General features: G+C 42.2%; 2 protein-coding genes and 1 long non-coding RNA gene across 12 annotated transcripts; all 3 read right to left on the bottom strand.

The window, feature by feature from the left end:
* Positions 1-24040: 24040 nt before the first annotated feature.
* On the bottom strand, positions 24041-25115 carry LOC140134183 (uncharacterized). Its single transcript, XR_011856103.1, has 3 exons — positions 24971-25115; positions 24571-24685; positions 24041-24495 (listed from the first exon to the last, which is right to left on the bottom strand). It is a non-coding gene; the product is annotated as an uncharacterized lncRNA (long non-coding RNA).
* Positions 25116-33259: 8144 nt separating this feature from the next.
* ATPSCKMT (ATP synthase c subunit lysine N-methyltransferase) lies at positions 33260-138703 on the bottom strand. Of its 10 annotated transcripts, none has more exons than XM_072152972.1 (8): positions 138563-138702; positions 120144-120222; positions 113350-113479; positions 112030-112090; positions 106698-106976; positions 75565-75702; positions 35643-35693; positions 33260-33577 (listed from the first exon to the last, which is right to left on the bottom strand). In XM_072152972.1, exons 4-8 carry the CDS (start codon positions 112045-112047, stop codon positions 33383-33385), a joined length of 681 nt encoding a protein of 226 aa, XP_072009073.1. In that variant the 5' UTR covers positions 112048-112090; positions 113350-113479; positions 120144-120222; positions 138563-138702; the 3' UTR covers positions 33260-33382. The 10 variants fall into 10 exon arrangements, 9 of the variants coding, with proteins under 9 accessions (XP_072009073.1, XP_072009071.1, XP_072009074.1 ...); XM_072152970.1 differs by having other exon boundaries at positions 138400-138690; XM_072152973.1 differs by lacking the exon at positions 120144-120222 and having other exon boundaries at positions 138563-138703.
* LOC140133174 (uncharacterized) lies at positions 94525-97215 on the bottom strand. Its single transcript, XM_072152966.1, has 2 exons — positions 95102-97215; positions 94525-94815 (listed from the first exon to the last, which is right to left on the bottom strand). The coding sequence occupies exons 1-2, from the start codon at positions 97213-97215 to the stop codon at positions 94668-94670; spliced, it is 2262 nt and encodes a 753-aa protein (XP_072009067.1). The 3' UTR covers positions 94525-94667.
* Positions 138704-139061: the final 358 nt, after the last annotated feature.

Raw genomic sequence — 139061 nt, 5'->3', positions numbered from 1 at the left:
GGGCAGCCCTTGGAACACATTTTATAAGTGGCCATATGGCCAACTTCAAAATGGCCGCCCAACACCAATCTTGAAAAGTTTTCCCTTGTAATGTGCCACAAACAGGAAGTTGATATCACCAACCATCCTGTAGACATTAATTACATGGACTACAGACTGGGGTACAAAGCAGCTGGACAATCCAACACAATGGGCAGCACTTGGAACACATTTTCTAAGTGTAAAAATGTAGAAAACTCACTTGCGCTGGTTCTCCCTATATTTAATTTTTTAGGTGCTGCAGTTTAAAACGTACATCCCTATTCCGGTACTGCAAGTATATAATAAAATCAAAAGTTAGACTTTAACCACGATCCAAATAGTTGAAACTTCTATAGCATCTATCTCAATAATTGTAACGGTGTTTGCAGGAAATACCTGAAATCCTTTCTTTGCAATGATCTTTCCATTCTAGATTCCATGCTGCTCTCGTGTTCTCTCCTCAGTCCGATAGATTCCTCTTGCTCGGTGCCGGTGGGTGGCTATTTCCGGACACAAAAAAAAAAAAAAAAAATGTATGTAGCAATGCACTTTCCACTGTTGGTGACGTCACCTCCTTGTCCACCGTTTAGAACAATAAACCTCTTCTTCGTCAAAATCATCTTCTTTCATCAGGAATGCCGTCTCCTGTCTTTCTGGTTCCTTATATATCATGGAGTGGATCAGAACGCTGCAACTTTTTGTCGGTAAGGAAGATTCACTATCTTTATTTCACTGTTTAGTTCATTCGGGATCAGTGAATTTAAATTCTAGATCCATTTACTCTCCGCTTGGGACATCTTATTGATTGTATTCTTTCCCTCTCTAGTCAGGTTTAACCTTGTCTATGCCAAATACTGATACCATACAGTTATCATATCATGAGTTTCTCTGCAAAATGTCGGGATAATGGATGTCCGTTTACTTTCTTCTCGATATTCTGTAAGTGTTCTCTTATGCCATAGTACGTTTTGTTCTATCCACATACAGTTTATTGCATGGCCATTTTAATCCATAAATTACACTTCTTGTGTGGCAGCTCATATGATCCCTTTTCACTTTTTCACTTGCATTCTGAAACAATAGTAAGAAAGAAGGGGCGCTCCTATGGTGTAGTATCCTCAGGTTGGTTTCAAAATAGATAATGGTAAGGCTACTAACCTTGTCGAGTTGTGCTGACAGGCACAACTCTGAACAGCGTTTAGTGGTTTTTTCCGTTAGTGTCTCCTTGCAGCCACGCTCCTGGGGTTTATTCTTTTTCCATGGGAAAAACTCCAAGGTTCAGAAAATGTTGCGGTTTGTGCATCTATGATGCATAATGAGCGTTTGTAGGCGCTAGGAAGCTATAATTGCTCAGTTTAAAAGATTTGAGAATGCTTTAAGTAATGAACTCCAACATCATACTGACGTCACATTCTTAGACATATATCTATCAGAAAACCTCGCCCCTCGTGGGCTCAGACCCACCTTTACATCCACATTTCCCGACGATCCAGACTACACAAAAGCATGGGATAACCTATTAAATAAATTTTCAGAATCTATGATAGAAATGATTAGGAATAAAAGACTTAACATCTGTCACACTCTCAACCAAAACATCGACAAAATCTTATGTGATCTGAAACCCTATCACCAAACATCTGAGTTCAAAAGAATCAATTCAAACATTAATTTCAGACTACACAAATTAGAACAAGAACTTATACATAGGAAAGTACAGAAACTTAGACGGGATAGACAAGACCATAACAATCAGGTATACCGCAATTGGTTTAGGAAAACAGACACTCAACAAACTGAAAGAAATAACAATAATCAATATAAAAAAACAAACAGAAAGACAATCGAAAAAACACAATCACACGATTAAAAAAAACAAAAAAATACCACTACCTTTTTTAACTCCAAAACTCGCCCCCCGAAAAAAGGAAATACATCTCCCAGTGTGGAATACAAAAACACGAACAGAGAATTCAATAAAAGAAATATACCAATAAGGAACAATACACCAAAACCACCTACTCTGAACAAGGAAAATACGATACCTACAATACAACTTGACGTCTCCGATAAATCATGTCAAGAAAAACTGGAAGAATTCTCGGCCACAGTACGCACTTTAAGAACAGAAGTCCGATAATTTACCTCTAATACTGGGACTCCCCAAACACCCCAGAAAATCAAGGGAAACTATGGCCCATCTCAGACGACTATCAGGCCGTCAGACCCAGAGTCCCAACAAAACACACATCCCCACACCATCAGCAGAAGATGCAAACTGGTCTTTTATCACCACACATGAAGAGTTCTCACCATGTACATCAACACAAAATTCAACAAACAAACTACCAGATGTCTATGAAATAGAGAAAATCCCCACTAATCTAGTTTTTACACAGACTAAACCACATGACATTTTTCAAGTTACTAGAAAGAAAAATACCAGCACATCCCCATCCCAAGAAAAAAACATGACATCACCCCTTCCGAGGCTAATATCCGATAAAACAGACACCACCCACATACAAACAACACTTAAGGAAAATGACATATATAAAACATCTTCTCCTTTTTTAGAGATAGATCCACCACCCCCGAGGACCAAACCGAAACACCACTTTTTCCAGCCAGTAAAATCACGAAAAAGAAAAAATTCAGGAGAGGCAAACGGGGAGGCAAAAAAAGAAAGAACAAACTAAACAAAAATAACAAGAAAGAGACTACAGTAAAAATTTTTAACCTAACAGATTATACCCTAAAACCTGAAGAAAAATCACTGTTAGAAAAAGGACTGTCATTTTGTCCTAACTCCAAACCGGATGATTTTGGATTATTCCTAGATTTAAACCAATATGTCAGAAAATTAACACTAAAGAGATATTTTACAAAAAAAGAAAAAGACAGTACCTCAATAAAACTGGAAAAACATGAAACACAGAATATAAGTATAGTAAACAACAAATCAAAATTCTATCCAATCAGAGAACAGAGTCATAACATCAAAACATTCTATCAATTAGTTTTAGAAGATTTCAATAAACTCACAAGAACCTTGAAAAACAATAAAGGTCACAAAAAACAAAAAAACAATCTCACAAAAAAAGAAAGGGAAGCTCTAAAGCGACTACAAGAAAATGAGAATCTGGTAATCCGAGGAGCAGACAAAGGAGGTGGAATAGTTATCCTCACATATGAAGCTTATCATCAAGAAGCCCTCCGTATCCTAGATGATAGAAAATATTACAAAAAAATTGCAGACGGTCCCACTGTAAAAATACAAAAGAAACTAAAGGAATTTCTCAATAATGCATATGAAAAGGGCCTCATTACAAAAGAGGAAAAATCATTTTTATATATTCCGTTTCCATCCACAGCGTATTTCTATTTTCTCCCCAAAGTCCATAAAGATGCCTCTAACCCCCCAGGGAGACCAATCATCTCGGGCATCGGGTCCATCACCAGCAATATATCACAATACCTGGATATTATCCTACAAGCATTTGTCATAAATCTCCCCAGTTATCTTAAAGACTCTGATCAGCTCATCCGAGAGCTACATGAAATTAAATGGGATAAGAACATCCACCTTATCACCTTAGACGTCAACTCCCTATATTCTAATATAGATCACTTAAAAGGGATAGAAAGTGTCAAACTGTTCTTGGATAGAGATGTCAATCTCTCCAAAGAAAAGAAAACATTCCTACTTGACTGTTTACGTATTGTTCTACAGAACAATTATTTCTTATATGACACCAATACATACCACCAAGAATTAGGAACGGCAATGGGCACACGGGTAGCCCCCACCTTTGCTAATTTATTTATGGGGGCTTTTGAAGAAGAATTCATACAAAATAGCAATAACCCCTTTTTACCACATATCATAAAATATAAAAGATACATAGATGATCTGTTCCTTCTATGGTCAGGACCAAAAAATCTGATAAAAGAATTTCATGATTATCTCAATAAAAACCATTGGGGCATCTCTTTCACCCTCGAAACCAGCAACAAGAATATCGCATTCCTCGACTTACAAATATACCATGAAGAAGGTCTTTTCAGAACCAAAACACACTTCAAAAAAGTTGATTCAAACAACTATTTGGAATACTCCAGCTCACATTACAAGAAATGGATAAAGAACGTGCCTTACTCCGAATATAAAAGAATAAGGAAAAACTGCACAAATACACATTCCTTTGATGAACAGGCAAAAACGCTACAAAAACGATTCACAGAAAAAGGATACCCACAATATCTCCTAAAAAATGCATACCAACGAGTAAGACCCTTGAAACAGATAGAATGTGTAACAAACAAAGATGTGACTGTGAAGGAAAACAACTCCTGTCACGAAATGAATTTCATTACAAGATTTAACGATAAATCAAACGATATTAAAAGCATTATACAAAAACATTGGCATATATTACAGAGTGATACGTATCTAAGGGATCTACTTCCCAAACAGCCGAATATAACATATAGAAAATCCGCCACCATCAAAAATATACTAGCCCCCCAGTATCCTAAGACAACACAGAAGAAAGAAGACACATAAAGAAAGAGGATACGTAAACAAATGTGGAAAATCTAAATGTTTATGCTGCCAGTCCATCAGAACAGGCTCTGTTTTCACATGCACCAACACAGGAGAAGAATTCCCTATTAAAAACAAAATGTCTTGTAACAGTAGATATGTAATTTACCTGATAAAATGCAACATATGCCAACTACAATATGTGGGCAGAACAGTCCAAACCCTACGGAACCGTCTAAGCAAACACCGTGAAAACATTAAGAAAAACTTCCTCCTACAAGGAGTATCCAAACACTGTGCTCTACACCACCCTAAAGCATCATTTCCCATCACCATTATGCCAATAGATCACGTCCCTAACACAATTCCTAACCGCTTTCAGATGCTATGCAAACGAGAAGTATATTGGATTTTTAAACTAAACACATTAACGCCCGATGGGCTCAACGAAGTAAGTGAAACCATCTTATAACAAGACAGGCATTACCACTTTCTCACTATCTAATTTAATCTACCTTATTCCTCTACCTTTAAAACATTCATCGTTATAAGACTCTATATACAATCAGTGCCCATCCTCGAAAAGAACTATCTACGGTGGTTTTTTCGATACAAATTAAATATATAGTGAGACAATACAATACAAAACTCTCCACACAAAACAAGCATAAGAGCACTTACAACAAAACAAGGAACAATACTTATAGATCTTCTCTTAAACCATTAGTTCCCCAGATCGCCGCGGACCTTCCATTCATCTCTTGAACACATTACCTTTTTGACACTTATCGGCATCCGTACTTGTAGTTCCGAGCATCAAGCCTCCTTTTTGTCCCTCCACCACTTCCTTACTTGTAGTTCCAAACCTGTCAAAAACAAGCTACTACCTAAAACACCGTTATGGTAAATTATTACATCATATTCCCTTACACATTCCCTACATTGTATCCATTTCCAAGGACTACTTATCAATAATAATATTCTTCAAGTATTTTGAAATGAACAAAATGACAGGTGATCGCACTACACCTGACAACCGGAAGTGGTCACCTGTGAAGATGATCATCTACCACAGTGATTTTCAACCTGTGTGCCGTGGCACACTAGTGTGCCGCGACACATGGTCGGGTGTGCCACGGGGAAATTTCTCCAAACTATGGAGCCCCCTGTGTTTTGTTTCCCGGTAATGCGCAGTCACGGCTTCTTACAATGTAGGAGACGTGTACAATAACACATGCGCAAGCTTTGAACCTTGCGCGACAAAATGATGTCACCGAGGCCGGAGCATCATCCTGAGAGTGGAGAGACTCTCGCATTTGCCCTCCGCCAAGGTAATGCCCACCAATAATGCTGACTATATGAGCTTTTGCCTGAGTATATGAACTGTTGGCAGAATACTCAGCATATGAGCTGGTACTTTTAGTACTCCAGCAGTATACTGCATATAACAATGAGAAATGTAAAATGAGAAATACTATAGTCATGAGGCTGGAGTACTACAAGTACCAGCTGAATTGCTGAGTATATGAGCTGGCACTTGTACTCTGGCCTCATGGCCATAGTACTTCTCATTGTACCCCTTTATTTTGCAGTATATGAGCCACATAATAATCAGCACCATATACTAAAAACAGGAAGAAACTGAGAACTGTTGAGGAAGAGCTTCGTGTGAGTCTTTCCACCATTCCTGCCAGGATATCCCTTTTGTGTTTATCGAAACAGGCCCAGGTTTCACAATGAGTAAAATAAATTTAGAATCTATATTATTAGCTATATGTATAATATGACTGTTTTAGTGTCATTTTGTGCTATTTTGGTTGGTGGTGTGCCCCAGGATTTTCTAAGTATAAAAAGTGTGCCGCGGCTCAAAAAAGGTTGAAAATCACTGATCTACCAGACACTATAAATCTGACACTAATCCCATACACAATTTATGAACCAGAGGAAGCGCTCAGTTCGAGCGCGAAACGCGTAGTTCTATTTATTTATTTATTTTATTCTATTCTATTTAATTTTTAAATTGTTACAACTATGTACCAATAAATTATATATATCTTTTAAACTGAGCAATTATAGCTTCCTAGCGCCTACAAACGCTCATTATGCATCATAGATGCACAAACCGCAACATTTTCACTTGCATTAACCTATATTTCTCGAACCGGATCTTTTAATTTCATTGTCCTGCAAGCCCGACAATTTTTGCATGGCTAAAAACCGGATGATTGGGATTCTTTTTGTGTTCCCCTTTCCTACCACCCTTTATTGTAGGTGCCACTCAGTTCCCAATATTCCTTGCTCTTCTTAAAACAAATGTCAGGTTTTTTGGTATATATTCATTATTTTGGGAATATAGACAAAAGGAAAGTCAGCTCACCTGGACACTGTGGTTGAAGATGAACGGCTGCAAAAGCACGGATCAGACCTTTTCCCAAAGGAACACTTAGAAATTTGAAAAAACACGATCCAGCTTGAATTTCAATTCCATAAAATCTTCATGATTTATTTATACAGCATTAAAAAGGAGTAAATTCCACATTGGAAACATATATGGAAGACAAAAAAGGTCTGCAGGCAAAGCCTATGCGTTTCAATAAAACATCTTAATCATGGCTTGGTGTTCACATCCGCTAACCTGACTTATATTCCCCTGATGAGCCGGTATCACATGACTACCGGTTCCGTTTGAAATCAGGGAAATAATCAGTGGAAAAAACATACACGTATCCTTTTGTATTAAGGTAAAATTATTTGTTACATCTATGCATATTTCCACACTGTTTTCAGACACAAGATAAAAGATATGATGACATAATAATGGAATTTGTTAATAGAAATAGATTACATCTTGGCGACTGTTCAGACCTGTCGGAGTACGGGTTTGTAGGAGGAAGATCCAACAGGTCTCCCGTTTAAGGAGGCATCTCCTATGGTCCCCTCCTCTTTTGGGCTTGTTGACTTTTTCAATGGCAACTACTTTGCAGGTTCCGCAGTTCCCTGCATGTATGTCGCGGAAATGTTTGGAAACCGCGGTGTTGTTGGACGCATCAGATAAATGCCTAGGTATTCTGGTTTTTAAAGTATTCGTTGTACACCCTACATATTGTAAATTACAAGAGGTACAAGTAATAAGATAAATAACGTAGGAGGTATTGCAATTGATATACCGTTTGATTTGATACTCCTCTCCTGTCACCGCTGACATGAACGTTTTAGTGGGTGTTAAATAAGAGCATGTTATACCGTCAACATTTATAGCAGCCTGTTACTGTCAACCAGTGTTGGTTTCTGTTTTTTTCGACGGACACCTGAGAACATGCTCGGGGACAATTGCATCGCCAAGGTAGGTGCTTTTTTAGCTGTAAACCTCACTCCTGAACTTAGTATAGGATACAGTGTTTCATCTGTTTGTAGTATTGGAACATGTTTTTTGATGATGGAAACAATGTTATTGAACGTAGTGGAAAACTTTAACGGATTTTGATTATCCTGTTGTCTTTTTCTCTTATTCTCTATTTTTAATAAATTAGATCTAGGGATCTTATCTGCCCGTTTTAGCATCCACTGGGCATATTGTCTTTTTGATAATTTATCAAACAGTTTATTTTTCACATATTCAAAAGTGCTGTTGTTTGTACAGTTGCATTAAAGTCTGATTAATTCCCCAACTGGGATATTTTTAATCACGTGTTTGGGATGACACGAATCTGCCCCAAGTGTGGAATTTGATGCGGTTGGTTTGTAATAGGGGGAAATAGTTATTACATCACTGCTTGTTAAGGTAATGTGCAGGAAATTCATGGATTTTTGATTAAGCACGAACGTGAATTTTAAATTCATATCATTTCCATTTATATATTGCACAAAATCCAGGGCCTCTTGAGTAGTCCCCCCCCCCCCCCCATATCAGGAGCAGGTCATCTATATAACGACCATACCACCTGATATGGGGGGGGGGAAATATTGGACTCTGAGAAAATAAAAAGTTTTTCCCATCTTCCCATATAGATATTTGCTAGGGAAGGGGAGCATTTACCGCCCATGAAGGCTCCGCATTTCTGTAAAAATAATTTGTCATCAAATGCAAAGTATTTGTATTTGAGTAAAAATTCTACTGCCATAATTAAAAATTGTTTCATCTCCAGGGTGTAAGTACTATGTTTGTCCAAATAGTATGAAAGAATGTTTAAGGCAATTGCAGGGCCGCATCTGCCATGAGGCGAGATGAAAATCTCGCCTCAGGCGGCAGAATGCGGGTCCCTGTAAAGGGCGGCGAAATTTGCCGCTCTAAAGTGGGCGATTCGGGTGTCCATTAACGCCCGAATCGCCCACCAGCTAAATAAATCGCACCTGTCTCTTTAAGACACAGGCGCGATTTATATGCGGAGCGACGCAGCGCCTTTCCGGCAGCTGCGCGCTCCGTCCTAAGCAGTGACACAGGCGTCATGACGTCATGCGCCTATGTCACTGTGCGGAGCCGCAGCTCACAGGAAGACCGGAGTGTAGGCCGCGTGAAGACCGGAGCCGCGCCGAGGGAGCAGCTGCCTGCAGGTGAGTATGATTTTATTATTTTTCATGTACTTTAATTAAATGTGGGGAGGTTTCATGTTATACTGGGAGGGGGGGAACTATATAGGGCTAGAAAACGTTTAATACTGGGGGAGGGGGGGACGCTATAGATATCATATGGGGCCATAATTATTTTATACTAGGGGGGGGGGTGCTATATGTATTATTTGGGGCCATAATTATCTTATACTAGGGGGGGGTGCTATATGTATTATTTGGGGCCATAATTATTTTATACTAGGGGGGGGGATGCTATATATATTATTTGGGGCCATAATTATTTTATACTAGGGGGGGATGCTATATGTATTATTTGGGGCCATAATTATTTTATACTAGGGGGGGGGTGCTATATTTTATTTGGGGATTTGGGGCTATAATTATTTTATACTGGGGGGATGCTATATATATTATATGGGGCCATAATTATTTTATACTGGGGGGATGCTATATATTATATATCACTAAGCTGGGGGCTGTATATGGGATACAGTATATTACTAAGCTGGGGGGGGCTGTATATGGGGTACAGTATATTACTAAGCTGGGGGGGGCTGTATATGGGGTACAGTATATTACTAAGCTGGGGGCTGTATATGGGATACAGTATATTACTAAGCTGGGGGGCTGTATATGGGGTACAGTATATTACTAAGCTGGGGGATGTATATGGGATACAGTATATTACTAAGCTGGGGGGCTGTATATGGGATCCAGTATATTACTAAGCTGGGGGGATGTATATGGGGTACAGTATATTACTAAGCTGGGGGGATGTATATGGGATACAGTATATTACTAAGCTGGGGGGCTGTATATGGGGTACAGTATATTACTAAGCTGGGGGGATGTATATGGGATACAGTATATTACTAAGCTGGGGGGATGTATATGGGATACAGTATATTACTAAGCTTGGGGATGTATATGGGATACAGTATATTACTAAGCTGGGGGGCTGTATATGTGGGGCAAGATTTTATTTAAGCTGTAGGGGATCTGTACATGGGAGCTGTATATAATTTAATTGGGTGGTGAATAACGAGGCCTTTAAATATATGAGAGCAGGGATAATGAAGGGATGTTTTATATGTGGGGAGAGTGCGGTTAGTTGTGTTGTGAGGGGTATATATTATTTAGGAGCGCAGTGTTGTTATCCAGGAGACTTCATACTGTAAGTGACTGTGGTATTTTTAGGGACGCCGGGTGGAGATGCTGCACGGAGCTGAAGATATCCAGCCGTGAATTCACCTTTGATACGTCATGGATTGGAGAACCTGGAATAAAGTCCTCCTGATGGAAGAGATTGTCATCTATAAGGTCTAGTACCTTATAGATGACAATCTCTTCCATCAGGAGGACTTTATTCCAGGTTCTCCAATCCATGACGTATCAAAGGTGAATTCAGTATAATCTAGATTCCACTAATGCCTCTCAGATCCTGTAGTCAGTCACACAGTGTCAGGGAGCTGTCTGTAGGGTTGTTAATTGTTAGTAAAGTTTAAGGATTTACTTAACAGGGAGCGGGGGGGGGGGCAGCATTTTAATATTCGCCTCAGGCAGCAAATATGCTAGAATCGGCCCTGGGCAATTGTATGGTTCAAAGAGGGATACAAAGCTACCACATCACAGGATAGCCATACATCGCCATCCTGCCAAGTTTTATTGTCTAACGGGGACACTACATGCTTTGTATCTTTGATTAGACCGGGCAATGTTGGCACTAGAGGTTGTAAATAGCTATCCACCCATTCGCCCCAACCTCTCACTCAAAGACCCAATACCCGCGACAATGGGTCGCATTGGGGTGGAAAAATATTTTTATGGATCTTGGGCAATGAGTGGAAGATTGGGAGAACGGGTGAGGAGACCAGAATGTAGTCAGCTATTCTTTGTGAAATCGCCCCCATCTGTACACCATGATCTATTAATTTTCTCAAAACTTCATTAAATATTGTTGTGGGGTTTTCTGACAATTGCAAATAAGTTGATGTATCTTGCAATATTTCTAGATTTAATTTTTTATACAATCCTGTGTTCAGCAAAACCACCCCACCCCCTTTTGTTCGGAGCCCGTATGATCAAATCTGGGTTATCTTTAAGCTCTTGCAACGCATCTTGTAACCGTTTGGATATATTTGATCTAGAACTGGAGGGAGACCTTTGTAGTTCCACCAAATCCACCTTGACCCGCTCTTGAAAAATGTCCATTGTATTTGACCGGGATGCGACCGGATAAAATGTAGGGTTTGTAGTCCGGGAATTGTTGTTTAGGCTAATAGAGTTGACACTCGTCGTTTCACCTTGTAGTTGTCTAAGAATAGAGATTTGGTATTGGTCATTGAAAGAATTCATTTCCATTGTGAGACTTAAAGAGTTGTCCATATCCGTTTCTTGTGCGTAAAAATCTTCGCTATCCTCCTCCATTCTTGAAAAATGTTTCCAGACCGTTAAAGCTCTTATAAACCTGTTAACATCGAGAATTGTTTGGTAAATGTTAAAATTAGTAGTAGGAGAATAGCCTAACCTTCTGGATAACAGTTCTATTTGTGCTTCTGAAATGACATAACTGGATAAGTTAAAGATTGAAATATTATTCATTTGGGTTTCCGAAGTACATATTTTCTGGGCGGCTGTTGTGTGTTTCCTGCCGCCCCTTCTTCGTTTTTTGATTTTTTTCGTGGAATTGTTATGTTTCTTTTTTCCAGTTTGGTCATTTGTATTGCTGGAGCTTTGTGATGCAGATGAATCTGAAGAGTCTTCAGTGGTAGTTGCAGCGGAATTGTCTGTGTCGGTGAAGCTGACTATCCTAGAATTATGGGTTTTTTTTGTTCCTGTTTTTCTTCAAAATTGACTTTGTTCTTCTCGTTTGGTTCCGGTACTTTTTCCAATCGTACACTTGGTCTAATAAATAATCTTGTGTATCCCGCTCGAACTTTTTTTATGGCCATAATACCTTTCCTCCATTTTTGCGATATTCGCTTGCAATTTGGTGTTAAGTTCCTTCAATTCCACTTGTAAGGGGCAGGTCTGAATGACATCTTGTGAGGTTTTAATTTCACTCCGAATTTTGTTTAATTCCAACTCTTCACGTTCCACGATCAACTCCATTAATTTAAGTGAACACTGTGTAAGTATTTTATTCCATTTAACCAGAAAGTCTGGATTATAGATTGAGGTGGGAATCTTTCTTATACGTAGCCCTCTGGGCACCATATTTTTGTCAACATATGATTTTAGAGTGATTGAGTCCCACCAGATCTTAAAGAGAACCCGTCAGGCAAAATAACCCTCCTAAACTAAATATATTTTCCTAAACTGCCATTAGAGAGCATTGCCTCTATCCCTTCATTGTCCCTCTACATGCCTGTAAACCTAAGCAATGAGGTCCTAAAGCTGTATGCAAATGACCTGTGAAATGTCCAATTAGTCATTAGCATATTCAAGCTGTCCAGCTTATTCATGAGTGGGAGGTACAGCCACACCCCCAGTGCTTGACTGACAGCCTGTGTAATGATGTGAGGCTGTATAATTATGTGCTTCCTGGTGCTGGCCACGCCCCCTGCAGCCTGTGTGTGTGTATAACATGCAGCCATGTTATAGCAGAACATGTCAGGTACTTGTGTAGCTCATGTCTGTGTGTCTCACACTTGTGTATTAGGAGGATGCAGCATGTCAGCAGATACAGCACACACACTAGCAATGCTTTACTATACATTACATGAGCCGACATGAGCAGGGGGAGGAGAGGGGAGGGGGAACAGGGGTGACATCACTGCCTCTGACCATGTGACCAGCCTCATTTACATAATAAAGAAAAGATGATTTTACAATGATTAATGTATGTTACTAGATAAAGGCTGTGGTGGGATCCTTGTGAGCTGCTCCAACAGGTAGAGGCAACAGAAATAGTGACAGAGACCTGATGACAGGTGTCCTTTAAGTTCATTTAGTAGGAGTGTTTCTAATTTAACCAATCCAATTTTCAATTTCATAGAATCCTCCCGTTAGTTATTGTCACTTGTGATTGTAAAAATGGATGCAGCTTTATTTAATCTCTCTGTACAGTCATTTGGGTCAAATAGACAATTTGCTATATTTGGGAGGTTCTCTTCCATGTTTCCAATCAAACAATTCAATGACCACGGATCTCACAGTGTACACGACTTGAAAGGCTACCAAACGTGTGAATATAGACAAAAGGAATGTCAGCTCACCTGGACACCGAGGTTGAAGATGAACGTCTGCAAAAGCACGGATCAGACCTTTGCCCAAAGGAACACTTAGAAATTTGAAAAAACACGATCCAGCTTGGATTTGCAATTCCATAAAATCTTCATGATTTATTTATACAGCATTAAAAAGGAGTAAATTCCACATTGGACACATATATGGAAGACAAAAAAGGTCTGCTGGCAAAGCCTACGCGTTTCAATAAAACATCTTAATCATGGCTTGGCGTTCACATCCGCTGACCTGACTTATATTCCCCTGATGAGCCGGTATCACATGACTACCGGTTCCGTTTGAAATTAGGGAAATAAACAGTGGAAAAAACAGACCTGAACAGTGGTTTCCAAACATTTCCGCGACATACATGCAGGGAACTGCGGAACCTGCAAAGTAGTTGCCATTGAAAAAGTCAACAAGCCCAAAAGAGGAGGGGACCATAGGAGATGCCTCCTTAAACGGGAGACCTTTTGGATCTTCCTCCTACAAACCCGTACTCCGACAGGTCTGAACAGTCGCCAAGATGTAATCTATTTCTATTAACAAATTCCATTATTATGTCATCATATCTTTTATCTTGTGTCTGAAAACAGTGTGGAAATATGCATAGATGTAACAAATAATTTTACCTTAATACAAAAGGATACGTGTATGTTTTTTCCACTGTTTATTTCCCACGATTTCAAACGGAACCGGTAGTCATGTGATACCGGCTCATCAGGGGAATATAAGTCAGGTTAGCGGATGTGAACACCAAGCCATGATTAAGATGTTTTATTGAAACGCGTAGGCTTTGCCTGCAGACCTTTTTTGTCTTCCATATATGTTTCCAATGTGGAATTTACTCCTTTTTAATGCTGTATAAATAAATCATGAAGATTTTATGGAATTGCAAATCCGAGCTGGATCGTGTTTTTTTCAATATTCATTATTTTATCTTGCTTTAGGACATCCCAATGATTTCTTATGATTTTAATAGAAAATTTTTTATTTAGATTTCATTTATGATGATTCTTTTCCTTTTCTTTCAACAATTCCTTTCTCGGTATCTTTTTATCAGTGGTCATATGGCCAACTTAAAAATGGCCACCCAACACCAATCTCGACACCGCACAACATCCATCTTGAAAAGTTTACCCTACTAATGTGCCACAAACAGGAAGTTGATATCACCAGCCATTCCCATTTTATATAGGTGTATATAGCCCATCCTGCATACTTGAATTACATGGACTACTGACTGGCGGCGCAGGAGCTGGACTTGGGATGCTGTGTTATATCTGAATGGGGCAGGTGCTCCGACTACACATTAATTTAGGAATGTTGATAATGTAAAAAACTTTTTGGGTGCTGCATATGAAGAGGGGGGTAATGTATATTTCTCAGGCAGAAAATGTATAAAATATAATTAGAGGGGCACTGTATGTAATTCAGGGGGCTGTATTAATTTAATCCCTATAATTAATGCATACAGCCCCCTGAATTACAACCTGTGATGGGGACTGTGCTACAATTTCATGAATTTTCCTCTTAATGCCAAAACCACTTTACACCTTCCTGACACGGCCCATTTTTTAAAATCTGTGTCACTATAAGTGGTTATAACTTCGGAACGCTTTAACATATCCAAGTGACTTTGAAACTGTTTTCTCATGACATTTTGTACTTCATGTTAGTTGAAAAATTTTGGTGGTATGTGTTGCATTTATTTATGAGAAAAACATATATTTGGTGAAAATTTGGAAAAAGTCTTGATTTTTTTAAATTGAAAATGTTCTACTTTTTTCATACGTAGTTGTAACAGAAAAAAAAACTTGATAACTAACATTAACCGAATGTCTGCTTTATGCCTCCATGTTTTTTTTGCATTCTCTCATTTTTGTAAGATGTTATGGGGCTTTGAACTTTAGGTACGATTTCTCAAATTTTCATAAAAAACATAAAATCACACTTTTGCAGAACCTGCTTAGATTTCAAGTCACTTTAAGAGGCTTAAATAAAAGTAAAACCCCATAAATTACCCCATTATAGAAACTACACCCCTTAATGTATGCTAAACAACTTTCATGAAGTTTGTTAACCCTTTAATTATTTTACAGGGGATAAAACAAAATTGGATGCAATTTTAAAATTTACAAATTTTTTGGCTAAATGAATGTGTTTTTCAAAAATGTACAAATTCTCTTTGGATAAAATACCAAAACGCTCCACAAAGTTTGATACCCAATTTTTCCTGAGTGTAACATTACCCCATATGTGGTGGTGACTGCTGTATGGGCACACGCCAGGGCATTGAAGGGAAACTGCGGCATTCAGAGTGGATTATGCATTGTCCCTTTTTATTGGCTATACAATCCTAATTTTTTTGGAAATTTGGACAAATAAGGGCTTATTTTTTGTGACATTAGATGCACTTTACAAATACTTCATTTAAGTGGGTCATTAGCTCATTGATCAGATTTTGAAGGTCCAAATAAAGTACAAATGGATAGAGTTCAGGTCTACATTACCGTGTATATAAAGTGCAATTCAGGGAGGAGAGAATGCCCCACGCGTATCACCCGGCTTGCGGGCTTCGTCAGGGGATGTCGGCATATGATGCGTGATATGTTTATATACTCTGGCCGTTCCGCTATAGCCCAGCCCAAAAGTCTATATGTCTGTTGTCAATAACACTGGGGACAGCACAAAAGAGTGACCCGAAAAGAAAACATGGCAAGAAAATTCTGACAGCAAAGTGTGCTGATGGAAAACATCCGACAGCAAAAGTAAATACAATTATATTATTATTGTCGGTAACATCATATAGATAAATGGATATGATGTCAGGATGGTGTTAGTACGACGAGTATAAACAATATATAAAGCCAAAGATAAATATTTTATAAATACAAAAACGATGACAATACCAAAATCCACACTGAAAATTATATTTTTATGACTAGAATATTCCATTGACGACGAAATATACTAATGAGAAGCAACGGGTAGTATAGAGAATGTTTATATTTATAATCTATATATCTGCCCAATAACAGTATTTAACGGCGACAACACAGAAGTGTGACCTAAAGTGCACATATTCCTTAGTATAACTGTTGCCTTGGCAACAGAGTGCATAGATGAAAAGTATCAAATAACATAAACTATTGTCGAAAAGATCGTATAAAAGAAAAATAAATAAAAAAATAGATACAATGCCAAAACAACATCAATGCAGTAGGCATTATTGTGGCGAAAATAAACATGAAGCCAAGATGGCGACAAAATGGCGAACATTATAACATACACAAGGTGGTCTACCCAAAGAGGTCAATCAACCTGGATGGATATTCGAAGACGAGAATAAATTGTCAAAATATTGGCGCACACACAGGATATGTCATTGCAAAAAATCGAACGTGTATGGTGTATGTAAATATAAAAATAAAAATAGAAAATAGCTGGATATATTTGTTTAGAAAAACATTCACAAACAACAATGTCCATCCAAAAATATTGTTTAACCCCTTAAGGACGCAGCCTGTTTGCAGGTTAAGGCTCGCAACTTTTTTTTTAAATTTGACCAGTGTCTCTTCCTGTGGTAATAACTTTTCAACGCTTTAAAATATCTCTGTGATTTTGAGATTGTTTTCTCGTGAGACATTGTAGTTTATGTTAGTATTCTCATTTCGGTGATCCGTTCCTTTTTTGGGGGGTAAAAATTCAAAAATTTAGGAAAAATTTGAAAAAAATGGCTATTTTCAAAGTTTCAAATGTTATACTTTTTAGACAAAAAGTGATACCACAAATTTTTTTGATAGAAACCTTTTGCCATTGGTCTTCTTTTTAAATACATTATTTGTTTTAAGTTTCCATTTTTTTTATGGATGTGAGAAGGTTTGAAGTTTTAGTAGCAACTTCTCAGATTTTCTTGAAATTTGAAAAATGCGAACTTTTTCGTGATCAATTCAGTTTGGAAGTGCCCTATAAAGGCTTATGTACTATATACCCCCACAAGTAACACCATTTTATGAACCTAACATCTCAACCTATTCAAGTCAGCATTTAAGAAGTCTGTTAACCCTTTAATTATTTTTCCGGAAGGATATGAAAATGGAGTGGAAATTTTAAAATTTCAATTTTTGATTTCAATCTTTCCAATTTAGCCCTAAAATGGATACATTCAGAAGGAATTTGAGGTAAATATATATTCCTAATTTCTTGCCCTGCTTCTTCCAAGTACGGCAATACCAGACATGTGGATGTCAGCTGCTGTTTCCCCGCACAGTGATGTCCAGAACAGAGTTAGCGATACTGGGAATTTGGAAGGCCAATTTGGCTGCAAATATTTTGTGGTGCCACAGTGTAATTGAAGAGCCCCTGAAGTAAAAGTACAATAGAAAACCCCCAATAAATGATACCATTACGGAAACTAGACCCCTCAAAGAATTTATCGGTGGTTGTGGTGAGCATTTTAACCTCCGACACGCTGGTCAAAATTAAATGCAAAATAAATGGTGCAGAGTAAAAATTGCGTTTTTATCTCAAAAATGTCATTTTAGTGCCTCATATACTGTGCCCAACCCGTGCCACTTTAGACAAACACCCCAAAAATCATTCTGCGGGTTGACGCGAGTACAGCAATACCACACATGTGCCAATAATTTACAGACTGGGCACACGGCAGGGGTCAGGAAGAAATAAGCACAATTTAGGTTTTCAAGCTTCGTTTTCACTAGATTGGTAATGGGGGGTACCCCAGAGGTACCAGTACAATAGAAACCCCCAAGTAGTGAACCCATTTTGGAAAGGGCACCCCTCAAAGAATGTATGTAGGCTTGTATGAGCATTTTAACCCCTAAGGTGCTGGCTCAAATGTAATACAAAGTGAGTAGTGCAGAGAAACAATTGTATTGCAATTTATCAAATATGCCGTTGAAGTGACAAAAGTATTTTGCCCAACTCATGCCACTGGGGAAAAACACATCAAAAATCATTCTGCGGGTTACCCCGGTTAGGGCAATACCCCATAGGAGGCAATAATCTGTAGAATGGAGACACGGCAGGGCTCAAAAGGGAATAACTTGTTGGAGCACAGACATTGTACATTTTTTTTTCTTTTTGGCATCATGAAAGATTTGTAGATGCCAATAGGGGCCAGTACAGTAGAAACCCCTAAGAATTGACCCTATTTTGGAAACTACACCCCTCCATGAATTAATCTAGGGGTATAGTTAGCATTTTAACCCCACAGGTGGACCCCTGAAAAAGTGCATAATGGATAGTGCATAGTAAAAAATATCCATTATGTCATTTTGTGCCCAGCTGCTGCCATGGGAGACAAACACCCTAAAAATCATGATGCATGTTTTCCCGGGTAAAGCATACGGGGCAGTAATCTAAAGGCTGGGCACATGGCAGGGCTTAGAAGGGAAGGTGCGGCATGCGGCATGATGTATAAGCTGTGCGTCAGGGTAACAACAGGTTTTTCTGGGCATGTCTCACAGTAATGAATGGTGTCCTTCCTAATGCCATTTTTGGAGCACACCCTGCACCTCTTTTGTGACCTTCCCTTGCTGGCTGTTTGGGGAACTACTCCTGGAAAGTGCTGCCCTGGTACAATACGTGATGTGGCCTCACTTCCAGATGTGCTAGCACTCCCCCCTTCCTGGTCTCCAAAAAGAAAGTACTTTATTACCACCTCTTGAAATTCCAGGAAAGTTCCCCTCTGGCCGGCATATCGATGCAGCACATAAGCATTATACAATGCCATCTGCATCATGTGCACGGCCAGTTTCTTGTACCACACCCTCGACTTCCGCATGGCATTGTACGGTTGAAGCACCTGGTCAGACAAGTCCACCCCTCCCATGTATTTATTATAATCTAAAATACAGTCTGGCTTGGGGGTTTCTGTACTGGCACCTCGTACTGGGACAGGGGTGGTGGTGTGCTCATGTATTGTGGTTAGTACAAGGACCTCTCTCTTGTCCTTGTACTTAACACACAATACAGAGTCGCTGCATAGTGCCCTGCTTTCGTGCCTTTTAAGTTTTTGCCCAAGCAGCGACTTAGGGAGACCTCTCTGATTTCTGCGTACAGTGCCGCATGCCGCAGTATTTCTGGAAGTGAGGCACTTGAACAAGGTGGTGCTGGTGTAGAAATTGTCCAGGTAGAGGTGGTAGCCCTGGTCCAGCAGTGGGTGCACTAAATCCCACACTATCTTCCCTGTAACACCCAGGAAGGGGGGGCATTCTGGGGGCACTATAGTGGAGTCCTTCCCTTCATATACCCTGAACTTGTATGTGTACCCTGATGAACTTTCGCACAGCTTATACATCTTCACACCATACCTTGCCCTCTTATTGGGCAGGTACTGGCGGAATTGAAGTCTCCCTTTGAATTGTACCAGGGACTCGTCTATTCTCACATGTTTGGCGGGGGTATATGCCTGGGCAAACTTGGCACTAAAATGATCTAATATGGGCCTGACCTTAAATAACCGATCATATTTGGGGTCACCTCTGGGTGGGCACTGTGTGTTGTCAGTGTAGTGCAAAAACTTATGGATGGCTTCAAAGCGCATCCTGCTCATTGCCATGCGGAACATGGGGGTGTGGTACAATATATCTGTGCTCCAGTAGTCCCTGATTGAAGGCTTCTTTACTATTCCCATAAGGAGTATTATGCCCCAATACTTGTGCATCTCTGCTGCAGTGACAGGGGTCCACCTGTAGGGTTGTGCATAAAAGGACGTGGGGTTTTGGGCAATATGTTGTGCAGCGTAGAGATTTGTCTGAAATATAATAATATTCAGCAGCTCCTCAGGGCTCTGAGCCCTGTCGTGTCAAAGTTAATTCCAGGATGGCCCAAAAAGTCAGGGACCTGAGGGGTATAATTATCTGGGGCTACCCATGTGGGGTCAGTGGAAGCCCCAGACGCTTCTCCTGCAGAAGTCCCAGGCACTTCTCCTGCAGAAGTCCCAGGCACTTCTCCTGCAGAAGTCCCAGGCACTTCTCCTGCAGAAGTCCCAGGCACTTCAATCGCAGAAGTCCCTGGAACCCTACGGCGCCTTCTTGGGGGTCCTTCCAGTTCACTGGAAGATGAGCAGGAGGATGATGATAGGTAAAAGGGACCATCATCCCCACTAGCTGACTCGGTGTCAGAGGCAAGCATGTTATATGCCTCCAACACGGTGTATGTCTTCTGAGATATTGCACACAAAAAAAATAGAGAACTAGAAAAATTAGATAATGTGCACCAAACTACACGGATAAACCGTCTAGCAGGCACACAAAAAAAAAAAAAAAATAATGCACACCAAACTACACGGACAAGCCGCACAGATGGCACACACAAAAAATAATGCGCACTAAACTACACGGACAAGCCGCACAGATAGCACACAAAAAAAATAATGTGCACTAAACTACACGGACAAGCCGCACAGATAGCACACACAAAAAAAAAGGTAATGCACACCAAACTACACGGACAAGCCGCACAGATGACACACACAAAAAATAATGCGCACTAAACTACATGGACAAGCCGCACAGATAGCACACAAAAAAAATAATGCGCACTAAACTACACGGACAAGCCGCACAGATAGCACACACAAAAAAAAGGTAATGCACACCAAACTACACGGACAAGCCGCACAGATGGCACACACAAAAAATAATGCGCACTAAACTACACGGACAAGCCAAACAGATAGCACACAAAAAAAATAATGTGCACTAAACTACACGGACAAGCCGCACAGATAGCACACAAAAAAAATAATGCGCACTAAACTACACGGACAAGCCGCACAGATAGCACACAAAAAAAATAATGCGCACTAAACTACACGGACAAGCCGCACAGATAGCACACACAAAAAAAAAGGTAATGCACACCAAACTACACGGACAAGCCGCACAGATGGCACACACAAAAAATAATGCGCACTAAACTACACGGACAAGCCGCACTGATAGCACACAAAAAAAATAATGCGCACTAAACAACACGGACAAGCCGCACAGATAGCACACAAAAAAAAAAGATAATGCACACCAAACCACACGGACCAGCCGCACAGATGGCACACACAAAAAATAGCTACGTACGGGTACACCTACGGCGCTCTGGAAAAAAATATTGCCAGGCATCGAAAAAAAACCTATGTGCACCGCGCAAAAAGGCGCTACTAATGCACCTAGCTTGCCCTAAGACAAACTAACTACTGCTAAGACTGCCAAAGATTCTGTGCAGCGCTATTCACACGGCGCACTGAAAAGTATGTCCAGTGCAGAACAACGCTAACACAGCGCACTGAAAAGTGCGTTTGGGTTCAGAAGGGACAGACAGGGAAAAACGGAAGACACGTGGGATAACACAAGGCGATCACACAGGGAACACACAGGACACAGGAAAAAACAGATAGGGATTTGTAGGGAACAATAGGGATCAGATAAGGATCAGAACACTATTTATAGTGTAAAAGTGTAATTTGGTGCACCCAGTAACGCTCTCTCCTCTCTCCAGCGATACCAAACCAAAATGCTGCCGCTGGAGGAAGAGGAAAGTGCTAAAAGCACGTTTTTTAGCCTAAAATCGCTGTAATTGGACAGTCAGGTTTGACTGGCCAATCACGGCGATCGGCGGGCGGGAACGATTTGATTGGTTGGGTGACAGAGACAGGAACTCCTCCTGCCTCTGTCACCCAAATCTCATCCCAATGTCACCACGTCTCGCGACGTGGTGACAAATCTAAAATAGTATGCGCTCGCGCAGTAGCTGTGCTGCGCTGAGCGCTAATCGTCGGAAGCTGCGCAGTACAGCTACGGCGCGGAGCACTAAGGGGTTAATAACGTGACTCAATCATAGTGATAAAGTGTGTTGGAGATGTTAAAAGTTAAGGTGTACCTAAAGTGCGAGGTGCAAGAAAAAAAGGTGGTATGCATATTGTCTCAAAGATATACTCACTGGGTGTACTGTCTATTTTTCTCGAAGGAGTAACCACAAGGTGTACTATCTATGCAGATAATTAACATAGTGTATTGCTAATAAGCTTATAGGCATAGTAGACAGCGGAGGGAACGGAAAGGGGGCTGAGCCACAGCAGAGCGGCCAGAGCATACTGGGAGAACAGTTATCAAAAATATAAGACTATGAACATAAACAATATAAGTAATGAATTGAAACATAGTATTAGTCAATATCAGATAGATGATCACATTGTATTCGCATAAAGAGAATCCAAAATCTCAAGAGGGTCGGACAAAACTCATGGAGAGTATACAAAAAGTCAATACAAGGATGGCAAATGAGTGTATTATATTCAAAAAAACAGCAGGAGTAGCAGTCGAAAAATGGAAATCACCCAAAATATGGAGGGGCTTCATGGAGGTAGGTTCGAACATCGTAGGTCATAACTGATTGTAGATAAACTGTAACGAGGTGTTGTACGCAGACCAATTTCTGAATCCAAATAGTAGGGACAAAAATGGGATCAAAGGCATCTTCCACCAGATCACAAAGAAATCTAAGACTTAAGCAAAAAAGACAAGAAAATGTGAGGTATCAGACAATCAAAATACAACTACACTAGTGCGAATAGATAAGGGGCCCTGTAAAAAACACAGTAAGGGGTCCAGAGTATGTGCTAAAGAAGAGGTGCCCAAAATTACACATATATAAAGTGAAGCAAATATGACAGAAATTGTATTTAGTAATTGAGGGACAGGTGAAGACAGGTTACATGCTAATCAGAAAGGAAGTGATGTGTATATGGAGTGATATATTCCAGAGAAAACAAAAACTAAAATAAGTCAAATATGTGTTAATAGTACCGATGGGCCTAAGATTTATAATGGCCTGTAAAAAGCAGCTCCTCGTTAAGGCCTTTAGGTGCAACTGTATCTATTGTGAAAATCCACCTAGATTCGTTGCGCAGTAGTAGGGGAACAATGTTGAACCCCTGTTGTTGAGTACGACCTTTTCTAGTCCAAAGACCCGAAGGCCTCGCGGATGACCCCCATGATGCTGTAAAAAATGAAGGGCAACCGAAGTTAATTTTTTACCTTTTTGTTGGTCTGAGTGGGCTGTACGAATAGTGGACAAATGTTGCTGGCATCTTTTTCGAAGCTCTTGTGTGGTCTGACCAACGTACAGTTTGCGACATGGACACATGAGTATGTAAATTACTCCCCGTGTTTTACAATTGATGTAGCTCTGGATCGTATATCTTCTGTTGCAAATTGGGTCCTCAAAAAACGTAGTACGTGAAATAAAGGGGCAGATGGAACATTATATACAAAAAGTCCTCCAGCTCACCTGGATCATGCGGCAACTTAGTCCGCTAGCAAGGATCGATGTGGGCGATGTAGTCCACAAAAAAAGAAATTTCCGGATCCAGCTAGGTGCAGATTAAAATCGCCTTATTCCATTTTCAGGGCATCCATCAGATAAAATACAGGTGGCATGGTATAATCGTCAACGCATTTCTAGCACATACAAGTGCTCTTAATCATGACTGACATCATGAGTCACGATTAAGAGCACTTGTATGTGCTAGAAACGTGTTGAAGATTATACCATGCCACCTGTATTTTATCTGATGGATGCCCTGAAAATGGAATAAAGGCGATTTTAATCTGCACCTAGCTGGATCCGGAAATTTCTTTTTTTGCAGATGGAACATTCCCCGCATGGAAAGGAGCCATGTAGGCGTATTCCCCGTCCGAGAGAGACCGGCGGGCGTTGAAAATGGCTATTAGACAGAGCATCCTTTAGATTTCTTGAGCGTCTAGCTGTAATTTGTGGCTTTTCAGTAAGGAAAGGAAGGAGTCTACTGTCGCTCTTCAGGATGTCCCAGTTTTTTTCAAAAATCCTGTACATTTCGGTCCACTGATTGTTGTAAGTCGTAATCAACCTAGGTCTGGGGTCTGAGGGTCGTGTCTTAGGCTGCAGTAGATGTCGACGTTCACCGGAGAAAACCTTTAGAAATAACTTTACGGGGATAGCCTCTATTCTTGAAACGGGAAGTCAATTCATGTGCATGTTGCTTGAAATCCACTTCGTGACTGCAGTTCCGTTTCACATGGAAAAATTGGCCCGCAGGTATTCCATTTTTTAGATGATTTGGGTGAAAGCTGGAAAAGTGTAGCAAGCTGTTAGAAGCCGTTGATTTACGGTAAAGAGAGGTAGTGAGTTTGGGGTGCTCATACCTGATTTTAAGATCCAGAAAGTCCACTGTTACGTCCGAAATGTGTGCAGTCAATCTAATATTCCATGGATTGGTGTTGAGTTGGCTGATGAAGTTGTTACAATCCTCAAGATTGCCTGTCCACAGAAGGAGAATGTCATCAATATAACGATACCACCCCGCTACCCAGGTCTTATAGGCATCGAGGTGGTAGACCACATTCTTCTCCCACCACCCCATAAATAAGATGGGGCGCATTTTGCCCCCATAGCAGTGCCCGAAACTTGTCTATGGAAAACCCGATCAAAAAGAAAATAATTCTGGTGCAGCACCAGGTGCAGGAGGTCCAATAGGAAGGAGTCATGTCTCCTATCCATTGACCACTGTTTGTCAAGAAAGAAAGTGACAGCATCGATACCTACCTGGTGTCCAATAATTGTGTACAGGGCTTCCACGTCAAGCGTGACCAGTAGAATGGAGGTTGTGGTTTCAAAGGCTTCAATTCTCTGAATGAGGTGTGTGGTGTCCCGGGCACTGAACTTTCCAGAAATAATTGAAATTTCCATCTTGGACTCCATTGCACATCATATTTGGAAACCACCTGTATGTTCAAAATGCTCATTTCACCACGTGTATTACACTACACCACATATTACACCTTGCTATATTCCCCAAGGGGTGTACATTCAACAATTATGGTCACTTCTCGGGTTTTCCTCCGTTTTGGTACCACTATGGCTCTCCAAATGTATCCTGACACATGTGAAGGATTTCTTGCAAATTTGGCCTCTAAAAGACAAACATCCCTCTTTTCCTCTACTGTGCGCCCATAAAGCATTTTATATGCACATGTGGGGTACTTCTACACTCGGGAGAAATAGTTTTACACCTTTTTTGGGGTTATTTAATATATTATCCCTTGTGGCTTACATAAATTAGGGGTAAAGTGACATTTATAGGAAAATTTTCACCTTTTTAATGATTAGGGCCTAATTGGATCATTCACCTGTAGGGGCAAATGCATATATTACACATTGAAAAATTCTCTAAGGATTGTGCGTTCAAAGATTAGGGTCACTTTTCGGATTCTTCTCTGTTTTATACCACTAGGGTTCTCCAAATGCATGTCAAACATTTCTGTCAAATTTGGCTTCTAAAAGGCAAACATTCCCCTTTCCTTTTACTGTGCGCCCATACAACATTTTATATACACATGTGGGGTACTTCTACACTTCAGAGAAATAGGTTTACACATTTTGGGGGGTTATTACATTTTTTTATCCCTTGTGGCTATATAAAATTAGGAGTAAAATGACCTTTATAAGAAAATGTTCACCTTTTATCTATTTAAGTCCTAATTAAATCAAACACCTTTACGGACAAATACACATATTACACCTTGCTAAATTCTCTAAGGGGTGTGCTTTCCAAAATGGTGATACTTGTTGGGGTTCCCCTCTGTCTTGGTACCACTACGGCTCTCTAAATGCATCCTGACACATGTAAAGGATGTCTGTCAAATTTGGCTTCTAAAAGGCCAACGCCCCTCTTTCCCTTCTGAGCTTCACTGCGTACCCATACAACATTTTATTTGCATGTGTGGGGCAATTTTATACTCGGGAGAAATGCTAGTACACATTTTTTGGGGTTGTTTCATCTTTAATGCCTTATGGGATACAAAAATTAGCCGTAAAAGTGACTTTTTTTGGGAAAATGTTCACCTTTTTCCTTTTAGGGACCTAATTGAAGCAAACACCTGTAGGGGAAAATACACATATTACACCTTGCTGAATTCTCCAAAGGGTGCACTTTCCAAAATGGTGACACTTGTTGGGGTTCCCCTCTGTTTTGGTACCACTAGGGCTCTCCAAATGCATCCTGACACATGTAAAGGATGATTGTCAAATCTGGCTTCTAAAAGGCCAAAGCCCCTCTTTCCCTTCTGAGCCCTACTGTGTACCCATACAACACTTTATATGCAAAAGTGGTGCAGTTCTGTGCTTAGGAGAAATAGTTTTACACATTTATGGGGTTGTTTCATCTTTTATCCCTTGTAGCTAACAAAAATTTGGGGTAAAATTTTTAAGAAAATTTTCACCTTTTTTCCCTTTTGGGGCCTAATTGAATCAAACACCTGTTGGGGAAAATACACAAATTACACATTGCTAAACTCTCCAAGGGGTGCACTTTCCAAAATGGTGTCTCATGTTGGGGCTTTCCTCTGTTTTGGTACCATTATGGCTCTCCAAATGCATTCTGACACATGAAAACTTTTTCAGCCATATTTGCCCTGCAAAAACAAAACAACGCTCTTTCCATTCCAAGTGCCCCCATGTGCCCGTACAGCAGGGTACAGTGACAAAATGGGTATTGGCATACTCAGGAGGAATTGCCCTCAACATTGTAAAATGCATTTTCCTTTTTAACCCATTGTGAAGGTGCAAATTTTAGTGTTCAATGAATCTATAGTAAGATAAAATTACATTTCTCTAATTTCACTTTCATTTATTCATTTATCACCCTCATGAAACGCTCATAGGGTTAACAAAATTCCCAAAGGTTGTTTTGAATATTTTGAGGGGTGTAGTTTCTAAAATGGTGTCATTTGTGGGGGTTTTCTGTCATGTAGGCCTTATAAAGTCACTTCTAACTAAATTGACCCTCCAAAAGTAGGTTTTGATGATTTTCGTGAAAATCTGAAAAATTGCACCTAAAGTTATAAGCCTCCTAACATCCTAAATAAAGGAAAAGAGGTTTGAAAAATGATGCCAAGTTAAAGCAGACATGTGGAAAATATTAGTTATCAAGTTATTTTAGTGATATGACCAACTTTCCAAAAAGTAGAAAATTTTGAATTTGGAAAACATATTTTTTTTCAAAATTTTTGCCAAATTTCCATTTATTTCATAAATAAATACTAAATATATTGATTAAATTTCTCAACCAGCATGAAGTACAATGTGTCACGAAAAAACAATCTCAAAATCAACTGGATATGTTAAAGCGTTCCAAAGTTATAACCACTTAAAAAGACACATGTCAGATTTTAAAAAATGGGCCGTGTCAGGAAGGTGAAAAGTGGCTTCAGCGTTAAGGGGTTAAAGGCTAACTGCCTACAAAATAAATATAAATCTTTTGTCAAAACAAATTTATCCAAGCGGTTCATAGGGGAAAATGAGAGACCCCTCTTAAGTACAGACAACTCAATTTCACTCAACTGATATGTAGACAGATTAATAATTTGGAGGTCATCAGTATTACCTTCATTTGTAGTCTTCTTGTTTCTAGTTGATTTGTCTCGTTTATAATTGGGAGACCAGTCTCGGTGTCTTGGTCCACGTTTTTTGATGTTTCGTTGGCTAGACACAGAGTCCTCCTGAGTGTAATCAGACTCACTCAGGTCTGTAGATTGAGAATCACATGTCTGGGGATCAATACCTGGTTTGTTTTGTGCTTTTTTAGAGTAGAAACGTCGACCGTTGCCTCGGTGAGTCCAACGGTAGGCTCCGTTGGCTAGACACAGAGTCCTCCTGAGAGTAATCAGACTCACTCAGGTCTGTAGATTGAGAATCACATGTCTGGGGATCAATACCTGGTTTGTTTTGTGCTTTTTTAGAGTAGAAACGTTGACCGTTGCCTCGGTGAGTGGGGCATTCTCTCCTCCCTGAATTGCACTTTATATACACGGTAATGTAGACCTGAACTCTATCCATTTGTACTTTATTTGGACCTTCAACTTTTACAAACACTTGTTATACTTTTTATTAGGTTGTGATTTTTGGTCCTAGACACTAGTGTTATTATATATGATTTCTACTTACCTTATACATCGATTTTGGTGATAATTCTTTGCCATTCATTATATCCTCATCCAGGGAGTTTCTTGTGATATATATGTACCCTTATTTGGGTTTTTAAGTGTGTTTTTAAAATGTATTATTAATAAAGTTTTTCATCAGTCATTCATGCACATCTCTTTGCTTATTTACAATAGACCATCTTTATTATATGGATCACTACGGTTATGGATCACCTCTTTTATATATATTTTTTATATATATTTTTACAATTTTACTGAAGAAAATCTCATATCTCCGAAAAGATGGCGATATGAAAATAAATAACGCAAATATTTTTTGGTTGACAGAGCTGTTTAAGGGCTTATTTTTTTTGCGTGTTGAGTTGTCCTTTTCAGTGATTGCATTTTGGCGTCCATAACTTTTTTTGGATCACTTTTCAGAACATTTTTGTGAAGGGATTATATGATAATTGTTGGTTGTAAAAGGCAAAAAGGTGCGAAAATCTAAAGCATTACATTTTAAAAAGGCTAATTTACTTGTGTAAATCAGCCTTCTTAAAATTTAATATTTTCAATTTTTTTCCAATATTTTTTTATATTTGTCAATAGAATATTTCATAAATTCAAAAAGTTCTGTGAGGGGGGGTCAGGCCTCTCAGCTTCCTGCAGCAGGAAATTGTGGTTGGACCCCCTTTTGCCTTCAGAACTGCCTCAATTCTTCGTGGCATAGATTCAACAAGGTGCTGGAAGCATTCCTCAGAGATTTTGGTCCATATTGACATGATGGCATCACACAGTTGCCGCAGATTTGTCGGCTGCACATCCATGATGCGAATCTCCCGTTCCACCACATCCCAAAGATGCTCTATTGGATTGAGATCTGGTGACTGTGGAGGCCATTTGAGTACAGTGAACTCCAGCTTTATGACATGGCGCATTATCCTGCTGAAAGTAGCCATCAGATGTTGGATACATTGTGGTCATAAAGGGATGGACAAAGAGTGCCAAGAAAATATTCCCCACACCATGACACCACCACCACCAGCCTGAACCGTTGATACAAGGCAGGATGGATCCATGCTTTCATGTTGTTGACGCCAAATTCTGACCCTACCATCCGAATGTCACAGCAGAAATAGAGACTCATCAGACCAGGCAACGTTTTTCCAATCTTCTACTGTCCAATTTCGATGAGCTTGTGCAAATTGTAGCCTCAGTTTCCTGTTCTTAGCTAAAAGGAGTGGCACCTGGTGTGGTCTTCTGCTGCTGTAGCCCATCTGCCTCAAAGTTCGACGTACTGTGCGTTCAAAGATGCTCTTCTGCCTACCTTGGTTGTAACGGGTGGTGATTTGAGTCACTGTTGCCTTTCTATCAGCTCGAACCAGTCTGCCCATTCTCCTCTGACCTCTGGCATCAACAAGGCATTTGCGCCCACAGAACTGCCGCTCACTGGATGTTTTTTCTTTTTTGGACCATTCTCTGTAAACCCTAGAGATGGTTGTGCGTGAAAATACCAGTAGATCAGCAGTTTCTGAAATACTCAGACCAGCCCTTCTGGCACCAACAACCATGCCACGTTCAAAGGCACGCAAATCACCTTTCTTCCCCATACTGATGCTCGGTTTGAACTGCAGGAGATTGTCTTGACCATGTCTACAGGCCTAAATGCACTGAGTTGCCGCCATGTGTTTGGCTGATTAGAAATTAAGTGTTAATGAGCAGTTGGACAGGTGTACCTAATAAAGTGGCCGGGGAGTGTGTGTGTGTGTATATATATATATATATATATATATATATATATCTAGGGGTGAGCTGTGGATGTAGGAGAGTTCACAGTAACGCTTCAACAATATCTGGGGGTGAGCTGTGTCTCTAGCACTGTGACACTATCTCAAGTCCCCTAGTAAGCGGCATAGGCAGCAGGGACCTAATGTGCCTTCTGCAGTAGCTCGTCCAGCCAAGGGGGGGTCTCACACTGGAGGTATTAACTGGAGGAGGTGTCTTGGCTGTCTTACTGTAATCAGGAGCTGGCCAGACAGCAGAGAGGGCCACAGATGTTCTTTGGCACTCACCGGCTGCTTAACAGGGTATGTGCAGCACTGGGCCGTGTGGAGCAAGTTGGCAGCGCCCAACACGTGGCTGCAGTCAGGTTGAAGTGCCGGTATCCTCCAGGGCAACCGTGGCCGGGGACCTAGTGATCCGGCAGAGCGGGAACCCAGAAGTCCTCGCCAACTGTGGAGCAGAGCCCGGCCCGAGTGCACGCATCTAGGCCGCAGCACTATCAGTCGGCACCAGAGCAGGTAGCAGGGGACCCAGCAATCCGCCAAATGAGGAGTACCGGAGGGCCGCTGACACGTGGGGGAGGTAGGCTGACAGGCTGCAGGTGGAGGGAAGGCCCCCAGAAGTGCACCAAACTGGAATGCAGCTGAGGAGGGGGGGCGGGGTTTGGCCACTCAGTGGGAGCAGCACAGAGGCAAGTACAGTAGGAAGGTCATGATTTTTGCAGCTGGCAATTATCATTATTGATGTGTATATTTGAGGAATATGCATGCCTTAAACCTCACCTTCCTGTCAGAAAGGGGTTAAAGCAGTAGTATAACCCGTGCTCTAGACAATACTCCTGCTGTTCCTCTACCTATGCTACTCTCTCTCGGATTGACCTGGCGCTGGGGGATTCCGGAATGTTACTTCGAGTGACAGATGTCCAGTACCTCCAGAGGACATTGTCTGATCACTCCCCTATGTTAATCTCCTTTACCACACCCGGGGAACCTCATACCTCTAAGAGATTGTGGAGGATTAATCCCTTTTGGTTCTCTCAAGGCGCCAAACGGGGTCGTGTGCATTGATGTTAAAAGTATTCTAGATGTCTTGCAGACCTTTTATGCAGACCTGTACACAACAAGAACGCAGGCGTCAGATAGAGATATTGAGAATTTTTTGACTAAACTCTCCTTACATCAACTATCGGCAGAGCATAGGGATATGCTGGAGGGCCCTCTGATTTTGGAGGAGATAGAAGAGGCAACGCAGGCGATGGCCAATGACAAGGCCCCAGGGGTGGATGGGATGCCAATGGAGCTATACAAAAAAATTGGGGGAATCTTGTTGCCTAAGCTTCTAAAGGTTTTTGAGGAATCCTTTGAGAAAGGGGACTTACCCCGGTCGATGCAGGAAGCCATTATCGTGGTAATACCTAAGAAAGGGAAGGAACCTCAGGTACCGGAGTCATATAGGCCCATTTCCTTGTTATCCACTGATGTGAAGATACTAGCCAAGACCTTATCCAATCGATTAATACGTGTCATCCCCTCCATTATTCATTCCGACCAGACGGGTTTTATGCCCCAGAAATCGACCTCTATCAATATCCGGAGATTGCTACTCAGCCTGCAGATCCCCACAGATAACATCGGTCAGAGAGCAGTTTTAACACTAGATACGGGTGATGGGTTTTGGACCTAATTTTATATCTTGGGTCAAAGGGTTATATTCTGCACCCAGGGCGAGGATACGGGCAAATGGAGAATTTCCATTCTAGTGGTTTCCCCTTACTAGGGGTACACGACAAGGTTGCCCTTTGTCACCCATGCTGTTCTCCATCGCCATAGAGCCATTAGCAGCGGCAGTGAGGCTGTCTCCGGATATTGAGGGGTTTCGATATGGCCAGTTACACAATAAAATAGCGCTGTACGCGGATAATGCTTTATTGTTTCTGGGAGACACCAGGCCCTCTTTGGCGGCGGCAAAGCGCCTGTTGGAGGAATTTGGATCCGTATCAGGCCTTACTATTAATTGGCATAAGTCGGCCTTGATGGCAGTGGATCGTTTGGATGGTGCCTTGGCGGGATTGGGGACTCCCATACCAGTGGTTTCTAGATTTAGATATTTGGGGATTGAGGTCACTCCATGCGTATGGGACTTTGAAGAACTTAACTTGACGCCACTTCTTACTAAGATAAGAACCAAGATAGCAGCTTGGTGTAAGCTTCCCTTGATGGTAATAGGCCGCCTGAACCTTGTAAAGATGGTGGTGATGCCCCAGCTGCTGTACGCCCTGCATAATGCCCCGATATGGCTACCCCTTAATAGGTTTCACAGGATAAATGCCCTAATAAGAGACTTGGTGTGGGGGTGGAAACACCCTCGCATCAGGTTAGAAACTTTTCAGCACTCGAAGACTAACGGGGGATTAGCCCTCCCCAATCCATGGCTTTACTATTTGGCAGCGAAACTCCAACAATTACGGGGGTGGGGGGCTGACAGAATGGTAGGGGTCTCAGCAGGGATGGTTAGCTACTATTTAGGTACTACGAGGCTACTCATGACCTTGGATGGGGGGGGGGCTTCCGTCGAGAAACTGATTGGCTTCCGACAATGAAGCTTATTCACACCCTATGAGGGAAAGTGAAGCAGATTAGAGGGGTTACAGGCTTTACAGAATATACCCCCTTATGGCATAATGGGACGCTCGGGGAATTTGCTAAAATGGAGGACAACGAGTATTGGGTCTCAGTGGGCCTGGTTAAACTGTCCCAACTATGCGAGGAAGGTAGCATTAAATTATTTCAGCAACTGATGGTTTTTTCTTTTTTTTTCCCCCAGAAAAAAGTGCAGAAGATAATGCCAACATTGTTTTGTTCATCTGTTTTTCTCCTCCTTATCCAATCAGCAAATGACCAACACCACAAGTTTTGGTACAGCCATGGGGAAATGCAGCAAGCTATGCTGAAACTCCTCAATCTGGAAGTTAAGAAAAATTTCCTCCTAACCTCTATCAAACCTACCAACCTCCCATTCTGTCGCCCTTTGGACAAAGGCTCACCTGGCTTCATAGTAGGTGCCTCCGTTTTGGCCTCACTGAAGACTTTTCATAAAGATAGAAAGCACATTTTCTCAAGTTACAGAAATCTGAAATTAACTCGCTTTTTATTGATCTGTTAGTCTGTTTGAATAAAACTGTTGCATGTGATCAAAGAAGAAAGCTCCGAGGAATTGCTATAAATTCAAATATTGTGTTTAGCATTTCATTTCTTCAACTACTTTGAATTTGGCCACTGATCCTGTTTATACCACTTTCATTCAATTTCTTCATGTTGTAGACCCACACAGTGTCTATTCCCTGTCCAAAAATATTGTCAGGGGTCCAACATGGAAAAGGAAAACGGCAGGCGATAACTGTTGCACTGACGGATAACTCCATTTGAAGTTTCTTCTCCAGTTGTGGCATCTAAAGGCAACAAAACAATTCATAATTACCATTTTCAGGTTTGATGAAAATAACTGAAAAAAGGTTATTTCATTTAAACATTTTAAACTACTTTGCTTGTTTTAAAATGTATATTTAGAATAGATCTGGCTTTATATCTCCAGATTTTGGACCACAGTGCTGCATAGTCAGGTACATCTGAAGCATGTGCATAAAAAGGTGCAGACTGGTGGTCTCTCTCTCTCCCTAAACTTGCATGCTTGTGGGAGTTGAGATCACAAAGTCTAGGGTTGCAAACACACCATTAAGTTTTTTCCATGATTTTCCCAGGACCTGGTACAGTGAGGTTTTACTTATGTTTAGTTAGAGCTCCAACAAGCAGGTTTTGTGTTCTGCCTTTTGTCAAATAAAGACTGGATTTTTGTTTGTATTTTTTTTTAAAGCACAGTCTGGCTCCGTCTATGTCCATATCCATATCTCTTAAATCCATGGTCTCTTAAATCCTCAATGTGTAGAGGTCTCTCAAATGTGCCTACCTCTGCCTAAGCCAATTCTTATCTCTCTCTATATCTATAGATAGATATTTGGAAAAAGTGGGCAGCACTCCAAGGTTCAAAATCACCTTTTTCAAGCAAGTGACCCATAGGGGGTATATAAAGGAAACATCGTATGGAAAACATTTAAGGAGGTGTGTCTTAAAGTGCAAGTATGCAGTACAGAATAAAGTGAATCATTATATCTATTACAAAAAAAAAGTGCTTGAGTGCAAATAACAAACATGTAGTTTAATATGCAGATAAAACTACAAGATATATAATAAAGTAGCGGGTGCATTGCAATTCTGTCGCTTTGTCACCCTTTTTTGGCGCAGCTGTGGTGGCTTCCATGCGACACAATTTAGGATGCATGCCAGATTGAGCCCAGGATTCAACTTTCAAATTGTATCGCAAGCCCTAGCCCTGACATGCACCACTAAAAAGATGGTGAACTCTGTCAGACCTGAGCGGGGAAGCGACACAATCATGATATTGGGCGCACGATCTTAGTGAATCACGGCACAGTGCATTTGAGTCTGACAATGCACTTTCTTTGAACTCCGGTGATGGGGTAAGTAAATGTGCCCAATTGTGTCAGTTGTGGTATGAGGGGTATTTATTATGTAGGGGCACAGTGCGGTCAATTGTGGTGTGAAGGGTGTGATATATGTGGGGAATATATAAATTTGCAGAGTGTGTCCTGGCTGGGAGAAGTCACCTGGAAGATCAGACCAAAGGTAAGAGACAACATTGGGGATGTCTACTGTAACTCTGTGCAGAACTACTACTAGTAGTATACTGCACTGTACACTGCAGTATACAGTGCAGTATTATTTATTCATTATGTAATGATAATAGTCATGATGTAGTGATATTAAACATTAGTGATGTTTTTATCATTAGTGATATTAAAAAAATGCCGCCCTATCAGTATGGCGATAAAGATAATCAAATTATGATGTTTATAATTATGGAATAATTGGTAATACTGGTCTTTCTATAGAGTCTTCTTTCATTATCAGTATTGTTTGGAATATTGGAATTATGGTAGTTTTACTTGACAACAAGTTCCTTTATGAAACCATCTAAAACTAAAAGATAAGATTTCTAATATCTCTAGCACTTGAACTGATATTTGAAACATTATATATGATTAACAAATTAAGTATGTAGCATCTTTTAGACAATATTGTGTTGGAAGGGGCCCTATCCTAATTGAGTTGTTCTTTACTGCTGCAACCCTTAATCTGGTCCTGCCTATAAAACATGTCATGTACTTCCTGGTGAAAAGCACACTTGCAGATAGATAGATTTAAAACATTAAAATACATTTGAAAAAGAGCATTATTAACTTTATTGTAAAGAATAATATCCCTAAAATAAAATTACCATATATACTCGAGTATAAGCCTAGTTTTTTGCGCTGAAAGCCCAAACTCGGCTTATACTCGAGTAAAAAAATGTAGGTTTTACCAGGTTTTTGTGGTAAAATTAGGGGCCTCAGCTTATACTTGGGTCGGCTTATACTCGAGTATATATACGGTACCTACCATCTGCGGAACTCCAAAGATGACAATATTCATATACTGTGCAAAACTGACCTGCAAAAAGATTTAATAATAATTAATCTTTATCTAATCTTTATTTATATAGCGCTATCATATTCTGTAGCACTTTACAAAGGAACATATGGAAATGGTTATATGGAACAACAGGAGTGAGGGCCCTGCTCACAAGAGCTTATAGTCTATGAGGATAGGGGTGACAAAAGACTTATAAGAGCTCCAGCCATTCTTTATAAGGAAACAGAATAATATAATTTAATAAATAAAATGCTGCTGTTTGAACCAGCCATCAGCCACCATCTTATATACAAAGTCCAAGGTCAATGTGACTGTAGATAAGCTTGGTATCTGTCTGGTGTTTGCCTGATAACAGACGGGAAGAGGGCATAGGATGGGTTAGTAAAAAGAGTTGACATTTCATGCAGTTAGCAAGTGTGATAGACTTGCCTAAAGAAATGGGTTTTAAGAACATGTTTGAAACTGTAGAGTCTGATAGTCGGAAGAAGTCCTAGAGATGTGTGTGAGAGGTATGAATTAAAGTAGATAATAATAATAATAATCTAAGATCGTTGGCAGATCGAACAGCATGGGTTGGGTGATAGACTGAAATGAGAGAAGAAAGATAGGGAGGTGCAGCATTATTCAGAACTTTGTGAATGAGCGTTAATATTAACTGTATTCAGAAGGAGACGGCACAAACTGGCATCCAAGAAGCATTTGGTCTGAAAGATGCTGTATTAAGTATATATTGGAGAGGAGAGAGTTTAGTCGAGATTGAATCAGAGTAACAATTAGCATTTTAGAGGTTTAAATTGTGAGAAATGGATTCTGGAGATGTTTCTGAGACGCATGAGGCAAGAGCGAGTGCTAAGGAGAGGTCGGAGTCCAGCACAACCCCAAAACAGCTGGCCTGCTGCCTTGGCGTTATGGTTTGTCGGATGGGAGCAGGAAAAGAGAAGAGGAACTAGTACTGAGCCCTGAGGAACCCAGACAGTGAGAGGAAGATGAGAAGAGAGAGAACCAGAATATGAGACATTGAATTTACGTTCAGAGAGATGGGAAGAAAACAAGACCGTACAGTCTTGTACTTGCCAATGGAGCGAAGCATCCTGAGGAGCAGCTGCTGGTCCGCAGTATCAAATGCTGCAGAAAGATCCAGAAGAATGAGGAGAGAATAGTCTTTGGGTTTAGCTGTGAGATTATTGGAGACTTGAGAAAGAGCAATTTCAGCCGAGTGCATAGAACGAAAACCAGATTGTAGGTAGTCAAGGAGGACGTTAGCCGAGAGACAGCGGGTTATTTGAGAATACACTAGGCATTTCAGGAGTTTGAAGATGAAAGGGAAATTAGAAACTGGTCAGTAGAGGAGCCAGGGATGCTGTCAGTGTGCACACACTATGACGTGGCCGTTTACGTCATAGTGTGTGTGCATGGCCAACATGCATAGGCATGCCTCTGGCCGCCAGCCAGGGAGAAGAGGAGTGTCGGAGGCGAGTATACAGTTTTTTTCATTTTTAAGGGGGCCGAGCAGGGGACGTTACTATTGGGGGCTGCCATGGGTGACACCCAGATTTGCAAAGATGACTATTAGTCACACAAACTCTTCTTCAGAAGAAACTTGATATCACATCAGCATTATTCCCCTTCTGTCATTCTATTTTGTAAAAATAGCACAGCAGCCCCTATAATTTCTGCCATTATTAATAACTAAAACATGGCAAACATATCTTCAGTATTTAGTTTCCGTTAAAATCTTCTATAACTGAAGGGCATAATTGATAACCTGAACTGGATCTATTCAGTTTTGAATTCTCTCCTAAATGCATGTAGAAATTTACAAAAAGAGTATCTGGTCAGGTTTTTCAAAAGAGAATTTAAAATTGTTGCTGCTTACTGCCTTTATCGCTTGTGGCAACACTAGTTTTCCTTTCATAGTGGGTTCTTTTTCAATGTCAAGAAAGACATACAGCCAGGCAGCTCAAGGACCTCTGGCTTCTCCTCTATGCAGCTGCCCCAAAACTGCTGACAGCAAGGACGAGAAACTAGACCTGAGGACAGAGGATGAACTAGACCTGGGGATAGGTGGGGGGGGGGATCTAGACAGGGCAGGAACCAGCTGGGGCAGGGCGTCTAGACCTGGGGGAAGGGTGGAACTAGCCCTGGGGGCAAGGGGGAACTAGAACTGGAGGCAGGGAAGAACTATACCTGAGGGGGGCTTTCTTTGTGAGGCCTGGGGAAGTTTACTGTGTGAGTAAGGGGTAGAATCATATTAGTTATACTGTTGTACATGGGGGGCAGTATGAAAATCTCCCTTATGGAGAATTAATTTGTCTGAACAAAATTCACCGGTGGACAGTGATTTTGAACAGGAGGCTGCACATTTTAAACAAAGATTAACCCCTTAATGACCGCCCTATCGGGAATGTACGTCGGTCGTTAAGGGTACTTCTTCTGACGTGACTCCTTTCTACAGCGGCGTGTCAAAAGAAGAATTTGGGACATCGAGTCAGTATAGTGCCGGTGTCGGGCTGTGATAAGAACTTTGATCCCGGGTGTTTAACCCCGTACACGCCACAGTTAAGCATGACCGCTTACCAGGGGATCCGATCCCTCTTGCTGCAGCCCCGGGTTCCGGCGAGTGGCCCGAGGCTGCCGGCTTCTGTCCCCGCCGGGTTCTACCTCCTGGCAGGACCTGGCTTTATGTTACTGAGCATGCTCAGCTCAGTTACTTACACTATACACTGCAATATAAGTGTATTGCAGTGTAATGGCTAGAACAAGCGATCGGATGAATGAAAGTCATTTTATAATTATAATTAAATAATTGAAATAAAAGTCCCATAGTCTCCCTAGTTACACATAAAATGCAAATAAAGTATATAAAACATAAATAAATCTAAATCAATATTGAACCTGCTCGGTGAACAACGTAAAAAAAAAAACATGAAAAACTTCCCGTAATATAAAATCTTTCATCAAACACCATCACAAAAAATGTTCTAAAAAGTGATTAAAAAAAGTTAAAGGGGTATTCCAATCTGGGCATTTACATTTAATTAAATTCATTTGCCATATGTAAACATTTCTTCAATTGGATGTTATTAAAAAAAACGTTCCTGTGTGAAGATAATTTCTCATAAATGTAGTTATTCTGTCCCTTAGAAACGAGATACTTTCCTCGGATACGACCACGTCACACTCTGGCAGCGGTGGCCAGACTTGCGCTATAGAGTCCTGCCAAACCACCAGGATTCAGCGTTCATTACCACAGGACAGCTGTGCGATATGTAGTAACTCCCGGACATTTTATATACAATAACCTTTTGTTTCTTTGTGCACTCAATCTATCAGACGTGGCCGTATCCGAGGAAGCTAGCTCGTTTCTAAGGGACAACATGGCTACATTTATTAGAAATTATCTTCACACAGGAACATTTTTTTTAATAACATCCAATTGAAGAAATGTTTATATATGGCAGATTAATGAAACTGAATGTAAGTGCCCAGATGAGAATACCCCTTTAAGTTCCCTAATATGATACGACTGAAAAGAACAACTCTTTAGGCAAAAAATAAGCCCTCAACCAGATCTGACAACAGAAAAATACAGAAGTTATGGCCCTGAAAATTTGTTGAAATTTGTCCAATATTGGTTTTGCTCAGTAAAATTAAGCAAAGATAAGAAAAACTATATAAATGAGGTATCACAGTAATCATAGTGAACCAGAGAATAAAGATAAAATATTATTTTTACGTTACGGTGATTTGGGGAAAAAAGTGCTAAAAATCCAAAATAAAAATGGATGATTTTGTTTGTATCCCCCTTGTAATAATTAATAAAATCTCATGAGTAAGCTTAAGACCCCCCAAAATAATTATCTATACATTGTATCCCGCAAATAATAAGCCCTCATATTTTTTTTAAAGTGCATTTAACCCCTTAACGCTGAAGCCACTTTTCACCTTCCTGACACGGCCCATTTTTTCAAATCTGCCCTGTGTCACTATAAGTGGTTATAACTTTGGAACGCTTTAACATATCCAAGTGATTTTGAAATTGTTTTCTCGTGACACATTGTACTTCATGTTAGTTACAAAATTTTGGTGGTATGTTTTGCATTTATTTATGAGAAAATCAGATATTTGGTGAAAATTTGGAGAAATTCTCAATTTTTGAAATTCAAAATGTTCTACTTTTTCCACACATGAGTCATAACACCAGAAAATCTAATAACTAACATTCACCAAATGTCTACTTTATGCCTCCATGGTTTTTTATACATACTATCATTTTTGTAAGCTGTTATGGGGCTTTGAACGTTAGGTGCAATTTTTCACATTTTCATAAAAAAAAAGGGACCCTCTCAGGTTTGAAGTCACTTTGAGAGGCCTAAATAAAAGTAAAACCCCATAAATTACCCCATTATAGAAACTACACCCCTCAATGTACGTAAAACAACTTTTATGAAGTTTGTTAATCCTTTAATTGGTTTACAGGGGTTAAAACAAAATTGGATGCAATTTTGAATTTTTTTTTTTTTTTTACTAAATTAATGTGTTTTTCATAAAATGTACAAATTCTCAATGGATAAAATACCAAAACACTCCACAAAATTTGATACCCAATCCCTCCCGTGTATAACCATACCCCATATGTGGAAGTAACCTGCTCTATGGGCACACGCCAGGGCATGGAGGGGAGCTGCGCCATTCAGAGCAGATTATGCATTGTCACTTTATAATGGCTATACAATCTTTATTTTTTTGGCAATTTGGACATATAAAAGGGCTTATTTTTTGCGACATGAGATGCACTTTACAAATACTTCATTTTAGTGGGCCTGTAGCTTTTTGATGAGATTTTATTAACTCTAATGTATGGAGGAAAAGAAAATTGTCAATTTTGGGTTCTTTTTTTTGTATATTTTGGGGGTCATACACCGAGCTGTAAGACACTGAGCTTGATCACTTGTTCAAGCTTAAGGTCAGTAACTGTAAAAAAAAAAGTTAAAACAATAAAAAAAGGTTTTTTAGAATAAAAATAAATAAAAGAAAGTGAAAGTCCCCCCAAACACCACATTTCCCTGTACACAAGTAATAAAGTATAAAAAACACTAAATCACAAAAAAAACCACTTATTTGGTATCGCGCGTTCATAACAATCTGTACAATAAATCCTAATCATAATTGGACCCGCTCGATGAACGTGGTAAAAAAAATTGCCAAAAATTAAATTTTTTATCAAATTGCTTTACAAAAAATGTTCTAAAAAGTGATCTGAAAAAGTTACAAGCACCAAAATGATACCACTGAAAAGAACAACACGGTGATAGGGGTAGGATGGCGGCTGTTCCCGACAGCCACCAAATTTGCCTTGCGGTCCAGAGGGGTTTTCTTACCCCCTGTGTCCATGTTTGCCGAAATTGGCTGGTCGATTTGGTTCAGCCAAAAGCAGCAATATTTGTCACAATGGGCATCGCTAGGGTGAATAAGAGCAACACTCGGCGATAATTTACCTACGAAAAACGAAGATATGGTACAAAAGCGCTGGCCGTGTACATTGTACAGATGATGCTGTACAACTCTTACACGCTGTTCCAATGTGCAGGTCCTGCCGTATCCTTTCTCCGTTTTCAAGAGGAAGGTATTAGAAAACTAATATTGGGACAAGAAGAACGGGGCACCAGTACCGCTGGTTTAGATGTTCCCGTGTTTTGCCAGGACAGCATTTTCCTATTGAATTCTGCTGCTTCTAAAGGTAGGACTCAATAAAGAGTCTGTTCCAAAAGAGGAGTTAGGATGGACACTACATACTACTAAGAGACCTGCTACACCTCCAGAGTGACAAAAGTTTAGTTGGTCCCCTGGTATATTCTACCTTCTTATACGCAACACATTCACAATTCACGCCCAACCTGTTGTGAATTAATTTCTGTAAAATGAATAATTGTAACAACTGTTAGGTTACGTTGCTCCCTATACCCCTCGATTATTTCATAAGGGGCGCCACATAACGGGCACTGAACTTTCCAGAAATAATTGCAATTTCCATCTTGGACTCCATTGCACATCATATTTGGAAACCACCTATATGTTCAAAATGCTAATTTCACCACGTGTATTACACTACACCACATATTCACCACATATTACACCTTGCTATATTCCCCAAGGGGTGTACATTCAACAATTAGGGTTTTCGGGTTTTCCTCTGTTTTGGTACCACTATGGCTCTCCAAATGTATCCTGACACATGTGAAGGATTTCTGTCAAATTTGGCCTCTAAAAGACAAACATCCCTCTTTTCCTCTACTGTGCGCCCATAAAGCATTTTATATGCACATGTGGGGTACTTCTACACTCGGGAGAAATAGTTTTACACCTTTTTCAGGGTTATCTAATATATTATCCCTTGTAGCTTACAAAAATTAGGGGTAAAAGTGACATTTAGAGGGAAAATTTTCACCTTTTTTAATGTTTAGGGCCTAATTGGATCATTCACCTGTAGGGGCAAATACATATATTACACATTGCAAAATTCTCTAAGGGGTGTGTGTTCAAAAATTAGGGCCACTTTTCGGATTCTTATCTGTTTTATACCACTAGGGTTCTCCAAATGCATGTCAAACATTTCTGTCAAATTTGGCTTCTAAAAGGCAAACATCCCCCTTTCCTTTTACTGTACGCCCATACAACATTTTATATACACATGTGGGGTACTTCTACACTCGAGAGAAATAGGTTTACACATTTTGGGGGGTTATTACATTTTTTTTTATCCCTTGTGGCTATAAAAAATTAGGGGTACAATGACCTTTATAAGAAAATTTTCACCTTTTTCCTATTTAAGTCCTAATTAATTCAAACAACTTTACGGACAAATACACATATCACACCTTGCTAAATTCTCTAAGGGGTGTGCTTTCCAAAATGGTGATACTTGTTGGGGTTCCTCTTTGTTTTGGTACCACTACGGCTCTCTAAATGCATCCTGACACATGTAAAGGATGTCTGTCAAATTTGGTTTCTAAAAGGCCAACGCCCCTCTTTCCCTTCTCAGCTTCACTGCGTACCCATACAGCACTTTATATGCACAAGTGGTGCAATTCTGTGCTTAGGAGAAATAGTTTTACACATTTATGGGTGTTGTTTCCTCTTTTATCCCTTGTGGCTTACAAAAATTTGAGGTAAAAGTGACTTTTTGAGAAAATTTTCACCTTTTTTCCCTTTTGGGGCATAATTGAATCAAACACCTGTAGCGGGGTCAGTTTTAATGTGACAAAGTCCAGAGACACAGACAGGCTTGACAGCAGTAATGCGGTTTCCTTGCGGCTTTTATTGGCAGCCAAAACAATGCAGCTTTACAGGCAAGTAAAATAAAACAAAGCAGGGAAACAAAAACGGGTTCGTCTGAGCACTACCTGTACATCGGTAAGTCCCTCTCTAGCAAAACAGCGTACTCACAGCGGCTAGTGACACACGGCTGGCAAGCCTTCCAGAGCAATGTCTCTCACACAGAGCTCCAGCCCAGTATGCAGCTCTGGGATAAAACCCCTTCTCCCAGCTGCACTTGGTAATTAGGGCAGTGCAGTCTCTGGTCAGTGCATTAACCCTTTACCCCAGGTATGGAAGTAACCTGAAAGGAATATATACACCATCTATTACCTTTCCAGCCGCTGTCCTACATACCCTCCCCCTCTGCTCAGACCTGTGGGGAGGAGCACTTTGTGCCCCTAGAGAGTGGACACGGGACAACGCATCAGCATTACCTTGCTTAGACCCTGGGCGGTGTTCTACATAGAACTTATAGTCCTGCAAGGCCAAAAACCACCTGGTTACCCTGGCATTTTTCCCTTTATTCTGAGCCATCCATTTTAAGGGAGAATGATCCGTCACCAACCTGAACTGTCTCCCTAGCAGGTAATATCTTAGGGACTCAATGGCCCACTTAAGTGCAAGACATTCCCTCTCTATGATGGCATAATTCTTTTCTGCAGAAGACAATTTCCTACTCAGATAAACAACAGGATGTTCTTCTCCATTGACTATTTGTGAGAGGACAGCTCCCAAACCGACATTAGAGGCATCTGCCTGGACCACAAATTCTTCTCTGAAATTTGGGGCTATCAACACTGGCCTTTTGCACAACATCTCCTTTAACTGTTGGAACGCTTTGTCTACTTTCTCATCCCACTTAACCATAGCAGATTTTGACCCTTTGGTAAGGTCTGTGAGGGGTGCTGCAATTGTGGCAAAGTTTGGCACAAACCTTCTATAATACCCGGCTAGTCCTAAAAAAGCCTTTATCTGCTTTTTTGAAACAGGTTGAGGCCAATTTCTTATAGCCTCAACCTTATCCATTTGGGGCTTAATGACACCTCGCCCAATGGTATATCCCAAATATCTGGCTTCCTCCAGGGCTATGGCACATTTTTTTGGGTTAGCTGTCAAGCCCGCCTCTCGAATGGAGTTTAACACCCTTTGGACCTTTTTTAAATGCGACTCCCAGTCTGGGCTAAAAATAACCACATCGTCCAAATATGCAGACGCATACTCCTTGTGAGGCTGTAAAATAAGGTCCATCAATCTTTGAAATGTAGCCGGTGCACCAAAGGGGAGAACTACATATTGGAAATGACCATCAGGCGTGGAAAATGCTGTTTTCTCCTTCGCCGCTTCAGTAAGTGGCACTTGCCAATAGCCTTTGGTCAGATCCAAAGTAGTAATATATCTTGCCGGGCCTAATCTTTCAATCAGTTCGTCTACTCGTGGCATAGGGTAGGCGTCAAATTTTGAAACTTCATTTAACTTTCTAAAGTCATTGCAGAACCTAAGACTGCCATCAGGTTTGGGAATCAGAACTATGGGGCTTGACCAACCACTTTTGGACTTCTCTATAACCCCCAAAGACAACATTTTTCCCACCTCCTCTGAAATAGTCTGTCTTTGAGCCTCTGGTACCCTATAAGGTCTCAACCTTACCTTTTGGCCTGGCTCTGTCACTATGTCATGCTGTATGACATTGGTCCGCCCTGGCAGGTCAGAAAAAGTCTCTCTATTTCTCTGTAGGAACTCCTTTACCTCCTGTACCTGTACTGCAGACAAGGCTTCTGATATGTGGACTGCTGGTAGTTCATGACTAGGTGAATCTCTAGGCCAACTTCCAGCAGTCAGCACCTCTCTGTCTTTCCAAGGCTTAAGCAAGTTCACATGGTAAATTTGTAGTGGCTTTCTTTTCCCTGGTTGATGCACCCTATAGTTTACCTCACTTAGTTTTTCCCGAATCTGATAGGGGCCTTGCCACTTTGCCAAAAATTTGCTTTCAACTGTCGGCACAAGCACTAACACACGGTCACCGGGTTGAAAGGACCTGACTTTTGCAGACTTATTGTACACCCTAGCTTGAGCTTCTTGAGCCTGCACATGTGCTCTTTCACAATGGGCATTATGGCGGCCATCCTTTCCTGCATTTCACTCACATGTTCAATAAGGCTACGGTGTGGTGTGCGTTCCTGTTCCCAGGTATCCTTGGCTATATCCAATAGCCCCCTGGGGTGTCTACCGTATAACAATTCAAACGGGGAAAACCCTGTGGATGCCTGTGGCACCTCCCTTATAGAGAACATCAAGTAGGGCAAAAGGCGGTCCCAGTTTTTCCCATCTTTGTCAATTACCTTCCGGAGCATCCCCTTTAAGGTTCTATTAAACCTTTCAACCAGACCGTCCGTCTGTGGGTGATATACAGACGTACGTAATTGGGCAATATTTAGGAGATGACACAGCTCTTTGGTGACTTTTGACATAAACGGTGTCCCTTGGTCGGTTAGTATCTCTTTAGGGATCCCCGTTCGAGTGAACATTTGGAATAGTTCCCTTGCTATTGCTTTTGAAGAGGTGTTTCTGAGAGGGATGGCCTCGGGATAACGTGTGGCATAGTCAAGTACGACCAAAATATGCTGGTGCCCCCTGGCAGACTTAGGAAGGGGCCCAACCAAATCCATAGCTATGCGCTCAAAGGGTATTTCAATTATGGATAGTGGGATCAGCGGACTACGGAAGTGTGGTCTAGGGGTGTGTATTTGACACTCTGGGCAAGACTGGCAGAAGTCCTCTATTGCCTTATAGATACCGGGCCAAAAGAACCTCCGCTCTATACGTTCCCTGGTCTTTTCTGTCGCCAGGTGCCCACCCCGTACATGTGAATGGCCCAGCTCCAATACCAAGCGTATGTGGGACTGTGGTACCATAAGTTACTCCACAACCTCAGAGTCGGTTTTCTTAACTCTATACAGCAAATCATTATTTACCATAAAATGTGGATACACCAACTCTCTACCTGGTTCTTGGGAAACACCATTGATCACCTTTACATTCTTCCAGGCATTAGCTAGGTTGGGGTCCCTCAACTGTTCTGTACCAAAGTTTCCCTTTGCAATTTGTAGGGCAGAGAATTCAGTCTTAGGCGAAGTTTCCTCTGAGTCTCCAGCGAGGACCTCTAAAGGAAAGTTCTCCATTTCCCTTGATGCTTCTGTCACCGTGTTTGAAAGTTTACACAGATTTTTCACATTTTGAATTGACCTACACACCTTAGCTTGCTTATTTTCCCACAGGTTCCAAAACAGAGGAAAATCACACCCCAGTATGACTTGGTGCATCAAGTCTTTAACCACGCCCACTTCATGCCTCACTGACCCACATGGAGTCTCCAGTTTCACCAAGGCTGTGGGATAGTCTTTTGAATCACCATGTATACACACCACCCCCATCCAGCGGGTCTGAACTTGGTCAGGGTCGACCAGGCTGGCATGCAACAAAGTCACTAGACTTCCCGAGTCCAGCAGGGCCATCACATGACGCCCTCCAATCTTGACTGGGCACACTTGCCGCTCACTTACAATGTCTTTTTGGGCAGCATATGAGGGCCTTGCAAAATAAGACCTGCGCCTGCCCAAATCGCAGTCCATGGGTTCAGTTAGTTCTGGACAACTTGCAGCAACATGTCCTAAACCACCGCAACGCCAGCAAACTATCTGTCCCCGAGCACCAGGCACCGTGTCCCTTCGGGGATTTGATAGTCTTTTGGCTTGGCCCTCTGAGGGGACACCACCCTCTTTAACAGACAGTCTCATCCCTTTAACAATAGGAACAGTCTTACCACTGGATGGTTTTCTTTTGTTCCCAGGGTTACGCACATCCTGCAGGTACTCTTCTGTAGCTGTGAACCTCTCAACTGCAGAAACCAAATCATCAATGCTTTTAGGATTCGTATATCCAAGGCCGCGCTGCATCCTCACTGGTAGGGCGCGGATGAAACGATCAGAGACCACACGGTCCACAATCTGGTCTGTGGAGAGGGCTTCCGGCTGCAACCACTTGTTGGTGAGATTGTAGAGGTCATACATCTGAGACCGTACAGGCTTGTCAGGATCATATTCCCAGTTGTAGACACGCTGGGCTCGGACAGCCAAGGTAACCCCTAGCCTAGCCAGGATTTCCCCTTTCAGCTTTGCATAAACTTTTGCATCCTGCACTCGCAGGTCAAAGTAGGCTTTTTGGGGTTCTCCTGACAAAAATGGGGCCAACACATCCGCCCACTGGTCCTGGGATAGACTCTCTCTCTCGGCAATCCTTTCAAAGGTACCCAGATACGCCTCAATGTCATCTTCCGGAGTCATCTTTCTTAGCGTCTTTTGCACCAAATGGCGTGGCATAGACTGCAATGCTGGAGCTGTCACTTGTCTCTCAGCCAAGACTTGTAACTGCTGCTGGAGGGACTGGTTCAGCTGCTGTTGCTCTCTCACCGATGTCTGGTGCATCTTTACCACTTCCTCATGCACTTGTCGCTGCAGAGCGTTTGCTTGTTGGAGGTTGATGTTGGAGTGCACCAGCTGCTTTATAAGCTCCTCCATGTTTAGTCAGGCCTTTGTCTGTTGCAACCGTCCCTTTAAGAGTACTGTGTCTTTAAGAAACTGCCCGCATCCTCCACCAAGATGTAGCGGGGTCAGTTTTAATGTGACAAAGTCCAGAGACACAGACAGGCTTGACAGCAGTAATGCGGTTTCCTTGCGGCTTTTATTGGCAGCCAAAACAATGCAGCTTGGAGAAAGAATGTCCCAGCACTCACGTCTTGCTTCGTTTCAGTAATTTATTATTGTCATAAATATACAGAGAACGCGTTTCGGCTTACAAAGCCTTTATCAACTTCTAAATGTGCATGCTGCAATCACCTCTTTATATCTAATGTGGATAGATCCCCTGTTGACGTCACATCCTCGGCAAATCCAAATCGAGGTGTGAGACCATCAGGAGGCAGTACTTCAAGACATCATTTATTTCATTTATTTCACTAAGCGTTTCTATGGGAAAGAAAAAACAGAAGAACAATAAAAGATATTCGCTAGATCGCTCATATTATAAACTTAAACAAGATCACATCATGGTTACATTTTGGTAACATTAAAGTCCCGATTTAACCCCTGTGGCTCCAGAGTATTTAAAGTATAAATCCAGAACGCTTCCCTACGTAATAAAAGTTGCTTAACATTTCCTCCTCGTCTCGGCTGTTCAATTTTTTCGATTACCATAAACTTAAGTTGAGCAATCGTATGACCACATTTTTGAAAGTGGGAGGGAATCGGTTGAAACATATCTTTACATCGAATAGTAGATTTGTGTTTACTGATGCGTTCAGATACACGTTGCATCGTCTCCCCGACATAGAAATATCCACAAGGACATCTAATCAAATAGACCACATTAGTGGAATTGCATGTAAAGAAACCTTTCACCTTGTATGGATGACCTGACCGAGGATGATAGAATGTGTCCCCTCTCATTATGTTGGAACATTGTGCACAATTTAAACAAGGGAAAGTTCCATTTTTTCTAGGTGCCAGAAAAGTTTGTCTTGAAATCCTCACTGTACTCCCAATATCTGCTTTAACTAATTTCATGCGCAAGTTAGGCGCTTTCTTATTGCAGATCAGTGGGGGATTTCTGAATTCTTCTACATCAGGAAATGAAGTTCCTAACAAATTCCAATGTCTCCTGACAATCGCATCGACCCTCCAATTCAGAGGGTGAAAACGATGTGAGAAGACAATCCTTTTTTGTGCACTAGTTGTGTTGCTACGAGGTACATCCATAGATAATTTGGCTTGTTCTAAGACTCTATCAGGATAACCTCGTTGTCTAAACCTATATTCCATCTCTTTTATTCCACGCCAGTCCTCTTGCACCACACTCTAAAAGAAGCGGAGTGCCGTCCTCCTTTGGATTTAGAAAACAATGCAGCTTTACAGGCAAGTAAAATAAAACAAAGCGGGGAAACAAAAACGGGCTCGTCTGAGCACTACCTGTACATCGGTAAGTCCCTCTCTAGCAAAACAGCGTACTCACAGCGGCTAGTAACACACGGCTGGCAAGCCTTCCAGAGCAATGTCTCTCACACAGAGCTCCAGCCCAGTATGCAGCTCTGGGATAAAACCCCTTCTCCCAGCTGCACTTGGTAATTAGGGCAGTGCAGTCTCTGGTCAGTGCATTAACCCTTTACCCCAGGTATGGAAGTAACCTGAAAGGAATATATACACCATCTATTACCTTTCCAGCCGCTGTCCTACACACCTTTTGGGGGCAAATACGCAAATTACACCTTGGTAAACTCTCCAAGTGGTGTACTTTCCAAAATGGGGTCTCTTGTTGGGGCTTTCCTCTTTTTTGGTACCATTATGGCTCTCCAAATGCATCCTGACACATGAAAACTTTTTCAGCCATATTTGCCCTCCAAAAACGAAACAACGCTCTTTCCATTCCGAGTGCCCCCCTGTGCCCGTACAGCAGGGTACAGTGATAAAATGGGTATTGGCATACTCAGGAGGAATTGCCCTCAACATTGTAAAATGCATTTTCCTTTTTAACCCATTGTGAAGGTGCACATTTTAGTGTTCAATGAATCTATAGTAAGATAAAATTACATTTCTGTAATTCCACTTTCATTTATCTTTCACCGTCATGAAACGCTCATAGGGTTAACAAAATTCAAAATGGAATATTTTGAGGGGTGTAGTTTCTAAAATGGTGTCATTTGTGGGGGTATTCTGTCATGTGGGCCTTATAAAGTCACTTCTAACTAAATTGACCCTCCAAAAGTAGGTTTTGATGAATTTCGTGAAAATCTGAAAAATTGCACCTAAAGTTATAAGCCTCCTAGCATCCTAAAAAAAGGAAAAGATGTTTGAAAAATGATGCCAAATTAAAGCAGACATATGGAAAATGTTAGTTATCAAGTTATTTTAGTGATATGACCAACTTTCCAAAAAGTAGAACATTTTGAATTTGGAAAACATTGTTTTTTTAAAAAATTTTGCCAAATTTCCATTTATTTCATAAGTAAATACTAAGCATATTGCTTAAATTTCTCAACCAACATGAAGTACAATGTGTCACAAAAAATTAAATAGACACATGTCAGATTTTAAAAAATGGGCCGTGTCAGGAAGGTGAAAAGTGGCTTCAGTGTCTTAACACTAGGTTAAATGTGGCAATTAGAAGAACCTGTTAGACCTTGACAAAAACATCTCTGTTGAAACATGTTGGTCTCTGATGTCCAGAGTTGCACATGGCTATTGTGTCTGCTTTTATATGACTTTGAAATAAAGCAAGTATCATTTTTTATCTAAAGACGTTGGAGTGCTGGACCGTTCTCCCTATTCTTCCTACAGTATTATAGAAGTTATATTCTTTTCACGTCAGGCAGCAAAAAGATAAGAATAGGCCCTATGCTGCAGTACTGGGGTCTATCAGATCCCCTGCATACAGCCAGTTATACACGTCTGTATGTGCAGTGTCTGCTCTGGAGTCTGTTACTTATTGTTACTGTATTACTTACAAATACAGTATTATGCACTGGTGGTTTCTGGGGGGAATATGCGCTGTACTATGCATCCAGGGTTTTGGTTACTAACGCAGCCTCCTGAAGGGTAGCGGAAGACAATGCAGCCCTCGGACCGGAAAAGGTTGTGCACCTCTGACTTAAAGGATGCCTGTCATCAGGTCTTTGTCACTATTTCTGTTACCTCTACCTGTTGGAGCAGCTCACATGGATCCCATCCCAGACTTTATCTAGTTATTTCATACATTAATCATCATAAAATCATCTTTTCTTTATTATGTAAATGAGGCTGGTCACATGGTCAGAGACAGTGATGTTACCCCTCCCCTCTCCTCCCCCTGCTCATGTCTGTGTGTAATGTATAGTAAAGCTTTGCTAGTGTGTGTGCTGTATCTGCTGACCTGCTGCATCCTCCTAATACACAGAGACACAGGCATCAGCTACACAAGTGCCTGACATGTTCTGCTATAACATGGCTGCCCGGAGCTGTTGTATCTCTCCTATACACACACACAGGCTGCAGGGGGTGCCAGCACCAGGAGGAGCCATCACATCATTATACAGACTATCAGTCAAGCACTGGGGAGTGTGGCTGTGCCTCCCACTCATGAATAAGCTGGACAGCTTGAATATGCTAATGACTCATTGGACATTTCACAGGTCATTTGCATACAGCTTTAGGACCTCATTGCTTAAGTTTACAGACATGTAGAGGGACAAAATATAGAGGCAATGCTTTCTAATAGCAGTTTATGAAAATCTATTTAGATTAGGGGGGTTATTTTGCATGACGGGTTCTCTTTAAAGGAAATCTACCACTTTGAAAAATTAGGAGCTGAGCTCACTTGCCGGTACTTGCATATCTTTTATTTTTCTTCAAACCTGTAGAGTAAAAGAGAAAAGTACTTTATAAAAACTTTCAAATAAGTGCCCAGCCTGTCTATAAATAATTATTCACAACTCTGTTTATAATTATACACTCCTTCCAACCCTCGCCAAGAGCCGCTGACTTCAGCCACACTGGGGCAGATTTACTTACCCAGTCCATTCGCCATCCAGCGGCGAGTTCTGTGGAGGATTTGGGTCTTCCGGCGATTCACTAAGGCAGTTCCTCCGACGTCCACTGGGTGTCAGAGGAACGCACTGAACTTCACCAAGCCTGGCCGGGTGCAAGTAAGCGCGTGTCCAGCGACACTTTTTTTAAAAATGCAACGGTTTTTCCGAATCCGTCGGGTTTTCGTACGGCCACGACCCCGATTTTCGTCTCGTGCATGCAGGTGCCGATGTGCCACAATCCGATCGCGTGCGCCAAAATCCCGGGGCAATTCAGGATTGATCGGCGTAAAACGGAAAAATTCGGGTAACCCGCCGAAAGAGGTGTGAATAATTATTTGTAGCTGGAGCACAGAGCGGGATAGTTGTTACGCTGTAGAGCACTAGACACTCATTTGAATATTTTTGTAAAGAACTTTTCTATTTCATTCTACAGGTTCTAAGAATAATAAAATAAATGCAAGTATCAGCATGAAAATGAGGATAAGCGAGCCCAACTTAAATCATATAACTGATTTTTCAGTGGTAAATTTCCATTAAAGGCCAGTCTGCGGGATAGGCGTTTAATACTTGATCGATTAAGGACTGTAACCTCAACTTGCAGTGATCAACATTTTGGCCTCTCACACACATAGGCATGGAGCCAGAAGAACATGTAGTGGCAAGAAGCTGTAACTGTTTACAGTTTCTGACATCTATGGAAGAGCACAAATCCATCTGCCTTAATGTTACTATCATATATGCATACCTCCCAACTTTTGGGCTAGAGAAATAGGGACAAAAGCCCCTCCCATTTCCATAAACCACACCCACTGCCCCACCCCTTGCCCGCCCCCAAATAGTATAATATCGACCTTAATGGCCCACTCATATAATGCACCTGTCCTGTGGCCAACCCCCAAAGGACCTATATAATAGCCCCTATTGCAACTGAGAAACATATAACCCCCTCTTTAATGTTTTCTTCCATTTACAATAATAATCTTTATTTATATAGCGCCATCAAATTCCACAGCGCTTTACTTCACATTTTTCCCCACTTTTATTTATCTCCTTTTATTTGGTAGTATAACAAACAATATGGATACACTTTACATATCGAAAAGCAAAGTAAGTCTTAAAAGGGAACCTGTCACCACTGTTTGAAAAAATTAAGTTGCAGGCAGGTTACCATAGAGCCCTTATAGCAGGGGTCCCCAAACTACGGCCCGCGGACCGTTTCTATCCGGCCCCCGTCCCATCCAGCGTCGAGCCCCGGGATCCGGATTTGTTATTTGGGGGCCCCCGGGCTGGCGCTCCAGTACGTCAGTCAGGCCGTATCCAGTTCGGCAGTCGGGCAGGGGCCTCCGTCCATCCGGACAGGAAGCTCCTGCCCGTCACTGAATAGTGCTCGATGCGGCCGGAAACGGCCGCTCGAGCACTATTATTGCAGGTGGAGCGATGTGGCCGGAAGACAACCCCGGCGCACATCGCTCCGTGAACCTGGATGCGCGGCCACGTGATTACGTCATCACGCGGCCGCGCACCGCTTCCTGTCCGGCAGCAGCCCGAAGAAAGAAGACGCAGGAGCCAGAGGTAAGTACAGGGTTTTTATTATTTTTTAAAAACTGCAGTAGAAACATTGTGGCTGCCCTAATATATGAAATTATGGATTATGGGGCCATTATAGAAAATAATAATGGAGGGGCAGCATAATTAATTATTTCCTATGCTGCCCCTCATAATTAATTATTTTCTATGCTGCCCCTCATAATTAATTATTTCCTCATAAGGGGTAGCATAGGAAATAATAAATTATGAGGGGCAGCATAGGAAATAATAAATTATGAGGGACAGCATAGGAAATAATAAATTATGAGGGGCAGCATAGGAAATAATTAATTATAAGGGGCTGCATAGGAAATAATTTATTATAAGGAGCAGCATAGGAAATAATTTATTATGAGGGGCAGCATAGGAAATAATTAATTATGAGGGGTAGCATAGGAAATAATTAATGGCGGGGGGGCAGCATAGGAAACTTGAAGTGGCAGGTATAAGAAGGACATACCGAGCACCAGCTCAGGAGCCTATTTTTGTTAGTGTTTTAAACTGCTGTATCGCGGTTTAAAACACTTTTTAAACTTTATAGCCGAAGCTGCTTCGGTGCAGGGAGCTACGCGCTCGGCGCTTACCATGCGCGCGGCTACTTAGGAAGTGAAGGAGAGCCGTGCACATGGTATGCGCTGAGCGCGTACCTCCCTGCGCCGAAGCAGCTTCGGCCATAAAGTTTAAAAAGTGTTTTAAACTGCGATACAGCGGTTTAAAACACTAACAAAAATAAGCTACGGCGCCAGCTCACCCTGAGCTGGTGCTCGGTATGTCCTTCTTATACCTCCCACTTCAAGTGGTAGGTTTCCTTTAATGGTGGGGGGCAGCATAGGAAATAATTATGAGGGGCAGTCTAGTAATTAATGGGGGGGGGCAGCATATTTAATAATTAATTGACCCAATTAATTCATTAACTGGGCCAATAAATAAAATAGTTCACAAAGGGGTGCAGTATATTAAATAATTAATTGAGGGGGGCCCAGTGTATTACGGATGCAGTCGCATGTACCGCTAGCGCTGTAATTTCTTATTTTTTTTATTTTTAAACTTCAGTCCGGCCCTCCAACGGTCTGAGAGGGACAGTGATCGGCCCCCTATGTAAAAAGTTTGGGGACCCCTGCCTTATAGCATAAGGGCAAGCTTTCTTCAGCTAATAAAATCGCTGCACAGAAAAGGAAAAAATTACCATTTATTCTCTGCCTGGTAACCAGATAGAGAGCCTAGCGAGTCGTGGTGGGCTGAAACATTCGTGCGAGTCCTGCGGCTTGCTCACATCTCCTTTCCCTATGTCATCTGGCTATCGGCTGAATTATAACACAAATGGTGTTTGTGTTAGGTGTACAGGGCAGGGGGCACAGAGGGCAGAAGGTGTACAGGGCAAAGGGCACAGAGGGCAGAAGGTGTACAGGGCAGGGGGCACAGAGGGCAGAAGGCGTACATGGTAGGGGGCACAGAGGGCAGTAGGTGTACAGGGCAGGGGGCACAGAGGGCAGAAGGTGTACAGGGCAAAGGGCACAGAGGGCAGAAGGTGTACAGAGGGCAGGGGGCACAAAGGGCAGAAGCCGTACAGGGCAGGGGGCACAGAGGGCAGAAGGTGTACAGGGCAGAGGGCTGAAGGTGTACAGAGGGCAAGGGGCAAAAGGGCAGAAGGCGTACATAGGGCATAGGGCAGTGATGGCAAACCTTTTAGACGCTGAGTGCCCAAACTACAACCAAAACCAACGTATTTTTCGCAAAGTGCCAATGCGACAATTTAAGCAGTAACTTATTACTCCCTGCTCTTTCACAGGTTTAAATTGTATAGGCACCTGAGGACACCAATACAGTAGAAAGAAGGAGAAGAAGTTTGGATTATCATTGTAGCTTCCTTTTAGGGTCCTGAGCTGCCTGGGACTGCAAGAGGCCTTTAGTCCTGTCTGGCAAACTCTACCCTGGGGTGATGGCAAGGGTGCCCATATAGAGGACTCTGAGTGCCACCTCTGGCACCCGTGCCATAGGTTCGCCACCACTGGCATAGGGTATACAGGAATCTGGTAAAGAAGATAGCAAGTATCTAAATTGGACTAAGGGGAGGGATACAGCCAGACTACAAATGGTGACAAGCCCAGGGGAAGTCCATAAACAGGTCTCAGACAATACCTGTATAGTGTGCAGATACATGAGGAGACAGGTAGAGACTTGCACTGCCCGCTGTGTGTCTACTAATGATAGCTCCAGCTCTGTGCTGCATGCTGCCAATCACATAACAAGAAGCAGTGTGAGCTGCAGTCACGTGACACTCGGAGCTCTACTCCCGGAGAGGATAAAGGTGTACTGGGCGGAGTCTGCATGACTGCACTTAGTGAGAATAGAGGATTGGCTAAGCGGAGGAGGTGGGTGTGGACTTTACTGAGTGCAAGGATAATGAAAATGGGGCAGTCTATTCATAGTGAAAGTGTGGAGAGGGGAGATCTCATGGCAATAGAGTAGATGTCCCGGGCCATGACTCTCAGCATGACGGGCAGCGGGGCAGAGCCTGAAAAACGGGACTGCCACGCTGGATCCGGGACGTTGGGAGGTATGTATCTGGGGATTGGCTGCATCCAAAAAAATTTCCAGGGACTTTAACAATAGTCCCTGGGAAAAAATTGTGTGTACAGCAAATACCCTATATCTAACCCCAACCCATATAATGTGTCATTTCTTGCAGCCCTGATCTAAAATTCCCCCTTTTCTGTAGTCCCCCTTAATAGTGCCCCTCCCTTTTCTGTAGCCCCGTTTAATAGTGCTCTCTTATGTAGCCCCCTTTCTGATATTGCTCCTTTTTCTGTAGACCCTTTTTATTTCACATATACTCCAAGCCAAAGGAATTACCAAAAAATAAACTGGGAAACTTATTTAACTTGAGTATAAGCCTAGGTTGAGAAATGCAGTCGCTACTCTTTGTTCCCTGCGCAGCCCTCAATAGTAATGTCCCCATCACAGTCACCATAGTAAAGACCCCAGCGCAGCCACCAATATTACTGTGTCCAAGGCAGCCCCATGTATATTACTGTCCCCATGGCAGCCCCCAATAGTAGTACTGCCCCATGGCAGCCCCCAATAGTAGTACTGTCCCATGGAAGCGCCCAATAGTAATGTCAATCATGGCAGCCCCCAATACTTACCTCGGTGTAGGCCAAATATGAGAGAAAGCAAGCCTATACTAGTGTATTTCTGATGTATGTATTAACTCCTTAATGATCACCGTATCGGGATTCTATGGTAGTCAGTAAGAGTACTTCTGATGCGCCGTCTTTCTACAGCTGCAAACATCAGGAGAATATTGCATGCTGCTAGTGCTGGAGCAAGTATTATTTACAAACCCAGAGAATTCCAATGGGGTGAAATATTCGCCCTCATTGGCTAATCTGCTAATTTCATGGTAGGAGCTACAGTTTGTGTGTACTGAGGAAAATCTCTTTTTGGAAAACATTGAGTGATATGGCAGATACATTGACAATCTTATTTGAAGGGGCATTTTATGTGCCTTATCCTCATTTGTACAGTACATTAATCATAATGAATTTAATCTCTGGTTCATACATTACTCCCATGCCACCATAGTCACTTTTTTAGATTTAAAATGACAAGGGTCAGTGGGTCAATCTATCTCCATCAGCACTTTTAGAAAATCTTCTACAGGGAATACCATATTGCACTATAATAGTCAACATCCTAAACACACTACCAAAGCAATACCAGTTGCTGAGTTGATCAGAAGTAGGAGAAATTGCAGTCAATGCTCAGATTTTCAGAAAGACGCTAGAAATTTCAGAGACTAACACACAGAGGATACCCCCAACGGTCTCTGACTAGGGCCAAAAACATTGTTACTAAAGGGAACCCTTACAGAGAGAATAGATCCAGTCCTAACATATCTGTACTTTCCCTGCAATACAGCCCACAATTTTATAAAATCAAAGAAATAGTTCTAAAATATATTCCTTTGCTGTTAGAAAACTGGAACATATCCTATAGGTGTCAGGCACCAGGGGGCACTAGACCACCGCGGACAATGACGTAAGCCAACACCTCAGAGCAGAGTCTAAGTGGCACCCGGTTTTCACCAGAGCCCGCTGCAAAGCGAGTTGGACTTGCAGCGGCGTGGTACGAATAGGTCCTTCCACAGACACAACTTTGTAAGGAAAGATGATGGTCATGGACAAGAGGTCGGACATAGCAGAAGGTCAGGACAGGCAGCACAGAATCGAAGTCAATAACGGAAGCGGGGTCACAACGGAAATACAGAATACAGGCACAGGGCAACTTATACACCACAGGATGCCTGTCTGTCGCCGACAGGCTCTTCCGGTGCCCGCCTGTCGCCGACAGGCTCTTCCGGTGCCCGCCTGTCGCCGACAGGCTCTTCCGGTGCCCGCCTGTCGCCGACAGGCTCTTCCGGTGCCCGCCTGTCGCCGACAGGCTCTTCCGGTGCCCGCCTGTCGCAAGCAGCCTCATTGCCAGCAACAGACAGCTACTGAAAGAGATTACCAGCAACAAACATTTACTGAAATCTCTTTCAGTGATTGTCTGTCGCCAGCAGTCTCATTTCAGTGACTGTCTGTCGCCAGCAGTCTCATTTCAGTGACTGTCTGTCGCCAGCAGTCTCATTTCAGTGACTGTCTGTAGCCAGCAGTCTCATTTCAGTGACTGTCTGTAGCCAGCAGTCTCATTTCAGTAACTGACTGTCGCCAATACTCTTATTCCTCTGACTGTCTGTCGCCGGCACTCTCATTCCAGTTAATATCTGTCGTCAGCAGTCTCTTTCAGTAACTATCACCAGCAGTCTCATTGCCACTGGCAATCTCTTTCAGTAGTTACTAAAAGAGATTCATCACCGAAAGAGATTTCGGCAACTGTCTGCCAGCGACAGTATTATTCCAGCCCCACAGTATATTGCCAGCAATCCCCCAGTAATATATAGCCAGCCCCCTGTAGTATACAGCCAGCCCCCAGTAGTATATAGCCAGCTAGCCCCATGTACTATATAGCCAGCCCCCTACCCCCCTGCAGTATGTAGCCAGCTAAACCCCTGTAGTATATAGCCAGCTATCCTCCATTAGTTTATAGCTATACCCCTGTAGTATATAGCCAGTCCCCTTTATTATATAGCCTTCCATCCCTCTGTAGTATGTAGCCTGCTATCCCTCTTTAGTATATAGCCAGCCAGTCCCCTGTAGTATATAGCTAACCAGCCCCCTTTAGTACATAGCCTGCCAGCCAGCCCCCTTTAATATATAGCCTGCCAGCCAGCCCCCTTTAATATATAGCCTGCCATATATATACTGTATCGCTGTTGCATCCTTTTCACATTTCAAAATTCTCTTGACGGATTCAATACCATCATTTAATTCTCGTAGTTTTATATCCTCATGTGAAATAATTCATCAATTCGTTTGAGTATGCAGGTAAAATATTGTTCCATTCATCCACAAATTCTTCAGAATAAACATGTGTTGGGATTTTTTTGGGGAAAAAACATACATGCATGCATCATTTATATGTACAATTAAGATACAGGCATATATAAAAGGAACAACGATTTCTCTTCCATTATCGACCTTTGTTCTATTATATTGTTCCAACATCATCAATTAACATACGTGGGCGCAACTAGCGCCCTTGTGGCTTAGCGTCTGCTATAATATTGTTATAACAGTATGTTATTTATACAGAGTAAATGAGACTGGGTACAAATAATGACATTGATAACCAATAACCACAGGAGACAAAAATGTGTCACAGGAGACAAAGAGACTAATATGTGTGTGCTCCTTCTCGCTGCACTTGACTGTAGTGAGTACAATAGGGTTAGCCCATTTATATGCTATCCCCCCCCCCCTCAGGCGTTAGTGATCGGCAGTAGCCACTTTCAGCATCCCAGGGTCCCTTAGGCCCCTTCCACACTTGCGTTGCAGATCACATCAGAGTTTTATCAAGGTGCGTTCAGGGTTTGGTCAGTGAAAAACGCACATTTTGCATCAGAGTGCAATCAGTTTTCAGTCAGAGTTTGTTCCAGTGTCTCAGTTTTTCACGCGTGTTTTCAGCTCGTTTTCAATGCAATTTCAATGTGTTTTTCACACGCTGAGGTCTATCTTTTCTATGGCAATTGATGCGTGAAAAACGCATTTCACTTGCATTGCACTTGCAAGTGCCTCAGAGTGCAATGCATAGACTTGTATGGTGCGTTTTTCACGCGCGTGACTTGCAAAAGTAGAGCATGTCGAGATTTAAACGCGCGTTTAAAAAAAACGCGCGAGTGCAATGCAAGTTCTGCGCATCAAAAGCACGCGCAGAAAAAAGTGTGAAAGGGGCCTAAGATGCTCGGTGTGATACCATTCTGTACAACATTTGCCATAAGTTGTCTGATCTCTTCTGTTGTAAGATATGTGACAATAAATTTCTGCCATTTGCAAAAAAATTGGCTAGGTGCTCTGTTGATGGGATCTTTTTTTTTAAAAAAAGTTTTGATCTAAACCGTGTTGTCGGGTTGTGGTTTGTCACACGGTACATATAGCGACAAAATCAAGTATGGATGGCTATCCTTCATATTGGATTTTGTCGGTATATGTATCGTATTGTACACACCTGAAACGCAAAGGCCTTCCATTTCTCATATGGTCATCAGAATATGCCTGTATACAGTTTTATGGACACTATATAAAAATAATGTTTGGAATAAAAGGAAACATTTTTTAATCAACACTTGTGCGGAGATCTATTGGTGTATACTGGATCTCCAAAAATGACCAGCTTTGGTTTGGCCAGCTTGTCCTCCAAAAAATGCATCTGTAGTGTTGAGTACCGTTCTCCTGCTGAGAACTGTAGAAATGGTACAAATGCAGGTAGAGGTTCAAAAGCAAAAGAGGTTAGCGCGCAAGACTGGTGATGAGCCCAATCAATCACATTAGCTAACCTGGCTGGACAAGAAATACGGCCAAACCCTTAACAATGATCAAGTTCAGGGAATTTTGACGTGTATCAGGTTGATTAAGGTATGTTATTAAGGTAATATTTTGGATAATCCAACATTTTTAATGTGTATTTTTTTTGTTTGTTAAATTGAGTTAAGATTGCATTGATTAATGTGAGGAAAACTACCCTTTATACTTGAGTATATGCCGATCCAAATATAAGCAGAGACCCCTAATTTTACCACAAAAAAGGTTTCGCCACCTCCCAAAATTATCCGATCTATCAAAACATAATAATGGTCATTCCTAGCGATTAACCCCGTAATGGAAAATAGTGCCCAAAGTCGAAAAATTACAGTTTTTTACCATTTTAAAAAATATTTTAAAAATGCAATAAAAAGCGATCAAAAGGCCATACAGTTCTCAAAATGGTAGCATTGAAAACATCACCAAAAGTTGGAAAAAAATGACACCACACACAGCTCTGCACAATTGAAGTATGAAAAAGTTATTTGCGCTAGAAGATGGCAAAATTATTATTTTTTTTAATACAGGAGGTTTTAATTTTTGTAGGAAAACATTATAAAACTTATATAAACTTGGTATTCCTGTGATCGCACCGACCCAAAGAATAAAGTAGATATGTAATTTGGGGTGCACAGTGAAAGCCGTAAAATCCCAAGAAAATGGCGCAAAAGCATTTTTTTCACCAATTTTACTGCATTTGGAATTTTTTTTTTTCGCTTCCCAGTACACGGCATGGAATAGAGATGGCATTAAATACCGTCACTATGAACTGCAATTTGATACGCAGAAAACAAGCCCTCATACAACTCTTTACATGGAAAAATAAAGAAGTTATATATTTTTGAGGGTGGGGAATAAAAAAAGTGAGAACACAAAAATGAAAAAAAAAGGCTTCAGCGTTAAGGGGTTAAGTGCCTTAATCGTAAATCACACTTTGGACACTATACACACTTAGGACAAATGCACACTCGCTTTTATGTTTGTTTTTTTACTTGTTTGTGGCATGGAGATCGACAGATTGCGCTTCATGCCACAATAGTATGGCATGGACCTGATGCGGGTTCAGCAAATCTCAAGAGCTGGCATTAGGAGACACAGGGTGTCAGTTGTATCTTAATGCTAACATCCCTGTATAACACTCACCATCAGTAAGCTTTGATTGCGGGTGTAACCCCTTTAAATGCTGCAGGGGGTGCTGATCGGCAGCCCTGTGGTCTGACTTGAGACCCATAGGGCTGTCCATAGCAAATGCAATTAAGTTCCTGTCACGGGCGCGATTGCATCAGTATTGCAAGGTATAATAAACAAGCAATTTTAGGCTTCCATTATAAAGATATACAATTGTTATTTTTTGGTGAAGAATCAACAACAAGTTTGAAGTGGAACAAAATTTATTTGATATTTTAAACTTTTGTAAAAAGCAAACTGAAAAGTAGGGCAAGCAATATTATTCGGCCCCTTTGAAGCGCCACCTTTTGCTGCTATTAGAGCTGTAAGTCGCATGGGGTATGTCTCTCAGCTTTGCACAACGAGATTCAGGTCTGGACTTTGACTTGGCCATATGAACACCTGTATATGTTTATTTGTGAACCATTTCATTGTAGATTTTGCTTTGTGTTTGGGATCATTGTCTTGTTGGAAGATAAGTCTCTGTCCCAGTCTCAGGTCTTTTGCAGACTCCAACAGGTTTTCTTCTAGAGTGGTCCTTTATTTGGCTCCATCCATCTTGCCATCAATTTTAATCAGCTCCCCAGTACCTGCTTAAGAAAAGCAGGCCCAAACCATTATGCTGCCACCACCATGTTTGACAGTGGGGATCGTTTGCTCCGAGTGATGAGCTGTGTTGTATTTACACCAAACATATGTGCAGTAGTCTTATAATCCTTCCACTTCAATATTATCGCTTGCACATTGCTGCTTGGGATGTTTAAGGTTGTCCATTTTTCACTCTCCACCTTCAAAAATCTATAACTTTTTTATTTTTACACGTAAAGAGCTGTGTGACGGCTTGTTTTCTGCGTAACAAATTGCACTTCATAGTGATGGTATTAAATATTCCATGCCATGTACTCGGAAGCGGGAAAAAAATTCCAAATGCAGTGAAAATGGTGAAAAAACGCATTTGCACCATTTTCTTGTGGGCTTGGATATTACATCTTTCACTGAGCGCCCCAAATGACATGTCTACTTTATTCTTTGGGTCAGTACGATTAAGGGAATACAAAATTTGTGTAGGTTTTATAATGTTTTCATACATTTACAAAAATTAAAACCTCCCGTAAAAAAATTGTTTTTATGATTTTGCCAACTTCTGGTGCTAATAACTATTTTATACTTTGGTGTACGGAGCTGTGGGTGGTGTCATTTTTTCCGAAATTTGATAATATTTTCAATGATATAATTTTTAGGACTGTATGACCTTTTGATCACTTTTTATAGATTTTTTTATATTTTTCAAAATGGCAAAAAAGTGTCATTTTCGACTTTGGACGCTATTTTCCGTTACGGGGTTAAACGCATTGAAAAACCGTTATCATATTTTGATAGATCGGGCATTTTCGGACGCGTTGATATTCAATGTGATTTTTACTGTTTATTTATATTTATGTCAGTTCTAGGGAAAGGGTGGGTGATTTGAAATTTTATGTTTTTTTATTATATTTTTTTTAAAAACTTTTTTTATTTTACTTTTTACTATTTTTCAGACTCCCTAGGGTACTTTAACCCTAGGTTGTCTGATCGATCCTATCATATACTGCCATACTACAGTATGGCAGTATATGGGGATTTTCCGCCTCATTCATTACAATGTGCTATCAGCACATTGTAATGAAGGGGTTAAATCGAAATAGCCTCGGGTCATGTAATGACCTGTAAAATTAAAAACAAAAAAAAAAGACTGGGAAAACAAATATTTTATAGCTCATAAAAGTGTGCCCATAAACCAACTAAAACCACTGAATTCTGACCCGAGGCTACCATGGAGACGGATCGCCACTCCCCGATGACGTCACAGAAAGCGGCGATCCCAGGTAAGATGGCGGCGCTCATGCGTGCTATCTTTTTAAGGCTGCCGGCAGCTTTGCTGGCAGCCATCGCTGTGATAACACCCGCGATTGGTGATAGCACTGATCACGGGTGTTAACGGTAAGCCTTTGCTGCAATATGCAGCAAGACTTACCGGCTATGGAGAGGGCTCAGCCCGTGAGCCCTCTCCATGCAGCACGACCACACTGCGGGCGATCGCAAACCGGTTAAAGGGAACCTGTCACCAGGGACCTCATTTTTCACTAAAGACAGGTTGCAGAAGCCCTTCACACCAGCAGTGCAAATATGCCTTTCTGCCTTTTCTATGCATTTGCATTACAATATAATTGTGTGTTATAACTTACTCTTGCGCCAAGACAAAATCCTGGGGTAGTCGCAGGGGCTGGACTTTGGTTTGGATACATTTCAAAAAACAACCTGTGCCTTGTCTGTGTTACTCCTCAGAGCTTGGCCCCCACCTTTGTGCTTCTGTACAGCTCCTCCTCCTGCTTCTTCTCAGAGGTCACAGCCTGGTCAGTCTGACATCAATGGGGGAGGGACAAGCTGTACAGGAGCACAAACATGGAGGCAGCCTGCAGCTCAGACAAGTCACATGTTGTTTTTTGAAATGCATCCAAACCAAAGTCCAGCCCCTGTGACTACCCTAGGATTTTGTCAGGGTGCAAGGTAAGTTATAACACACAATTATATTGTAATACAAATGCTTAGAAAAGGCAGAGAGGCATGTTTGCACTGCAGGTATCATGGGCTTTTAGAATCTGTCTTTATTGAAAAATGAGGTGCCTGGTGACAGGTTCCCTTTAAAGTTTGTGAAATCTTTTTGTATCCAAATCTGGCTTTAAAGTATCACAGACCTGCCTGGTGTGTTCCTTGGTCTTCATGATGCTCTAAGCACTTTAAACAGGGCCCCGAGACTATCACGGGCTATGGGTGTATTATATGGGGACTTTATTACACATCAGTCATTTAGGACAACGTTGGATAATTCAGAAATCCTCACTGAACTTCTGGAGTGAGTTTGCTGTTGGAGTGAGTTTGTTGATTCTTCATGATGTTTGAAGCATGAAATGTGGCAAAGGAAAAGTTCAAGGGGGCTGAATACTTTCAAAAGGCACATATAAATAATAAAAAATAAAAATCACCATACAAAGGTGATTTCAAGTATCGCCGTGCATGTAATGACCTGTAAAATTTAAAAAAATTAAAAAAAAAGACTGAAAAAACAAATATTTTATAGCTCATAAAAGTGTGCCCATAAACCAACTAAAACCATTGAATTCTGTAGAACAAAAATGGCTAATGCACAGCCCTCCTACGCCTCACTGTGTGTTCATACAAAAAGTAAAGTCCACATTTGGAGTGTGTCCATACTCGGGATCAATTCCATGACAAATTTTAAAATGTGTTTTTTCTTTTTTATCTTTTTTGAATGTGTAAATTCTAGAGCATGATTCTATATCAGGGAGATGTAAATATGTTCATGCGTCCAGTTATGAACCTTATCTAGTCCTTTTGGTAAAGGTTGAGTCTTAAAATAAATTGGGTGAAGTCTGCGATATTGCCGGTGGCATCCCTACCCATGTCCTCTCCAGTCTATAATACTCTTTTAAAAATCGTAGGCAAATTTAAGTACTTTGGTATAATGGTATCCCCTCGCCACAAGATTATGTGCCCTTATGGACAGATGTAGGTACAAAGTAAACATGTGGTGCCGGCTGCCGCTTTCCAGCAGAGGTAATCTCATTATATACCTGCAAGCTAAACACCCAGAACACGGGAGTCTGAATAGTAAATTGATAATCAGCATGACAGCTAGGATACCTCCTATTGCAGCATTTGAGATGGGGATAGCTGAAGCTACCGGAGGGGTACGATGCCCAACATTACTTTTGATGAGCAAAATGGTCCAAAATTAATTGTCTTTTTAGTATAGAGCAGTGATGGCAAACCTATGACACGCGTGTCAGCACTGACAAACGTAGCCATTTTCAGTGACACGGCGCCCGCTGGAGAAAAATTGCTGTAGTGCAATCTCTGTCTCGGGCCGGTCGCCGATGACTGGGGATGGTCCGGCCGACTGGCAAGCAACACCGACTGACGCCTGGTGATGTGGTCTGCAGCGAGCGGCTGCATCTCAGTTAGAGAGATCGCAGCTGCTGCTCCTGTCTTCCCGTCCTGCTCTGCGGAGGCTGCGCAATGACGTCAGAGTGGAGGGTGAAGACAGAGCAGCCCCGGCTCGTACTGACGCGGGAATATCATCTACACAGGAGCTGAAGCGGCCTGAAGAGAAGTAAAGGAGGCCCGAGGCATCGTTGGAGTCTGTGCCAGTTAGGTAAGTTAAATTATTGAGTTGAGCTCTGCTGTGCTGGGCTGTGATGTACACTGCTATGGGGGGCACTTCTCAGGACACAAATGTCCTTAAAACTAGTTAAAAGGTACACTGCTTTTTTGATATTTGTTGGGGTCTTAATTGAGGAATTGAGCACTGCCAGTCCAGTCTCTGTCTAAAGGCGTTAGACAGAGGGGGTTAATGTGCACTGCTTTAGGGAAGGAGGTCAAATTTTGTCGGTTATACATTCATTTAGCCTAAAATTTACACATTTCTAAAAGATAAAAAAAGAGAAAACACACCATACAATTTGTTATGCAATTTCTCCAGAGTTCGGAGACCCCCCACATGTGGCCATTACTTGTTTTATGGGCGCACAGCGAGGCGCAGAAGGGAAGGAGCGCCCTGCAGCTACCAGGGTTTTAGTTGGCCCCTTTTGTAGACTATAAAATATTTGCTTTTTCGTTAATAATTATACATATTTGTTATTTAAACTCTAAATAATACAAAATTAGGTTTTTTTTCTAAAGGTGACACCTGAGTTATGCTCGGCCAATTTTGACACACCAAGCTCAAAATGTTGCCCATCACTGGTATAAAGGGATGTAGTGAATACTTACCATTATGGAATAACCTGAAACTTCCGGAAATATTTAGACTGGAGGGTTTTGCACAATGGGAACGAAAGGGGATTTGTTCACTACTACAGGTTCTTAATGGCGAGAACCTGAAATCTTTTGAACAACATAGAGAGCTATGATAATCCTGCATGCACAATTTTACAAATATCTTCAGTTTAGACATGCTTATGACACAATGATGAGGGAAGCACCAGCTACTTGCGATCCAATTATATATTAAAGTCTATTGTGGCTATTGCAGCACAAGTAAGGGTGTTATATCCGTAATTTATAGCCGGCTTTTAGAGGAATACTTGAAGGGTCACCCTGTCTCGGTTAAAGTGGGAGGCAGATGTGGGTGCAATAACGGACAAGCAGTGGGAAGAAATTTTGGAGAATGTCCCAAATTAGTTTTTCACATAGAGTATATAAAACCCTGAGTTTGCTTCATAGAATAGGAGTTCGTTCAGATTCCTACTGCCCTCGGTGTTCCATCCCAGAGGCCAAACTGTTACACATTATGTAGGAATATAGAAAGTTGGGCAGGTTAGTGAGGGAGTTACTTAAGGTAATTAACCCCTTAAGGACCAGGCCCTTTTTCGTTTTTGCGTTTTTATTTTTCACTCCCCACCTTCAAAAATCTATAACTTTTTTATTTTTCCATGTACAGAGCTGTGTGATGGCTTATTTTCTGCGTAACAAATTGCACTTCGTAGTGATGGTATTAAATATTCCATGCCGTGCACAGGGAAGCGGGAAAAAAATTCTAAATGCAGTGAAAATGATGAAAAAACACATTTGCGCCATTTCTTGTGGGCTTGGTTTTTACAGCTTTCACTGTGCACCCCAAATGACATGTCTATTTCATTCATTGGGTCAATACGATCACGGGGATACCAAATTTGTATAGGTTTTATAATGTTTTCATACATTTACAAAAATTAAAACCTCCTGTACAGAAAAAAAATTCTTCATTTTGCCGTGTTCTTGCGCTAATAACTTTTTCATACTTTGGTGTATGGAGCTGTGGGTGGTGTCATTTTTTGCGACTTCTGATGACGTTTTCAATGCTTCTATTTTTAGGACTGTTCGGCATTTTGATCACTTTTTATAGAATTTTTTCTATTTTTCAAAATGGCAAAAAAATGCCATTTGCGACTTCGGGCGCTATTTTCCGCTACGGGGTTTAACGCAGTGAAAAACGGTTATTATATTTTGATAGATCGGGCATTTTCGGACACGGCGATACCTATTGTGTTTATGATTTTTACTGTTTATTTATATTTATATCAGTTCTAGGGAAAGGGGGGTGATTTGAATTTTTATGTTTTTTTAATATAATTTTTTTTTTTTTACTTTTTTTTATTAATTTTTTTTACTATTTTACAGACTCCCTAGGGTACTTTAACCCTAGGTTGTCTGATTGATCCTACCATATACTGCCATACTACAGTATGGCAGTATATGGGGATTTTGCATACCATCTATTATAATGTGCAGATCGCACATTATAATAGATAGCCTCGATCATGACAGCCTGGGATCTTTGTGTGATCCCAGGCTGTCATGGCAACGGATCGCCGCTCCCCGGTGACGTCACGGGGAGTGACGATCGGAGCCAAGATGGCGGCGCCCACGCGCCGCCGGCTCTTTAATGCCGCCGGCAGCTTTGCCGGCGGCAATCAAAGGGTTAACACCCGCGATCGGTGCAAGCACCGATCGCGGGTGTTAGCGACGGGCGTTTGCTTCATCATGAAGCAAATGCCCGGTGAGTATGAAGAGGGCTCAGCCTGTGAGCCCTCTTCATACTCCCCCATGCGCAGTAAGACGTAAGGGTACGTCTTATTGCGCTATGGGGTTAAAACAGTCCTAACCGTAGACCATGAGCCAGATCCTAGGATATGCTTACTAAGTATTATTAAAATGGAGGTGGTGGACAAGGTGACTAAGCAATGCTTATTAAAACTGTTATATCTGGCCCATGAGGCTACAGCGGGCAGAGTTTGCCTCCCACCAAAAAGGAATTTGTATAAAAGGTCAATAACATTATTAGACTTAAGTGATGAGTGTATTTAACCCCTTTGTGTCTAAGCCATTATATAGCTTCAGGATCAAGCACAATTTTTAAAATCTGTTAAAAAATGTGTCACTATTTGCAGTTATAAATTTAGAACAGTTTATCATACCAAGGTAATTTTGAGATTGTTGTACTTCACGTCAGTGGTATATTTTGGTGGTTATGCTTTGCATTTATTTATTTAAAAATAGGAAATTTGGTAAAAATTTTGAGAAAATGCCGATTTCTTTGATTTCTAAATGTTATTCCCATTGTACAGTAAGTCTACCCACCCAAATTGGTTACTAATTAACATTTACCATAAATCTACTTTATGTTGGTCATTAAGTGACATTTGGTCATTAAGTGACTTTCTAATAGAACAGCAATTTTTCAAATTTTCTAAAAAATGTAAGATTCAATGATATTGTAAAGGGTTTTACAAGTTATATTTTGTGGAACTCCCCACAAATCATCCCATTTTTAAAACTGCACCCCTCAAACTTTTCAGAACAGCCTTTGATAAGTTTGTTAACCCTTTCAGTGTCTTATATGAATTGAAACAAGATGGAGATTCCATTTAGAATTTTCAAATTTTTATGATTTAGTTAATATTTAGCCCTAAAATACATATGTTCATGCAGGATAAAAGGTAAAAACCTCACAGATTTTGTTTGTGCAGTTTCTTTTTACTATGGCAATAATCCCCATGTGGATGTAAACCACTGTATGAGCCCACAATAGGGTAAAGAATAGAAGGAGCGCCATCGAGCTTTTGGAGGGCAGATTAGGCAAAATTGTTTTTCAGGGGCAGGGCCTGCAAGTGAAGCAGCAACCTAAGGCGTTCAAACACCAATATTTGAATGATTGATTCACCAGCCCCAAGTAATGTTTAAAGAGACCGTGGACCCCCAAAATGATGTAAACCCCCACAAATGACACCATTTTTGAAACTACACCCCTGAAAGAATGTATTTATGGTTATGATCAGCCTTTTGACGCTATGTTTTTTCTACAGTTTTTTGTTGAACTGTAGCGTGAAAAAAATTTGTGACATTTTTCACAAATTCAGCATTTATAGGACAGATTTCTCAGATGCAGTGCATGAAAGTGAAGCAAATGGGCTTAATTTTTATAGTGCTGTTTCTCCCGAGTTCAGAAATACCCCCAAAGTGGCATATGTTCACTGGACATATGGCAGGGCCTGCAAGTGATAGGACAATGCAAGGATTTTGAAGCTTTTAGGGCTATTTCCCTATATGTTTTGCAGGTTTGATTTACATAGGCTCTTATAGCCAGAAGTACCTCTGTTTTATAAAAGACCACATTAAATATTTTTAAGGGGTTTTGTATGTACGCTTGTATTGATCTTTTGCTTTTTTGGAACAGATGTGGTGAATATCTGAAATATTGAAATATTTTTTATCAAAAATGTCCACTTAGGGCATAATTTTCATGCAACAGCATAAATGTGGAAAAATATAAGGAGGGAAGGGAAGTTATGTCTATTTTATGTACCTTGGAATGTGCTTCTTGTCGCTTTAATAAAAATGTTTGATAAAAATAATATAAAGATCTCAAAGGGTTAACAAGTCTTCTAAAAGTGGTTTTTAATGGTTTGAGAGGCCTTAGGGATTTGAAAATAAATATATATGTGATATTTAGGGGTTTCTAATATTATATATTTCAAAGACTTTTTTAAAACAAAAATGATCCCCAAAAAGTCAACTTTGAAATCTCCTTAACCCCTTAACGCTGAAGCCACTTTTCACCTTCCTGACACGGCCCATTTTTTAAAAATGTGTCTATTTAAGTGGTTATAACTTTGGAACGCTTTAACATATCCAGTTGATTTTGAGATTGTTTTTTCGTGACACATTGTACTTCATGCTGGTTGAGAAATTTAATCAATATATTTAGTATTTATTTATGAAATAAATGGAAATTTGGCAAAAATTTTGAAAAAAACAATGTTTTCCAAATTCAAAATTTTCTACTTTTTGGAAAGTTGGTCATATCACTAAAATAACTTGATAACTAACATTTTCCATATGTCTGCTTTAACTTGGCATCATTTTTCAAACCTCTTTTCCTTTATTTAGGATGTTAGGAGGCTTATAACTTTAGGTGCAATTTTTCAGATTTTCACGAAAATCATCAAAACCTACTTTTGGAGGGTCAATTTAGTTAGAAGTGACTTTATAAGGTCCACATGACAGGAAACCCCCACAAATGACACCATTTTAGAAACTACACCCCTCATAATATTCAAAACAACCTTTGGGAATTTTGTTAACCCTATGAGCGTTTCATGAGGGTGAAAGATAAATGAAAGTGAAATTAGAGAAATGTAATTTTATCTTACTATAGATTCATTGAACACTAAAATTTGCACCTTCACAATGGGTTAAAAAGGAAAATGCATTTTACCATGTTTAGGGCAATTCCTCCTGAGCATGCCAATACCCATTTTGTCACTGTACCCTGCTGTACGGGCACATGGGGGCACTTGGAATGGAAAGAGCGTTGTTTTGTTTTTGCAGGCAAATATGGCTGAAAAAGTTTTCATGTGTCAGGATGCATTTGGAGAGCCATAATGGTACCAAAACAGAGGAAAGCCCCAACATGAGACACCATTTTGGAAAGTACACCCCCTGGAGAGTTTAGCAACGTGTAATTTGTGTATTTTCCCCAACAGGTGTTTGATTCAATTAGGCCCCAAAACGGAAAAAAGGTGAAAATTTTCTAAAAAAAGTCACTTTTACCCCAAATTTTTGTAAGCCACAAGGGATAAAAGATGAAACAACCCCATAAATGTGTAAAACTATTTCTCCTAAGCACAGAACTGCACCACTTTTGCATATAAAGTGTTGTATGGGTACACAGAAGGGCTCAGAAGGGAAAGAGGGGCTTTGGCCTTTTAGAAGCCAGATTTGACAATCATCCTTTACATGTGTCAGGATGCATTTGGAGAGCCCTAGTGGTACCAAAACAGATGGGAACCCCAACAAGTGTCACCATTTTGGAAAGTGCACCCTTTGGAGAATTCAGCAAGGTGTAATATGTGTATTTTCCCCTACAGGTGTTTGCTTCAATTAGGTCCCTAAAAGGAAAAAGGTGAACATTTTCCCAAAAAAGTCACTTTTACGGCTAATTTTTGTATCCCATAAGGCATTAAAGATGAAACAACCCCAAAAAATGTGTACTAGCATTTCTCCTGAGTATAAATTTCCCCCACACATGCAAATAAAATGTTGTATGAGTATGCAGTGAAGCTCAGAAGGGAAAGAGGGGCGTTGGCCTTTTAGAAGCCAAATTTGACAGACATCCTTTACATGTGTCAGGATGCATTTAGAGAGCCGTAGTGGTACCAAAACAGAGCGGAACCCCAACAAGTATCACCATTTTGGAAAATACACCTCTTAGAGAATTTAGCAAGGTGTAATATGTGTATTTGTCCGTAAAGGTGTTTGATTTAATTAGGACTTAAATAGATAAAAGGTGAACATTTTCTTATAAAGGTCATTTTACTCCTAATTTTATATAGCCACAAGGGCTAAAAAAAATGTAATAACCCCCAAAATGTGTAAACCTATTTCTCTCAAGTGTAGAAGTACCCCACATGTGTATATAAAATGTTGTATGGGCGCACAGTAAAAGGAAAGGGGAATGTTTGCCTTTTAGAAGCCAAATTTGACAGAAATGTTTGACATGCATTTGGAGAACCCTAGTGGTATAAAACAGAGAAGAATCCGAAAAGTGACCCTAATTTTTGAATGTACACCCCTTAGAGAATTTTGCAATGTGTAATATATGTATTTGCCCCTACAGGTGAATGATCCAATTAGGCCCTAATCATTAAAAAGGTGAAAATTTTCCTATAAATGTCACTTTACCCCTAATTTATGTAAGCCACAAGGGATAATATATTAAATAACCCCAAAAAAGGTGTAAAACTATTTCTCCCGAGTGTAGAAGTACCCCACATGTGCATATAAAATGCTTTATGGGCGCACAGTAGAGGAAAAGAGGGATGTTTGTCTTTTAGAGGCCAAATTTGCAAGAAATCCTTAACATGTGTCAGGATGCATTTGGAGAGCCGTAGTGGTACCAAAACAGAGGAAAACCCGAAAAGTGACCCTAATTGTTGAATGTACACCCCTTGGGGAATATAGCAAGGTGTAATATGTGGTGTAGTGTAATACACGTGGTGAAATGAGCATTTTGAACATACAGGTGGTTTCCAAATATGATGTGCAATGGAGTCCAAGATGGAAATTTCAATTATTTCTGGAAAGTTCAGTGCCCGTTATGTGGCGCCCCTTATGAAATAATGGAGGGGTATAGGGAGCAACGGGACATAACAGTTGTTATTATTCATTTTACCGAAATTAATTCACAATAGGTTGGGCATGAATTGTGAATGTCTAGTGTATAAGGAGGTAGAATATATCAAGGGACCAACTAAACTTTTGTCACTCTGGAGGTGTCGCAGGTCTCTTAGTAGTATGTAGTGTCCATCCTAACTTCTCTTTTGGAACAGACTCTTTATTGAGTCCTACCATTAGAAGCAGCAGAATTCACTGGGAAAATGCTGTCCTGGCAAAACACAGGAACATCTAAACCAGAGGTACTGGGGCCCCGTCCTTCTTGTCCCAATATTAGTTTCCTAATATCTTCCTCTTGAAAACGGAGAAATGATACGGCAGGACATGCACATTGGAACAGCTCGTAAGAGTTGTACAGCATCATCTGAACAATGTGCACGGCCAGCGCTTTTGTACCATATCTTCGTTTTTCGTAGGGAAATTATCGCCAAGTGTTGCTCTTATTCACCCTAGCGATGCCCATTGTGACGAATATTGCTGCTTTTGGCTGGACCAAATCGACCAGCCAATAGCGGCAAACATGGACAGAGGGGGGAAACAAAACCCCTCTGGACCGCAAGGCAAAATTGGTGGCTTTCAGGAACAGCCGCCACCCTGCCCTGATCACCGTGTCTACAGACATGGTGATTGGTATTACTGACGTCATAAGTAAATTCGCTGCTATTGGCTCGTCTGAATTGATGAGCCAATAGCACCGATAATAAACTGAGGGTGTGTGGGGGGGACGTAACCCTTCTGGTCCATGGGGCAGGATGGATGGCTGTCAGGAACAACCGCCGTCTTACCCCGATCAGTGAACAGCCGCCGTCTTACCCTGACCGGTGTTGGCAAGTCACTACCCGCCGCACCGTTCTATAACAACGCTCGTTGGGAATAGGCTATACAATCTTTATTTATTTTTTAAGCAATTTAGGCAAGTAAGGGCTTATTTTTTGCGAGACGAGATGCACTGTAAAAAAAAACTTAATTTTAGTGGGTTTTTAGTTATTGAAGCAATTTTATTAACTTTTTACGTGTGGAGGAAAATAAAATCATCAATTTTTGTTTTGGATTTTTAGCATTTTTTTGGGGGGGGGGGTGTTCACTGTAGCATAACAATAATATATTATCTTTATTCTACGGATCACTACGATTACGGTGATACCTCATTTATATAGTTTTATTTTTATTTGTCCAATTTTATTGAAGGAAAACTAGAATAGAAAAAATTGCATTTGTTTTAGTATTGCCATTTTTATAGCGGCATAATTATAGTATTTTTTGGTTTACGGAGCTAGTTGTAAGCTTATTTTTTGCGTGACAAGTTGCTCTTTTTATTGGTATCATTTTGGTGCTTGTAACTTTTTCGGGTCACTTTTTAGAACATTTTTTGTAAAGCAATTTGATAAAAAGTTTTAATTTTTGGCAAGTTTTTGGGTTTTTTTTTTACCACGTTCACCGAGCGGGTCCAATTATGATTAGGATTTATTGTACAGATTGTTACGGACGCAGTGATACCAAATAAGTGGGGTTTTTTCGTGATTTAGTGTTTTTTATACTTTATTACTTGTGTAAAGGGTAATGTGGTGTTTGGGGGGACTTTCACTTTCTTTTATTATTTATTTTTATTGTAAAAAACCTTTATTTATTTATTTTAACTTTTTTTACTGTTACTGACATCTAAGCTTGAACAAGTGATCTTCTGATCACTTGTTCAAGCTTTTTTACAGGTTACACAGTGCAATACAGATGTATTGCACTGTGTAATGTAAGACACTGAGCATGCTGCGCATGCCCAGTGTCTTACAGCCGGGTCCTGCCAGAAGGCAGGGACCCGGCTTCCGGAGGAAGATATCGCAGCCCCGGGCACCGGCAGTCCGGGGGCTGCGATCGGAGCAGCGGACCCCGCCCGGTAAGCGCCGCGGGGGGGGGGGGGGTGTCCGATTCAACTATAATTAACTTTAAATGCCTCTAACACGCCGCGACCGCAGCGTGTTAGGGGTTAACACCCGCGATCGGAGAACTCTCCGATCGCGGGTGTTAGAGGCGGGTGTCAGCTATAACATATAGCCGACACCCGCAGCTTCTGGCACCGGCTCCGTTCAGGAGCCGGCGCCAGAAGCTTGACGTAATAGTACTGCATTTTGCGGGAACGCACCTCCCGCGATGCAGTACTATTACGTCAAATGTCGGGAAGGGGTTAAAAATACGGAAAACAGATGTTCAACTTATATGCTGCGTGGAATCAAAATAAAATATCCAGGCATTTTAAAAAGTCAGTAAACAAAGAAAACATGCTAAATGTTAGTACCCAATTTGGGTGGTAAAACCATCTGTCTGAAGATGAGAATTTTGAAAATGGCGGACTTCTCGAAAATTTCACCAATTTTTACATCATCTTTTAATAATAAACACAAAACATATCAATCAAAATTTACCACCAAGGTGAAGTACAACATGTGACGGGAAAAAAATTTAAGTATTCAAAAGTTTTAACCATATAAAGCAACACATGTCAGATCACATTAAATTGGCGCTGAGCCTTAAGTTACAAAATGCCTGTGTCCTTAGGGGCTTAAGGTTTGGATGCCAAATAAACGGATCCTTTCTCTGTAACGAAAATGTGGCTACAAAACCCAGGCTTATCTCCTGTTGAGCATTAGGAAGTAATTGATCACCAAATGGAACTCCTATACCACCCGATGTGACAGAAAATTCCTTAGAGCAATGAGCTTATACTGTAAGGCTGAGATGTATTCCATATTTTAGCATCATTAACGTGTCTACAAATCAATCATTTAAAGACTTCCATGTTTTTAACCTCCATGTGCTCTTAACTTCAATGTTAGGGAGTGTAGGAAGATGTTGGAGATTTAATATGCAAAAATTCTTTACTATATTTCTGAAATTGAAATTGTAAAGATCTAATAATAAAGAATTCCATAAACAATGTTCAAACTACATTTAAGAATAGAAACATAGTTTTCATTACCTTCCATAAATCGGATATATAAAATTTGGTATTTTTATGTACACCTTCTCTCCGTGCTCTGTATCTTGAATACCATACAAGCCAAGGATTTAACTCATAGCCAACAGCTTGGAAACCTTTCTTTGCAGCAGCAATTACCTTAAGAAAAAGAGTTTAATTTATAGTTCAAAGTAAAGAATTATTTACATATTTATAAAGTCTTTAGGCTATATGAACATCTTAACTGCACTGTCTTCTGGGTGCCAAGTAGTCTTTGTTCACTATTATAGCAACAGCACGACAGTAAAGAAGATTTAGCTTTCTCGCACACCAAATTCAGATGTATTTCCAGCTTAAGTAGCAATAATCTTTATTTATATAGCGCCATATTGCAAAGTGCTTTAAAATACTAGTAATCTAATTCCCTGCCAATTTTTCTAATCTGCCATGTGTCACTATATACTTTTACTGGATAGAGAGTGAGAGAATTTGTCCTCTAGGATAAGTTCCTACAGGCAGGGGCGTTGCTAGGGTGGTAAAAGATCCGGGGCACGGGCCCCAATGCATGTGTATTGCACTTTGAGTAATGCCCCCTCCTGTACATAACCCCCTCACATGTGGTTGTGCCAATAACAAGGTTACTTCTGGTATATACAGCTACAGAGAACAAAGGAGAAATCCCCATCACCACATCTTATGTTCCTCATTGTCCCTACATCTTTGTTCCCTGGAAGTGTTATCCTGCTGCCGCCCCTAACAATCTCCCCAAATACTGAAAGGCTGCGCTCACACCTTTGTCTTGCATTTAAACAAAACCAGGTGCGTGTTACCCATCACATGTTTATTACTGGAAAATATATGTGATCAAACCAAGGCCTGTCCTAGTGACATGTGTGAACACGCTCCAAGAAATGTCCCCCACACAGCCCCCCCCCCCATAAGTAATGTGCCTCACACAGTCCCCCCAGTAAGTAATGTGCCTCACACAGTCCCCCCAGTAAGTAATGTGCCCACACAGCCCCCCAGTAAGTAATGTGCCCACACAGCCCCCCAGTAAGTAATGTGCCCACACAGCCCCCCAGTAAGTAATGTGCCCACACAGCCCCCCAGTAAGTAATGTGCCCACACAGCCCCCCAATAAGTAATGTGCCTCACACAGTCCCCCAGTAAATAATGTGCCTCACACAGTCCTCCAGTAAGTAATGTGCCTCACACAGCCCCCCAGTAAATAATGTACCTCACACAGTCCTCCAGTAAGTAATGTGCCCACACAGCCCCCCAGGAAATAATGTGCCTCACACAGCCCCCCAGTAAGTAATGTGCCTCACACAGCCCCCCAGTAAGTAATGTGCCTCACACAGCCCACCAGTAAATAATGTGCCTCACACAGTCCCCCCAGTAAGTAATGTGCCTAACACAATCCCCCCAGTAAATAATGTGCCTCACACAGTCCCCCCAGTAAGTAATGTGCCTAACACAATCCCCCCAGTAAGTAATGTGCCTCACACAGGCCCCCCAGTAAATAATGTGCCTCACACAATCCCCCCAGTAAGTAATGTGCCTCACACAGCCCCCCCAGTAAGTAATGTGCCTAACACAATCCCCCCAGTAAATGTGCCTCGCACAGCCCCCCAGTAAATAATGTGCCTCACACAGTCCCCCAGTAAATAATGTGCCTCACACAGCCCCCCAGTAAATAATGTGCCTCACAAAGCCCCCCAGTAAATAATGTGCCTCACACAGCCCCCCAGTAAATAATGTGCCTCACACAGCCCCCCAGTAAATAATGTCCTCACAAAGCCCCCCAGTAAATAATGTGCCTCACACAGTCCCCCCAGTAAGTAATGTGCCTCACACAGCCCCCCAGTAAATAATGTGCCTCACACAGCCCCCCAGTAAGTAATGTGCCCACACAGCCCCCCAGTAAGTAATGTGCCTCACAGTCCCCCCAGTAAATAATGTGCCTCACACAGTCCCCCCAGTAAATAATGTGCCTCACACAGTCCCCTCAGTAAATAATGTGCCTCACACAGTCCCCCCAGTAAATAATGTGACCACAAAGCCCCCCAGTATATAATGTGCCTCACAAAGCCCCCCAGTATATAATGTGCCTCACACAGCCCCCCAGTAAATAATGTGCCTCACAAAGCTCCCCAGTAAATAATGTGCCTCACACAGTCCCCCATGTAAGTAATGTGCCTAACACAATCCCCACAGTAAATAATGTGCCTCACACAGACCCCAAGTAAATAATGTGCCTCACACAGCCCCCCAGTAAATAATGTGCCTCACACAGTCCCCCCAGTAAGTAATGTGCCTCACACAGCCCCCCAGTAAATAATGTGCCTCACACAGCCCCCAGGAAATAATGTGCCTCACAATGTTCTCCCCCTTCCCTAGTCCCTGTCATGTTTCTCACCTCACAGATGCAGCTCTCTCTCTCTTTCTGTGCGCTGCTTTCCCCTGCAGGTCACGTGATAATGACATCATCACAGGTCTTTCAGCCTCTGGAACTCCCGGAGGCTAGGTCTTTGCAGGGGAAAGCAGCGCCTGCACTCATTCTCATCACGATCTGAGGACACAGATCGTGATGAGAACGAGAGGGAAGGAATCTCCCGGGCAGCGGGGCAGATGATCTGCTGACCCGAGGAGATTCGGGGCACTGGCCAAAAGATCCGGGGCACGAGCCCCGGATCTTTTGACCTAGCGACGCCCCTGCCTACAGGCATAGTCCAGCAAATGTCTTTTATATTCAAAGAGCATGTTCTTGTGCCTGAACAACTTTCATTTCAGATACATAATAATAACCGATAACCGATGCTTGTCATAGTTCAGATCCAGAGTACAAAATAAATCTAACCCTTATGGGCAAAGGCTTAGCCCTATTGCGCTTTGCTCTGCTCAAAAGCCGCACTGCTCTCCAAGCCACCTCACAGAGCATCTGCTGCTTGGTCGCCCTGTGAGGGTCAAAGTAATGATTATGTGTCCATAATAATTATATGCTTTATGATTGTATACATGTGCCCTTTGCCCTATATTTTTGTACACTGTTTGTTATGAAATACAGAGCTTTTCCCTTACATCAGTTTTAACCAGACATGCAACTGTCAGCAGAACTCAAGTCTTGTGATGGAAAGCAGAAGATGGAAGAGCAGATGTTTGATAAGAATAGCATCAGCATCCAGACTAGTGGTCAATTTACTGTAGACAACGGTGACTGGAAATTCCCCTGGCATAGCAACCATAATCTAAGTTGGAAGACCAATCAGCAAGAGCCGGGGGCCAGACATATATGCTTAGCTATAACCAATTATAATGATTTTAATGTATGTGACCACACCTTTTCCTATGGGTATAAGAAGCTATGTAATCAGGAAATAAACACAGTTCATCTCTTTTTTCTGTTCGGCAAGTTAAGAGCATGAACCTAAGATAAAACAGAACTTCAGTCTTCTGTCTTTTCTTATCCAAACGTGCACACATGCTCAACTAATTTGGAGTGTCTGAGAGAAGAGTGTAAGGCGGGATTGACCCGACCCTGACAGCTGGCGCCCAACGTGGGGCCATCCCCGCTGATACCGTACACCCGAGGACCCGAACCAGAGGGTGGAGGACGAACGCTTGTCCACACCAATAGAGGACCGCGGCCTCACTGAATCACGGTAAGTTGATGCATATTATATATGTGTTGGACTTCCCTGTGATCATTGGTGTGGAATAAGTTAGTAGCTTCTGATACTTTTCGGGTCTAAGGGCTGATTGTCTGAGTGGTGAGACTCATTTTCTTTACGGTGATCGCTGGGATGGTTCAGAACTGATGTATAGTGACACTTCCCTATGGTGTGTCACTGAATCACCACGCCTCATTCTCTCAGGCACTGAGTCAGACCTCTGGGTGGAAAGTGAAAGTAAAAGGCTTCATTGTGACATATAGAGTCTCTGCCCCCCTTCTGTAGAAGCTGGGGAGGAAGTTTGCGGACTGAGAATAGTACAGATTGACATCCTCTGTTCTGGGGATATTGGGCACTGGTTACGTGTCCGGATTGTTTTTATTGTTTTTATTGTTTCATTGTTTTTATTATTTTATACGGGGGGAGGGAATTAAGGTGGTCTAGGGTTAGAGACCGGAAAGAAGATAGCATGGCTCACTAGGAGACCGGCTGATTAAGGTACCGAGGGAAGCACGGTTTTTGAACTATTAATGGTTCTAACGGATGTGTAGTCAGAGGTTTTGGTAGGTTAGGGACGTTTGTTATTTTCTTGATACACAACGGTGAGCCGGGGCCCCTGCGTTGAGAGTGAGTAGCTACACCAACGTGTACCTTGTTAGAACATGATGTTAGGTGTGTTTAAGAAAGTGCATACCCTCCCCGAGGGGGCAGAGACTGCAGTCGGGCTTGTTGAAAAAAAGGGAAGGAAAAAAGTATGTTAACAATTGTGTGAGGTTGTACAAGTATGTTGATATGCCCTCAAAGGGAAGGCTGCAGCCTTCAGTGTGGAAGCAAATTCTAACCACAAGTAGAGGTGTGTTAGAAGATAAGGGCATACTGGAAGCCGCTCAGGCTCACTACAGAGTGGTCAGAGCATTGCAAGTTGAATGATGGTCAGAAGTGCAGGGAGATGATTGTTCAACAAAAGCGGAAGTGCTATATGGATATGTGAAGCTTTTAGATAGAGATGTGAAATGCGGAACCAAAATGGCGACAGTGCCATGTGCCCAGCCACAGCCCTATAATGGCGGACAACCCGGTCCGGAAGGGTGGACCTGTAGAGTGTGTGGTTTATAAAACCTGGAATGGGCGGAGTCATGATAAGAATTAGAAGAATTAGAATTAAAAGGACGGTGAGAGGAAGAAAAAAAAAAAAAACTTGATTAGATTTTTAAATAGACACTTAGAGCCTCTGACTTTGACAGACGGACACCAGGACAGAGTGACAGGAATCCTTCAGAGTGCTCGTTGAGAAAGAGACAGGTGATAAGGGACATTTCAGAGATTTTGATGTGTAGAGAATTTGAGAAAAAGAGATTTTATTCCTTGATGACTAAATTTCTCCATAGCTGCTTGTAATTTGTGTTTGAGAACTGGTCTTGGAGCGATCTGTGCTGTGCTTGGGAGAGAACAGACAGTGACTTTGCAAGTGCAAGTTTACAAGGAGGGGGGGCGATAGAGGGAACTGTGACTGAAAGACAGAGGGAAACTGAGACTAGTGTTTCACAGACCACAATAAGTATGACTGACAAAAGTTTCGATTCCGGACGAGCCCAGTTCAAGGGGGCGTGCTTCCACTTGCTGGGAGGAGACATTACTGAAGTGACTAAAGTGAGTGGCTATATTCTAATAGGGGGGCGGTAACTAACGAGGACGTCAGCAAGTACATCCCCCCCAGACAGCTTCTCTTATTGTCAAACCCTCCCCTGCTAGCCCAGTGATGATTTTAACCCATTCACAGTCAAGAAAAAGACCCAGAAAGAACAACATATATGTAGGATGGTCTATGATCTCCAAGCTGCTAATGAGTGTCCAACACTGGCAGCAGTCCCCGAGAGTGACAAATTATTCACTGTTATTGATTTGGCAAATGTTCTACTTTCTGTGCCCCTGCATGAAGATTGCCAGGACCTATTTGCCTTTACCAGTTTAGTATTCCAGAATACCTGATGTACATTCCCACAAGGGGGGTAAAACTCACCCAGCCAATACCCCACGGCCCTACAGGGAGTAGACTGACAGACTAGCCCCTTACTGGATGTTCTCCTTTCCAGTATGCTGAGGACCTACTGTTGTTGTTTGCCAGGATGCATTTATTGACCTTATGTGTTTTCTGTTCCAGAAGGGTTGAAAAATTTCCAGAGATAAACTTCAGTACTGCTAGGAGAAAGTGGTCTTCCTAGGCCACTGCTTCTCAGCCACAGGCAGACACCTGACAGAGGAAAGAAAGCTGGTGGTCCAGAATGTGCCCCTGCCCTGAGGCCCTGAGCCTCTTTACATGTTTTTAGGACTGACCAGCTCCTGCAGCCTAGGATAAGGTCTGCTGCCTCCAGCCTGATGTTGCCCCTTGATAAACTGAATTGCCTCTTCCCCATTTGCCCTTAGTCAGGAGGCAATTGATGCATTCTAGAGCCCTAAGCTGACAAATCCTGTCTGCCCCGGCCCTAGGCACACCCCACTGAACCAGACATTTTATTTTATTTCGCTTTGAGTATTCAGTCCATGCCATAAATGTTTTAGCCCAGGAATATGGTGGCCTCCTCAGTGGCCCACTATTAGGCCCGGTTAGACTTAGTTGTGAGGGGGGCCCCTCATGTGTCAGTAGCTGCAGCCAGCAATCTGCTCAGCAAGGCTAGTGAGCTGATCCTAGACCCTTGATCACTCAGTTACAGTGCAAACCCCACAAGACTTGCACAGTGTCCTCACCCAAGTACAGCCCAAACATCTGAAGAAAGGAATCACAGCTCAGACTCCAGTGTGCACTCCTGATGCCCCAGGACACACTGATAAGGTGCACAGCTCTGAATCCTTCATTTTGTCGCCAGTCTTCCAGGATTCAGAGAGGGGGGGAGAAGGGTGATTAACCCAGATGTTGAGTTTTTTTTCTCATAGATGGCTCCAGGTCTGCAGGAGAAGACAGACGGTTCTACACTGGATATACAGTGGTCAGTGGCGCACATGAGGTAGTACAAGCAGAACCACTCCCTCCACACAGATCAGCGCAGGAGGTGCAGTGATGGCACTCAGGGAAGTGCTACAGCTGGTGGAAGGTAAAAGGGCAAACATCTATACTCAAGGTATAGTCCTGGGGTCTAAACACGGCTATGAACCCTTATGGAAGGCTAGAGATTTCCTCACCTCTGCAGGGACCCCCTTTAAGCATGGCACACTGATTAAAGAGCTCATGGATGCTCTCTTACTTCCAAAAGAGGTGGGGATAGTAAAAGAAAAAGCACACACAATTTGGTGACTCCACAAGCCAAGGGCAAGTATGTGGCTGACGGGATGGCGAAGGCAGCTGCACAGATGGAGCCCAGAGACTGTCCTGAAGTCTCAGCCGTGAGTTCTGAGCTAAAAGTTTGATCCACAGGTGTTCCAGTCCCTGGTGGCCCGAGAGTCATCAGAAGTGAAGGAAGTGTGGAGGAAAGCTGGAGCCCAGATGACGATGGGACCTGGATGCTGGGAGAGAGGGTGTGCCTGCCCAGAGCCCTGCACCCGACAGTAAGTCAAGTAGCCCACAGACACACACACACATCCAAAATGGCCATGCTAGTGCTCATAAACCATAAGTGGTTTGCCCCGGGCATTACTACCCCTGTCACTAGACTAGTGAAAGCCTTTATAGTCTGTGCCCGCCACAACCCGGGTAAGGTGGAAAAGACCCCACAGAAGGTGACACCCAAGCTGCTGTATCCCTTCCAAAGACTGCAGATGGATTTTATCCAGCTACCAAAAAGTGGTACGTAGGAATACGTGCCTGTGTGCATTGATCTCTTTCCAGGGTGTCCAGAAGCTTCTGCCATGACCAAGGCTATTGCCAGAGCCGCAGCCAAGAAGTTGGTGAGTGAGATTTTTCTGCAGGTTTGGACTTCCAGAGACCATAGAGTCCAGTCGCAGAACCCACTTCACTGGACAGGTAAAAACCTAAAGCCTTGTCCCTCCTGGGTGTAGAACAGGCGAGTACTTTCTTGCTGCCCACCATTCAGTTAGGACCACCTCCAACAGAAATATGGGATTGCCCCCTTTGAAGTACTTTTTGGCTGCGCACCCAGACTAGGCCCCTACTTCCCATAGACCCTAGAGCTGATGGCAGGAAACCAGGTGGAATATGCCACACAGTTGAGCCAGGCCTTGGAAAAGGTCCGCAAAAGTGTTTCTGATTCCTTTTTCAGATCCAGACAGAGACCTCAGGATGCATAACCTGAAGCCTGGAGACTACGTGGTGGTAAAGAGACACTAGAGAGAGAGTCTGGAGTTTTGTTACGACAGTCCTTTCCAAGTCCTGCTGACCAATGCCACGTCTGTGAAGCAGGAGGGAAGCCAGCATGCTGCCACGTTTTTTATTGCAAACTTACTTATTCTTCCTGCTAGCTGGTCTCTTCTGACTGACTGTATGCTCAGGGACACCCCAACCATGAGTATTATTGTATCTGTAGGGGTGACCAGGATGCCCCCAGGGTAGGAGACTTTACCTACGGTTGGTGCAACAAGACAATGACCTTTTTTTTAACATTGACAGCACAGGTAACCCTGTATTAGCAGTGTCTGATGTGTACTGGATTTGTGGGGATAGGAGAGTCAGGTCAGGCCTAGAGACTGGGAAGGTGAGTGCACGGTGATAAGATTTGTGCATTCCTTCCTCGTGATCCCCAGGGATAAGGTTGATCAGACACATAAGGAAAGGTAAAGAATCCCAAAGGATTCTGAAGGTCTAAGAGAAGCACCTAGATGACAACGTTTATATAGATACACCAAGGGAGCCACACATCGGGGAAAGAACCAAGCCTATGCCTGCATCCAGAGAATCTATTATGCCCCGGGAATCACACCTGCCATTGCTGCATACAATCAGGCCTGTACCGTATGCGCCACTTGCAATCCCGCCCCTACAGCAAAGGTACCCCAGCAACACCTTGCCAAACCAGAATACCCATTTCAAAGGATCCAAGTGGACCACATCCAGCTACCCAAGGAGGGAAAACATGAATATGTACTTGTGGTAGTAGACATGTTCTCCGGATGGCCAGAGGCGTACCCAGTAGCTAACATGACATCAAAAACTACAGCAAAGAAACTAATCACTGAGACAGTTTGTAGATTTGGAGTACCACAAGTTATAGAGTCAGACCAGGGCCCTGCTTTTTCTTCTCAGATATTCAGAGAATTATGGAATATGTTGGGAGTAGATTTGGGCCTACACACACCATACCACCCACAGAGCTCAGGAAAGGTAGAGAGGATGAATGGTACCCTAAAGAACAAATTGCTCAAAATGACCCAGGATAGTCCCCTCCCCTGGCCAGAATTGCTCCCCATTGCTCTGTATCATGTCCGACACACTGCCCAGGCTAAACATGGTCTCACCCCCTATGAGATTTTGTTTGGCAAACCACCAGTTTTTCCCATAATAAGTAAACAGGAATTGTCTGAAAGTCATGATAAGACTGTACAATATGTAATTGAATTGTCCAAGGAATTAACTAATCTGCATGCTGCAGTTGTTGCTTCTCTTCCAGAGTCATCAGGTGACGTAGTTTACAACTTCCAACTAGGTGATCAAGTATATGTGAAGAAGCATATCAGGAAAGATTGCTTCCAACCCAGATTCGAGGGACCTTATACAGTGGTCCTGGTACAGCGGTGAAACTTGAAGGGAAACCCACCTGGATGCACGCGTCACACTGCAAGGGGAAGACAAAATGAAGCTCTATATCCTTTTCTGTTTAAGTTGTTTAATAATCACAAATAATTGCCAAATCACCACTTTTTGGGTACATACCACGGCCCCGTATGAAGAGTATTTCTTTGATTTTTGTGATATCGTAGATTGTCGAGGGACAGAGGACATTAGATGGGATCCATCATACCAGTACAAGGGCGAAGCACAGTTCTACATCTGTGTAACCCGTCCCGGGAATGAGAACTGTAACTCATGGTCAGATGTAGGGTGGAACACAGGGAAAAAGTGGGGATATAGACCCCAAGAAGGGTTGGCAAGGACAGACAAACATGGCAAATCCCTCCTTGACGGATGACTCTGTATCTGGGGGGAGTCCCGACTAGATCATGTAAACACCCAGGCAACTGTCTTCCTTTGTTCATAAGCATTACGATGCCTTCCCCAGGAGATTTAGGTAAATATGTGTTAGGATGTCATAGGGGGACGCTAAATGGGAAGCTTGGGATGTTCGAATTGCGGGACGCTAAATTGAGACCCACAAGTGTCCCAGCGAACTACATAGCAGGAGCAGATCAAGAACTACAGAAAGAAGTAAGCGAGGTAATACCAGTTCCCGGGTTAAAATGGGAAGAGGTTTTCTCTACGGAAACTCAAGTTGTCCCAAGAAAGAACTTATGGTTAGAATGGGTAAGGTATACTGTAAAGGCACACAACATATCAGTCGGATGCATAGCTTGTGCAGGGGCAAATTCTCATCTAACCACCCAACCCTATGTGATCCCACATATAGATAAGCTGACCTGTTTGATGAAACTTTTAAAGGGCCAGAATACCTCTGATTGTTTGGAATATCTACCTTTAGTTCATGTTAAGTCCAAGGTAAGACCCCCAGGTGAAATCTGGGTTTAGCAAGGAAACTATACCTGTGTATCCTCTGACATCATTAATGCCAAAACTCCCCTGGGGGTGTTTGAAAAAGGTTTTTGCCAAGAGATTGTCACCATAGACTCAGATTTGTTGTCCGACCATACCTCTTTTCTTTATGATGTCTTTTGGCTTTGTGGGAATGGTAAGCTGAGGAATCGCCTCCCCCAATCATGGAGGGGTCAATGTGCCCTAGTTAAATTAGTCCTGCCTTTCTTGATGTTACCCTGGGATCCGACTCATAAAAATGAACAGGTAAAGATAAAAAGGTCACTAAGTAACACTGATTATGGACAAGATCCTGAGGTTTACATAGATAGTATTGGTGTCCCAAGGGGGGTCCCAGACCGATACAAGGTTCAGGATCAGATTGCAGCCGGATTTGCTTCCATAATTCCCCAAGTGTAAATCAACAAAAATGTGGACTAGATAAATTACGTTTACTATAATGAACAGAGGTTTGTAAATTATAATAAGAATGCTTTCACCAGTATTGTGGAAGAACTGGGCCCCAATACTAGAATGACTTTACAAAATAGAATGACCCTAGATATGATACTCGTAGAAAAAGGTGGAGTGTGTGGAATGATAGGAGAAGACTGTTGCACTTACATCCCTCAGAATTCAGGTGCTGGTGGTAAAACACTGATAGCAATAAAGAAAATCACAGCATTGGCGGCTGAGATGAAGGAAAATGCAGGGGTAGATACCTCCTGGGCAGCATGGTTTACTAGCTGGGCAGGAGGGTGGAAGGCCCTTTTCCAACAGATAGGATTGGTACTACTCGGGATGTTCATCCTGGCTCTATTTCTCTTATGTTGTTGTATACCATTATACAAGAGGTTGGCCAAGAAAATTGCGAATAATAAGGCTAAAGGAGTTTTTCCGAATATCGATAAACAGTCTGTTTGTTATATGTCCATGAGGAATAGAAATCTGCCCGATTTGCCTGAGATCTCAGTTCTGTCAGAACAGCCTGATGTTCCAGTTCTGGAACACCCAAATTCTTCCCCGATAGATGACCTACCTGCCATTGTGATCTCAGAATACGTAACCCCCTCCCCAATAGTGGAAGCTTTAGTGTAAGGGAAAGAAGGAGGACTCCATGTGTCAGTAAGGTTAGTGCTGGGAAATCGATCCAGGTGTCACAAGGGCACGTTGGGTCAATGACTCAGTGAAGCAATCCACTCCCCTCTCCCACCACATGGACAGCCTATAAGAAAAACGAATCGCAGCGAAGTGTAGGGAAAAGCTCAGTATTTAGGGGGGAATTGTGAGGGTCAAAGTAATGATTATGTGTCCATAATAATTATATGCTTTATGATTGTATACATGTGCCCTTTGCCCTATATTTTTGTACACTGTTTGTTATGAAATACAGAGCTTTTCCCTTACATCAGTTTTAACCAGACATGCAACTGTCAGCAGAACTCAAGTCTTGTGATGGAAAGCAGAAGATGGAAGAGCAGATGTTTGATAAGAATAGCATCAGCATCCAGACTAGTGGTCAATTTACTGTAGACAACGGTGACTGGAAATTCCCCTGGCATAGCAACCATAATCTAAGTTGGAAGACCAATCAGCAAGAGCCGGGGGCCAGACATATATGCTTAGCTATAACCAATTATAATGATTTTAATGTATGTGACCACACCTTTTCCTATGGGTATAAGAAGCTATGTAATCAGGAAATAAACACAGTTCATCTCTTTTTTCTGTTCGGCAAGTTAAGAGCATGAACCTAAGATAAAACAGAACTTCAGTCTTCTGTCTTTTCTTATCCAAACGTGCACACATGCTCAACTAATTTGGAGTGTCTGAGAGAAGAGTGTAAGGCGGGATTGACCCGACCCTGACAGCCCGTTATTGGCCGTCCCTGCAATGCATCCACCTTACAGCTGTTTGTCCTCAGGGCTAGCGTGACTGTGGCCGAAACGGATGGAGAATGGTTGGCAGATTCAATCCATCAAGGATTTCCAATGTGCCAGGAGATGTTGCATGCTAAGTGAAGGACATCCAAGCCGTGGAGGTGGAGGAACAAGTGTGATGCTTCACACTTCATGCCACTGGATGGTCTTAGCCACAAGATTTGTCCCAGTTAATATGTTAGCCAGAGTAGAAGCCGAACACGTTAATGATGCCAAAAGCCTGTGGAAGGAAGGTATCAAGTTGGGACATAAACAGTAATGGGTCATCTGCATCTGCATCTGCAAAACGCTCTTGCTGCAAATCTTGAGGGATACCTGAATAAATAGTACATAATGGCAAATAATAGAAAAAATAAGGGACAGCCTTGGCATGTACCTCTCACCAAAGTAACAGTGGTAGAGAGCTATCCATTTACTGCTTATGCTGCACAAATATGGAGATATAGCAGAGAAGTCCACTTACGGAATACAGTACCTAAGCCAAAGCACGCAAAGAGCAGAAAGAAGGAAGTCCCACTTCCTTTGGTTAGTATTGTATATTATGAAGAGATATGGGTCTATAAGATTGAGCTTTTCTCTGGTTTAAGTATAACCACATCATAAAACAACTCCAGAAGTGTACTCTGGTCAAGGGAGGCATGTATGACTTTCAGCATAAAGGGGAGCAGAACATCTTGATATTTAGCCCATACAGCTAGTGGAATCCCATTGACATCCCATCGGAATCCCCATAGTACACATTTAGAATAGACAGTGTAATGGTCAGATTTATCACACTGATAGGACATCGCTATATGCATTTATCAGTCCGGTTTTTATGGCCGTAAAAATGGTTGTGTGTTTCCCGTATTTCACCTGTATGTCACCGTAACGAGCCATATCCGTAAAAAAAAAACAGAGTGCTGGCAAATGATGTCACTACCTTGGCCCAACCCCAAATAATGTCCTTTGACCATCCCAGAATCCATTTTTTCTTTACTGACAGCGTTTTTAGAATCCATTGCTGTTCCTTGATGTGGAATCCAGCATTTACTTGCAGTTGCATACAATACTGTTGACAATCTGCTCCTGGACCGACAAGTGCAAAAACTTTTGCAAACCCCTACCAGATAGTTCCTCCCATAAGCGTGGGTCTCCTGGGCAACCCCACTGAAAAACTGCACATAAATGGTGAAAAACAGGATACCAACGTAGATAATGTGCCGAAAAACGTCAAAAAAGGGGACATGTTCAATCCCTTATGTAGCACTCCCACGTCACGTTAATGGTGGCCATATTTATATGGAGAAAACACAGTTGTGTGCATGTGTGTGTCTTACTTTCCACTTCCTAATAAGTGGTTTGGCTTATGCCAAAAAAAAAAAAAAAAAAGAAAGCATTTTTGATGCAACTTAGGCAAAGTCCCTTTTGTCATACTAGTTGCAAAAGTGTCTAAAAACAGCACAGCTAAGCTTTCTACATACTTTCTTTGTTTGTCCAATGGACTCTTGTTGTGAGCGTTTGAAAGGCTGCTGGATGACCATAGTGATGATAAAAACCTCAATTACTTTGTACATTACATTATTTGTACATTTAAAAACAATATATAATAGTAAAAGGATCTATGAACAACGTCTTTCGCGCTTTATCTGGTTCCTAAATTGAAAATGAAACTTAATACAATTTAAAAGACTATGAGTCGGGTCACAAACATTGTGACCATTTCCGGTTTGCCGTAAGTTACAAATGAAAATGGAACATGAACCATATATTACTAATGCCTGAAAGCTTAATGTTTTGGTGAAAAATCAGGGTTTTCTGATATTATATGTTAGTTATGGAACAATTTTTATCTCAAAGATATCTGCTGACTAATTTATAGAAATTTTTTGCCTCTTCAATGGGACCATAGTTAGAATAAATCATCAATATACCCCCTATATAAGGATAAATACTCAGCAAAGGGGCTGTTTTCGTTTAATAAAAAAATGTATTCAAACGCCCCCATTAATAAGTGCAGGAAGATGGTGAAGCTCCTCTTTGGAACTACAACTACGGATGGCAATTTGTGTCAAAAAGGTTGGAGGTCGGTATGTGTAGAGTGGAACGGTGTGACGAACGATGAAACAACTCTATGATAATACAAGTATTTTTCTGATTTTTCTATAGCCGAGGGTGGCAATGTATTATTTACAGATGTCATATAAGAAACTTAAGTTTTGATTATAAAATGGTCTTGTTTGCTTCATTTAGACCATTTGGGGACAATGTAATTTGTAGATCCAATATACCTCAAACCTACATAGTGTCTGGAATCAATGGCGTTGTTTCTGGTAGATGGTCTATAGGTGTAAATTAAATCAAAATTAAAGCTTAAGGAAAGCACACAAAAAAGGTGTAATAACAAAAGAAGAAAAATCTTTATTTGTTCAGTTTCCTTCTACGGCTTATTTTTACTTCTTGCCGAAAACACATAAAAAAACCCAGCCGGGGAGACCTATCATCTCCAGCATTGGGTCAAAGACAAGTGATATATCCTATAATTTAGGCCTTCTTTTACAGAAATATGTTATTAACCTTCCAAGTTTTTTAAAAAGATTCAGATCAGCTCATTAGAGAACTTCATGATAAGCAGTTTATGTTTTATCACTCTAATATTAGAGTACAGCAAATTGACATCAATCAACATAAAATCTGTTGAATATTTTTTGAGAAAAGATGATATAATTTCTGAAGAAAAAATTAATTTTCTGAAGAAAAAATTAATTTTCTTTTAAAAAGTTTATGTATTGTTTACAATACAAATTTGTATCATCAAGAACTCGGTATGGCCATGGGTACACAAGTAGCCCAATCATTTGCAAACTTATTAATGGGGGCGTTTGAATACATTTTTTTATTAAACGAAAACAGCCCCTTTGCTGAGTATTTATCCTTATAAAGGGGGTATATTGATGATTTATTCTAACTATGGCCCCATTGAAGAGGCAAAAAATTAATAGTACTAACTGGGGAATTTCATTCACTTTGGAAACAAGTAAGACAGATATAGTATTTTTAGACCTTGAAATTTATCATGAGAACATTTTCAAAACAAAAACGCATTTTAAAAAGGTTGATTCCAACAATTATTTAGAATATAATAGTTCACATTATAAAAAATGGATTGAAAATATACCATATTCACAATGTTAAAAGAGTTAGGAACAATTGCACAACCACTGATTCGTTAATAAAACAAGCAAATATATTAGAAGAATGCCAACCATTAAGTCAAATGAAATGTGTCACCTATAGAAAGGCAGCTACCATAAAAAGTCTTGTAGCTCTGAGTATTCTAAAACAGTAAAAAAAAAAAAAACACTAAAACAAAAGGGACATTTAAGTAGATGTGGACAATCACTATGCTTATGCTGTAAGAACATCAGATTAAGGGTTTCTTCATTCACATCTAATAATACAAAGGAAACATTTCTTATTAAAAACAAGATGTCATGTCACACCAAATATGTAATATATGTTATCGAAGTTTGCCACCTAAAGTATGTAGGTAGAACTGTGCAATCCCTACATAGTAATTTGAACAAACATTAAGAAAAAAGAAAAGTCTGGAAAAATTGAGCTCTATGTCACCCCAAAACTAAATCATCTTTCGATTACGCCTACAGACCATATACCAGAAAAAACACCAAATAGATTCAAGACACTGTGTACGCGTGAGGTATATTGGATCTACAAATTAAATACAATGTCCCCATATAGTCTAAAAGAAGCGAAATAGACTATTTTATAATCAAAACGCAAGTTTCTTTTATGGCATTAAGAGGGTGGTTCAATAAGTATAAGTTTGATGACAGAGGGCATTCCTGAGGGAAAACGGTGTTATCATTGTGTGCTGCCATCTATCAAACAACGGCAAAACAAATTGCAGACTGATTGATTGGTTAGTTTGGATTTGGCAGCCATTTGAGTAAGACGTGTTTCATGATTTTCGCTAAGATGGAAAAAGAGCAGTAGCGTTCGATAATTTGCTTTTTGTTTTTGGATGGGAAAAAATGCGAGGAGATAAAGGCAAAGTTGGATGCTGTTTATGGGGACACTTCTCCATCTATGACTACAGATATTGGTTCAACGAATTTAAACGTAGGTGAACATCCGTTTTTGATGAGGAGCGGCCAGGACACCCGGCAGACGTGGTTCCCGAGGAAATCATTCAAAAAGTTCACGACATGATACTGGCTGATCGATGAATGAAAGTGTGCGAAGTAGCAGAGGCCGTAGGTGTGTCGACCAGAACAGCAGTTAATATTTTACATGATAAGTTGGCGATGAAAAATTGTCGTCCCGATGGGTGCCGCGATTGTTCAACAAGCAGATGCGGCTGTTAACTTGGAAGCAGTGTTTGGTGCAATTGAAGCGAGATCCAAAGGAGTTTTTGTTTCGAGTTGTCACCGTTGATGAAACCTGGATTCATCATTTCACACCAGAAACTAAGCAACAATCAAAACAATGGATTTCTCCCGGTGAATCTGCTCCAAAGAAGGCGAAGACGGTCCCATCAGCCAGAAAGGTCATGGCGATAATTTTTTGGGATGTGAACGGTGGATTTTTGGATTTTTTAGAAAAAGGAAGAAGATCACTGGACAAAGAGTTATTGGACCGCTTCAACAAAAAAATTGAAGGAGACATGGCCGCATTTGGCGAAAAAGAAGGTGCTGATTTTTCACCAAAACATTCTTAAAGGGGTATTCCAAGAATCAGCATAATTCATATACAAGTGGGCATTCAAAATATAAGCTAATGTGTAATTAGTTGTTATTTAAAATGTTGCTCCCCTTAGCAGAAAATGCTGGTGACATAGACTGTAATGAAGAATTAAAATGCTACCGGCCCTTTAATCAGTCCGTTAATTTCCTCCGCGCGGTCCGTCACAGAAAAGAAGATGGCCGCTGGTCACATGTTCACATCACATGTCCTGTACCTGCCTGGCCAGGGTCATGTGATCGCCACTACGTTTGGCTGTAGTCGGTTGGTTGCAGTGCATCCAGTAATATCAGAAAACCCTGATTTTTCACCAAAACATTAAGCTTTCAGGCAATAATAATATATGGTTCATGTTCAATTTTCATTTGTAACCCACGGCAAACCGCAAATGGTCACAATGTTTGTAACCCCCTGTGAGCAGACTCATAGGGGCAGATTTATCAAGTGTCTGAAAGTCAGAATATTTCCAATTGCCCATGGCAACCAATCACAGCTCCCCTTTAAAATATTCATGAGCACTGGTGAAATGAAAGCTGAGCTGTGATTGGTTGCCATGGGTAACTGGAAATATTCTGACTTTCAGACTGCTTGATAAATCTGCCCCATAGTCTTTTAAATTGTAGTAAGTCTCATTTTCAATTTAGGAACCAGATGAAGTGCTTGGTCCAAGCGCAAAACATGTTGTTCATAGTTCCTTTTACCTATTATTTATTGTTTTTATAAGTATAGTAATGTACAAATAAATTGAGATTTTTATCACCACTTTATCATCCAGAGCCCTTTCAAACGCTCACAACCCGAGTCCGTTGGACGAACAAAAGAGTGCAGTCTTCCGAATCAGAGATGGAACTGTATTACGAGCGTGGAAGCAGGAGGACAAAATAAGAAAAGGAAAAAGAAAATTAAATCAGGTGTTGTGTCCTACTGCACAACCCTTTTCAGGTTAGTAGTTTCAATACTACCATACACTACACTATACTACACTATAGGAGCGCCTCTTGTCTCCCCCATTTTTTTTCTTATTCCTGTAACACAGTGTAATACAGATGTATTACATACTCATGCTCAGTGTGTTACTGCTAGGAGGCAGGACCCGGGTCCCTGGGAAAGATTGCGCAGCCCCGGGGCACTGGCAGACCCTGGGGCTGTGATCCGAGCAGCGGACACCCCTGGTAAGCGCAGCGGTGGTGATCCGATCTGGTACAGAACACCACGGTCAGCATGACCACGGCGTGTAAGGGGTTAACGTCCGCAATCGGAGGAAACTCCGATCAGGGTCTTAGAGGCGGGTGTTGGCTATAATATACAAGTCTTTGCCACCCATGACGTAGTATTACGTCCAATGTCGGTAATGGGTTAAATTGGAGACATTCAAATCTATACTGGGTTATTATACTTCTAAATTTACTCAAATAGGTAACAAGTATAGAAGGGCTAGATTACACCCCGGGTGGCTTACAGCTACAGTTAAAAGGGCAATAAATGAAAAAAAGAAGGCATTCAAAAATTGTGAATTAGATTACTCACCGGTAATTCTATTTCCGTTAGTCCACCATGACGGCCCAACCTGGAGGATGCCCCTTGACCTCTGCAGGGACAGGAAGAAGAGAGGTTAAATGCTCCCCCCCTTGCATCCTCCCGCCAGTGATTACAAAATAACCATGCTGAGGAAGATACAACCAGATTTATTTAGTATGTTTGCTCCACATACAAAGGAAAATTATCTGGAAATAATAATACAAAGAAAGGAAGAAATCCAGCTGGGAGGGAAAATATATAGGCCGTCATGGTGGACTAACGGAAATAGAATTACCGGTGAGTAATCTAATTCACAATTTCCGCTTCGTCCCCCATGACGGCCCAACCTGGAGACTTACAAAATTAGTAAGCTTTTTTAGGGAGGGATTACAGCCTGTAACACCTTGCGTCCAAAAGATAGGTCTTTTGACAAGTGCAAGTCCAGCCTATAATGCTTGGAGAATGTAGTGGATGAAGACCACGTTGCAGCTCTGCAAATCTGATCTAGTGACGCTCCTCTTCTTTCCGCCCAAGATGTGGACATAGCCCTGGTCGAGTGAGCTCGGATTCCTGCTGGTATCGGGCTTTTCTGTAGGTCGTAACATGAGGCAATTGCCAGTCTCAGCCATCTTGCAATAGTCGCCTTCGACGCCTTCCTCCCCTTATTTTTCCCATCCAAAGAACTCCATTCGCGTTCTCTTGCCGAAGAAGGGTTCTCACAGAAGGAGGGTAGGATAATCTCCTGATTCCTATGAAAGTCGGAAACCACCTTGGGAACAAAATTTGGATCCAACATCAACACAATTCTATCATCTAGAATTTTCATGTAGGGTTCCCTAATCGATATAGCCTGAAGTTCACCTAACCTTCTAGCAGAAGTGATGGCTATCAGGAAAACTGTCTTAAGTGTCAGGTTTTTAACACTGGAGGAATCAATAGGTTCAAATGGTTCCTTCATTAAGGCATTCAAAACTAGAGTTAAGTCCCATGCTGATGATTTTTTAACAGTCTGAGGCTTTAACCTAGAGGCAGCTTTAATAAATCTTTTGACCCACCTGTGCTCGATGAGAGGCTGGTCGAAGAAGGCACTAAGCGCCGACACCTGGACCTTCAGGGTGCTGGTAGACAAACCCAACTCCAAACCCTTTTGAAGAAATTCAAGCACCTGCAAAATATTAAGGTTAGCTTGGGAAGGTGGACTGTCCTTACAGAAGGAACAGAACCTCTTCCATATCTTATGATAGATGGCAAAGGTGACTGGTTTTCTACTTGCCTTCAGGGTCTTGATGACTTCAGATGAGAGTCCCTGAGAGCTTAAGAAGCTGGATTCAGGATCCAGGCAGACAGCTGTAATTTCCCTGGGTTTGGATGATGGATTGGACCCTGATGTAGTAGGTCCTCTGATAGCGGAAGAATGACTGGATTCTCTGGTGACATCTTCTTCAAGAGTGGGTACCAGCTTTTCTTCGGCCAGTTCGGGCAGATGAAGATGGCTCTGGTATTTTCCTGAAATATTTTCCTCAGGACCCTGGCGATCAGGGGAATTGGGGGGAAGGCGTAGACTAGTGGAATGTCCCAGGAGTGAGAGAAGGCGTCCAGCCGTTCCCTGTTCTCCCCTTTTTCCAGAGAAAAATAATGCAGGCATTTGGTATTCTCCCTTGTTGCGAACAAGTCCACTAGAGGATAACCCCACAAAGATGTTAGCCGCTGGAAGATCTCCTCCTTGAGGCTCCACTCGTTTGGTAGGATCTTTCTTCTGCTTAGAAAGTCCGCCCTTGAATTCTCCGTGCCTTTTAGATGAGTGGCAGATATTGACAGAGTGTGTTGTTCTGCCCACAAAAATATTTTCCGAGCTAGGGTACTCAGGAGAGGAGACCTGGTTCCTCCTTGTCTTTTTATGTAGGAGACCGTAGTTGTATTGTCTGATAGAATTAGGAGGTGTTGGTGGGCAAGAAGAGGAGTGTTCGCGCTGAGTGCTTCCCATACTGCTTGCAACTCTCGGAAATTTGAGGACCTTCTTGTAATCTCCTCTGTCCAGGTACCCTGGGAAATTTGCTGAGGCATCACTGCCCCCCAGCCCCTCTGGCTCGCGTCTGTCTGGATTGGGATGTAAGGGCTGTTTGACCAGAAGATCCCTTTCCTCAGATTTCCGTCTCCCAACCACCATAGCAGGTCCTCCTTGACGGCAGGTGGGATTGGGATTTTCCTGTCCAGATCCTCCTGTTTTCTGTTCCAGGATCTTAAGATCCATCCCTGGAGTATTCTGGAATGGGCCTGACACCAGGCTACCGAGGAGATGCAGGCTGTTAGAGAGCCCAGAATCTTCATAGCTTCTCTGATAGAGATCACTGATTTTCTCCTGAACCTTGTTATCAGATCCTTGATGTGGTCTCCCTTGTCCTGTGGAAGGAACGACATTTGGTAAACTGAGTTCAGGTTTACACCCAGGAATTTCCTCACAGTAGCTGGGGAAAGTTCTGACTTCTGGTAGTTTACTATCCATCCCAGTCTTTTTAAGGTTTCTAGGGTGAGATCTCTGGAGAAGAGTAAGCTCCCCCTGTCTTGGCCAACAATGAGCAGGTCGTCTAGGTACGGGACGATCAGTACGTCCTGTAGTCTGAGAGACGCCACCACCTCTGCCATCACCTTTGTAAAGGTCCTTGGTGCAGATGATATTCCAAAGGGGAGTGCACAGAATTGAAAGTGTAGTGTAGCACCCTCTGGAGACAAGACAGAAAACCTTAAAAACCTTTGTGAGAAATGGTGTATAGGGATGTGATAATATGCATCCTTTAAGTCTATAGTGCACATTAATGCATCTTGGTGAATAATGTGTGTGGCTGATCTTACCGACTCCATCCTGAATTTCCGGTAGACGATAAACTCGTTGAGACCTCTCAGGTTGATGATTAGTCGGTTTGTGCCGTTCGGTTTCTTTACCAAAAAAAGAGAAGAGTAAAAACCGGATTTCTCTTGATCCTGTGGAACAGGAATAATCACTCCAGAAGACAAAAGAGAAGTTACTTCTTGCCATATTAAACTGTGGGATGTAAGTGACATGGAAGGTGAAGGTGGCATATATTTCGTAGGGGGAAGTCTGAGGAATTCGATGTTGTAACCATGCAGTAATATATCTAAGACCCAGGGATTTGAAGTGACCTTCGTCCATTCTCCTCTGAATCTTAGCAACCTTCCCCCTACTATGGCATCATTGTTTTTTGTTTCTATTAGGGTCTGTTGGGGTGGAGAACAGAAACCCTCTCCCTTTACCTCCTTTCGGGTAGCTCCAGCGTCCCCTTTTCCCTTTATCCTTGTAGGAATCCCTTTTGAAGTCTCGAAAGGGCTGCTTCTTGGGTATCGATCTCTCAGGAAAGCCCTTTTTCTTATCTGATGCTCTCTCAAGTATAGCATCCAACTCTGGGCCAAACACAAACTCCCCTGAGAAGGGAAGACTGCACAGTTTTGCCTTGGATCTGATGTCCCCGTTCCACTGTTTTAGCCACAGCGCCCGTCGGGTAGAGTTAGTAAGTGCTCCCTCCTTTGAAGCGAAACGAATTCCCTCGGCAGCAGAATCTGCGAGGAAGGCTGTTGCAGATTTCAGCAAAGGAAAGTTCTCCAAGATTGTTGATCTCGGAGTCCCTTCCTTGATGTGGGATTCCAACTCATTCAGCCAGTACAGCAAGTTCCTTGCGACTGAGGTGGAAGCCAAGTTAGTTTTCAGACTGAGCATGGAGGTCTCCCAGGCCTTTCTCAACAGGGAGTCAGACTTCCTGTCCATAGGGTCCTTTAATTGGGCCGCGTCCTCAAAAGGAAGGTCAGTCTTCTTTACTATTTTGGTAACTTGCACATCCATCTTTGGACAAGTGTCCCATACTTTAGACTCCTCGGGCTCAAAAACAAGTCTCTTCTTAAAGTTTTTGGACACGATAACCCTTTTTTCTGGCTCTTGCCACTCCTCAGAAACCAGCTCCTTTAACGTGTCATTCAGGGGAAACACCCTCTGGCGTTTTGCCTTCAATCCCCCAAATAGTTCCTCCTCCTTAGATCTAGGGGGAAGAATCTCCTCGATTTCCAAGGTCTGTCTAATTGCTTTTAAGAGACCATCGAGTTCCTCGAACTGAAACAGATGACGTGAATCTTCTGTTTTTTGTGAGTCCGTAGGATCATCATCTTCTACGTATGAGCATGAGGGAGCTTCAGAATCATCCCCCCCCTCAGATATAGAAGAATCCGGCTCCACTCTAGGTTTCTTACACGGTGGAGGCCTGGACGTAGCAGCGGCCACTGAAGAGCTTATTTTCTCCTCGATAAACCCCTTTAATTCGTCTAAGAAGGATGTCTTTTCCTCTCTCATAAAATTGTCGATGCAAGACTTGCAAATCGGCTTTTTGTATGAGTCGGACATAGAGTGGGCACACATGTTGCACTTTCTAAGCCGGCTTTTCTCGGGTTTTTCAGACCTGCTCGTCTTATCCCCTTTATCCTCCTTGCCTTTCGTTTTAGACCCTTGGTCTTTCTCCTGAAAGGGCAAGCGGAGGATAATAAATGACCCACTATTTTACACACAGTAAAAAACCCAAACCTGCACAAAATCCCACTTACAGAAACCGGAGGATGCAGGAAGGTAGGGTCTGCCTCGTCAGCCATCATAAAAGCCGTGGAAGCGCACAGGAAAATTTCAGAAATACACAGCACAGGAAACCAGCACCGCAGCGTCACACACAGATCTTAGACCTGAGATCAGCGTGACTACCTGCTCCAGGTGACCTTAAATACCTTAATGGGGAGCCCATCCCCCTGTAGACTTCGCCTGCGCCGTGCTCCCGTTCCCAGGGATGCATTGCGGTCCTGTGAGCCGCCACTTCCGGTCGCGACCGGAAGTCGTCATCGGACCTCGAGGACGCCGGGAATTGTAGTTTTTTCGGCCGCCGCGCGCTCACACACGGATCGCGGAGCGGCGGCCAGGACGAACGGACTGGAAGGGCGGCGAAAGGGAGGACACAAGGCCGACCGAACGCCCCAGCCCGCCGGGATTTAGCCAGCCAGGACTACCCGTAAGTTTACTTCGTCCCCCCCCCCCCCTGGAGGAGAGAGGGCACCTCTCTTGTCCTGCCTCGGCAGGGACAGGAAGAACACTGGCGGGAGGATGCAAGGGGGGGAGCATTTAACCTCTCTTCTTCCTGTCCCTGCAGAGGTCAAGGGGCATCCTCCAGGTTGGGCCGTCATGGGGGACGAAGCGGAAAATATAAATCTTGAGGTCACCTCAAGATTTAGGTCACCTAAAGCATTCAAGATCTTTACTAAGTTCTGTAAGAAGGAAATAAAAATCAGTCAAAATTAAAAAATGACTCCTACTCAGAATGGTCACCAGTTATATGTTGTGTACACAAGAGTTCGGTGCTAGGCCCTCTACTGTTTAATATATTTATTAATGATATAGAGGTAGGTGTCTGTTTTTGCAGATGACACCAAGCTGTGTAGTGTAATACAGTCTATGGAGGATGTTTATAGGTTGCAGGGTGAATTGGACAAACTGAGTGTTTGGTCATCCACTTGGCAAAGTGGGTTCAATGTGGATAAATGTAAGGTTATAATTCACATGCAACATATATCCTAGGGGGAGTTAAGCTAGGAGAGTCTTGTTGAGAAGGATTTAGGAGTGCTAGTAGATCATAGATTAAATAACAGCATGCAATGTCAATAAGCTGCCTCTAAAGCCAGCAAGATCTTCTCATGTATCAAAAGTGGTATGGATTTCATATTACCACTGTAAAAGGCGTTGGTTCAGCCTCACCTGGAATATGCCGTCCAGTTCTGGGCACCAGTCCATAAAAAGGATGCCCTGGAGCTGGAGAGGGTACAATGAAGAGCCACAAACATGGAGAATCTCAGTTATGAGGAAGGATAAAAAAAACAACAACTAGATTTATTTAGTATGGGAAAAGAGACGATTAAGAGGATACATGAATAATTTATATAAATATAAATGAATGGTCTATGCAAAAAATATGGTGGAAAGTTGTTTCAGGTTAATCAAATAAAAAGACAAGGGGACACTGTCTCTGTCTGGAGAAAACAGAGTTAAACACAAGAGGGGACAGGGCTTTTTTATTATGAGAACTATCTGTGGAATAGCCTGCCTCACGTGTTGGTCACAGCAAGCACAACAGAGTTTCAAGAATGGCCTACATACCTTCTTTTTTTTTTAATCAGATTGATCTTTATTTATTTTTACATTTTAAGGCAAACAATACAGCGCCAACAATACCCCAATGTTATTACTTATAATAAGTTTAGCAATGCCCCAGCCCTTCAGCACCTTCCCAGACCAACAAAATCATTCATACCCCGACATTCGTACCCCCCACGCTAATCCTACCTCTCAGCAATGCTTGTGATGCCAGCCCCGGTGTATCCAACCACTCACTCCACAATTTCTCAAATTTCTCCCTTTTTTGGAATACCGCCCGTTCATTTAGCAACAGCCCATTCGCTTTTGTAAGGAATTCTGCTTTGGTGGGCGAAACAGGCTGCATCCAGTGGGCAGCAATGGTCTTCCGCGCAACCAATAGTATGCGGCCAACCGCCGTTTTACATCTAACTGCACCTCCTCCATGCATCCCAACACACACAGCAGTATGTTCCTAGGCAAATGTGTAGAGAAAACCTTATCAAGAAGATCCAGCACTCCTGACCAAAAGGATGACAGATGTGTGCAGGTCCACAGCATGTGAGCCATATCTGCAGGAGCTTCCCCACACTTTGGACAGTTATCATCAGGACGGATACCTATATCATGCAATAGTTTAGGCGTACAATAAGCGCGGTGTAAAATATATATTTGAGATAATCTACCCGATTCACTGATGGACATAGACGGGATCTCCTCCAGTATCCCCTCCCATTGGTCATCCGTGATATTACCTATGTCCCTTTCCCACTTCTGCCTGACCCTAAGGGGGTAGCTGTCCAAAAATGTATCCAATAAGAGACGGTACACCAAGGATATCAATCCTGGTAGATAATCAGCATTGGCCACACATCGAATAATTGGATCCTTCCTGATTTCTAAGGGAGTTAGTCGCTTTTGTGCGTCAAATGCATGGCGGACCTGCAGATACCTGTAGAAGCTGCCTTACGGTTAGGATATCTCTTCCTTCAGTTGCTGAAATGATTTAATGCTACCTTCCTCGCATAGTTGGGACAGTTTAACCAGGCCCACCGAGACCCAATACTCGTTGTCCTCCATTTTAGCAAATACACCGAGCGTCCCATTATGCCATAAGGGGGTATATTCTGTAAAGCCTGTAATCCCTCTAACCTGCTTCACTTTCCCCCATAGGGTGTAAGCTTCATTGTCGGAAACCAATCAGTTTCCCGGCGAAGCCCCCCCCCCCCCATCCAAGGTCATGAGTAGCCTCGTAGTACCTAAATAGTAGCTAACATCCCTGCTGAGACCCCTACCATTGTGTCAGCCCCCCACCCCTGTAGGTGTTGGAGTTGCGCTGCCAAATAGTAAAGCCATGGATTGGGGAGGGCTAATCCCCCGTTAGTCTTTGAGTGCTGCAAAGTTTCCAACTTGATGCAAGGGTGTTTCCGCCCCCACACCAAGTCTCTTATTAGGGCATTTATCCTGTGAAACATATTAAGGGGTAGCCATATAGGGGCATTCTGCAGGGTGTACAGCAGCTGGGGCATCACCACCATCTTTACAAGGTTCAGACGGCCTATTACCATCAAGGGAAGCTTACACCAAGCTGCTATCTTGGTTCTTAGTAAGAAGTGGCGTCAAGTTAAGTTCTTCAAAGTCCCATAGAAACCACTGGTATGGGAGTCCCCAATCCCGCCAAGGCACCATCCAAACGATCCACTGCCATCAAGGCCGACTTATGCCAATTAACAGTAAGGCCTGATAGGGATCCAAATTCATCCAACAGGCGCATTGCCGCCGCCAAAGAGGGCCGGTGTCTCCCAGAAACAATAAAGCATCATCCGTGTACAGCGCTATTTTATTGTGTAACTGGCCACATCGAAACCCCTCAATATCCGGAGACAGCCTCACTGCCGCTGCTAATGGCTCTATGGCGATGGAGAACAGCATGGGTGACAAAGGGCAACCTTGTCGTGTACCCCTAGTAAGGGGAAACCACTCAGACAATTCTCCATTTGCAGAATATAATACTTTGACCCAAGATATAAAATTAGGTCCAAAACCGATCACCCGCATGACCTCCCAAAGATATTGCCATTCCACGCTATCAAAGGCCTTAGCGGCATCTAGTGTTAAAACTGCTCTCTGACCGATGTTATCTGCGGGGATCTGTAGGTTGAGTAGCAATCTCCGAATATTGATAGAGGTCGATTTCTGGGGCATAAAACCCGTCTGGTCGGAGTGAATAATGGAGGGGATGACACGTATTAATCGATTGGATAAGGTCTTGGCTAGTATCTTCACATCAGTGGATAACAAGGAAATGGGCCTATATGACTCCGGTACCTGAGGGTCCTTCCCTTCCTTAGGTATTACCACGATAATAGCTTCCTTCATCGACCGGGGTAAGTCCCCTTTCTCAAAGGATTCCTCAAAAACCTTTAGTAGCTTAGGCAACAAGATTCCCCCAAATTTTTTGTATAGCTCCATTGGCATCCCATCCACCCCTGGGGCCTTGTCGTTGGCCATCGCCTGCGTTGCCTCTTCTATCTCCTCCAAAGTCAGAGGGCCCTCCAGCATATCCCTATGCTCTGCTGATAGTTGAGGTAGGGAGAGTTTAGCCAAAAAATTCTCAATATCTCTATCTGACGCCTGCATTCTTGTTGTGTACAGGTCTGCGTAAAAGGTCTGCAAGACATCTAGAATACTTTTAACATCAGTGCACACTACCCCGTTTGGCGCCTTGAGAGAACCAATATGGGTTGCCCCTTGCTGCGCCTTCGAGATGACAGATAGCAAGTGGCCTACTTTCTCCCCTTCCTCAAAAAATCTTTGTTTCATAAACATACGCTTCCGAGCCGCCCCCTCTAGCAAGTGTGTGTTAATTACCCCCTGAGCCTGTCGCAGTCTGTCTTTGATCAGGTCAGTAGGGTTTTCAATAAAGTCCGCTTCTGCCCTACGCATTTCCAAGTGCATAGCCTCATCTAATGCCCGAGTCCTAGATTTGGTAACACTCACATATATCATAAGAACCCCCCTCAAAAAGATTTTCATAGTCTCCCATGTCCATTGCTGCGAGTCACAATCTACATGCGCCTCAAAGAACTGAGTGAGGTCGCCCGGAACATTACTAGTCACCAGCGGTTGAGTCAACCAAAAGGGATTAATTCTCCACAATCTCATAGAGGTATGAGGTTCCCCGGGTGTGGTAAAGGAGATTAACATAGGGGAGTGATCAGACAATGTCCTCTGGAGGTACTGGACATCTGTCACTCAAAGTAACATTCCGGAATCCCCCAGCGCCAGGTCAATCCGAGAGAGAGTACCATAGGTAGAGGAACAGCAGGAGTATTGTCTAGAGCACGGGTATCGGACCCTCCATAGGTCTATCATACCCACCTCCGAGATCAGAGTACCAAAGGGAGTCACCCCTACCGCCCTACCATCTGTCAGCAGTCTATGTCTGTCCAGGTCTTCATGAGGGACATTGTTGAAATCTCCCACCACCAAATAGGGTATCCCTGGATGCTTTGCAATATATGCCAACACCAAAGTACATACCACATTCGAGTATGGAGGAGGGATGTATACTGTAATAAGCAGAAAGGAGAATGTACCGACATTACATTTCAGACAGATATACCTCCCCTCCGTATCCACTACTTTATCTACACGTTCCAAAGGTATATTCTTATGCACCAGAATGCTCACCCCCCTTGCGTATGTGGAATAGACAGCATGGTAGGCATTTCCTATCCAGGGCTTATTCATCAAATGGATATGATCCTCAGACAAATGTGTCTCCTGAAGACAATATATGTCAGGTTGTTGTCTAAGCAGGTACTGAAAGACCCCCATACGCATCAGACAGGCCTCTCACATTCCAACTAACTATTTTCACAATCATCGCCATCTATCCTTACATACATACCAGAGTTGCAGCCGCCCTTTCCCACCACACACCGACATAGCATCCATCCGCTTTCTCCCAGGGCCGGAACCAGACCCTCCCCCCCCCACAACAATAACAAGTACCACAAGTGACTCCTAATACATCTCCATCCACCTCTGAGTGTGCACTGCATATTTCTCATATATAACCATCTTGGATTCAGTACTACTCATCAGGTACATCTCCCACCCACCTCCCCCCTATTCCCACCAAATAGTGGAGGGAAGACAGGATCTTCCTACCCTTAACAAAACTATCCGGATCACTACTTTTACTCCAGAACCATTGAATTTAACACTGTATAATAAACATAAAATGTAGAAAAACTGCCCCTTCTGCAGATATCTTATCAGGAGCACCATACAGTAACAGCCGCAGGTGCATTAGGGCAACACATCAGAAACTCTTATCTTAAAGGTCTCTATAACAGAGGTCGATCAGTCCCCCTCCTCCGGTACACGATTCCGCAGTTGGCCTTCATGTTGGTCTAGCCATTGCAGGGCTGTTTTAGGATCCTCAAAAAAGTGGGTAGTCCCCAATGCCACCACTCGCAACTTGGCTGGGAATATCATAGAGTAGGGGACATTCATGGCTCGTAACCTGCGGTTTATGTCCAAGAACTTGGCTCTTCTGCGCTGCACATCTTGAGAGTAGTCCGGAAACAGAGATATTTTAGCCCCGTTGATGGTGAGGTCAGGATTATCCCGGGCCTTACGCAGAATAGTATCCCTGTCTCTGAAGTGTAAAATCTTTGCCAACATTGGTCTAGGTGGGCGACCTGGTGGTAGTGGTCTTGTGGGGTCCCTGTGGGCCCTTTCGATGGCAAACAATGGAGATAGCGTCTCTTTCCCAAATTTCTGAAGCAGCCAATGCTCAATAAATGTTGTGGGATCTTGGCCCTCTTCTTTCTCGGGTATCCCCACGAGCCGTACATTATTTCTGCGTGCCCTATTCTCTAGGTCATCGGTTTTATCCCAAAGAGCGCCAATCTCATCCTGTGCCCTTCTGGAAGCTTTTTTGCATTTCGCAATATCATCCTCAAGATCTGAGGTTCTCTGCTCTACCTCAGTAGTGCGTTCAGATATTCTATGCACCTCATGGCGCAAAATGGAGAGGTCTTCCCGCATGCCCCCCCACTTGTTGTGTGAGAGAGCTAATGCCTGTATTACAGCGGGCCACTGCCTTCAGAACATCAGCGATAGTGGGCTCCGCTTCCTGTGAGGAGACTTTAGTAGGCCTGGGTGTCTGTGTAAGTGTCCGGTCACCCACCTCCATATCAGAGAGCTCGTCCTCTGACAATTCCGGGTCAAGTCCAACCGAGCCAGCTGTCCGCTGCCATGAGTCGTCAGGAGGACCCAATCGGCTCCCTCCTGTCTGCCTGGCAAAGCAGCCCAGCCGGTCCGCGATGTTCTTCTGCCGGTGGGAAGATGTGGGAGTAGGTGCGGAGGCGCCAGCTCCATCTTGAAAATCAGGGCCGCGGTGTCTAAGCGTACCGGAGGATGTCAGCAGCAGGATCCTCGGTTCTGGGCAACCACCGGATAAAAGCAGGATAACTGGTGGGAGCTCTCCCTATGCGCGTCTTACTGCATGCTCCGTCAGGCCACGCCCCCTAGATACTTTTTTACAACTAAATAATATTGACGGTTATGTTATATAGAATTGCTCCCCCTAATTCCCTTTCCCATCCAATCCCTTCCCTTGCTTCGTTGAACTTGATGGACAAGTGTCTTTTTTCAACCATATAAACAATGACCGATGCTCTGGTGTTATTTAAAACCAACAACAGCAGCTATGTGTTGCACACTTCTCTCATTGGGCAAGAATGTGTAGCTGGCGTCTCAGGTTGGAGTTTTACATGCGCATTTTTATTGCTCTTTTGGGAGTATATTTTTAATTGAAATAAATCCTGAGGGTTAAACTGTACTACGCTATCTGCGGGTGGATTTCTTCCAGTGATCCACCACGACATACGGTGCAAACGGAGGAGGTTACAGGAGAAACGCAGGAGTGTTTGGTCTGAATAGCGGTATATTGCTATCGGAGGATTCAGGAACTTGTGCTGGAGGAGTGTGAACTACTCTACTTGTGGAGTGATATATTGGAAGGATAAGGACATACGGAAGGGAGTGAATCGGGAGCTCCGGTCAGAACTTATTCTCTATGTTTTGTGAAGCTGCTGAGAAGTCTAAACAGAGATACTGAAGCAAAGAGTGAAGAATTATAATCTTTCTAGTTTCTCCAAGTATTGCATCGCAATCTTTTCTACCAAGCAGCAGAGCAAGCATGGGTCATGAAGCAGTGCATGGAGGAGGTGGTTTTGCCAAAATTCTATAAGTTTGTTCTATTTCATACACCAGTAAAAAAAAGCAGCTTGTGGTAGGACCTCCTTGAACCAATTTTCAACAAATGAGCCTGGTTTGAAAAACAGGAAATGAACGAGTCAGGAAATGAAGGAGCACTTTGATTAGCAACTAAGCTGTAATATTAAATATTACGTTCATAATTATTGCTTCATATTACAAAAAAAAAAAAAAAATCTGGAACTTACAATACGCCCATCTCCGCTCCCAATGTCAACAATGGTCCCACTTCGAAACTGAAGCATTTTCAATACGTTTTCTACTTGAATCTCTGAAGCAGGTACATACGGAAGACACATTTTTCTTAAAGCAGGTGCCACAAATGGAGTAGCCACAGCATATACTGCCAATAAAGTGCCTCCCACAACACCGGTTGCAACCAGTCCCCATCTATTAGTTTTCTGAGGTCCATTATTATGATTAAAAGTTTTCTCTCCTTCTGAAGTACTACCTCTTGCATGTGACATCTGCAAAAAAAGACAAAGAAATCTTAATAACAACACTAAAAAAAAATGCAAAACACAGCTTATGTATGCAAGTTTTCAACCAAGTTTAAAGTAAATATATTAAATTGAAGAAGATCTAGTCACATGGGGCAAACATCCTGCCATTCCGTTAACAGAAATGAAAGTTGGTGCACCGTAGTATATTGCTTAACTGATGATACATCCTAGGGTTTAACCCCTTAAGAACATAGTCAGTTTATAGCTTAAGGCTCAGCCCCGTTTTTTGGATTCTGACATGCGTCGCTTTATATGGTTATAACCCATGAACACTGTTACTTATCAAAGCGATTCTGAGATATATCTGCTATATATCTGGATAACTTATTTTAATGTCACACGACTTACAAATCGAATATCGGTTTTCTGTATTTTCAAAATTGACTATTTTGGGAAAAATTCTTTTGAATGAAATGTTGAATAAAAACATGAAAAAAAACCCTATATATCAACCCATTTTCAAATCTGCAACCCTCAAACTATCAGAAACAGCTTTTAGGAAGATTGTTATCCCCTTGAGATCTTCATATTAATTATATCAAAATAAAGGTGAAATTTAGAATGTTTATTTAGCCCTAAAATTTACACCTTTCCAAAAATAAAGGTGTAAAACCCACATGTCCAATCCTGGGCACCGGTCCATAAAAAGAATGCCCTGGAGCTGGAGAGGGTTTAATGAAGAGCCACAAAAATGATCAGGGGTATGGACAGTCTCTGTTATGAGGAAACATTAACCCTTTCCCGACGCAGCCCTTTCATTTTTTGCTTTTTCATTTTTTACTCCCCACCTTCAAAAATCTATAACTTTTTTATTTTTCAATGTACAGAGCTGTGTTATGGCTTATTTTCTGCGTAACCAACAAAAGAACAAAAGAGAGGATACGTATGATGGACTAAGGTAATATCAAAAAAACTTTATTAATACATAAACACAGTAACAACAAAACCACATAATAAAAACACTTAAAAAGTGCACCATGCAAGGTGTACTTGACCTCCCAGGACCAGTGTGTCCTGGGCTCCCCAGCCCCAAGCCGACCAAGTCAAAACGACAAATGTGTGATGCAGGACAATGAGGGGAGTACTAAATACAGCTGAATAACATCAAATTGCAACAGGCAATATGTGCATACATAAAGTGACCGGTGCAAAAAATAAATGAACCCAACAGTCCTGTATATAGTAGCCTAAATGCCTGAAGTATACGGTACCTAATGTGGATCCATATGGTAAGGTGAGAGAGGCAGAAAGGCAAGGTCGGAGTGGGGAGGAGGAGGAGAGAGGAGCGAACCCCACGCGTATCGTCACCTGCTCCGGTGACTTCCTCAGGGGTGTGTGGCTCAATACCATCGTGGTCCTGTTTATATGGGGTCCCCCCGCCCATAGGAACAATCCCCGCCCCCACACAAAAAACCCTATTACCTGCTAATTTGGCAGCTGCAGATGGCATGTGGTGGAATGGATCACGCATATGCGGAAGTGATCTAGATCATGTGACCAGTCAGCTGCAGGAAGTGATCCAGATCATGTGACCAGTCAGCTGCAGGAAGTGATCTAGATCATGTGACCAGTCAGCTGCAGGAAGTGATCTAGATCATGTGACCAGTCACATGATCGGAGTTTACTCAGATGAAAACAAAGACGGATAAATGCGCCTGCGCTGAGAAATGGTGTAACTTGCATCGCCGATTCAAGATAAGTATATGATACAGTGAAGCAAGGATCATGTTTTTGCCACAAAGGACCAAGATGTGTGTGAGATTGTAATAATAGAGTACTTGACCAATCACATAGTAAGCGTTTGTTCAAATGAACACAAATACGAATAATACCACCTATATTGCAGATTCTAAATATGTATAAAGAATAATGGTGTAATAACAGAGAACAGAGAAAGTCAGAGTCCTAAAATACGGAAAGTACACTCTTTTTTACGGAAAGAATCGAAAGCGATCACCAGACACCGGTCACGTGATCGGGGTCTACTCAGATGAGAACAAGGACGGGTAAATGCGCCTGCGCTGAAAAATGATATCACCTGCATCGCCGATTCTAGGTGAGTATACAGTGAAACAAGGATCATGTTTTCATTAAAAAAAAAAATAAATTATTATAAATATATAAAATAATGGAATATAGACCAATCACATGGTGAGAGTCGTGAGCGACGCATGATTACTGAGTGAGACATTATGGCCAAATATTACACAAAAATTTTTTTTTTATTATTATATAGACGATGATCATAAACAATAACTATATTCCAACCAAGGGGTACGATGGCCAGTGCATCTGTAACCCTCTTTTTGGGTGGTAGAGTCCCGACTCAGTGAAGTTGTGCAATAAACAAGTGATAATGGTACAGATCAAAGCCGTGCCAAACCTATGAACACCAGCAGTTTTATGAAAATATGGTCTTATAATAGAAGGCCCAAGCAGTATTCCAACAGAGGGGTACGATGGCCAGTGCATCTGTAACCCTCCTTTTAGGCGGCGGAATATCGACTCAGTGAAGTTGTGCAATAAACAGGTGATTATAATATAAATCAAAGCCGTGCCAAATCCGTGTATACCGACGGTTTTATGAAAGTCTGATCCTATAATAGAAAACCCAAACAGTAGAAACGACAAGATATTATGGAATACAGAAGAGCGTGAGTTATCTGCAGGCGGAATGCCCAATGTTATGCAGCCAAGTGGCGAACTTGGGAAAAAACAAAAAAAAACAAAAAAAAAAAACAAATTACACTTCAAAATGGTGGTATTTAATATTCCATGCTGTGTACTGGGAAGTGGGAAAGAAATTTCAAATGCAGTGAAATTTGTGCCGTATTCTTGTGGGCTTGGATTTTACGGATTTCACTGTATGCCCCAAATGGCATGTCTACTTTATTCTTTGGGTCGGTACGATGATGGGGATACCAAATTTGTATAGGTTTTATAATGTTTTCATACATTTACAAAAATTTTGTCGGCTTTTGATGACGTTTACATTTTTAGGACTGTAAGACATTTTGATCACTTTTTATAGAATTTTTAATATTTTTTAAAATGGCAAAAAAAATGGCATTTTCGACTTTGAGCACTATTTTCTGTTATGGGGTTAAACGCAGTGAAAAACAGTCATTATGTTTTGATCGGGCATTTCCATATGCGTTGATACCTAATGTGTTTATGATTTTTACTGTTTATTTATATTTATATGAGTTCTAGGGAAAGGGGGTGATTTGAAATTGTTATGTTTTTTTATTATAATTTTTTTTACTACAATTTTTTTTACTTTTATTTTAATTTTTACTATTTTTCAGACTCCCTAGGGTACTTTAACCCTAGGTTGTCTGTACGATCCTATCATATACTACAGTATGGCAGTATATAGGGATTTTCCTCCTCATTCATTACAATGTGCTGATAGCACATTGTAATGTATGGGTTAACGCGAAGTAGACTTGGGTCTTCGGAAGACCCGAGGCTGTCATGGAGATGGATCGCTGCTCCCCGATGACGTCACAACGCCACCATCTTTTTGAAACTGCCAGCGGCGATCAGCGGGAAAAACACCCACGATCGGTGCCAGCAATATGCAGCAAAGACTTACTGGTTATGGAGAGGGCTCAGCCTGTGAGCCCTCTCCATGCACCTGGCATGTGACATAGTATTACATCACATACCGGTAAGGGGTTAAAACAACTAGATTTGTTTAATCTGGAAAAGAGATGACTACGTCCATACAAAAAGTATTGTGTAAATTTGTTCCAGATTAAATCGAATCAAAAGACAAGGGGAACTGTCTACGTCTGGAGAAAACAAAGTTTAATCACCAGAGGCGACAGGGCTTTTTTATTATGAGAACTGTAAATCTGTGGAATAGCCACAGAACCGATGCCTTGTAGTGTAGTGGTAATATTACAATTTTTATGATCTACTAGTACGCCCAGGTCCTCCTCAACAAGAGACTCTCCCAGATTAGTAAATCTGGGAGTCTCTTGTTGAGAAGGACCTTGGCGTACTAGGTCCTTTTTTTATTTTTACTATTTTTCAGACTCCCTAGGGGGAGTACCCCCAAGGACATGTTGCCTGTGGATTATTAGCCCCCAGGTGCATATTCTTACATTTATCCACATTGAACCTCATTTGCCAAGTGGATGACCTAACACTCAGTTTGTCCAAGTCCCACAGCAGCCTATGAACATCCTCCATAGACTGTATTTCACTACATAGCTTGGTGTCATCTGCAAAAATAGACAGTGCTATTAATTCCTACCTCTATATCATTAATAAATATATTAAATAATAGTGGGCAAAGCACAAAAGCCTGGGGTACATTTATCCACATTGAAGACTATGAAGATGAAGACTTGTTTTTTGTTGGACATGTTGTACGTTAAAAAACTTATATACTCCTGAATGTTACTGTTTCAATCATTTTTTATTGCATTTTTGTGGGATGAAATAGGTAAAAACCATAAGGAGGGTTTTTAAGTGTGTGGGTTTGATTTATTGATTTATTCCAAACATGGTGATTCTATATATGTGAGGTTTGTGTTACGATTTAGACTTTTTTGCGCATTATCCATCTCTTCATATGTTGTTACGGGGCCTATGGGCATATTGTGAAAGCAGTAATGAAAAAAAGTAAAAATCCCCACATTACACCACTTTGTCATCCATAAATATAATAATAAAATGTAATAAAAAGTTATCAGACTTTTAAACATTTACCTAAATTGTTTAAAAAAAATGTATCCTGCAAAATATTACACCTTACACTCTGAACACCTTTTTACTCTAAACACTAAAGAAAAAAAAAAAAAAAAAGGTAAAGGTGTCCCTTTTCTTTCAACATAACAAAAAAAAAAAATGAATTAGGTAAATCCATGATTGTATTTACCCAAATAATAAAGTGGCATTTGTAAGCGCATTCACTATGCGATCCACAGTCAAAGATTTTTGAAGATATTTTATTTGCTCTTTATGAGTCACCGAACAGGCCATTAATAATAGGAATTATTCTTACAGTTAATTTGGTTTCCATTATTCCACCATGATGGCCCCACCTGGAGGATGCCCCTTGACCTCTGTAGAGAAAGGAAGCAGAAAGGATAAATACGCATCCCCAGCATCTGCACTCCAGTGTCCAAATTTCTACAAGGCGGTGGATGCAACCCATTTTATTCTTCATGTTACTTAACATACAAAAATAACAGTAACTCAAGAAGAAAAAAAACTGTTACAGGATGGGAAATATTACATGGAAACCAAATTAACAGTAAGAATAATTCCATTTTCAATTGCGTCCCCAAGACAGCCCCACCTGGAGATATACCATTAGGGCGGGACCATAGCTTGGAGACATTTACTCCCAAAAGAGAGGTATTTAGAGTTTAACATGTCCAATCTATAGTGTCCAACAAATTTTCTAGCACAGGAACAGGTGGCCGCTATGCAGATCTGCTCGATGAACGCACCCCTTTTCTCTGCCCAGGATACCGCCATAGCTCTTGTAGTGTGTGCATTTCTTCAGCTTCATAAGAGTCTTTAATCACAGTTCTTATCCATCTGACTATAGAGGCTTTTGACGCCTTTAGGGCTTTATTTTCACCATGAAACTGTAAGAGAAGGTTAGAGTCCTTCTGCCAACCTTGGGTGGCTTCAATATTTTCAATACAGTACGTCATACATGAACAGAGGGCCAGGATTGTTCCTTTTCTGAAGTCAAATTCTGGCAGAATGAAGGCAGGATGATTTCCTGACTACGATGGAACTTCGTACTTGGTTATTCTGTAATCACAAATTCTTAAATAGGGTTCAGTTACAGAGATTGCCTGAATTTCACCCAACTTTCTAGTGGTTGTGATGGTCACTAAGAGAGCAGTTTTTTTCAGGCACTTTTTCAAACCGTTGACGTCACCATGTCACGACATGCACAATATAAGCATTGTCAGCAGCCGTTCTCATGAAGGAAACCAGCAACTGGTTGTATGAACAGTGTAACAATTTCATTAATCAATACAGGTGAATATTAAAAACAAAGCATACACATTAATAGATGAAAAAAAAGTGATGCTTGACAATAGTATCTACATGTCATCTTAACAGGACAAGCATATATAGATTTTCTCTTCTTATATCAGAGTCAAAAATAATGAGGTAAACATTTTTATAAAAAATTATATAGAATTCATATTGTTAAGGTCATTGAGTATCAATTCCCCAATTCAAATCTACTATGAACAGGTGATTTTTTGATAATAGGACTACGTGTAAACGCTATCAGAGAACGTGTACTGTATTTAACTGTATAAAAATATGCCAATTCCCTTGAGTTAATTCTTACGTTTTGTTACAGAACTTTCTTTTCGCAGTTCTTCCTGGGTAAGTGAAGATGCTTTATGTATAGCTTCCTCTGACAATTTTTTGGATAACCTTTAGATCCAAGTCTGTCCATTAATTTCTGAGATTGTAATCTGGACCGAAAGAGAAAACAAGTTTTGTGGCGTTAAGCTTACAAGGTGACATTTGTGTTGATAACATTCATGCATGTGACTAACTCAGAAGTAACTCAGAACTGTGACACTAACATAAAGATTAATAACGTTTCTGACATGACTAACTATCCAATTTGTCTATGGTTTCGTCTAATATTGTCAATCTAACTAACGTTCTTATGGAAGACTGGATTTCTGTTTTTGAAAGGTATACATTTTTCCGTAATAAATTATGTCCAGTATGAAATTGATCTGCAGAGGGAAATACGTATATATCTCTTCTTTATAAAAAAAAATGTTCAGGATCGAGGCCCTGTTGTGACACAGGTTAAAGAGGGTGAAGTCCCTTTAGGTTTCTTTACTTCTGGGTCACCTTCCCCTGTTAACCCCTTAAGGACGCAGCTTGTTTGCAGGTTAAGGCTCGCTACTTTTTTTTTAAATTTGACCAGTGTCTCTTCCTGTGGTAATAACTTTTCAACGCTTTAAGATATCTCTGTGATTTTGAGATTGTTTTCTCGTGAGACATTGTAGTTTATGTTAGTAGTGTCATTTCGGTGATCCGTTCCTTTTTTGGGGGGTAAAAAGTAAAAAATTTAGGAAAAATTTGAAAAAAATAACTATTTTCAAAGTTTCAAATGTTATACTTTTTAGACAAAAAGCGATACCACAAATTTTTTTTGATAGAAACCTTTTGCCATTGGTCTTCTTTTTATATCCATTATTTGTTTTAAGTTTCCATTTTTTTTATGGATGTGAGAAGGTTTGAAGTTTTAGTAGCAACTTCTCAGATTTTCTTGAACTTTGAAAAATGCAAACTTTTTGGTGATCAATTCAGTTTGGAAGTGCCCTATAAAGGCTTATGTACTATATACCCCCACAAGTAACACCATTTTATGAACCTAACATCTCAACCTATTCAAATCAGCATTTAAGAAGTCTGTTAACCCTTTAATTATTTTTCTGGAAGGATATGAAAATGGAGTGGAAATTTTGAAATTTCAATTTTTGATTTCAATCTTTCCAATTTAGCCCTAAAATGGATACATTCAGAAGGAATTTGAGGTAAATATATATTCCTAATTTCTTGCCCTGCTTCTTCCGAGTACGGCAATACCAGACATGTGGATGTCAGCTGCTGTTTCCCCGCACAGTGATGTCCAGAACAGAGTTAGCGATACTGGGAATTTGGAAGGCCAATTTGGCTGCAAATATTTTGTGGTGCCACAGTGTAATTGAAGAGCCCCTGAAGTAAACGTACAATAGAAAACCCAAAATGTCACTATTTCGGAAACTAGACCCCTCAAAGAATTTATCGGTGGTTGTGGTGAGCATTTTAACCCCCAACACGCTGGTCAAAATTGAATGCAAAGTAAATGGTGCAGAGTAAAAATTGCGTTTTTATCTCAAAAATGTCATTTTAGTGCCTCATATACTGTGCCCAACCCATGCCACTTTAGACAAACACCACAAAAATCATTCTGCGGGTTGTCCCGAGTACAGCAATACCACACATGTGGCAATAATTTACATACTGGGCACACAGAAGGGATCAGAACGGAAGGAGTGAAATTTTGATTTTCCAGCTCCGTTTTCACATGTTTGGATTTGGAGTGCCATGTCATGTTGGCAGGGCCCGTGAGGTGCCAGTGCAATAGAAACCCCCAATAAATAATACCATTTCGGAAACTAGACCCCTCAAAGAATTTATCGGTGGTTGTGGTGAGCATTTTAACCCCCAACACGCTGGTCAAAATTGAATGCAAAGTAAATGGTGCAGAGTAAAAATTGCGTTTTTATCTCAAAAATGTCATTTTAGTGCCTCATATACTGTGCCCAACCCATGCCACTTTAGACAAACACCCCAAAAATCATTCTGCGGGTTGTCGCGAGTACGGCAATACCACACATGTGCCAATAATTTACAGGCTGGGCACACGGCAGGGGTCAGGAAGAAAGAAGCACAATTTAGGTTTTCAAGCTTCGTTTTCACTAGATTGTTAATGGGGGGTACCCCCGAGGTACCAGTACAATAGAAACCCCCATGTAGTGAACCCATTTTGGAAAGGGAACCCCTAAAAGAATGTATGTAGGCTTGTATGAGCATTTTAACCCCTAAGGTGCTGGCTCAAATGTAATACAAAGTGAGTAGTGCAGAGAAACAATTGTATTGCAACTTATCAAATATGCCATTGAAGTGACAAAAGTATTTTGCCCAACTCATGCCACTGGGGAAAAACACATCGAAAATCAATCTGCGGGTTACCCCGGTTAGGGCAATACCCCATAGGAGGCAATAATCTGTAGGATGGAGACACGGCAGGGCTCAAAAGGGAATAACTTGTTGGAGCACAGACATTGTACATTTTTTTTTTCTTTTTGGCATCATGAAAGATTTGTAGATGCCAATAGGGGCCAGTACAGTAGAAACCCCTAAGAACTGACCCTATTTTGGAAACTACACCCCTCCATGAATTAATCTAGGGGTATAGTTAGCATTTTAACCCCACAGGTGGACCCCTGAAAAAGTGCAAAATGGATAGTGCATAGTAAAAAATATCCATTATGTCATTTTGTGCCCAGCTGCTGCCATTGGAGACAAACAACCTAAAAATCATGATGCATGTTTTCCCGGGTAAAGCATACGGGACAGTAATCTACAGGCTGGGCACATGGCAGGGCTTAGAAGGGAAGGTGCGGCATGATGTATAAGCTGTGCGTCAGGGTAACAAGAGGGTACTCTAAAAATCCCGGGATGTATGATAAATTCGGAAACAATCTTTCATACATAACCCTGGTTTTTCTGGGCATGTCTCACAGTGATGAATGGTGTCCTTCCGAATGCCATTTTTGGAGCACACCCTGCACCTCTTTTGTGACCTTCCCTTGCTGGCTGCTTGGGGAACTACTCCTGGAAAGTGCTACCCTGGTACAATACGTGATGTGGCCTCACTTCCAGATGTGCTAGCACTCCCCCCTTCCTGGTCTCCAAAAAGAAAGTACTTTATTACCACCAAATTCCAGGAAAGTTCCCCTCTGGCCGGCATATCGATGCAGCACATAAGCATTATACAATGCCATCTGCATGATGTGCACGGCCAGCTTCTTGTACCACACCCTCGACTTCCGCATGGCATTGTACGGCTGAAGCACCTGGTCAGACAAGTCCACCCCTCCCATGTATTTGTTATAATCTAAAATACAGTCTGGCTTGGGGGTTTCTGTACTGGCACCTCGTACTGGGACAGGGGTGGTGGTGTGCTCATGTATTGTGGTTAATACAAGGACCTCTCTCTTGTCCTTGTACTTAACACACAATACAGAGTCGCTGCATAGTGCCCTGCTTTCGTGCCTTTTAAGTTTTTGCCCAAGCAGCGACTTAGGGAGACCTCTGTGATTTCTGCGTACAGTGCCGCATGCCGCAGTATTTCTGGAAGTGAGGCACTTGAACAGGGTGGTGCTGGTGTAGAAATTGTCCAGGTAGAGGTGGTAGCCCTGGTCCAGCAGTGGGTGCACTAAATCCCACACTATCTTCCCTGTAACACCCAGGAAGGGGGGGCATTCTGGGGGCACTATAGTGGAGTCCTTCCCTTCATATACCCTGAACTTGTATGTGTACCCTGATGAACTTTCGCACAGCTTATACATTTTCACACCATACCTTGCCCTCTTATTGGGCAGGTACTGGCGGAATTGAAGTCTCCCTTTGAATTGTACCAGGGACTCGTCTATGCTCACATGTTTGGCGGGGGTATATGCCTGGGTAAACTCGGCACTAAAATGATCTAATATGGGCCTGACCTTAAATAACCGATCATAACTGGGGTCACCTCTGGGTGGGCACTGTGTGTTGTCAATGTAGTGCAAAAACTTATGGATGGCTTCAAAGCGCATCCTGCTCATTGCCATGCGGAACATGGGGGTGTGGTACAGTATATCTGTGCTCCAGTAGTCCCTGATTGAAGGCTTCTTTACTATCCCCATGAGGAGTATTATGCCCCAATACTTGTGCATCTCTGCTGCAGTGACAGGGGTCCACCTGTAGGGTTGTGCATAAAAGGACGTGGGGTTTTGGGCAATATGTTGTGCAGCGTAGAGATTTGTCTGAAATATAATAATATTCAGCAGCTCCTCATCAAAAAAAAAACTTTAAAAAGTCCACAGCTCTGAGCCCTGTCGTGTCAAAGTTAATGCCAGGATGGCCCAAAAAGTCAGGGACCTGAGGGGTATAATTATCTGGGGCTACCCATGTGGGATCAGTGGAAGCCCCAGACGCTTCTCCTGCAGAAGTCCCAGGCACTTCTCCTGCAGAAGTCCCAGGCACTTCTCCTGCAGAAGTCCCAGGCACTTCTCCTGCAGAAGTCCCAGGCACTTCAATCGCAGAAGTCCCTGGAATCCTACGGCGCCTTCTTGGGGGTCCTTCCAGGTCACTAGAAGATGAGCAGGAGGATGATAATAGGTAAAAGGGACCATCATCCCCACTAGCTGACTCGGTGTCAGAGGTAAGCATGTTATATGCCTCCAACACGGTGTACGTCTTCTGAGACATTGCACACAAAAAAAATAGAGAACTAGAAAAATTAGATAATGTGCACCAAACTACATGGATAAACCGTCTAGCAGGCACACAAAAAAAAAAAAATATAATGCACACCAAACTACACGGACAAGCCACACAGATGGCACACACAAAAAATAATGTGCACTAAACTACACGGACAAGCCGCACAGATGGCACACACAAAAAAAAAGGTAATGCACACCAAACTACACGGACAAGCCGCACAGATGGCACACACAAAAAATAATGCGCACTAAACTACACGGACAAGCCGCACAGATAGCACACAAAAAAAAAAATAGCTAAGTACGGGTACACCTACGGCGCTCTGGAAAAAAATATTACCAGGCACCGAAAAAAAACCTATGTGCACCGCGCAAAAAGGCGCTACAAATGCACCTAGCTCGCCCTAAGACAAATTAACTACCACTAAGACTGCTAAAGACTCTGTGCAGCGCTATTCACACGGCGCACTGAAAAGTGTGTCCAGTGCAGAACAACGCTAACACAGCGCACTGAAAAGTGCGTTTGGGTTCAGAAGGGACAGACAGGGAAAAACGGAAGACACGTGGGATCACACAAGGCGATCACACAGGGAACACACAGGAAAAAACAGATAGGGATAGGGATTTGTAGGGAACAATAGGGATCAGATAAGGATCAGAACACTATTTATAGTGTAAAAGTGTATTTTGGTGCACACAGTAACGCTCTTTCCTCTCTCCAGCGATACCAAACCAAAATGGTGCCGCTGGAGGAAGAGGAAAGGGCTAAAACCACGTTTATTAGCCTAAAATCGCTGTAATTGGCCAGTCAGGTTTGACTGGCCAATCACGGCGATCGGCGGGCGGGACCGATTTGATTGGTCGGGTGACGGAGACAGAAACTCCTCCTGCCTCTGTCACCCAAATCTCATCCCGATGTCACCACGTTTGGCGATGTGGTGACAACTCTAAAATAGTATGCGCTCGCGCAGTAGCTGTACTGCGCTGAGCACCAATAGTGGGAAGCTGCGCAGTACAGCTACGGCGCAGAGCGCTAAGGGGTTAATGTTTCGGATATCTTGATAGAGCTTGATAAGGATTTATCTTAACGTAGAAATTGATTCAATAGGAGGTGGAAATTGGAGGCTTTTAAAGGGAACCTGTCACCTGGAGACCCATTTTTAGCACTCCCCCAGTCCCCAAAGAGCATAGTACATACACTGCCAAAGTGTTTTTGTATTAAAAATTGGTTTTACAGAAAAAAAGATATGTTACATTGCACCTTTCATTAGCATGTGCTGTGTGACCAGGCAGTTGCCAAATGGGAGGGTCTGGAAAGGAGCAGTTCCCCCCCACATGGAGTAGCTCTTCCCCAAGTTATCCCACACGACACGTCTCACTTTCTTTAACCTGATTTTTGGAAATTTATAAATCTTTGCATTTACATTTTTTTTAAATGTATTGGTTACTCCTGAGGGTGAGGTCACACACGGCGCAGTGTAAACGTGATGGTAATGCATATGTTAACATTTGTGTTTACTATGCATTTTGTAAATACAAATGTTAACAGTAATATAAGAAGGCAAATGACCTCATCAAAATGCAAAGTGTTACCTCACCCGTAACATCATGTGTGACCGCAGCCTAATATGTCTTCATCTTGCCTGGGTGTGACTACAATGCTTAAAAATGCAGGACACAGCCTCAAATCCAAACTTTACAGTAGTGTCCACTCATGCATATAACCCCCTTCCCCCCCACATGGCTCGTGTCCATGTGTATTTGAGACATTTGCAACAAAAAGTATCAATAAGAATCCAAAATTTGCACCTGCCAGGATAAGAAAAATATGCATTACAAGTAAAAAGACATGATCATACATAAGGCACAAAAAAATAGCTGCCAAATGTCTCAAAATTCACCACAGAAAGAAAAAACTATGATACATGTCCCCCATTCTTATTGATGCCCAAAAAGATACTCCATATATAAACTGTTTGTGAAGGACTTGAGTTGTTTTGTCACATTACACCTTCATGTTTGATGACCAATGGTTTGTCCAGAGAACAGGCACCGCCATGGGCAGTCCCATGGCCTGTACCTTTGTCAATCTTTATTTGGCCAGTTTTGAAAGCAGTAACATCTTGAAGTCTCATCTTGAAGAACTATATATTTTTGATCTGAAAATAAAGTGGAGAAAACGAAGGGAAAGGTTGGCTTAATTTTTTATAGAAAATCTACGGCTACTAATTCCATCCTACACTATAAGAGCTTTCATCCTGAACATACGAAGAATAATTTACCTTTTAGCCAGTTCCTCCATTTAAAAAGAATAAACGATGACCAAGGTTTCAGATTAAAATCTCAGGAATTAATGGACAGACTTGCATCTACAGGTTGTCCCAAAAAATGTTTTATAAAGCATCTTCACTTACCCAGGAAAAACTGCTACAGCAAAAAAAAAAAAAAAAAAAAAGTGGCGTAACAAAAACATAAGAGTTAACTGTAGATTTGCCTTTTCCTTTGAGTTTGGCCCATGTGAGAGAGCCATTCAAGGGAATTGGCATATCTTGAAACATGACCCTCAGTTAAATAAGATTACCAGTACACGTCCTCTGAGTAGGACTATGTCTAAAAGAAAAAAAGCATCAAAAATTAACTTGTTCATAGTAAAAACGTGTTTGAAGAGAGGGATCCCAAAAGGGAATTTAAAATGCAGGTTTTGTAACTAGTTTAAATACAAAGGCCAGCTTAATAGACATCATAGTGAAGAAAACTATACGCATGTTGTCAGTATGCTTTAGAGCAGTGATTTTCAACTTTTTTTGAGCCGCGGCACACTTTTTATACTTAGAAAATCCTGGGGCACACCACCAACGAAAATAGCACAAAATGACACTAAAACAGTCATAAAAGGCCTCCCTTTACTAATAAAAAACCCCTAGCGGCCTCCCTTTACTAATAAAAAACCCCTAGCGGCCTCCCTTTACTAATTAAAAGACCCTAGCGGCCTCCCTTTACTAATTAAAAGACCCTAGTGGCCTCCCTTCACTAATTAAAAGACCCTAGCGGCCTCCCTTTACTAATTAAAAGACCCTAGTGGCCTCCCTTTACTAATTAAAAGACCCTAGTGGCCTCCCTTTACTAATTAAAAGACCCTAGCGGCCTCCCTTTACTAATTAAGAGCCCCTAGCGGCCTCCCTTTACTAATTAAGAGCCCCTAGCGGCCTCCCTTTACTAATTAAGAGCCCCTAGCCGGCCTCCCTTTACTAATTAAGAGCCCCTAGCGGCCCCCTTTACTAATTAAAAGTCCCTAGAGGCCCCCCTTTACTAATTAAAAGGCCCTAGAGGCCTCCCTTTACTAATTAAAAGGCCCTAGAGGCCTCCCTTTACTAATTAAAAGGCCCTAGAGGCCTCCCTTTACTAATTAAAAGGCCCTAGAGGCCTCCCTTTACTAATTAAAAGGCCCTAGAGGCCTCCCTTTACTAATTAAAAGGCCCTAGAGGCCTCCCTTTACTAATTAAAAGGCCCTAGAGGCCCCCCTTTACTAATTAAAAGACCCTAGCTGCCTTCCCTATACAAATAATAACCTCAGGAGCTACAGAAGATGGGCGGATCGCTGACGCGGGGCTTGTAGGTAAGTATGGGGCAGAAACACGGGGGGCACTGTGGCAGTGCTGCACCCCTGTGCAGCACTGCCACAGTGCCCCCCGTGTTTCTGCCCCATACTTACCTACAAGCCCCGCGTCAGCGATCCGCCCATCTTCTGTAGCACCATAGTTCGGGGAACTTTCCCCGCGGCACACTCAACCATGTGTCGGCACACAGGTTGAAAATCACTGCTTTAGAGAACATAAAATTTATTACCACAAGTATTGGGTGTCCATTGAACATGTTCGTTGTGCACACAACGGCAATTCAGAGGTTCTAAAATGTGCTGGGATTGAGAAAGTTAAGACCATTCCCCTGAGTGGCGATCGTTCACATATACTTCTTTGTCGAGAGAATAAATATTTTATAAAATTTGATGATATGGGAGAATTAGGTCTCAATGATAGTAATGATATGAATGTTTTCTTTAATGTTTACCTCATTTTTTTTGCCACTGATATAAGAAGAGAAAATCTATATAAGCTTGTCCTATTTAGATTACTTGTAGCTACTATTGTCATGTATCACTTTGTTTTTATCTATTCAATGCTCCCCTGTATTGATAATGAAATCGAGTCGCTGTTCATACAGCCAGTTGCTGGTTTCCTTGAGGACACCTGCAGTTAACAGGGCTTATATTGTGAGCGTCGGGACATGGTGATGTCAAGGGTTTGAGAAAGCGGCTGAATGCTTGAAATTGCCTCTCACCTCGCTCTACTTTTTATTAATTACTGCAACACTCAAAGGATATCTGCGTAAATATCGATGAGTGCAGTGAGTGTAGTCTCATATTTTTGCTGCTTGGACTATGTTATAAGAACTCTGTATTGAGAAGAACAGCAACTAGTAGTATGGATCATCTGGGACCCACTACTCTGTTTTTCCCAAGCCAGTTTTGGTTTTCTCCACCTTGGATAGATAGCAGCAGTGCATTTTCTTCTTGGATAGTTTTTAAGGTGAGATCTCAAACACATATTTTTTATGGGCCTGAAGAGTGAACCAGAAAGACAATAAGGACTAGACACAGGTCCCAGGGGGTAATTCTAGGTTTCTGGAAAGGTGTACATTTAGCTGAAGCTGTTAAGAACCTTTAAATCATTAGTGCTCCTCTAGAGGAGTGTCAAAGAAGGCCCCGAGTGCAGAAATTTGTACTTTGACCATTTGTCTTCGGACCTTTTTCTAGGCCTTCCTGTAGAAATTCTAATATCTGATAAATGTAAGGGAAGATTGATTGGAAGGTTTTTTTACTGCAAAAAGCTACATTTTTTTTCCAGATTCTAATGATAGACGGCAGAAGTTGACAGCTTATTACTTGCCTTTAAAGTGGAAATTATTTTATCAGAAAGACCTTTGATCTTGAGAAGACACTTTTAATATCCAAACATTTCTGGATTTGGGTGAAGAATGGGCCCTTGATATAAGATCTTTCCTCTGCGGCAAAATTATTAGATTTGAGCCATATTCTTCAGGGAGGTAAACTGGGTCTTTTTGGGCCTAAGAGGAACTACAATAACTTTTGATATCAAGGGAAGATAAGGAAAGGCATAAGAAATGAGTGCATTCCAGGTATGGCAAAAACCTCCATTTGACAAATCAGAGAGCAGAAATAATTTACTTTGGCATTTTACTTTATAGCCAACAAGTCTGGGGATTTCCCATAAGCTTGTCAGGAGAGAGTAGACTTGGTCGTTTAGGCACCACTTGTTTGGACAGATTTAAACCCTGCTCAGAAAGTCTGCTGCAATATTCCCTGTCCCTATTCATTTTGTTCTGCCCAACTGAAAATTTTCTGTAAAAGTTCCAGGGATCTTGTCCCCTCTTGATGAGAAATAAAGACAACTGCCAAAGTGTCTGAAAAAAAAGTTTTAGGTTTTGGCGATTCAAGGTTGTACCCTTATCTCCCTATAGTTTGAGGACCAGTTTGCTACTGAATGGGGCTACAACCCCTGTAAGAACCTTCCAGGGAGTTATGCTCCCCAACCTGACTGACTTGTATCCGTCTGAATTAAAAGGGTCAGACAGTAGGTGTTCTCATTATGGAGAGATTGCCAATTAATGCCACTTTAAAGGCATGTGGAGACTTAAAAGTCATAGATGCTCCATTAGGGATTTCTCGAAAGTATGCAAAAACGGTTTCCAAGGTGTTAAATGGAAAACAATGTCTCCTTTTGCTACCTTGAAAGGCAGCCCCCTTAACACCAACTATGACCTACAAGAAGTCTAAAGTTATGGTGTGGGATTAAGCCAAACCAGTACATCTATTCCAGAAGGAACAGACTCCCAACAGTAGACAGCACTGTTTCTACCTGGTTAGGTCTCCTCAGTACAGCATAGGTAAATGGATTGGCTGTGTAAGAGGCTGTTGACTAGGGTCAGACAGTAGGTGTTCTCCTTATGGAGAGATTGCCAATTAAGGCCACCTTAAAGTCATATGGAGACTTAAAGCCACACCTTGAAAAACGTTTTTTGCATACTTCTCTGTATTGAAAGGTCAGGCCAGGGATGCCACGGAAGAACTCTCTCCAAGTTGTTGAGATTCTTCCACCAACCCGGGGACTCCAAGCTTTATAGATGTTAATGAAATTGAAAATCAGCCTGGAAGTGCTGCTGGGATTTTTTTTAATCAAAAGTAGAGGAGAGTAGTAGCCAGGGGTCACACTAATTTTCTTCCAGGAGAATAAAAATACTGAGGAGGAGTATGATATTTTCAGTAACAGAAATACTCCATAGGAGTTAAAAAGGTAATAAATGGCAATTTATATAGGCCCCTGACCAGGCTTTTTGTAATATAATGATTCTTTTTCATTTACCTTTGTTTATTTATTACTTTTACCTAAGGTAGAAGTTAGAGGGAAGCCCATCAGATCACCATTACCAGTGATCTGTAGACACAGACATATAGGGAGAAGGTACATGGCCAATTCCCTGCATGTCTATTATATATCCTAATGATGTCATCACTGGATCCCTCAGAATTAGGGTGCACAGCGCTGTGACAGGGGACTGATTATACCAACCCCCTGTCACAGTACAGAGAGGTTGCAAGAGAGGTGTTTACAAAAGGGCCACCCCCCAACACATAATGCTTACAATGTTAATAAACTTAACCCCTTCATGCCACGGAGCTGTGAAGGGTGTATGAAGAGGGGTCATGGGCCGAGCCCTCTTCATACAGAGATGTGCTTTGCTGCATATCGCAGCAAAGACCCATCGCTAACACCAGCGGCCAGTGCTTGCATGGGCGCCGCCATCTTACCTCCGATCGCCGCTCCCCAGAACGTCATGGGGGGGGGGGTGATCGGTTGCTATGGTAGCCTTGGGTCTACGTTTGACCCGAGGCTTAATGGCTTCTGCATATTCATTACAATGAGCCAGTGGCTCATTGTAATGTACAGTGTGCAGAAATGTCATATACTGCAGTATATACAGTAGTATTGCAGTATATGGTAGGAACGATCAGACCATCTAGGGTTAATGTACCTTAGATGGACTAAGATATAGGAAAAACAGAAAAAAAAAAGTTTAAAAAATGTGAAAAATTCATAAAATATTAAAAGTTCAAATCACACCCTTTCCCTAGAACTGATATAAAATATAATAAACTGTAAATATCACAAACACATCAGGTATTGCCCCGTCCCAAAATGCCCGATCTATTAAAATATAAAACGGTTACAGTCGGCAGTGACCTCCGAAACGGGAAATGGCGCCCAAATGTCCGAAATGCGACTTTTACACCTTTTTATATGACATAAAAAATGTAAAAAAAAATTATCAAAATGGTAGCAGTTAAAACGTCGGCTCATTTCGCAAAAAAGGACACCACTACCAGGTTCATACACCAAAGTAAGAAAAAGTTATTAGTGTCAGAAGATGGCAAAATTTTTTTTTCTTTTTTGTACACATTCCTTTAATTTTTGAAAATGTATGAAAACACCATAAAACCTCTATAGCCCTCAAGAACATGAACATGACGCTCATGCGGTTTTATTTAAATTTTTCCACATTTGGAATTTTTTTTTCCGGCTTCCCAGTACACGGCATGTTAAAATAAATAACATCACAAGAAAGTAAAATTTGTTACGCACAAAATAAGCCCTCACACAGCTCTGTACACGGAAAAATGAAAAAGTTATGGATTTTTGAAGATGGAGAGCAAGAAATGAGCGAAAAAACCCTGCGTCCTTAAGGGGTTAATTACATGCTACAGAACCTACTCATGCACGGGTCAGCTGCTGCAGAACCTCCTCGTGCACGGGTCAGCTGCTGCAGAACCTCCTCGTGCACGGGTCAGCTGCTGCAGAACCTCCTCGTGCACGGGTCAGCTGCTGCAGAACCTCCTCGTGCACGGGTCAGCTGCTGCAGAACCTCCTCGTGCACGGGTCAGCTGCTGCAGAACCTCCTCGTGCACGGGTCAGCTGCTGCAGAACCTCCTCGTGCACGGGTCAGCTGCTGCAGAACCTCCTCGTGCACGGGTCAGCTGCTGCAGAACCTCCTCGTGCACGGGTCAGCTGCTGCAGAACCTCCTCGTGCACGGGTCAGCTGCTGCAGAACCTCCTCGTGCACGGGTCAGCTGCTGCAGAACCTCCTCGTGCACGGGTCAGCTGCTGCAGAACCTCCTCGTGCACGGGTCAGCTGCTGCAGAACCTCCTCGTGCACGGGTCAGCTGCCTCACTGATGTTAGATGGGTCGCAAATAGAGATGAGCGAGCACTAAAATGCTCGGGTACTCGTTATTCGAGATGAACTTTTCCCGATGCTCGAGTGCTCGTCTCGAATAACGAACCCCATTGAAGTCAATGGGAGACTCGAGCATTTTTCAAGGGGACCAAGGCTCTGCACAAAGAAGCTTGGCCAAACACCTGGGAACCTCAGAAAAGGATGGAAACACCACGGAAATGGACAGGAAAAAGCAGGGGCAGCATGCATGGATGCCTCCGAGGCTGCTTAATCGCACCATTATGCCAAAATTATGGGCAACAGCATGGCCATGACAGAGTGACCGAATGAGGCTAGATAGCATCTAAAACATGCAATAATTGACCCTGACACTATAGGGGACGGCATGCAGAGGCAGCGGCAGCAGCGGCAGGCTAGAGAGTGTCATGGCGACATACCCTAAATGGACTCAGGCTTCACCAAAGGAGGTGAGCAAGAGGCGCTGAAATGATTTCCTATGTGAACAAAAGGTTGACGGTATATTTAGTCGATAACACAGCATGGTGGCGACATAGTGACCAAGTTCCATAACGTATCTGGTGAAACACCCGAAAAATGTGCCTGACACAGCTCTTTTGATAAGGGGACGACATGTGGAGGCAGCCATGGAGACGACTTCCATGATTAAGAGCGACAGTATGGGGCATTCATATTGCGCTGCTATGATTGCAACTTCAGGTCTCCAGCATGGCGGCGACAGATGGGCCGAGTTCCACTATGTATCTGGTGAAACACCTGAAAATTCTGCCTGACACAGCTCGTTTGATAAGGGGACCATGTATGGAGGCAGTGAACTAGTAGTAGATTAAAGGTGCTGCAGTTAAAACTATGTTAGTTGGATCTTGTGATGGAGCTGGCGCTCTGCTGCCAGGCGAGCTTTCGCCAATCCAAGCCCCTGTCTCTAGGCTACTCCCCAAACAGCACTTCTAAGAACCTTTTGTATAAGATCAAGTGTAGTAGCGTTCTTATAAGTTTGGGTTATGCCGGGTGAGGGGAATGTAAACAGATGCGCAAGAAGCGCTGAAATAATATCGGTAAAATTGCTTAAAACAGAGGACCGGGTAGGTGGCCCTCCAGAAAAATGAAATACATAGAGTACTATAGCTAGAGCCAGTTGGCCCTGGCAAAAAATAGCCAGTTTCCTCTGCTTTAGTGTACAAAGAGGAGGAGAAGGAGGACAATGAGGAGGAGGAGTGCATACATTATTCCGGTTGAGCTTCTTTCACCTGGTGGAGAATGAAAATCCGGAGAAATCCAGGCTTTATTCATCTTGATAAGCGTCAGCTCTGTCAGGACAGGCATGTACGCTTATCGGTGATGCCACCAGCTGCACTGAAAACCCGCTCGGACAACGCGCTAGCGGCAGGGCAGGCAAGAACCTCCAAGGCGTACAGCGCCAGTTCGTGCCACATGTCCAGCTTTGAAACCCAGTAGTTGTAGGGAGCTGTGTGATCATTTAGGACGATGGTATGGTCAGCTACGTACTCCCTCACCATCTTTCTGTAAAAATCAGCCCTACTCTGCCGAGACTGGGGACAGGTGACAGTGTCTTGCTGGGGTGACATAAAACTGGCAAAGGCCTTGTAAAGCGTACCCCTGCCAGTGCTGGACAAGCTGCCTGCTTGCCTACTCTCCCTCGCTACTTGTCCCGCAGAAGTACGCCCTCTGCCACTAGCGCTGTCAGAAGGGAAATACTGTTTCAGCTTGTGCACCAGGGCCTGCTGGTATTCATGCATTCTCACACTCCTTTCCTCTCCAGGGATGAGAGTGGAAAGATTTTGCTTGTACCGTGGGTCCAGGAGAGTGAATACCCAGTAATCGGTGCTGGAATAAATTCTTTGAACGCGAGGGTCACGGGATAGGCAGCCTAGCATGAAATCTGCCATATGCGCCAGAGTCCCAACGCGCAAGAATTCACTTCCCTCACTGGCCTGACTGCCCATTTCCTCCTACTCCAACTCCTCTTCTTCTGCCCATACACGCTGAACAGTGAAGGACTGAACAATGGTCCCCTCTTCTGTCTCGCCAACATTCTCCTCCTCTTCCTCCTCCACCTCCACCGATATGCGCTGAGAAACAGACCTAAGGGTGCTTTGGCCATCAACAAGCGAATCTTCTTCCCCCGTCTCTTGTGACGAGCGCAAAGCTTCCGACTTCATGCTGACCAGAGAGTTTTTCAACAGGCCAAGCAGCGGGATGGTGAGGCTGATGATGGCGGCATCGCCACTGACCATCTTTGTTGACTCCTCAAAGTTACTCAGCACCTGACAGATATCAGACATCCACGTCCACTCCTCATTGTAGACTTGAGGAAGCTGACTGACCTGACTACTAGTTCTGGTGGAAGTTGACATCTGGCAGTCTACAATCGCTCTGCGCTGCTGGTAAACTCTGGATAACATGGTTAATGTTGAATTCCACCTCGTGGGCACGTCGCACAACAGTCAGTGAGCAAGCAGTTGGAGGCGGCGCTGCGCTGCCCTGAGAGTGGCAGCATCTGTGCTGGACTTCCTGAAATGCACACAGATGCGGCGCACCTTTGTGAGCAAATCAGACAGATTGGGGTATGTCTTGAGGAAACGGTGAACTATAAGATTTAACACATGGGCCAGGCATGGCACATGTGTCAGTCTGCCGAGTTGCAGAGCCGCCACCAGGTTACGGCCGTTGTCACACACAACCATGCCTGGCTTCAGGTTCAGCGGTGCCAGCCACAGATCAGTCTGCGCCGTGATGCCCTGTAATAGCTCTTGGGCGGTGTGCCTTTTATCGCCTAGGCTCAGCAGTTTGAGCACCGCCTGCTGTCGCTTAGCGATAGCACTGCTGCTGAGCCTAGAGCTACCGACTGATGGCGCCATGCCCACGGATGGTTATTCGGAGGAGAAGGTGGAGGAGGGGTGGGAGGAGGAGGAGGCATAGTAGGCCTTTGAGACCTGGACCGAGGTAGGCCCCGCAATCCTCGGCGTCGGCACTATATGACCAGCCCCAGGGTCAGACTCGGTCCCAGCCTCCACCAAGTTAACCCAATGTGCCGTCAGCGATATACAGTGGCCCTGCCCGGCAGCACTCGTCCACGTGTCCGTGGTCAGGTGAACCTTGTCAGAAACGGCGTTGGTCAGGGCACGGATGATGTTCTCTGACACGTGCTTGTGCAGGGCTGGGACGGCACATCGGGAAAAGTAGTGGCGGCTGGGGACCGAATACCGAGGGGCGGCCGCCGCCATGAGGTTTCGAAAGGCCTCTGTCTCTACCAGCCTATAGGGCAGCATCTCCAGGCTAAGCAACTTGGAGATGTGGACGTTGAGGGCTTGGGCGTGTGGGTGGGTTGCGCTATACTTCTTTTTGCGCTCCAGCGTCTGGGGAATGGAGAGCTGAACGCTGGTGGATGCTGTGGAGGATCATGGAGGCGAAGATGGGGTTTTCGCACGGGAGGTGTTTGGGCCGGGGTCCTGGGCAGGGGGCTGACTAGCAGATGACACAGGGGAAGGAGCAGTGGTGTGCCCGGGCTTGGTGCCATTGAGTGGGGTGTTTAGCATTCATATGCCTGCGCATACTGGTGGTAGTTAAGCTAGTAGTTGTGGAACCCCTGCTGATCCTGGTTTGGCACAGGTTGCACACCACAGTCCGTCGGTCATCCGGTGTTTCTTTAAAGAATCTCCAGACTTCTGAAAATCTAGCCCTCGCCACGGGAGCTTGACTACGGGAAACATTTGGCGCTGATGCACCAGCTCTGGCCCTGCCTCTCCGTCTGGCCCCACCACTGACTCTTCCAACCTGTTCTGCTATAGGACTCGCCTCTGTCTCAGAAGCACTGTGTTCACCCGGCCTATCAACCCAGCTTGGGTCTGTCACCTCATCATCCTCCGATCCCTCAGTCTGCTCCTCCCTCGGACTTCCTGCCCTGACAACAACTTCACCACTGTCTGACAACCGTGTCTCCTCATCGTCCGACACCTCTTTACACACTTCTTCCACCACGTCAATAATGTCATCATCACCCACAGACTGCGGCCGGTGGAAAACCTGGGCATCGGAAAATAGCTCAGCAGCAACCGGACAAGTGGTTTGTGACTGTGGGAAGGGTCCAGAAAACAGTTCCTCAGAGTATGCCGGTTCAAATGCCAAATTTTGCTGGGAGGGGGCAGACTGGGGGAAGGATGCTGAGGTGGAGGAGCTGGAGGAGTGCTGATTTCGGTGACATGGGTGGACTGCGTGGAAGACTGACTGGTGGACAAATGGCTATAAGCATTGTCCGCAATCCATGACATCACCTCTTCGCACTGTTCTGGCCTCAACAGTGCTCTACCACGAGTCCCAGTAACTTGAGACATGATGAACCTAGGGAGTGTAGCTCTGCGGCGTTCCCCTGCTCCCTCATCAGCAGGTGGTGTCTCACCCCGCCCAGGACCACGGCCTCTGACCCCTGCAGTAGTTGGACGCCCACGTCCACGCCCTCGTCCTCTACCCCTTGCCCTCGGGTTAAACATTTTCCAAATTAAAGTTTGGAAATAAAGTTTATTTTTTTTATTTATTTATTTTTTTAAACAAAACGATGCTATCCTATTTCTATGGCTAGTTGCTAACCTACACTGACAGCACACAACTGGATTTTGTGCTGTGCCTGATGACTTTGAGTTATAAAAAGAAATAAACGTAAAAAAAAATAAATCAGCAGACTGTGCCTAATTCAAATCAAACCCCTAATAAATTGTCCCACTTCGGTTTTTAAGGTGGTTATGTGTGTCACTAAGAGCTAAACACAACGGTAGCAAGTCTCCCTGCAAATTACTCACAATATGGTACTAGCTTCACTACTAATGGCAGCAAGCCCAGCCACAGGCAAACCAAAAAAAAGTAAAATAAAACGTTATTGTAGCCCTAAGAAGGGCTGTTGGGTTCTTGTAGAATCACTCCTGCCTAACACTATTCTAATAGAACACCCTAACGCTTTCCCTGACCAGCAGCAGCTCTCTCCCTAGCGGCATCTAGACAGAGAATGATCCGAGCAGCGCGGGCAGGGGCTAAACTATTCCAGGGTCACCTGATCTGGCCAGCCAACCACTGCTATCGACGTGTAAGGGTACCACGTCATGCTGGGTGGAGTGCAGAGTCTCCTGGCTTGTGATTGGCTCCGTTTCTGGCCGCCAAAAATCACAACGGCGGGAGATGCCATTTTCTCGAGCGGGCGAAGTATTCGTCCGAGCAACGAGCAGTTTCGAGTACGCTAATGCTCGAACGAGTATGTTCGCTCATCTCTAGTCGCAAACAATGGGACAAAGTCAGTTGTTTGTGGCCAGCAAAATGCACCCATGTTCATGTGCACAAATACTAAACACACATAAAAACTTGCAATACATATGACACACTGATACTGCACGCACATAACACACACAAACATACATACAGTACAATACATATGATCTACTAAGACAATCTATTAATACACCAAATTAAATAACGGTGTTCCAAAGCCAAATTATTATATAAAATGTATCACTTTATTAATCATAATTCATTAAAATTGCAGGAGGAATGCAAAAAAAAAAAAAACAGACCAGGCAGTGTATCAGTACATATACAAAGAGAGTGCAAAATATGAAGCAGGAAAGAAGTGCATAGTGCAAATCATTGAAATGCCAGCTAATATGGCCCCAATGTATAATGGGTATAATGCTTAAAGCGTATCACAAACCGTAGGGTTATGCCAGCACACAATGAGGAGTAAGAGCTTTTGAAAAAACGCCAAAACAACTCCTGGATAGGTCAAGAAGAGAAAACGATAAAGAAAAATGTATCTTCTCATTTGATTTTAACACTATGGCCCCCAAAATTAAAAAAAAGAACGCCGCATGATAGAAGCAGATCCACAGTAGGGAAAAAAAACGGACCCACAGAGGAAGAAAACAATAAAGGATCAATTAATTAAAAGTAGACTACAGGATACAAAAAAAGAGGATTGGCTACAAAAAACAATCCTGAAAGGGAATTTCAGGTGTGGAAGTTGTAATCACTGTTCCCACTTACTTACAAGAAAAGCAATAAGATTTGGAGGCATAACACATAGAATAATGCAATTTCTAACTTGTAGATCCTGCTTTGTCGTTTACATTATTTTCTGTCCATGCAGCCATTCTATATTGGCAAAACTATTCAGACACTTTTTTACCAGCTTTCAAGAACATAAAAACTCCATAAAAATTGGGAATGGAGCACCTCGCTTAGTTGAACGTATATACAGAGAGCACATAAAGGAGATCTCAATGTATTAACATTTGCAGGTTTAGAGCAAATACCCTTGCTAACAAATGGAGGTGATGGGCACAAAAAAATTATTGAGAAAGGAGGTTTGGTGGATCATAAGAACAGGAGCTCTGAGACTAAACAACAAAAATGATGTGGGGGTTTTTCTGTAATGTATAACATAGACAATGTTTATACTACGCGGAGAAATGTCGTTGACATACAATAGTATACTTTCGATATATAATTAAAATCCGTAAAAGTTATAAAATAACCATTTAGTCATCTCTTGATCAAAGAACAGAAGCTTTCTCCCACGGAAAGCTGTGGGTTAATACCCCGTACGTTTATTTGTCATTGTACACTCGCAAACGACTTACAATTGGTTGAATAAAAATTTCCTCTCAGGATTTATCATTATGCAAGATTTTGCGCAGCTGTATAGTGTTAGACTGGCAGGATTTATAGTCAATTTCTGCCTTTTTGCACAGGAAACTCTCAGATACCTCATACATAAAACTGAGCAAAAAATTCCCCTGTAGTAACAATGGACCCACATACACCACCTCCTATGTGGTGTAGTTTTGCAATTAAATTTGCCTTCTTTTGAAAATTCGCAGTTGATAAATGTGGTGTTGCACTCTGTGGTTTATTTTTTCCACCATTTAGAGTTGCGTTTTTTTCTCACTTAAAAAAAAAATGCAAAAACGATGTTTGCTCAAAAATGTGCTACAATTATACACCAAGAAGCTACATAGGACTAATGATAAATCTCCTCTATGGGGTTTATTAAAAGAAGTAAATTTGTCTGTACATGTGTCTTCAAATGGAGGTACCGGAATTACTATTTTTATGGCCAAAAGCGACTGAATTTCTAGCCACAACTGGATGATTAAGGCTCTGGTTTGTTTGGTTACAATGAATGTTTTGGGAGGGAGAGAGGAGTGTAACTGCATTTTGTATCCATTATGGATGGTGTTCAAAATCCAAGGATTTTGTGTTAGCTTGGTCTATTGAGAATAGAAATTCAACAGTACCCCCCCCCCCACCCCCTACCCCACGCACTCTGGCATCATTGTTTCTTAAACTAGGAGCTAGGGTTGCTGGAACTGAGAAGGAACCCTCTTCCTCTGCCCATTTCCTTTGTATGAAAATCTTTTATCATTAAATTGCCAAAAGGCTGCTTCTTTTGAAGTAGTTTTACTTCACAGAAGCTTTTCTTATCTCCAGCTTTCTCCAGGATTTACCTCTGGCCCAAAAATATATTTACCTTCAAAAGGGAATGCTACAGAGTTTTGCCTCCAAGAGAAAATCCCAACTGTTTGAGTCCTAGAGAACGCGTAGCAGTGTTGGATAGTGCTGCTTCCTTGGCGCTTTGAAGTATTGTTATATGTTTAATGAAAATGTTTTTATTTTTCATATATTTGCTAAATGCTGAAAACTGAGATGAGGCCAGACTATGGATGAAGATTGATAACAGAGCCCTGTGCAGTGAAAGAATGTGGCCTTGGCTGAATAACGATACTTCCCACTACAAGAATAGACAGCCTTAGTTTCTGCAATTATCTTATTATAATTTACTAACCAATGAACTACGGACATTACTTCTTATCTTTAACTAGCCGAGCCCAAATCCATCCCACTGAAGGTTTCTGTAAAAATCCTTAGTGACATGAATAAAGCACACACATCTGCCTAGCAGTCCGCAGAGATTTAGATATTATACCATACGTTGTCTTGGTCTAATTTCTTCTTCTGAGCTCAACTCTGTGACTTTTATCAGTATTAGAGAATCTGAGGTTGTGTAAACAAGAACAAAACTTGACAGCGCTAAACCTCCCACATTCTGATGAGTCATCTGCAATAAATGCTGTAGCGGATTTAAGAATTGCCTCCAAATCAACATCTGATTTAAAAGAGATGATCATGGTTCTAGATCTTTTTAAGGGAGGTTCTGATTGTACTCGCTCTGTAATAAAGGAACACATCACAAAGGAAGGTTATTTCATCTCTAAGCAGGTGATCAATACCGGGTTGTTCAACATCTCCCACTGGGGCTTTTCTTCAGAAGGGGTCCAGAGTACCGGAGTGGCTGGCTTATGCGGCCTTGGGCACGCTATGGTCACGGTGCTTGGTATTGTGACCGGAGGATGGGCTTACAGCCTGGCAGGTCTCCAGCATGTGGTGTGTGCAAGAAAAGTAGAGGGAGAGGCTGAGGTTTCTTCCTTGGGCAACCCTTGAGGTGTATACAGGATTTCCTGGGAGATGGAAGATGGGGAGACTGTAATCATGAAGCAGCCTGACCCAGGGATCACACGGAGGCATGTTGTGCAAATTAACCCATGGTTCTTTATGTGAACTGGAACGGCAGGCAATGGCCTAACATCAACAGCAGGTAAGCAGGCTGCAAAGCTGGTAGGAGATAGCTGGTCTGCAGGAAGGGTTGCTCAGAGCCTGTGAGCTTCAGGCTGGGCTGGTAGATGGAGCAGAGTCCGGACAGTGGACCTCTGCTCAGGGACTTAGTCTCCTGATTTGCCCAAGGTGTCAGGCAGCTGGCATGAGACACCTCTGCTTCCTGGCAGGGTGACACTAGTTTATGCAGCACAGAAATGTGCTGTACTCTCTTCTGCTTCTGGAGTCTACTGACTCTGCAGGACCTCACTGGGTCTGACCTGATCGACCATGTGCTCCTGCCCACAGGGGGTTTTTATACTCTCCTCGTGGGGTGGCAGCACTCTCCAATCAGCTTCCGGTTTGCTTTACAATTAGAACACATCATATAATTGGTTAATAACATTTCACATGTTAACTCTTGCCTTACCAGGCAGTGGTTTCACGCTGCAACTACTAAGTTTCCCATGTCACAGACATTCTAGTGAGGTGATCAATCTCACCAGGTAGCTACTGGCATGAAGAAAGACATTCATGCCTACATATCCCTTAGCGTAGGAGCCTGGCAGTTTGTGATAAAACATGTTGCACTTTTGCAGGCATTTTTTTTGGCAGCTTGTCCTTTTTTGGGGTCCTTTTTCCTCTTTTTTTGTTTTTTTTTAATCCTTTTCTTTAGGATTCTAGGAGGAGAGGGAATGGGCGCCAAGGTATAAGGGGGATATAGAAAGACATTGTGTATAGCCCCCTTAGAACCTCAGGTTGATTAGTCCTGTCTGGACAGTTCAGACAGCTCTTTTATGTACAGCAGTCAGTCGGCACCCAGCTTTCCCAAACTCCTGAATTTTATAATTGAGTTGTTTTTTCAGCAAAACTACTCCGTTCAGGGATTAAACAAGATATGCACCAGTGTAGCTACAGCATTACCAAGGTGTTTGATTCAAAATGCATTAAAGCAAATGGTAGATTTCCTTTAACTTCCAAGGGTCATGGATCTTTTCTTAGGTCATCATTTTGGCCTGGCCTTGAAAGGGATATTCCCACAAAAACAAGCTAAATATACTCAGGAAAAAAATTAACACAGTCTCCATTCTGTCATTAAAAAAAAACTCCACAGATATAATTTCAACCTGCCTCTATTAGTCCTGGTGTTTACAATTTTGGTTGTCCCTGGACACAACTGTAAGTTTTCTGACGATGGTTGGATTCTTCTCATGAATAGCTTCTCTTGTCTGCACACCGCAATGCTCTCTGCCTCTTGTCCCTCCACCGTGCATTACATTACACACTACAGACACAGCAGCGTGCAGAGGCTTACTTTACTAGTACAGACAAAATAAGGTCTTTAGATGTCGCAGAGCTGACTCTGAGCACTACAGGTGAGATAGCAAAGCTGGAGTATGTCAAGTTTTATATCCATCTCATAAGTCTGTCATGGGAATCTGTAACTCTTTTTCTATGTGTCAGATATTAGTAGACTGTTCTGAAGCTTAATAAAAGTGTAGCTAATCCCTGAACCCTGATAATCTCAGCACATTGTCAGCACACATCATCTCACTGCAGAGGAATCATAAAGTGTCTGCTTAGAGAGTCTTAGAGCTAAGACAGCAAAAAAAAAAAAAAAAACTAACTAAAATTATAAAGTAAGCGGTCAAAAATGATCTTTATTGTGTAAACATCACTAGGGGATTAAAATGTAATAACTTTCTTTCATGGGCAAACCCCTTTAACCTGAGAGACTGACAAGTTAGGAGCTTTCCAATTTGCAGCAATATGATCTAGACCAGTGATGGCGAACCTTTTAGAGCCTGAGTGCCCAAACTTCAACCAAAAGCCACTTATTTATTGCAAAGTGCCAGTTCAGCAATTTAAGCAGTAATTTATTTCTCTTGTTCTTTGACTACTTTCAATTGTAGTCACAGAGAGGGCTCCGAGTGCCGCCTCTGGCACCAGTGCCATAGGTTCGCCACCACTGATCTACACTGTCATTTGCTGCCGGAGGCATAAACTGAAATTCTCCCATATGTTTACTTATATACAGGTCCCTACATAGCTTTACCCCCCCCCCCAATTTTTTTTAATTTAAATCGTGCCCCTATATACAGCCCCCAATCACTTAAATTACGTAGTGCTCCCCTTCCTTTTAAATACAGCCCACCCTGATAATATAATATGTAGTTAAATTATGCTTAAATTATAAAAAAGTTACTCGTAGGTTATATAATGTGCAGCTCACCTTCCATATTATAAAATATACAACCCCCTTATTATATAATATGCAGTCCCCGTTGTATTATATACATCCCCCTTACATAATGTTTTATGATATACAACCCCTTTATTATTATATACAGCCCCCCTTTTTATATCATATTTAGTTCCCTTAGTCTATAATATATAGCCCCCTTATATAATTTGTATCCTCCTTATTTTAGAATATTCAGCCCCCTAATACAATATGTAGCCCCCTTATTCTTTAATATACAGCCCCCCTATGATATATGATCTATATATAAACTATGATATACAGCCCTCTTTTTTTCTATGATATGCAGCCCCCTGTTTCTATGACATGCAGCCACCCTTTTTCTATGATATGCAGCCACCCTTTTTCAAAACAAATTTAAGTGTGGCCCTTCTTCATTTAATTAAAAAAATATTTAATAAAAGCTCCTCTCCCCCAATTAAATTATCAACAGCTCCTATAGTTTAATTAAAATCTGACCTCTATGTCTATATTCTCCAACCTATCTATCTATATACAGACCCCTTCATACAGATTTACTGCCCAAAATTTAAATTGTGCCCCTATGTACAGCCCCCACTCAAATTACATACAGTGCTCCTCTTCCTAATACAGTGTCTTCCAATATTATATACAGTCCCCTTCCATGTTGATATATTGCTTCACCCTCAAGTTACATTATATACAGCCCATCCTGATTATATAACGTGTAGTTAAATTCTGGCTAAATGACAAAAAAACCTACCTGCTGGTTATATAATGTCAAGCTTACCTCCCATATTATATAATATATATAATCTACAACCACCCTTATTATATAATATGCAGTCCCCATTATAATATATACAGCCCACCATCTTATAATTAAATATACATCCCCCTTACATAATATGTAGCACCCTTATTATATGAAATACAGCCCCCCTTATTATATATGTAGCCCTGTTTACTATATAATATGCAGCCCCCCTTTTAATATTATATACAGTTCACTTATTCTATATTATACAGCCTCCCAATATAACATGTAGCCCCCTTATCCTTTATTATACAGCCCCACTTATATAATATGCAGCCACCTTTTTTCTATGATATGCAGTCTCCTGCATACTCACCTTGACTGTCAGATTCCTCTTCCCGACTCTTCTGCTGCCTTGTGCACTGGTTAATAAATTTTCCCAGGATAAAGTTTCCTCATTTCATAATCCTGAAATCCTTTTTTTTATCAGACAGCAAATTTAAAGAGTGTCAAATCTCCACTGTCTTAAGACAACTGACCTTCATTGCTTATGGCGTCTGTAGAAAAACCGGATGTTCGTGCATAGAAAACAGTAAGGGCCGTTCTTTTCAACATTACAGGACGGCAGCTGCTACAATTACCGGGGTAAGGTGTGACGTCACTTCTGATCATGTGACCGAGGTTATGTAGTCGTGGAGCGGAGCTTACTGGTTTCCACCTGCATGCAGTGTAGGTAAAAGGTGCAGGCTTGGTATATCTCTTTTGTGTGTGGAGAGATTATCAGGGTAGGTATGAGGAAAAGGAAGGATCTGTGGAGCGATTTAATGTGTGCGATGGGGTTACACATCTGAATGCAGTCTGCAAGTGGGGAAAGGGGGTGAAATGCACAGAAGCCAAAGGCAGCAGTGTGTCACTGGAGGAACTAGGTGTACACGCATGGGGAAGGGTGAGGATCGCAAATGGATCATTAGAGGCCTAATGGCTAAAGATTGCCACATTGGGGGGGCGCACGTTGTATGTGTGGCAGGCTGCCACATG

Source organism: Engystomops pustulosus, chromosome 5, assembly GCF_040894005.1.
Source record: "Engystomops pustulosus chromosome 5, aEngPut4.maternal, whole genome shotgun sequence".
Lineage (NCBI taxonomy): Eukaryota > Metazoa > Chordata > Amphibia > Anura > Leptodactylidae > Engystomops > Engystomops pustulosus.
This window is presented reverse-complemented; position numbering and strand designations above follow the sequence as displayed.

Coding starts and splice junctions, on each gene's coding strand:
- LOC140133174 (XM_072152966.1), bottom strand. CDS start 97,215: ATGGACGAAGGTCACTTCAAATCCCTGGGTCTTAGATATATTACTGCA. Junction 94,816..95,101: donor CAGCCTCTCATCGAGCACAG/GTGGGTCAAAAG, acceptor TTTGTTCCCAAG/GTGGTTTCCGACTTTCATAG.
- ATPSCKMT (XM_072152967.1), bottom strand. CDS start 103,422: ATGTTAATCTCCTTTACCACACCCGGGGAACCTCATACCTCTATGAGA.